The 144,179-nt window shown below is 48.8% G+C and overlaps 3 protein-coding genes across 8 annotated transcripts; 1 reads left to right on the plus strand and 2 right to left on the minus strand.

Annotated features, from left to right (window-relative positions):
* The first annotated feature begins 7,605 nt into the window (after positions 1–7,605).
* On the plus strand, positions 7,606–101,806 carry SYN1 (synapsin I). 4 transcript variants are annotated; one of them, XM_073640456.1, is made up of 13 exons: positions 7,606–8,331; positions 48,671–48,728; positions 52,017–52,108; positions 64,192–64,348; positions 65,590–65,679; positions 88,172–88,234; positions 88,784–88,926; positions 98,502–98,576; positions 98,979–99,081; positions 99,201–99,344; positions 99,558–99,621; positions 99,725–100,382; positions 100,867–101,806. In XM_073640456.1, the coding sequence occupies exons 1-13, from the start codon at positions 8,021–8,023 to the stop codon at positions 100,892–100,894; spliced, it is 1,986 nt and encodes a 661-aa protein (XP_073496557.1). In that variant the 5' UTR covers positions 7,606–8,020; the 3' UTR covers positions 100,895–101,806. The 4 variants fall into 4 exon arrangements, with proteins under 4 accessions (XP_073496557.1, XP_073496559.1, XP_073496555.1 ...); XM_073640458.1 differs by having other exon boundaries at positions 7,607–8,331; positions 99,725–100,417; XM_073640454.1 differs by having other exon boundaries at positions 7,607–8,331; positions 100,829–101,806.
* On the minus strand, positions 71,828–78,275 carry TIMP1 (TIMP metallopeptidase inhibitor 1). Its single transcript, XM_073637825.1, has 6 exons — positions 78,120–78,275; positions 77,240–77,373; positions 75,175–75,254; positions 73,313–73,430; positions 73,005–73,126; positions 71,828–72,335 (listed from the first exon to the last, which is right to left on the minus strand). Exons 2-6 carry the CDS (start codon positions 77,346–77,348, stop codon positions 72,123–72,125), a joined length of 642 nt encoding a protein of 213 aa, XP_073493926.1. The 5' UTR covers positions 77,349–77,373; positions 78,120–78,275; the 3' UTR covers positions 71,828–72,122.
* A 5,780-nt stretch (positions 101,807–107,586) lies between the features above and the next one.
* ARAF (A-Raf proto-oncogene, serine/threonine kinase) lies at positions 107,587–126,221 on the minus strand. 3 transcript variants are annotated; one of them, XM_073640459.1, is made up of 16 exons: positions 126,137–126,221; positions 123,503–123,752; positions 123,298–123,401; positions 122,670–122,772; positions 122,441–122,592; positions 121,339–121,419; positions 121,114–121,255; positions 120,211–120,238; positions 113,542–113,660; positions 111,633–111,835; positions 111,374–111,550; positions 111,129–111,175; positions 110,541–110,659; positions 110,331–110,462; positions 109,941–110,075; positions 107,587–108,599 (listed from the first exon to the last, which is right to left on the minus strand). In XM_073640459.1, exons 1-16 carry the CDS (start codon positions 126,157–126,159, stop codon positions 108,459–108,461), a joined length of 1,956 nt encoding a protein of 651 aa, XP_073496560.1. In that variant the 5' UTR covers positions 126,160–126,221; the 3' UTR covers positions 107,587–108,458. The 3 variants fall into 3 exon arrangements, with proteins under 3 accessions (XP_073496560.1, XP_073496561.1, XP_073496562.1); XM_073640460.1 differs by lacking the exon at positions 126,137–126,221 and adding an exon at positions 125,239–125,282 and having other exon boundaries at positions 107,588–108,599; XM_073640461.1 differs by lacking the exon at positions 126,137–126,221 and adding an exon at positions 123,856–123,878 and having other exon boundaries at positions 107,588–108,599.
* Positions 126,222–144,179: the final 17,958 nt, after the last annotated feature.

A 144,179-nucleotide genomic window follows, 5' to 3' on the forward strand; every position in this document is an offset into this window, starting at 1 on the left:
AGACACCCCGGAGCCCCGGGCCCCCTGGAGGCCCGAGGCCCCGGGCGGTAGCCCGGATTGCCCTCATTATAATCCGCCTATGATGCTGGCATACTCTTCACTCTTCCTCATTTGCTCCTTATTGACTCTCAACAATTGTCGGTCAGAAGGTCGCTTGGCTATCACCCCCCTATTATGTGGTTTCCCCCCTCTTAGGTTTCCCGAACTGCCATTCATTTTATTGCAGACGGAACCATTCTTGGAATTGGTACGAGGTTTTCTGCCCTACTCCAAAGACAGACTGGTAGGGAATTCAGATTGTGAGCAACAAAGAGGACAGTAAAGATGATGATCCCACTGTAAAGCGCTGCAGAATTAATAGTGCTATGTAAGTGAGTAAGATGAATAAATCTTAATGAGGACGCATGAAGAGATTCCGGAAAGAAAGTAAATCTCTCACAAGAATCACAAATCTCCCAATCACCACATCTTTAAATTACATGTACCTCTTCCTACTTTTGCAGTCACTCCTGTGTTCTACCACCAATAACATCCTGCCCCAGAGCCAGGAGCGAAGAGGACTGTAGGTCTGATCTGGGATCTCTATACAAAGGGTTCTGGTCTGGGGTCTATATACAAGGGGATTGGCCTGGGGCTGTATAGAGGGAGGGACTGGTCTGGAGTCTATATACAGAAGGGTTCTGGTCTGGCGTGTATATACAAGGGGATTGGCCTGGGGCTGTATAGAGGGAGGGATTGGTCTGGAGTCTATATACAAAGAATTTTGGTCTGGGGTCTATATACAAGGGGATTGGCCTGGGGCTGTATAGAGGGAGGGACTGGTCTGGAGTCTATACAAAGGATTTTGGTCTGGGGTCTATATACAAGGATATTGGCCTGGTCCTGTATAGAGGGAGGGACTGGTCTGGAGTCTATATACAAAGGATTCTGGTCTGGGGTCTATATACAAGGGGATTGGCCTGGGGTTGTATAGAGGGAGGGACTGGTCTGGAGTCTATATAGAGAAGGGTTCTGGTCTGGGGTCTATATACAAGGGGATTGGACTGGGGCTGTGTAGAGGGAGGGACTGGTCTGAAGTCTATGTACAGAAGGGTTCTTGTCTGGGGTCTATATTCAAGGGGATTGGCCTGGGGCTGTATAAAAGGAGGGACTGGTCTGGAGTCTATATACAGAAGGGTTCTGGTCTGGGGTCTATATAAAAAGGGATTGGCCTGGGGCTGTATAGAGGGACTGGTCTGGAGGAGTCCATATATTGATACAGAAGGGTTCTGGTCTGGGGTCTATATACAAGGGGATTGGCCGCAAAACGTCCCACACACATGCACACTGATGACACACGGATGACATCCATGTGACACGTACCGGACCAGGGAAGAATGACTTGATGCAGCGAATGGGCCCCAGAACTGGGCTGAGCTCATAAGCGGTGTCCTGTCACTCGGTGAACTCAGCGCAGTTCAGGGGCCTGCTCGCTGCAAAGAGTCATTCTCCTTTGCTCCTCAGCGTGTGTTGTCTCCTCAAGCCAGGTGAGTATAATGATTTTTTTTTATTTTATTCTTATTTTTACTCCTGTTGGAAACAGTGGCAGGAGAATACTACTCTTAACATTGTCCCTTGCTCGCACTGATCGCAGCACAAGCAGGGGACAATGATGAGGGCAGCCTTTAGCACCCGGTGCTTGGGAACAGCACTAACTATACCGCTGATTCCCAGGCACCGGTACATGTGATTCTGATGCGGCACACGGTTGCCACACAGGTACACATGGAAACGGATATCTTCGGTACTGTTTTTTTCCAGTACCGGAAATATCAGGACAGGTGAAACTGGCCTTAGAAGAGTCTGTATTTAGATTGTTTATATGGGTTTCAGGGCTCTAAAACATTTTTGGGCTTGTATGCAGTATTAAGGGTGTATCTGTTATAAATGGGTGGGCATAAGGCTAAAAACATCTAATTTCATTTAATATTGTGGCCGCCTCTCTATACACATTGATGGGTCCCACCACCGTGTAATGTGTACATTTTTCTTGCCAACTTGAGATGATTTTGGGCCTCGTTTATCAAAATGGCTAATAACAAAAACTGTTGTTGTCCATAGCAACCAATCAGAGAGCAGCTTTTCTATTTAAACTGCTGTGGTAAAATGAAATCTGTGCTGTTATTGGTAGTTGTAGTAAAATAAAAGATGCACGGGGATTGGTTGCTCTGGTAGAATGAAAGATGTGCTGTGATTGGTCACTATGGGCAACAAGGACAATTTTTCTTTTGCCTCTCCCTGTGCTGGGAGCAGTGGTCGCCCTCTCCTGTTTATACAAAGATGGCGGAAGCTCTCCACATTCTCACAATTAATACAAGCTTTATTGATATAATGGGTGTCACAGTGCACACAGGGGCTGCTCTTATTACTCCGCAGATTGTCTCGTCTCCCCCAGGATGATTATTTTTAGCAGTCTCTATGGCTCTCAGGCTGCTGGTTCTCTCATATTGCTTGTGTCTCACCAGTCATCTCTCCCAAGGGGATATAGTATATACCATCAGGTGCGATCACATCTCCAGGTTCCTGCCTGCGTACTTGTACCAGAAGCCATAGGCTGCTATTGTATGTGGCTAGAATGGAGGGGGTCGGTGGTCTGACAGCTGTCAGTCATTTCTGCTTGTTGTGGGGAAATTGGTAAAACTAGTAGCAGCTAATACATAAGGCCCGGAATATTCCCCCATGTCACAGTCACTGGCGCCAGGAAGCTGAGATATAAGGGGCTGTATGACAGGTCCCCACACCGCCTACCAACCCCAGGAAACATTGCCTCTCTCCTCTCTGTGCAGCCTCTCTCTGCACAGTCTCTCTCCGTGTAGCCTCTCTCCTCTCCTCTTTCCAGCCCCGGTCTCTCCTTTCCTCTCTCCAGCTCCTGACTCTCCTTTCCTCTCCTCTCTCCAGCCCGTATATCCTCTCCTCTCTCCAGCCCCTGTCTCTCATATCCTTTCTCCAGCCCTGGTCTCTCCTTTCCTCTCCAGCTCCTGACTCTCCTTTCCTCTCCTCTCTCCAGCCCGTCTCTCCTCTCCTCTCTCCAGCTCCTGTCTCTTCTCTCTGTTCCTCTTTCCAGCCCCTGTCTCTCCTCTCCTCTCTCCAGCCCCGGTCTCTCCTATCCTCTCTCCAGCCCCGGTCTCTCCTTTCCTCTCTCCAGCTCCTAACTCTCCTTTCCTCTCCTCTCTCCAGCCCGTCTCTCCTCTCCTCTCTCCAGCTCCTGTCTCTCCTCTCCGCTCCTCTTTCCAGCTCCTGTCTCTCCTCTTTCCAGCTCCTGTCTCTACTCTCCGCTCCTCTTTCCAGCTCCTGTCTCTACTCTCCGCTTCTCTCTCCAGCCCCTGTCTCTCCTATCCTCTCTCCAGCCCCGGTCTCTCCTTTCCTCTCCTCTCTCCAGCCCATGTCTCTCCGTTCCTCTCCTCTCTCCAACCTTGGTCTCTTCTTTCCTCTCCTCTCTCCAGCCCTGGTCTCTCCTTTCCTCTCCTCTCTCCAGCTCCTGTCTCTCCTCTCCGCTCCTCTCTCCAGCTCCTGTCTCTACTCTCCGCTCCTCTCTCCAGCCCGTCTCTCTTCTCCTCTCTCCAGCCCCGGTCTCTGCTTTCCTCTCTCTCCAGCCCCAGTCTCTCCTTTCCTCTCCTCTCTCCAGCCCCAGTCTCTCCTTTCCTCTCCTCTCTCCAGCCCCTGTCTTTCCTCTCATCTCTCCAGCCCCTGTCTCACCTCTCCTCTCTCCAGCCTTAGTCTCTCCTTTCCTCTCCTCTCTCCAGCCCCTGTCTCACCTCTCCTCTCTCCAACCCTGGTCTCTCCTTTCCTCTCCTCTCTCCAGCCCTGGTCTCTCCTTTTCTCTCCTCTCTCCAGCCCCTGTCTTTCCTCTCCTCTCTCCAGCCCCTGTCTCACCTCTCCTCTCTCCAGCCTTAGTCTCTCCTTTCCTCTCCTCTCTCCAGCCCCTGTCTCACCTCTCCTCTCTCCAGCCCTAGTCTCTCCTTTCCTCTCCTCTCTCCAGCCCGTTTCTCCTCTCCTCTCTCCAGCCCGGTCTCTCCTCTCCTCTCTCTCCTCTCTCCAGCTCCTGTCTCTCCTCTCTGCTCCTCTTTCCAGCTCCTGTCTCTACTCTCCGCTCCTCTCTCCAGCCCCTGTCTTTCCTCTCCTCTCTCCAGCTCCTGTCCCTCCTCTCCACTCCTCTTTCCAGCTCCTGTCTCTACTCTCCTCTCTCCAGCCCCGGTCTCTCCTTTCATCTCCTCTCTCCAGCCCCGGTCTCTCCTTTCCTCTCCTCTCTCCAGCCCTGGTCTCTCCTTTCCTCTCCTCTCTCCAGCCTCTGTCTCTCCTCTCCGTTCCTCTCTCCAGCCCGTCTCTACTCTCCCCTCCTCTCTCCAGCTCTGGTCTCTCCTTTCCTCTCCTCTCTTCAGCTCCTGTCTATCCTCTCTGCTCCTCTTTCCAGCTCCTGTCTCTACTTTCCGCTCCTCTCTCCTGCCCTGGTCTCTCCTTTCCTCTCCTCTCTCCAGCTCCTGTCTCTCCTCTCTGCTCCTCTTTCCAGCTCCTGTCTCTCCTCTCCGCTCCTCTTTCCAGCTCCTGTCTCTCCTCTTTCCAGCTCCAGTCTCTACTCTCCGCTCCTCTTTCCAGCTCCTGTTTCTACTCTCCGCTCCTCTCTCCAGCCCCTGTCTCTCCTATCCTCTCTCCAGCCCCGATCTCTCCTTTCCTCTCCTCTCTCCAGCCCATGTCTCTCCTTTCCTCTCCTCTCTCCAACCTTGGTATCTTCTTTCCTTTCCTCTCTCCAGCCCTGGTCTCTCATTTCCGCTCCTCTCTCCAGCCCCTGTCTCTCCTCTCCGCTCCTCTCTCCAGCTCCTGTCTTTCCTCTCCGCTCCTCTTTGCAGCTCCTGTCTCTACTCTCCGCTCCTCTCTCCAGCCCCTGTCTCTCCTATCCTCTCTCCAGCCCCAGTCTCTCCTTTCCTCTCCTCTCTCCAACCCTGGTCTCTCCTTTCCTCTCCTCTCTCCAGCCCTGGTCTCTCATTTCCTCTCCTCTCTCCAGCCCCTGTCTTTTCTCTCCTCTCTCCAGCCCCTGTCTCACCTCTCCTCTCTCCAGCCTTAGTCTCTCCTTTCATCTCCTCTCTCCAGCCCCTGTCTCACCTCTCCTCTCTCCAGCCCGAGTCTCTCCTTTCCTCTCCTCTCTCCTGCCCCTGTCTCTCCTCTCCTCTCTCCAGCCCCTGTCTCTCCTCTCTCCAGCCCCAGTCTCTCCTCTCCTCTCTCCAGCTCCTGTCTCTCCTCTCTGCTTCTCTTTCCAGCTCCTGTCTTTACTCTCCGCTCCTCTCTCCAGCCCCTGTCTTTCCTCTCCTCTCTCCAGCTCCTGTCCCTCCTCTCCACTCCTCTCTCCAGCCCCGGTCTCTCCACTCCTGTCTCTCCTCTCCCCTCCTCTCTCCAGCCCCGGTCTCTCCTCTCCTGTCTCTCCTCTCCCCTCCTCTCTCCAGCTCCAGTCTCTCCTCTCCTTTCTCCAGCTCTTGTCTCTCCTCTCCCCTCCTCTCTCCAGCCCTGGTCTCTCCTCTCCTGTCTCCAGTTCCTGTCTCTCCTCTCCGCTCCTCTCTCCAGCCCCAGTCTGTCCTCTCCTTTCTCCAGCTCCTGTCTCTCCTCTCCCCTCCTCTCTACAGCCCTGGTCTCTCCTCTCCTGTCTCCAGTTCCTGTCTCTCCTCTCCGCTCCTCTCTCCAGCCCCAGTCTGTCCTCTCCTTTCTCCAGCTCCTGTCTCTCCTCTCCCCTTCTCTCTCCAGCCCTGGTCTCTCCTCTCCTCTCTCCAGCTCCTGTCTCTCCTCTCCCCTCCTCTCTCCAGCCCTGGTCTCTCCTCTCCTCTCTCCAGCCCCGGTCTATCCTCCCTCCAGCCCCGGTCTCTCCTCTCCTCTCTCCAGCCCCGGTCTCTCCTCTCCTCTCTCCAGCCCGGTCTCTCCTCTCCTCTCTCCAGCCCCGGTCTCTTCTCTCCTCTCTCCAGCCCCTGTGTCTCCTCTCGGCTCCTCGCTCCTGTTTCTCCTCTCCCCTCCTTTCTCCAGCCCCTGTCTCTCCTCTCCTCTCTCCAGCCCCGGTCTATCCTCTCCTGTCTCTCCTCTCCCCTCCTCTCTCCAGCTCCAGTCTCTCCTCTCCTTTCTCCAGCCCTTGTCTCTCCTCTCCCCTCCTCTCTCCAGCCCTGGTCTCTCCTCTCCTCTCTCCAGCTCCTGTCTCTCCTCTCCCCTCCTCTCTCCAGCTCCTGTCTCTCCTCTCCCCTCCTCTCTCCACGTCCAGTCTCTTCTCTCCCCTCCTCTCTCCAGCTCCTGTCTCTCCTCTCCCCTCTTCTCTCCAGTCCCGGTCTCTCCTCTCCTCTCTCCAGCTCCTGTCTCTCTTCTCCCCTCCTCTCTCCAGCTCCTATCTCTCCTCTCCTCTCCTGTATCCAGCTCCTGTCTCTCCTCTCCCCTCCTCTCTCCAACTCCTGTCTCTCCTCTCCCCAGCTCCTGTCTCTCTTCTCCCCTCCTCTCTCCAGCTCCTGTCTCTCTTCTCCCCTCCTCTCTCCAGCTCCTGTCTCTCCTCTCCCCTCCTCTCTCCAGCTCCTGTCTCTCCTCTCCGCTCCTCTCTCCAGCTCCTGTCTCTCCTCTCCCCTCCTCTCTACAGCCCCGGTCTCTCCTTTCCTCTCCTCTCACCAGCTCCTGTCTCTCCTCTCCACTCCTCTCTCCAGCTCCTGTCTCTCCTCTCCCCTCCTCTCTCCAGCTCCTGTCTCTCCCCTCCTCTCTCCAGCTCCTGACTCCCCTCTCTACAGCCCCGGTCTCTCCTTTCCTCTCCTCTCTCCAGCTCCTGTCTCTCCTCTCCCCTCCTCTCTCCAGCTCCTGTCTCTTCTCTCCGCTCCTCTCTCCAGCTCCTGACTCGCCTCTCTACAGCTCCGGTCTCTCCTTTCCTCTCCTCTCTCCAGCTCCTGTCTCTCCTCTCCCCTCCTCTCTCCAGCTCCTGTCTCTCTTCTCCCCTCCTCTCTCCAGCTCCTGTCTCTCTTCTCCCCTCCTCTCTCCAGCTCCTGTCTCTCTTCTCCCCTCCTCTCTCCAGCTCCTGTCTCTCCTCTCCCCTCCTCTCTCCAGCTCCTGTCTCTCCTCTCCTCTCCTCTCTCCAGCTCCTGTCTCTCCTCTCCCCTCCTCTCTACAGCCCCGGTCTCTCCTTTCCTCTCCTCTCTCCAGCTCCTGTCTCTCCTCTCCTCTCTCCAGCTCCTGACTCTCCTCTCTACAGCCCCTGTCTCTCCTTTCCTCTCCTCTCTCCAGCTCCTGTCTCTTCTCTCCCCTCCTCTCTCCAGCTCCTGTCTCTCCTCTCCTCTCTCTAGCTCCTGTCTCTCCTCTCCGCTTCTCTCTCCAGTTCCTGACTCTCCTCTCTACAGCCAGGTCTCTCCTCTCCTCTCTCCAGCTCCCGTCTCTCCTCTCTACAGCCAGGTCTCTCCTCTCCTCTCTCCAGCTCCCGTCTCTCCTCTCCGCTCTTCTCTCCATCATTGCTTAGCTGCTTCTTCCTTTGGGTACCGGACTGCACCATTTACCCGCAGCATAGAGGGAGGGATGCAGGGGAATCACCACCCCCGCCCCGTCGCCCCTATTTTTCCGCTTGGTACATTCTAGCTCTGTAGTTACTTGCAGTTAATGACTATTCCATGACCACACACGGGGGGAAGAGTCCGAGGGACGAGACCAAGTGACGGGGGGCAGGGATGAAGATGCTGATCTCGCTCGGTCGCCGAGGAGACAGACTGAAGAGCAGCGAGCAGAGCGGCCGGAGCAGCTGGCGGTTCACCGGTCTCACGGCTCTGTGGCTCTGTCCCTCGCTGCCTGGACCGGTGCACAGGGACTGTTAGCAGCGCTGTAGTGACCGGATCTCGTCTTTTACCAGATTGGTCACCGACGGGAGCAGAGTGGACCGGTGCCTGCAGACGTAGCCGTGACCCCGCTCCTGCCGGCACAGCACACCCCCGCGGTCTCCGGTGACTGACCGGCCCTTACTGGTACCGGGAGCGGAGCGAGTACCGGGCGCATGATGAATTACCTACGGCGCCGCCTGTCGGACAGTAACTTCATGGCAAATCTGCCCAACGGCTACATGAGCGACCTCCAGCGGCCGGAGCCGCAAGCTCCGCCACCCGTCGTGTCCCCAGTACCGCCGGCCGTGTCCCCGGAGCCCAGCACCGGCGGCGGTGGCGGCTTCTTCTCATCACTCTCCAATGCGGTGAAGCAGACAACGGCCGCCCTCAGCGAGCAGGTGTCCACCGCGGCCGGCGGCGTGTCCGGGGCGGCGTCCAGAGGGGCCAAAGTGCTGCTGGTGGTGGACGAGCCGCACACGGACTGGTGAGCACCGGGGAGGGGGGTCCAGGAGGGAGGAGAGGACCGGGGAGAGGTGAGGAGGACCGGGAGAGGGGGTCCAGGAGGGAGGAGAGGACCGGGGAGAGGTGAGGAGGACCGGGGAGAGGTGAGGAGGACCGGGGAGAGGGGGTCCAGGAGGGAGGAGGGGGCAGGAGGACCGGGCAGAGGGGCTTCAGGAGGGAGGAGGGGGCAGGAGGACCGGGCAGAGGGGGTCCAGAAGGGAGGCGAGGAGGGGGGACTGGGGAGAGGGGGTCCAGGAGTGAGGACAGGACCGGGGAGAGGGGATCCAGGAGGGAGGAGAGGACAGGGAAGAGGTGGGGAGGACCGGGGAGAGGGAGTCCAGGAGGGAGGATAGGACCGGGGAGAGGGGGTCCAGGAGGGAGGACAGGACCTGGGAGAGGTAGGGAGGACTGGGAAGAGGGAGTCCAGGAGGGAGGAGAGGGGAGGAGGACTGGGCAGAGGGTCCAGGAGGGAGGACAGAACCGGGGAGAGGGTGTCCAGGAGGGAGGACAGGACCGGGGAGAGGGGGTCCAGGAGGGAGGAGAGGACCGGGGAAAGGTGGGGAGGACCGGGGAAAGGGGGTCCAGGAGGGAGGAGAGGGGAAGAGGACCGGGCTGAGGGAGTCCAAGAGGGAGGAGAGGGGGGGGACCAGGGAGAGGGGGTCCAGGAGGGAGGACAGGACCGGGGAGAGGGGGTCCAGGAGGGAGGAGAGGAGCGGGGAGAGGGGGTCCAGGAGGGAGGAGAGGACCGGAGAGAGGGGGTCCAGGAGGGAGGACAGGACCGGGGAGAGGTGGGGAGCACAGGGAAGAGGAGGTCCAGGAGGGAGGGAGAAGAGGACCAGGGAGAGGTGGGGGAGAACCGGGGAGAGGGAGTCCAGGAGGGAGGACAGGACCGGGGAGAGGTGGGGAGCACCGGGGTGAGGGGGATCCAGGAGGGAGGAGAGGACCGGGGAGGGGGAGGACCGGGAAGAGGTGGGTCCAGAAAGGAAGTAGAGGACCGGGGAGAGGTGGGGAGGACTAGAGAGAAAAGAGGACCGGGGAGAGGGGGATCCAGGAGGGAGCACAGGACCGGGGAGAGGTGGAGAGAACTAGAGAGAAGAGAGGACCAGGGAAGGAGGGGGAACCGGGGAAAGGGGGGTCCAGAAGGGAGGACATGACCAGGGAGAGGTGGGGAGGACCGTGGAGAGGGGGGGTCCAGGAGGGAGGACCAGGGAGAGGGAGTCCAGGAGGGAGGACAGGACCAGGGAGAGGTGGGGAGCACGAGGGGGTGGGGTCCAGGAGGGAGGACAGCATCTGAGAGAGGTGGGGAGCACAGGTGAGAGGGGGTCCAGGGGGGAGGAAAGGATCGGGGAGAGGTGGGGGAGAATGGGGAGAGGGATCCAGGAGGGAGGAGAGGATTGGGGAGGTGGGGGACCGGGGAGAGGTGGGGAGGACTAGAGAGAGGAGAGGAACAGGGAGAGGTGGGTCCAGAAAGGAAGTAGAGGACCGGGGAGAGGTGGGGAGGACTAGAGAGAAGAGAGGACCGGGGAGAGGAGGGTCCAGGAGGGAGCACAGGACCGGGTCGAGGTGGAGAGGACTAGAGAGGAACGGGGAAGGAGGGGGAACCGGGGAGAGGAGGGTCCAGGAGGTAGTACAGTATCGGGGAGAGGGGGTAGGACTGGGGAGAGGGACAAGAGAGAGGAGAGGACCGGGGAGAGGGACAGACGGCAGGGGACAAAAGGGAGGAAGGGGAGAGAGGGGCCAAAGTTCTTCTTGTGGTGGACGAGCCGCACATGGACTGGTGAGCACAGGGATCGGCAAGGAAGAGTAGAAGAGGACTGGGGAGAGGGATGACAAGACCAGGGAAAAGGAGGACCGGAAAAGAGAGAGCCTTGGAGGGCAGGAGACAAGAGGGAGGACTGGGGATAGAGGGAAGACAGCACAATATATGGAAGACATCGGGATAGAGGGCCGGATGGAGAACATGGGACAAGAGGGAGAATCGGGCACAAGAGGGGCTTGGAGGGTGAGAAGGACCATGTTACAAGAGGGAGTACAGAGTGATAGAGGGACATGGGGACAAGAGGGCCGACGGGGCTATCCAGGCAACGGAAAAAAGAGGCAGGGGGAGTGAGGACTGGAGTGTAGAAGGCAGGGGACCAGAGGAGCATGGGGAGAGAGGACCGGGGTATAGAGGGCATGGGACAAGATTAGCAATGGGAGGGAGAACTGGGGTATTATTGGCAGAGGACAAAGAGGGGCATGGCAAGGGAGATTTTGGATACAGAGGTCAGTGGGCAAGAGGGGCAGAGAACAAGAAGGCGTGGAGTGTGAGAAGAGTATAAAGGGAGGGGACAAGAGGGGCATGAGGATGAAGGAGGGTCATAAGGGCATTGAGGTGAGATTGGGAAGGGCAGGAGGTGGAAGGTGAGATAAGGAAGAACAGTGACTGGTTGAGATGTGCAAGGTCTTGGCTTACTTCGGTAGGGCCAGGGTATAGGGGTGATTTGATGAATGGCAAGGTGACTTAAAGAAGTTTTCAAGTGCCAGTCACATCGGAGGTGAGTGGTGCTGATGATTTTACGACCCCACACATCTACTGATTGTGCATCTTTGTAGGTATGTGGGGTCGTAATGTCATCGATCCCGCTCACCTCTGATGTGGAAGTAACTGGAGTCAGGTGTCCCCTTTAAAGAACGGTAAGGTTTAGGGATGACTTAAAGAAGGAGAGGGTATTAGCTGACTTGTGAAAGGGCAGGGCGTAGAGAAAACGGCAAGCTTGAGCAGTGACTTTGGAAAGTGCATGGCTTTGTGATGACTTGAGGGGGTGATGGTATTGGGGTGACTTACTGGAGTTATCCGGCATCTGTCACTTCAACGTCAGAGGTGAGCTGTGTCTACGTCATCATGACCCCACATACATGCTGAGATTCTTGTGCAATAGACAGGTATCATGCTTTCTAATGAGCAGGACATGTACATGATACCTGCTAATTGTGCACACGACTCAGGAGACATATGGGGTCATAACGGCATCGGCACTGCTCAACCAGCACTGGATAGCTCCTCTAAGGAAGGGCAGCGTGACTTAAAGGGAATCTGTCAGTAGGATCTACCCTCCTAAGCCGTCTATATGGGCCTGCAGGTCATAGGAAACCAAATAAAATGATACCTTGATATCTGATCTGATGTCTTATTCCAGAGAAATCCACATTTTTTTTAATATGTACATGAGACAGCTTAGAAGGGTTGATCCTGCTAACGGACTCCCTGTAAAAAGGGCAGGTTTCAGGATTGGGGGGGACATTAGGCCTAGAGCTTTGCTGTTTCATCAGTGTTTGATTCATGGGGGGTCTCACTCCTGCCTGTGCTAGGCGATTGTTAGTGAGCGATGCACCCTCTTTGCTCTTTTACCTATAAGCATGGGGCTCAATGGTGTCCTAGGCTGGCTCTGTTGGTGCTTGTCCGGTCAGCTTACTGGTAATGCAGTAGATATGTGACATGTGCTCTGATATCACAGACTATACTGAACCCCTTGAGCATGCGTGGTGTATCACATCATTGGGAATATCACCCCCATCTCTCCCGGCGTGCGGTCACTTTGCAGCCAGAGGCATGAACTAGAGCTGGAATCCTTTTAGCTAATAACCATTGAAGATGAGCAGATGGCCTCGTCTCCTTTGGTCAATGATGTGCATAAACTAATTGCAGCAACCTGGTACTCAATCTGAGGGTCTAGTGGCCGCAGCAGCCGGTGTGTGGTGCTATGTGGAAGTCTGGAGGAGGGAATGGGAAGGATTAGGGGAATGTTCGTGATGTGTGACTGTAGAGGTCTTCAGTGTATTCCCAAGGTTGTTTCACCAAGACATCTTCTTCTCTAAAAGCTTCTGTTCTGGGGAATCAGCTGATCAGCAGCTCTGTGAGCCAATGTCAGGCCAATTCTGGACAGCGGTCATCTAATGTCTATGGGCAGATCAAGGATCTTGGAGTAACATGAGGAGATGATAGGAGTTGGAACAGTAAAGATCGAGGGTATGGATGGGAAGAGGGAGGAGAAGATCAAAGGTCAAACATAGAGGGCATTAATTGTATATTATGGACAGACGGCAGGACAGGGAATTTATGGACTTAAAGCAAAAGAGTACGGAGAATGGGAGATTGAGGGTCTGAGGAAGGTCAGAAACACAGGGGACGTGGCAATGACCAGAACCTTGCATCTACTATAATACTGCCCCTATGTACAATAATATGAGTACCATAATATTGCCCCTATGTACAAGAATATAAGTACTATAATACTGCTCCTATGTACAAGAATATAACTACTATAATACTGCCCCTATGTACAAGAATATAACTACTATAATACTGCCCATATGTACAAGAATATAACTACTATAATACTGCCCCCTATGTACAAGAATATAACTACTATAATACTGCTCCTATGTACAAGAATATAACTACTATAATACTGCCCCCTATGTACAAGAATATAACTACTATAATACTGTCTCCTATGTACAAGAATATAACTACTATAATACTGCCCCCTATGTACAAGAATATAACTACTATAATACTGCTCCCATGTACAATAATATAACTACTATAATGCTGCCCCCTATGTACAAGAATATAACTACTATAATACTGCCCCCTATGTACAAGAATACAACTATTATAATACTGCCCCTATGTACAATAATATGAGTACCATAATATTGCCCCTATGTACAAGAATATAACTACTATAATACTGCTCCTATGTACAAGAATATAACTACTATAATACTGCCCCTATGTACAAGAATATAACTACTATAATACTGCCCATATGTACAAGAATATAACTACTATAATACTGCCCCCTATGTACAAGAATATAACTACTATAATACTGCTCCTATGTACAAGAATATAACTACTATAATACTGCCCCCTATGTACAAGAATATAACTACTATAATACTGTCTCCTATGTACAAGAATATAACTACTATAATACTGCCCCCTATGTACAAGAATATAACTACTATAATACTGCTCCCATGTACAATAATATAACTACTATAATGCTGCCCCCTATGTACAAGAATATAACTACTATAATACTGCCCCCTATGTACAAGAATACAACTATTATAATACTGCCCCCTATGTACAAGAATATAACTACTATAATACTGCCCATATGTACAAGAATATAACTACTATAATACTGCTCCTATGTACAAGAATATAACTACTATAATACTGCTCCTATGTACAAGAATATAACTACTATAATGCTGCCCTCTATGTACAATAATATAACTACTATAATACTGCTCCTAAGTACAAGAATATAACTACTATAATACTGCCCCCTATGTGCAAAAATATAACTACTATAATACTGCCCCTATGTACAAGAATATAACTACTATAATACTGCCCCTATGTACAAGAATATAACTACTATAATACTACCCCTATGTACAAGAATATAACTATTATAATACTGCCCCCTATGTACAAGAATATAACTACTATAATACTGCGGATATGTACAAGAATATAACTACTATAATACTGCCCCCTATGTACAAGAATATAACTACTATAATACTGCCCCCTATGTACAAGAATATAACTATTATAATACTGCCCCCTATGTACAAGAATATAACTACTATAATACTGCCCATATGTACAATAATATAACTACTATAATACTGCCCCCTATGTACAAGAATATAACTACTATAATACTGCCCCCTATGTACAAGAATATAACTACTATAATACAGCCCCTATGTACAAGAATGTAAATATTATAATACTGCCCACTATGTACAAGAATATAACTACTATAATACTGCCCCCTATGTACAAGAACATAACTACTATAATAGTGCCCCTATATACAAGAATATAAATACTATAATACTGCCCCCTATGTACAAGAATATAACTGCTATAATACTGCTCCTATGTACAACAATATAACTACTATAATACTGCCCCCTATGTACAAGAATATAACTATTTTAATACTGTCCCCTATGTACAAGAATATAACTACTATAATAGTGCCCCTATATACAAGAATATAACTACTATAATACTGTCCCCTATGTAGAAGAATATAACTATTATAATACTGCCCCCTATGTACAATAATATAACTACTATAATACTGCCCCCTATGTACAAGAATATAACTACTACAATACTGCCCCCTATGTACAAGAATATAACTACTATAATACAGCCCCTATGTACAAGAATGTAAATATTATAATACTGCCCACTATGTACAAGAATATAACTACTATAATACTGCCCCCTATGTACAAGAACATAACTACTATAATAGTGCCCCTATATACAAGAATATAAATACTATAATACTGCCCCCTATGTACAAGAATATAACTGCTATAATACTGCTCCTATGTACAACAATATAACTACTATAATACTGCCCCCTATGTACAAGAATATAACTATTTTAATACTGTCCCCTATGTACAAGAATATAACTACTATAATAGTGCCCCTATATACAAGAATATAACTACTATAATACTGTCCCCTATGTAGAAGAATATAACTATTATAATGCTGCCCCCTATGTACAAGAATATAACTACTATAATACTGCCCCCTATGTACAAGAATATAACTATTATAATACTGTGCCCTATGTACAAGAATATAACTACTATAATAGTGCCCCTATATACAAGAATATAACTACTATAATACTGCCCCCTATGTACAAGAATATATCTGCTATAATACTGCTTCTGTGTACAAGAATATAACTACTATAATACTGCTCCTATGTACAAGAATATAACTACTATAATACTGCCTCCTATGTAGAAGAATATAACTATTATAATACTGCCCCCTATGTACAAGAATATAACTACTATAATACTGCCCCTATGTACAAAAATATAGCTAATATAATACTGCCCCTATGTACAAGACTATAACTACTATAATACTGCCCCTATCTACAAGAATATAACTACTATAATACTGCCGCTATGTATAATAATATAACTAATATAATACTGCCCCTGTGTGCAAGAATAAAACTACTATCATATTGCTCCTATGTACCGGACTATAACTGCTATAATACTGCCCCCTATGTACAAGAATATAACTATTATAATACTGCTCCTATGTACAAGAATATAACTACTATAATACTGCCCTCTATGTACAAGAATATAACTACTATAATACTGCTCATATGTACAAGAATATAACTACTATAATACTGCTCCCTATGTACAAGAATATGACTACTATAATACTGCCCCTATGTACAAGAATATAACTACTATAATACTGCCCCTATGTACAAGAATATAACTACTATAATGCTGCCCCCTATGTCCAAGAATATAGCTACTATAATACAGCCCTTAAGTACAAGAATATAAATACTGTAACGGGTCTGGGAGGTGGAACCTCTGAGCTATTTATACAAAGGGGCAGTCTTTGTAAGGAGGCAGGTGGCTCCCAGGGAAGGCGGGAAGGTAGGCAAGGCAGGAGACAAGAACAGTCTCTGGGTAGAAGGACAGAACGGACACGGCAAGTGACGGGAACAGTCTCTTGACAGGCGGGTGGTCACGGCAAGTGACAGCAGAGCCTCCAGGTAGGCTAGCAGGCAGGTAACAGGTGAGCGCTCCCAGGTGAGCGGGCAAGAGTCTCTGGACAGGCAGGTGGTCACAGCAAGTGACGGCAGAGCCTCCTGGTAGGCTAGCAGGCAGGTAGCAGGTGGGCGCTCCAGGTGAGCGGGCAAGAGTCTCTGGACAGGCAGGTGGTCACAGCAAGTGACGGCTAAGCCTCCTGGTAGGCTAGCAGGCAGGTAGCAGGTGGGCGCTCCAGGTGAGCGGGCAAGAGTCTCTGGACAGGCAGGTGGTCACAGCAAGTGACGGCTAAGCCTCCAGGTAGGCTAGCAGGCAGGTAGCAGGTGGGCGCTCCCAAGTGAGCGGGCAAGAGTCTCTGGACAGGCAGGTGGTCACAGCAAGTGACGGCTAAGCCTCCAGGTAGGCTAGCCGGCAGGTAGCAGGTGAGCGCTCCCAGGTGAGCGGGTAAGAGTCTCACGGCTGGCTGGCAGGTGGTCATGGCAAATGACGGCAGAGCCTCCAGGTAGGCTAGCAGGCAGGTAGCAGGTGGGCGCTCCCAGGTGAGCGGGCAGACTGATCCATAGACAGACTGGAAGGTGCTGGTAGACAGACTGTCGGACCGCAGGAATGCAAGCAGATAGACAGGTATCAGGCAGGTATCAATCAGGAATCTGGCAGGTAACTGGCAGGTATCTGGTAACGGGACCTGAGGGCTGAAGCAGAGTTGATAGGCTTTGCAACAACATTGCTCGGGCACCTCCATTTTGGAGGAGGTGCCTTATATATGGTGAGATCCTCCGGCCATTGGCCGGGGACTCCTTAGGACGGCGCGCGCGCCCCCTTTAAGAGAGGGGGAGCGCGCGCGCCCTAAGCACAGTGCCCGGGAAGCAGCGCGCGCTGCCAGCAGAGCGGGAGGAAGACGCCGGGCACGGAGCGGAGAGGCGAGGGGAACGGCGTCCCTACCTAGCAGGAGGCAGGGACGCCGACGCTACAAATACTATAATACTGCCCTCTATGTACAAGAATATAACTACTATAATACTGCTCCAATGTACAATAATATAACTACTATAATGCTGCTCCTATGTGCAAGAATATAACTACTATTATACTGCCTCCTATGTACAAGAATATAACTACTATAATACTGCTCCTATGTACAAGAACATAACTACTATAATACAGCCCTTAAGTACAAGAATATAAATACTATAATACTGCCCTCTATGTACAAGAATATAACTACTATAATACTGCTCCAATGTACAATAATATAACTACTATAATGCTGCCCCCTATGTACAAGAATATAACTACTATAATACTGCCCCATAAGTACAAGAATATAACTACTATAATACTACCCCCTATGTACAAGAATATAACTACTATACTACTGCTCCCATGTACAAGAATATAACTACTATAATACTGCCCCATATGTAAAAGAATATAACTACTATAATACTGCCCCTATATACAAGAATATAACTACTATATAACTGCCCCCTATGTACAAGAATATAACTGCTATAATACTGCCCCCTATGTACAAGAATATAACTACTATAATACTGCTCTTATGTACAAGAATAAAACTACTATAATACTGCCCCCTATGTAAAAGAATATAACTATTATAATACTGTCCCCTATGTACAAGAATATAACTAGTATAATAGTGCCCCTATGTACAAGAATATAACTACTATAATACTGCCTCTATGTACAAGAATATAACTACTATAATACTGCTGCCCCCTATGTACAAGAATATAACTGCTATAATACTGCCCCCTATGTACAAGAATATAACTACTATAATACAGCTCCTATGTACAAGAATATAACTACTATAATACTGCCCCTATGTACAAGAATATAACTATTATAATACTGCCCCCTATGTACAAGAATATAACTACTATAATACTGCCCCTATGTACAAGAATATAACTACTATAATACTGCCCCCAATGTACAAGATATAACTACTATAATACTGTCCTTATGTACCAAAATATAACTACTATAGCACTGCCTCCTATGTACAAGAATATAACTACTATATTACTCCCCCTATGTACAAGAATATAACTACTATAATACTGCTCCCTATATACAATAATATAACTACTATAATGCTGCCCCCATGTACAAGAATATAACTACTATAATACTGCTCCTATGTACAAGAATATAACTACTATTATACTGCCTCCTATATACAAGAATATAACTATTATAATACTGTCCCCTTTGTACAAGAATATAACTATTATAATACTGCCCCCCTATGTACAAGAATATAACTACTATAACACTGCCCCCTATATCCAAGAATATAACTACTATAATACTGCCCCCTATGTACAAGAATATAACTGCTATAATACTACCCCCTATGTACAAGAATATAACTACTATAATACTGCCCCCTATGTACAAGAATATAACTACTATAATACTGCCCCAATGTACAAGATATTACTACTATAATAGTGCCCCTATGTACAAGAATATAACTAATATAATACTGCCCCTATGTACAATAATATAACTACTATAATACTGCCCCCTATGTACAACAAAATAACTACTATAATACTGCTCCTATGTACAAGAATATAACTACTATAATACTGCCCCTATGTACAAGAATATAGTTACTATAATACTGCTCCTATGTACAAGATTATAACTACTATAATACTGCTCCTATGTACAATAATATAACTACTATAATACTGCCCCCTATGTACAAGAATATAACTATTATAATACTGCCCCCTATGTACAAGAATATAACTACTATAATACTGCCCCTATGTACAAGAATATAACTACTATAATACTGCCCCCTATGTACAAGAATATAACTAGTATAATACTGCCCCCTATGTACAAGAATATAACTACTATAATACTGCCCCTATGTACAAGAATATAACTACTATAATACTGCCCCCTATGTACAAGAATATAACTACTATAATACTGCCCCCTATGTACAAGAATATAACTACTATAATACTGCCCCAATGTACAAGATATTACTACTATAATAGTGCCCCTATGTACAAGAATATAACTACTATAATACTGCCCCTATGTACAATAATATAACTACTATAATACTGCCCCCTATGTACAACAAAATAACTACTATAATACTGCTCCTATGTACAAGAATATAACTACTATAATACTGCCCCTATGTACAAGAATATAGTTACTATAATACTGCTCCTATGTACAAGATTATAACTACTATAATACTGCTCCTATGTACAAGAATATAACTACTATAATACTGCCCCCTATGTACAAGAATATAACTATTATAATACTGCCCCCTATGTACAAGAATATAACTACTATAATACTGCCCCTATGTACAAGAGTATAACTACTATAATACTGCCCCCTATGTACAAGAATATAACTACTATGATACTGCCCTCAGTGTACAAGATATAACTACTATAATACTGTCCCTATGTACAAAAATATAACTACTATAATACTGCCCCTATGTACAAGAATATAACTACTATAACACTGCCTCCTATGTACAAGAATATAACTACTATATTACTCCCCCTATGTACAAGAATATAACTACTATAATACTGCCCCCTATGTACAAGAATATAACTACTATAATGCTGCCCCCTATGTACAAGAATATAACTACTATAATACTGCTCCTATGTACAAGAATATAACTATTATACTGCCTTCTATATACAAGAATATAACTATTATAATACTGTCCCCTTTGTACAAGAATATAACTAGTATAATAGTGCCCTTATATACAAGAATATAACTACTATAATACTGCCCCCTATGTACAAGAATATAACGGCTATAATACTACCCCCTATGTACAAGAATATAACTACTATAATACTGCTCCTATGCACAAGAATATAACTACTATAATACTGCACCCTATGTACAAGAATATGACTACTATAATACTGCCCCCAATGTACAAGAATATAACTACTATAATACTACTCCTATATACAGTCATGGCCAAAAGTTTTGAGAATGACACCAAAATTATATTTTCACATGATCTGCTGGCCTCTGGTTTTTATTAGTGTTTGTCTGATGTTTATATCACATACAGAAATATAATTGCAATCATATTATGAGTACCAATAGGTTATATTGACAGTTAGAATGAGTTAATGCAGCAAGTCAATATTTGCAGTGTTGCCCCTTCTTCTTCAAGACCTCTGTAATTCTCCCTGGCATGCTCTCAATCAACTTTTGGGCCAAATCCTGACTGATAGCAGTCCATTCTTGCATAATCAATGCTTGCATTTTGCCAGAATTTGTTGGTTTTTGTTTGTCCACCCGTCTCTTGATGATTGACCACAAGTTCTCAATGGGATTAAGATCTGGGGAGTTTCCAGGCCATGGACCCAAAATCTCTATGTTTTGTTCCATGAGCCATTTAGTTATCACCTTTGCTTTATGGCAAGGTGCTCCATCATGCTGGAAAAGGCATTGTTGGGTGCCAAACTGCTCTTGGACGGTTGGGAGAAGTTGCTCTTGGAGGACATTCTGGTACCATTCTTTATTCATGGCTGTGTTTTTAGGCAAGACTGTGAGTGAGCCGATTCCCTTGGCTGAGAAGCAACCCCACACATGAATGGTTTCAGGATGCTTTACAGTTGGCATGAGACAAGACTGGTGGTAGCGCTCACCTCTTCTCCGAATAAGCTGTTTTCCAGATGTCCCAAACAATTGAAAAGGGGATTCATCAGAGAAAATGACTTTGCCCCAGTCCTCAGCAGTCCACTCCCTGTACCTTTTGCAGAATATCAGTCGGTCCCTGATGTTTTTTCTGGAGAGAAGTGGCTTCTTTGCTGCCCTCCTTGAAACCAGCCCTTGCTCAAAGAGTCTCCGCCTCACAGTGCGTGCAGAAGCACTCACACCAGCCTGCTGCCATTCCTGAGCAAGCTCGGCACTGCTGGTAGTCCGATCCCGCAGCTGAAACAGTTTTAAGATACTGTCCTGGCGCTTGCTGGTCTTTCTTGGGCGCCCTGGAGCCTTTTTGACAACAATGGAAGCTCTCTCCTTGAAGTTCTTGATGATGTGATAGATTGTTGACTGAGGTGCAATCTTTGTAGCTGCGATACTCTTCCCTGTTAGGCCATTTTTGTACAGTGCAATGATGGCTGCACGTGTTTCTTTAGAGATAACCATGGTTAACTGAAGAGAAACAATGATACCAAGAACCAGCCTCCTTTTAAAGTGTCCAGTGATGTCATTCTTACTTAATCATGACTGATTGATCGCCAGCCCTGTCCTCATCAACACCCACACCTGTGTTAATGGATCAATCACTAAAACGATGTTAGCTGCTCCTTTTAAGGCAGGACTGCAATGATGTTGAAATGTGTTTTGGGGGTTAAAGTTCATTTTCTGGGCAAATATTGACTTTGCAAGTACAGTAATTGCTGTTAAGCTGATCACTCTTTGACATTCAGGAGTATATGCAAATTGCCATTACAAAAAATGAAGCAGTAAACTTTGGAAAAATTACTATTTGTCTCATTCTCAATACTTTTGGCCATGACTGTACAAGAAAATAACTACTATAATACTGCCCCTATGTACAAGAATATAACTACTATAATACTGGCCCCTATGTACAATAATATTACTACTATAATACTGCCCCTATGTACAAGAATATAGTTACTATAATACTGCTCCTATGTACAAGATTATAACTACTATAATACTGCCCCCTGTGTACAAGAATATAACTATTATAATACTGCCCCCTATGTACAAGAATATAACTACTATAATACTGCCCCTATGTACAAGAATATAGCTACTATAATACTGCCCCCTATGTACAAGAATATAACTACTATAATACTGCCCCCAATGTACAAGATATAACTACTATAATACTGTCCCTATGTACAAAAATATAACTACTTTAATACTGCCCCTATGTACAAGAATATAACTACTATAACACTGCCTCCTATGTACAAGAATATAACTACTATATTACTCCCCCTATGTACAAGAATATAACTACTATAATACTGCTCCCTATGTAAAATAATATAACTACTATAATGCTGCCCACTATGTACAAGAATATAACTACTATTATACTGTCTCCTATATACAGGAATATCACTATTATAATACTGTCCCCTTTGTACAAGAATATAACTAGTATAATAGTGCCCCTATATACAAGAATATAACACTACTATAATACTGCCCCCTATGTACAAGAATATAACTGCTATAATACTACCCCCTATGTACAAGAATATAACTACTATAATACTGCTCCTATGTACAAGAATATTACTTCTATAATACTGCCGCCTATGTACAAGAATATAACTACCATAATACTGCCCCCAATGTACAAGATATAACTACTATAATACTGTCCCTATGTCCAAAAATATAACTACTATAATACTGCCCCTATGTACAAGAATATAACTACTATAACACTGCCTCCTATGTACAAGAATATAACTACTATATTACTCCCCCTATGTACAAGAATATAACTACTATAATACTGCTCCCATGTACAATAATATAACTACTATAATGCTGCCCCCTATGTACAAGAATATAACTACTATAATACTGCTCCTATGTACAAGAATATAACTACTATTATACTGCCTACTATATACAAGAGTATAACTATTATAATACTGTCCCCTTTGTACAAGAATATAACTAGTATAATAGTGCCCCTATATACAAGAATATAACTACTATAATACTGCCCCCTATGTACAAGAATATAACTGCTATAATACTACCCCCTACGTACAAGAATATAGCTACTATAATACTGCACCCTATGTGCAAGAATATGACTACCATAATACTGCCCCCAATGTACAAGATATTAGTTCTATAATAGTGCCCCTATGTACAAGAATATAACTACTATAATACTGCCCCTATGTACAAGAATATAACTACTATAATGCTGCCTCCTATGTTCAAGAATATAACTACTATAATACTGCCCCTATGTACAATAATATAACTACTATAATACTGCTCCTATGTACAATAATATAACTACTATAATGCTGCCTCCTATGTACAAGAATATAACTACTATAATACTGCCCATATGTACAAGAATATAACTACTATAATACTGCTCCTATATACAAGAATATAACTACTTTAATACTGTCCCTATGTACAATAATATAACTACTACTGTATAATACGGCCCCTTATGTACAAAAATATAACTACTATAATACTGCCTCCTATGTACAAGAATATAACTACTATAATACTGCCCCTATGTGCAAGAATATAACTACTATTATACTGCCCGCTATGTACAAGAATATAACTACTATAATACTGCTCCTATGTACAAGATTATAACTACTATAATACTGCTCCTATGTACAAGAATATAACTACTATAATACTGCCCCTATGTACAAGAATATAACTACTATAATACTGCTCCTATGTACAAGAATATAACTGTTATAATACTGTCCTGTATGTACAAGAATATAACTACTATAATACTGCCCCTATGTATAAGAATATAACTACTATAATACTGCCCCCTATATACTAGAATATACCTACTATAACACTTTCCCCCTATGTACAAGAATATAACTTCTATAATACTGCCCCCTATGTACAAGAGTATAACTACTATAATACTGCCCCTATGTACAAGAATATAACTACTATAATACTGCCCCTATGTACAAGAATATAACTACTATAATACTGCTCCTATGTACAAGAATATAACTATTATAATACTGCCCCCTATGTACAAGAATATAACTTCTATAATACTGCCCCCTATGCACAAGAAGATAACTAATATAATACTGCTCCTGTGTACAAGAATATAACTCCTATAATACTGCCCCCTATGTACAAGAATATAACTACTATAATACTGCTCCTATGTACAAGAATATAACTACTATAATACTGCCCCTATGTACAAGAATATAACTACTATAATACTGCTCCTATGTACAAGAATATAACTATTATAATACTGCCCCCTATGTACAAGAATATAACTTCTATAATACTGCCGGCTATGTACAAGAATATAACTAATATAATACTGCTCCTGTGTACAAGAATATAACTCCTATAATACTGCCCCCTATGTACAAGAATATAACTACTATAATACTGCTCCTATGTACAAGAATATAACTACTATAATACTGCTCCTATGTACAAGAATATAACTAGTATAATACTGCTCCTATGTACAAGAATATAACTACTATAATACTGCTGCTAGTACAAGAATATAACTACAATAATACTGCCCCCGATGTACAAGAATATAACTACTATAATACTGCCCCCTATGTATAAGAATATAACTACTATAATACTGCTCCCTATGTCCAAGAATATAACTTCTATAATACTACCCCCTATGTACCAAAATATACCTACTATAATACTGCCCCTATTTACAAGAATATAACTACTATAAAACTGCCCCCTATGTACAAGAATATAACTACTTTAATACTGCCCCCTATGTACAAGAATATAACTTCTATAATACTGCCCCCTATGTACAAGAATATAACTATTATAATACTGCTCCTATGTACAAGAATATAACTACTATAATACTGCTTCTATGTACAAGAATATAACTACTATAATACTGCCCCCTATGTACAAGAATATAACTACTATAATACTGCCCCCTGTGTACAAGAATATAACTTCTATAATACTGCCCCCTATGTACAAGAATATAACTACTATAACACTGCCCCCTATGTACAAGAATATAACTATTATAATACTGCTCCTATGTACAAGAATATAACTACTATAATACTGACCCATATGTACAAGAATATACCTACTATAATACTGCCCCCTATGTACAAGAATATAACTACTATAATACTGCCCCTATGTACAAGAATATAACTACTACTGTATAATATGGCCCCCTATGTACAAAAATATATCTACTATAATACTGCCCCCTATGTACAAGAATATAACTACTATAATACTGCCCCTATGTACAACAATATAACTACTATAATACTGCCCCTATGTACAACAATATAACTACTACTGTATAATATGGCCCCCCTATGTACAAAAATATATCTACTATAATACTGCCCCCTATGTACAAGAATATAGCTATTATATTACTGCCCCCTATGTACAAGAGTATAACTACTATAACGAGTATAGATTGGGAAGGGAAAAGAGGAAAAGATGTGAATGGAATATAAAATATAACATTTATTGAAAATTACTATTAAAATGAATAATAAATTTGTGCAAAACGTGCATTAATAAATGCATACAGGGTCACCATCTATCAAATGGTGACCCACAAAGACCCGGTCCGTAGTAAGGTGGAAAAATTATATAATTAATTGAGATAACTACTATAATACTGCCCCCTATGTACAAGAATATAACTACTATAATACTGCCCCCTATGTACAAGAATATAACTACTATAATACTGCCCCCTATGTACAAGAATATGACTACTATAATACTGCTCCCTATGTACAAGAATATAACTACTATAATACTGCTCCTATGTACAAAAATATAACTACTATAATACTGACCCTATGTACAAGAATATCTTCTATAATACTGTTCATATGTACAAGAATATAACTACTATAATAGTGCTCCTATGTACAAGAATATAACTACTATAATACTACTATGTACAAGAATATAACTACTACTGTATAATACAGCCCCCATATGTACAAGAATATAAATACTATAATAGTGCCCTCTATGTACAAGAATATAACTAGTACTGTATAATACAGCCCCCATATGTACAAGAATATAACTGCTATAATAGTTCTCCTATGTACAAGAATATAAAGTAACTACTATAATACTACCCCAATGTACAATAATATAACTACTATAATACTGCCCCCTATGTACAAGAATATAACTACTATAATACTGCCCCCTATGTACAAGAATATAACTACTATAATGTTGCCCCCTATGTACAAGAATATAACTACTATAATACTGCTCCTATGTAGAAAAATATAACTACTATAATACTGACCCTATGTACAAGAATATAACTACTATAATACTGCTCCTATGTACAAGAATATAACTACTATAATACTACTCCTATGTACAAGAATATAACTACTACTGTATAATACAGCCCCCATATGTACAAGAATATAAGTACTATAATAGTGCCCTCTATGAACAAGAATATAACTACTATAATACTGCCCCCTATGTACAAGAATATAACTACTACTGTATAATACTGCCCCCTATGTACAAGAATATAACTACAATAATACTGCCCCCTATGTACAAGAATATAACTACTACTAGATGGTGGCCCGATTCTAACGCATTGGGTATTCTAGAATATGTATGCGGCCGACCGGACGCAATCAGCAGAGCGGTGTTTAAATTTGGCGCCTATATCGCTGATTGGTCACGGCCGGCGGTAGCGACTAATCAGCAGAGCGGGGTTTAAATTTGGCGCCAATAATGCTGATTGGTTGCGGCCGGCGGTCGCAACCAATTAGCAGAGCGGTGTTTAAATTTGGCGCCAATAATGGTGATTGGTCACGGCCGCGACCAATCAGCAGAGCGGTGTTAAAATTTGGCGCCAATAATGCTGATTTGTCGCGACCGGCAACCGCTACCAATCAGCAGAGCGATGTTTAAATTTGGCTCCAATATCGCTGATTGGTCGCGGCCGGCTACCGAGACCAATCAGCAAAGCGATGTTTAAATTTGGCGCCAATAATGCTAATTAGTCGCGCCCGGCAACCGCGACCAATCAGCAGAGCGGTGTTTAAATTTGGCGCCAATATCGCTGCTTTGTCGCGGCCGGCCACCGCGACCAATAAGCAAGGCTGTGTTTAAATTTGGCGCCAATAATGCTGATTGGTCGCGGCCGGCGACCACGACCAATCAGCAGAGCGGTGTTTAAATTTGGCGCCAATACTGCTGATTGGTTGCGGGCGGCGGCCGCGACCAATCAGCATACCGTGTTAGTGAGAGCTGGAGAGCGTGTTTAAATTTGGCGCCAAAATCGCTGATTAGTCGCGACCTCGACCAATCAGCAAAGCGATGTTTTAATTTGGCGCCAATATCGCTGATTGGTCACGGCCGGCGGTCGCGACTAATCAGCAGAGCGAGGTTTAAATTTGGCGCCAATAATGCTAATTAGTCGCGCCCGGCAACCGCGACCAATCAGCAGAGCGGTGTTTAAATTTGGCGCCAATATCGCTGCTTGGTCGCGGCCGGCCACCGCGACCAATAAGCAAGGCTGTGTTTAAATTTGGCGCCAATAATGCTGATTGGTCGTGGCCGGCGACCACGACCAATCAGCAGAGCGGTGTTTAAATTTGGCGCCAATACTGCTGATTGGTCTCCATCGCCGCTGACCTCCGTCCGGCAGATGAGCCGCTAACGGCCACCATCTTTTTTCTGAAATCCCGCGTCGCTGATTGGCCGCGGCCGGACCAATGAGCGACGCGGGATTTCCTGGACAGACAGACAGACGGGATAAGACAATTATATATATTAGATAATACTGCCCCCTATGTACAAGAATATAACTACTGTAAAACTGCACCTATGTACAAGAATATAACTACTATATTACTGTCCCTATGTACAAGAATATAACTACTATAATACTGCCCCCTATGTACAAGAATATAACTACTATAATACTGCCCCCTATGTACAAGAATATAACTGCTATAATACTGCCATGTATGTACAAGAATATAACTACTATAATACTGCCCCCTATGTACAAGAATATTACTACTATAATGCTTCCCCCTACGTACAAGAATATAACTACTATAATACTGCTCCTATGTACAAGAATATAACTACTATAATACTACTCCTATGTACAAGAATATAACTACTACTGTATAATACAGCCCCCATATGTACAAGAATATAAGTGCTATAATAGTGCCCTCTATGAACAAGAATATAACTACTATAATACTGCCCCCTATGTACAAGAATATAACTACTACTGTATAATACTGCCCCCTATGTACAAGAATATAACTACAATAATACTGCCCCCTATGTACAAGAATATAACTACTACTAGATGGTGGCCCGATTCTAACGCATCGGGTATTCTAGAATATGTATGCGGCCGACCGGACGCAATCAGCAGAGCGGTGTTTAAATTTGGCGCCTATATCGCTGATTGGTCACGGCCGGCGGTAGCGACTAATCAGCAGAGTGGGGTTTAAATTTGGCGCCAATAATGCTGATTGGTTGCGGCCGGCGGTCGCAACCAATTAGCAGAGCGGTGTTTAAATTTGGCGCCAATAATAGTGATTGGTCACGGCCGCGACCAATCAGCAGAGCGGTGTTAAAATTTGGCGCCAATAATGCTGATTTGTCGCGACCGGCAACCGCGACCAATCAGCAGAGCGATGTTTAAATTTGGCTCCAATATCGCTGATTGGTCGCGGCCGGCTACCGAGACCAATCAGCAAAGCGATGTTTAAATTTGGCGCCAATAATGCTAATTAGTCGCGCCCGGCAACCGCGACCAATCAGCAGAGCGGTGTTTAAATTTGGCGCCAATATCGCTGCTTGGTCGCGGCCGGCCACCGCGACCAATAAGCAAGGCTGTGTTTAAATTTGGCGCCAATAATGCTGATTGGTCGCGGCCGGCGACCACGACCAATCAGCAGAGCGGTGTTTAAATTTGGCGCCAATACTGCTGATTGGTCGCGGCCGGCGACCGCGACCAATCAGCAGAGGGGGGTTTAAATTTGGCGCCAATACTGCTGATTGGTTGCGGGCGGCGGCCGCGACCAATCAGCATACCGTGTTAGTGATAACTGGAGAGCGTGTTTAAATTTGGCGCCAAAATCGCTGATTAGTCGCGACCTCGACCAATCAGCAAAGCGATGTTTTAATTTGGCGCCAATATCGCTGATTGGTCACGGCCGGCGGTCGCGACTAATCAGCAGAGCGAGGTTTAAATTTGGCGCCAATAATGCTAATTAGTCGTGCCCGGCAACCGCGACCAATCAGCAGAGCGGTGTTTAAATTTGGCGCCAATATCGCTGCTTGGTCGCGGCCGGCCACCGCGACCAATAAGCAAGGCTGTGTTTAAATTTGGCGCCAATAATGCTGATTGGTCGTGGCCGGCGACCACGACCAATCAGCAGAGCGGTGTTTAAATTTGGCGCCAATACTGCTGATTGGTCTCCATCGCCGCTGACCTCCGTCCGGCAGATGAGCCGCTAACGGCCACCATCTTTTTTCTGAAATCCCGCGTCGCTGATTGGCCGCGGCCGGACCAATGAGCGACGCGGGATTTCCTGGACAGACAGACAGACGGGATAAGACAATTATATATATTAGATAATACTGCCCCCTATGTACAAGAATATAACTACTGTAAAGCTGCACCTATGTACAAGAATATAACTACTATATTACTGTCCCTATGTACAAGAATATAACTACTATAATACTGCCCCCTATGTACAAGAATATAACTACTATAATACTGCCCCCTATGTACAAGAATATAACTGCTATAATACTGCCATGTATGTACAAGAATATAACTACTATAATACTGCCCCCTATGTACAAGAATATTACTACTATAATGCTTCCCCCTACGTACAAGAATATAACTACTATAATACTGCACCTATGTACAAGAATATAACTACTATAATACTTCCCCCGTGTACAAGAATATAACTACTATAATACTGTCCCCTATCTACAAGAATATAACTGCTATAATACTGCCCCCAAGTTGTGAGGTTTTGTTTTGTAGCTCTCCTCATGTCTGGAGGAAGGCCAGGGCGGGGCCCCCCTGGGCTGGGAAGCTCCCCAGGCAAGGCCCAGGCTTCTCGGCCTACACTGGGACAAGGCTCTTAGGTTACTTCCAATGGGAATAATACACCCAGAGTCACTGTGAGACCTGTGACTGCAGCACAAAGCTCCAGCAAGAAAGAAGAACATAAAAAATCTGTGTGCAAAGTTTTGGGAGGAAAACCAGCTCCAAGTGTAGCAAAGAAGCCAGAAGTGAGTAAAGAAACGCAGCAAAGTGTGAAGCTTTGTAATTCACCTAGTGGAAGTCCAGTCAGTGCACAGCCCCAGCCGGCAACTCAGCCTCCATCACCATCAGGTGTGCAGCTCACCTCTCCAGTCAGTGCACAGCCTCAGCCGGCAGCTCAGCCTCCATCACCATCAGGTGTGCTGCTCAGCTCTCCAGTCACTGCACAGCCCCAGCCGGCAGCTCAGCCTCCATCACCATCAGGTGTGCAGCTCAGCTCTCCAGTCAGTGCACAGCCCCAGCCGGCAGCACAGCCTTCATCACCATCAGGTGTGCAGCTCAGCTCTCCAGTCAGTTCATAGCCCCAGCCGGCAGCACAGCCTCCATCACCATCAGGTGTGCAGCTCAGCTCTCCAGTCAGTGCACAGCCCCAGCCGGCAGCTCAGCCTCCATCACCATCAGGTGTGCTGCTCAGCTCTCCAGTCACTGCACAGCCCCAGCTGGTAGCTCAGCCTCCATCACCATCAGGTGTGCAGCTCAGCTCTCCAGTCAGTGCACAGCCCCAGCTGGCAGCACAGCCTCCATCACCATCAGGTGTGCAGCTCAGCTCTCCAGTCACTGCACAGCCCCAGCCGGCAGCTCATTCTCCATCACCATCAGGTGTGCAGCTCAGCTCTCCAGTCAGTGCACAGCCCCAGCCGGCAGCACAGCCTCCATCACCATCAGGTGTGCAGCTCAGCTCTGCAGTCAGTGCACAGCCCCAGCTGGCAGCTCAGCCTCCATCACCTTCAGGTGTGCAGCTCAGCTCTCCAGTCAGTGCACAGCCCCAGCCGGCAGCTCAGCCTCCATCACCATCAGGTGTGCTGCTCAGCTCTCCAGTCACTCTCCAGCCCCAGCCGGCAGCTCAGCCTCCATCACCATCAGGTGTGCAGCTCAGCTCTCCAGTCAGTGCACAGCCCCAGCCGGCAGCACAGCCTCCATCACCATCAGGTGTGCAGCTCAGCTCTCCAGTCACTGCACAGCCCCAGCCGGCAACTCAGCCTCCATCACCATCAGGTGTGCAGCTCAGCTCTCCAGTCAGTGCACAGCCCCAGCCGGCAGCACAGCCTCCATCACCATCAGGTGTGCAGCTCAGCTCTCCAGTCAGTGCACAGCCCTAGCCAGCAGCTCAGCCTCCATCACCATCAGGTGTGCAGCTCAGCTCTCCAGTCCGCAGACAGAGACGGACGTCTCTGGAGAAACAGGCCCTCCAGGAAAATCTCCCAACAGCAGCATGTGGTGTCCGGCATGGCGAATTCAGGTCGCACGAGGTCGCAGTCTGGTGTCAGCGGTAAACTTGCCGCAGTGCCTGAATCCAGCAAGGTAGCCACAAAAACATCTGTGGTGGAGGCAAGTGACAAGTCAGTGTTCAGAGTCCCTGAACCTGTGGCCAAGCCTAAATCTGTGGAGATGCAGCGTGCACCCGAGCTGCAGCTGACGGCTGAGATACCCGGACTGGTCAGAAAGATGGATGAGTTGCAGCAGCACAAACAACTGCTGCAAATGCAGATAGACTTTATCTATAATCTAAAAGCAACTAACCCTGAGAGTAACGCTGTTTGTGACATGAAACTGAACTCACTTGGTGTAGAGCTGGCGAGTGTGGTGCAGGACATGGACAGTTTGCTGGAAAGTGCTGGAAAGCATGGGGCCCCTGAAGGAGACCAACGCAAACCGGGAACGGTTCACCTCCTATAAGCAGGACTGTGCTGCGGAGTCCAGAACCCCTGATGTGAAGTCAGAGACTGCACAGGACGAGCCCACCCAGCTGCAGGCATTACCGGTGTTACAGGCTCCCTGCTTCTGTTTCCAGGTTGGAAAAACACTGCAGCACGAACAGCAGGCAGCTGAGTGTGAACAGGAGTGTACGCCTCAGATTCCAGCAGAGGCACCACAAGTCCCAGAGTACCCTACACAGGAGCAGGACACTGAATGTGAGACTGTGCTGATGAGGCTGAGGCACAGACGGGCGATAATGATGCTGTGCCTATGGGGTCTGGGGCTGGAGGGAATTCACAGTCTGTGATGGACGTTGCGCTGTCTGATGATAATAATGTTGTTCATGATAATGTGCATAATATGGGTGATTGTCCCCCTTTACCATCTAGTGCACAAGGTGTGACAGCCCCTCCTGCTGCAGACCCTATCCCTGTCAGCCAGCCCAGTGTGACCTGGCAGGTGCCCCCCGGGAATGCCTGGAGCCGCGGCGCTCCGTTCTTCACCTCCGGAGCAGGGTATACAGGCCAGACATTTAGGCGCATGAATGTAGTGCTTTTTAAGTACTTAGGTGCCAAGGAGGATCTACCACAGCGCAGGTATGTGGTGAGAGAGCTACTATGCCTCCAGATGGGGTTTGGGCTGAATGAAATCCTGGCGGTATCTAATCTGCAGGACAGGAAGGGTTATGATATCAGCTTTAAGCTCATGCCTGACCTGGATAGATTCTGGGCCAATTACCCCAAGTTCAGAGACACTGAGGGCTGGAATAAGTTTATATTGGTTCCCATTTCCAGGCCAGATACCGTCACTGTGAATATCACCTTCTGGAATGAGGCCGTTCCCCCACAGGACATCCAGGTGTGGCTCCAGAGACATTGTGACCTCGTCTCTGGACTCACCAAGATCAGAGATGAGGATGGTATCTGAACAACGGGGTGAAAGGTCCTGGTGAAGCTGCGGCAGTATAATAACATCACTACCCACCTACAGTACCTAACTCCTTCATTGGGAGGAAGAAGGGGGCATGTTACTATCCCGGGCAGCCCATAAAGTGTTTTAAATGTGATAAAACAGGTCATCTGGCTAATGCCTGTACTGTAAAGTGCAGCCTTTGTGGGGTAATCAGCCATGTCGCTGCAGACTGCCGGGACGTTAGGTGCAACCTCTGTGGTAAGATGTGCCACCCTCACAGGGACTGTCCAGACGCCTGGCACAATATCTGCAAAGTCTTCCCTGATGAGGATGTGATGGCAGGGGCAAAGGCTCAGGAGGTGGTGGCAGGGGTGCAGGAGGAGGAGGATTTAACTTCAGGAGAGATACTGAACAGCTTAGATGCCCGCCAGGAGTCCACCCATGTAACACCAGAGCAGCGGGGTACAGAGGGTGCAGAGGGGAACATGGAGGTCGTGCCTCAGGTAGCCCCCCCTATAGCTTCAATGTCTGTATCTGATGACTGGAGCGTTAATCATAATAAAAGGAAGAAAAAGAACACATCCTCCCGTAAACCTGAGGCAGATTATGACTCTAGTCAGAGTGCTAGTAAGAAGGTGCAGAGTTCTGCAGATGTGATGGTCGTATCCAACAAATATGGAGTTTTATCTGAGGATAATGATGATGACTATGAGAAAGAGTTGAGGAAAATTGATGCTGAATGTGACAGGGACACAGAGGACCATCCCCCACCGAAGCGAAAGCCCTTATCTGTGGACTCTCAGGTAGAGTCTGACATGGACACTGGTGGTGGACAGAACATCTCTGATTCATGATGATGGCTGTTACTCTGCTCCTTCTATATTGTGTTGTGATAGCGGAGTTCTCATCAACACTGACATCGAGTAACGTGAATAGTCTTAAGGTGAGGAGGACGAGACACGTGGTGTATGAACATCTCAGATACCTGGACACAGATGTCATCTTCCTGCAGGAGACACGACTGACATCTCTGGGGCTTATGAGAGAGGCTGAGAGGGAATGGCGGTCCGATCCATCTCCACTGACTGTGGAGCCTTACACCGGGGTTGCTATCTTGTTTAACACCCATGATGTGACTGTACTTAGGATGACAGAAGTGGTCATGGGAAGGTGTCTGGTCCTGGAAGTCACTATCCATGGTAGGCGACTCCGGCTTATTAACATCTATGGGCCACAGACGGTGACTGACAAGATCCAGCTGTTTAATGACGTCAAGCCTTACCTCTTCACTTCTCTTCCGGTGGTGATGGCGGGAGACTTTAATGCCATACTGACATCAGGTGACAGCTCCTCAGGTAGGACAGTGACCAGGGACGGCAAGGTCCTACATAACATCATAATGCAGGCAAGACTGACTGACGTTTTCACACAGGGAGGTCGTAAGCCAAAATTCACATATTCTTGTTCCAACAGGAGCAGTAGGATAGATTTTGTTTTTGTGAGTCCTACTGAGGCTGTCAGTGCCCTGAGTGAGAAGGTCGTCCCTTACTCTGATCACCTCGCCTTGTGCTTCTGTCTGGGGACCTCTAACCGTCCAGACATTGGTAGAGGGTTGTGGAAGCTTAATTCCAGTCTCCTAGGTGATGCCTATGCCCAGAGTCGTGTCCACTCCCTTATTCAGGTCCATCTAGACAGGGTTGATTTTTATGACAACATGGCCGACTGGTGGGAGGACGTCAAGGAGGATATCAGATCCCTCTTAAAGAGACTGTCAATAAAGGGAGGAACAAGTACAGCCAGTACCTAAAGCTGCGTAAAGAATTGGAAAAACTGTATTCGGCAGGCGGGGATAACAAAGTGAAGATTGACCAGCTAAAATCTGAGATAAGGCTGTATCAGTACAGCAGGTATACCTCCCTGGTTCTTTAACGGGATTATGGGTCCTTAGGGGCACCTGATCCCTTTGAGAATTGCAGGGAGAGGGTGGCCAAAAAAATGGTCCCAGGTCTCACTGACGCCCAGGGTGTATTGCAGGATTCACGGGAGGGTATCCTGGGGGTGGTGAGATCTTACTATGCTGACTTGTTTCAGAGGGAAGTTTTGGATAAAGATAAGATGGCTCAATTCTTGGATTATAATATTGCTCCCTATGTACAAGAATCTAACTACTATAATACTGCTCCCTATGTACAAGAATATGTCTACTATAATACTGCCTCCTATGTACAAGAATCTAACTACTATAATACTGCTCCCTATGTATAAGAATATGACTACTATAATACAGCCCCCTATGTACAAGAATATAACTACTATAATACTGCTCCCTATGTACAAGAATATGACTACTATAATACTGCCTCCTATGTACAAGAATATAACTACTATAATATTGCTCCTATGTACAAGAATCTAACTACTATAATACTGCTCCCTATGTACAAGAATAAGACTACTATAATACTGCCCCTATGTACAAGAATATAACTACTATAATATTGCTCCCTATTTACAAGAATATAACTACTGTAATACTGCCCCTATGTACAAGAATATAACTACTATAATACTGGTCCTATGTACAAGAATATAACTACTATAATACTGCTCCTATGTACAAGAATATAACTACTATAATATTGCTCCTATATACAAGAATATAACTACTATAATATTGCCCCTATGTACAAGAATATAACTACTTTAATACTGCCCCATATGTATAAGAATATAACTACTATAATACTGCTCCCTATGTACAAGAATATGACTACTATAATACTGCTCCTATGTACAAGAATATAACTACTATAATACTGCCCCCTATGTACTAAAATATAACTACTATAATACTGCTCCTATGTACAAGAATATAACTACTATAATACTGCCCCTATGTACAAGAATATAACTACTATAATACTGCCCCTATGTACAAGAATATAACTACTATAATATTGCCCCTATGTACAAGAATATAACTACTATAATACTGCCCCTATGTACAAGAATATAACTACTGTAATACTGCCCCTATGTACAAGAATATAACTACTATAATACTACCCCTATGTACAAGAATATAACTACTGTAATACTGCGCCCTATGTACAAGAATATGACTACTATAATACTGCCCCTATGTACAAGAATATAACTACTATAACACTGACCCCTATGTACAAGAATATGACTACTATAATACTGCCCCTATGTACAAGAATATAACTACTATAATACTGCCCCTATGTACAAGAATATAACTACTATAATACTGCCCCTATGTACAAGAATATAACTACTATAATACTGCCCCCCTATGTACAAGAATATAACTACTATAATACTGCCCCTACGTACAAGAATATAACTACTGTAATACTGCCCCTATGTACAAGAATATAACTACTATAATACTGCCCCTACGTACAAGAATATAACTACTGTAATACTGCCCCTATGTACAAGAATATAACTACTGTAATACTGCCCCATATGTATAAGAAAATAACAAGAATACTAAAAAATGAATATGACTGTTAGAATATGAGATGTGATGTTGGGAGGGGATCAAAACACTAGGTATGTAATGGACATGGAGATAGGATTATTGATTTTAGGTTGTGGCTGCTGCAAAATGGATGTAGAGAGAGGGGGATGGAAGCTCCTGGATAACTGGTGTCCTATATGTGTGGGTAAATAAGTATATACTCCTATATACACCCTCAACATTGAAATTACAACACCAAGATGGAATAGTCTTTGAATTCTGGAAATCACAGGATGGATACGTTACTGATCTGCAAATTATGAAAAAATGGAAACAAAATTTTCAAGACATCCTGATTTCTTTAGTCCTGGAGTATGAGCCACGAGCAGAAATCCCAGCACCTCCAGCCTCATCTGCAATCAATGAGGTTCTTAATGGTCGCCTGAGGAAGTTCTGTCACTGAGTCCACTTGGGCAAATCATCAAGATCCGCTGGTGGCTGCTTCCGAGTTTTCACAGACCAATGACGTCCCAGATGTGATCAATGGGAGGCAAGTCTGGAGATGCTGCAGCCACGGGAGCGTGTTTAGGCCACGCAGGTTGCTCACAGGAGCACCAGGAGCATGGTTCCTGGGTTTGTTTCTTTGAAAAACAGTTCCTGGACACTTTGTAGATGATGCTGCACCAATGTAACGCCAAGCTGTTGACGCGCCCCGAGGGCCGTGGGGTACTCGGCAGCCGGGCCTCCGGTTGCCGGGGGATATCACGGTGGCTGGCCCGGTCCGTGGCCCAGGGTGGTCACTGAAAAGGGGGATTATTAGGGGATTTGTCGTGACGCCACCTGTGGTGTCTGGTGAGGATCACCAGCGCTGCAACAGTCCTCTGAGGCAGATGTTAGGGCAGATTGTGTTGGGACGGCTCCCCACAGGTGGAGCAGGCCTCAGGGCAGTGTAGTAGTAGAGAGTGGGTTGCGCTGGGCGTTGTAGTGCAGGGGGAACAATGGCGCCGATGAAGGAATGGACAGAGGCAGTGCAGTGCAGTCATCCAAGATTTTACTCCCAGTTCTTAAGACTCTTCACAGGTGCACTGTACAAGTAAAGGCCTCCCGCGTCGCGCTGCGTTCACCGGGCAGGGGTTCAATCCTTCCTCAGGCCGCTTGGGAATACCTGGCAGAACCCCACTTTCTCGTGTTCCTATTTTGACCGTCTTCACACTGGTCCTTCTCCCTCCTGCTCTGCGCTGCCCACTCTCAGTCCTGTTCGGGTACTCTGAAGTCCCTCCTGTCCGTCGGAGTTACACAGACTTGCTTGACCCTCAGGGGACTAGAATGCGGCTGCGATCCCTCTGTCTTCTGATAGATGCGGAGCGTACGGGTGCTTTCCTGCACGCGCCGTAACCCCTGGGATCCTTTCTGTAGAACGGAGCCTACTCCCTGCTCCCCACCTGGGCCTCCTGACTTGGCCCTACTTGTGGAGCATATCTCCTAATGAGACTCTGCCTCCGGACTGTTCTTCTGAACTGTCCCGAGCTGTTCTTCTGAACTGCTCCCTAGAACTGAACTTAACTCTGATCTGCCACCCTAAGATGGCTTCCCTATTTTATACTCCTACCAAAGTGCTCCCTCTAACTACTTCCTCCACCCACACCCACTACTGGTTCCCCCTACCTTTGGGTTCCCCCCACTCCAGCCAGGGTCAGGGCTCAGCAGCTGCGCTCTGCATGTTGCCCCTCCAGTGTAGTGTTGGATGCAGGTGTTTTGGGGTTCCGTGCAGCACTCCCACCTTACCTGAGAGAAGGGAGACACCACACCTCTGGGTGAGGTGCAGTACCTCTGTGGCGACTGAACCCTCAGGGGCGCCACATTCCCCCCCGGTAAAGCACAGCACGTCCGCGGGCTGGAACAAAGCAAAACAGGGATATCAGACATGCAAAATTTTTAAGATGCATCCGCATATAAGATTATAAAAACATTTCTTCCCTTTATGGGAGGCACTTCACTTTAACATTGCAGGTTACATTTTTAGAAACATTATAAAACTTTCTTAAATAACATCTTCTCCATTAGTGCAACAGGTAGCAGCATGAGGGACCCGTCCGCAAACCCCCAACGTAGGCCCTGGGCGTGGCTGCAGGGCATAGGTGATCCTGGAGTTGGACCACAGCTTCCGCCACGCCAAACGGGTTTTTGTTCTGTGGTCATGGTTACTACTATAAAACCAATAGGGTGCACTTTAAGAAGTGCTGAACTATTTACAAAGTCAACGTCCGGCTGCTCACAGTCCTCAGCCTGTGTACCCTGACGGGTAATGGTAGAAACACACACTTAAGAAAAACATTATTCAAACCATTATTTTTTTCAACCGGATAAACAATGTTCAGTCCCACTTGCTAACTCAATAGTGGGGACCCCGCCTGGGGTATTCTTCATTTTTCCCTGACCCAGCCGGGTCACGAGGGACTTCCTGCAGGGGTGTGTCCTTACTGACATGGTATACATGCAGGGCGTACCAGCCACATTCACCATGGTGCCGGGTGAACGTGACACGATCTCCCGGATACAGGTTCCGGTCGGGATGGCCTTCCTCTAACTCAGGCTCCACATCCCGCCGGTTGACAAATATGTCCCTGTTGAAGTCGGGACTGCGAATAAAGCCCCACCCAGCCTTCAAATTGAACTTAACTATGAGGCCTTCCTCGCGGGGGCTGGGGTGGGCTGACTCAGCCTGGCGGACCTGCACCTTGGCTTCCTTATCTCGGGCCTCCAGGCTTTCACTGCGCGCCTTCCGCGCGCGTCGCTCCTTCTCAAGTTGCCGGACCTCCCGCGTCGCGCTGCGTTCACCGGGCAGGGGTTCAATCCTTCCTCAGGCCGCTTGGGAATACCTGGCAGAACCCCACTTTCTCGTGTTCCTATTTTGACCGTCTTCACACTGGTCCTTCTCCCTCCTGCTCTGCGCTGCCCACTCTCAGTCCTGTTCGGGTACTCTGAAGTCCCTCCTGTCCGTCGGAGTTACACAGACTTGCTTGACCCTCAGGGGACTAGAATGCGGCTGCGATCCCTCTGTCTTCTGACAGATGCGGAGCGTACGGGTGCCGTCCTGCACGCGCCGTACCCCCTGGGATCCTTTCTGTAGAACGGAGCCTACTCCCTGCTCCCCACCTGGGCCTCCTGACTTGGCCCTACTTGTGGAGCATATCTCCTAATGAGACTCTGCCCCCAGACTGTTCTTCTGAACTGTCCCGAGCTGTTCTTCTGAACTGCTCCCTAGAACTGAACTTAACTCTGATCTGCCACCCTAAGATGGCTTCCCTATTTTATACTCCTACCAAAGTGCTCCGTCTAACTACTTCCTCCACCCACACCCACTACTGGTTCCTCCTACCTCTGGGTTCCCCCCACTCCAGCCAGGGTCAGGGTTCAGCAGCTGCACTCTGCATGTTGCCCCTCCAGCCGGCCTGGAACAGTGTAGTGTTGGATGCAGGTGTTTGGGGTTCCGTGCAGCACTCCCTCCTTACCTGAGAGAAGGAGACACCACACCTCCGGGTGAGGTGCAGTACCTCTGTGGCCACTGAACCCTCAGGGGCGCCACACTGTTGGTGCACCTGGCATGAAAACTAGAAGGGTCCGGCTACCGTACATTATGTCACAGCACACCATGATCCCGGGAGTAGGACTGGTGTGACTTTCCCTTGTGAAGACCTCTTCTGGGCATTGCCCATGTGGTCTCCGTGCAAATCTCCGGATATCAATGTGTCCAAAGCAAAAGTGGGAATCATTGCTGAAGAGGACAGACCTCCACTCCAGTCTCCATTGCTGTCTCGCTCTGCACCATGATGGCCTGTGAGAGCGGTGGCGTGAGGTCAGTGGACTCCTCTAGCTGGACGTCCGGCTAGTAGCCCAATGTCGTGCATACGTCTTCTGGTGGTTTGCGTAGACACTGACTCCTCAGGCTCAGCGTGTGACGTACAGAATGAATCACTCCGTGCCATTTCTTAATCTGATGATCGCTCCTTGCAGAGGTTTGCACACAAGGTTGAGCAATGCTGACATGTCGCCTCCACATATTGCCATTTGCTTCTCCTCTCCAGGATTCTCTCCCTTTCACTTTGCAGTGAGTGATGATAACTGATATGTCAACGAGCAGGAGGCAGCGCATAATCATCGCACAAGGCCTGATCTGATTTTTGAGGTTTCTTGTAGCTAAAAAAAATTGCTTTCAGTCTGGCTTTTATGCTTCTCCACCTGCCACGGATTGGTGCTCGGTGCTTGACCATGTGATCATGTGCCGATCTGGGCGACAGCGGCTTCTTCCTCGAGCTGACCCTTACGGCTTGACCTTGGTGTTGTAATTTCAGTGTTAAGGAGTATATATCGTGTATATATGCGGTCATCCAGGACGTAGGGTCTATGAATCGCAGGGGCAGTCATCACTGATTTGCTTAATTGTTATTTTTGCACTTGTCGTCTTTTGATTTGGACCAGATTGATGTAAGCAATCCATTGCAATGAGCCCAGTCGCCCCGGGATGTTTCATGGCAGTACTTTGGTTCATGTTCTTGCTATCTCCTGCATCAGTTTAGGGGTCAGTGAAGACCAATCTGCCAGTTTGGGGTGGGCCGCAGGACTCTCATACCCCAAAGACCTCTATTTGTTTCAGTGGTCGCCATGTTGTGCCATTGCTTTTCGTGGAGGATGAGTAGACGATTCGTATTCTTTTTTTGCTCAGACCCCTCTGCGATCGATATAATGTGTGGGGGCTGTTTCCTTGCAGCGCTACCACAGGGTAATGAGGCATTAAGCAGTTCACATTGAACGTCAAGGGGTATTCAGATCTATGATATGATCGTCAGGTGTCTGAGACCCCCGCCCATCCTGAGGGGCTGCAGATGTTGTACTGCACAGGCCGTCATCACTAGGTGAAGGTCAGTACAGATGGGTTTCCTTCCGCAGCCTGATCACATGACAAGAGGGGGAAGAGAAGAGCCACCTAATGGTTTTCTGTGTATCTCGGTTATATAAGGCTCTGATTTATTTATACGGCTGTTTTTCTCCGGTCCGCTGCTATCCTGTCCTCCCCTTCCCCCACCCAGCAGCATTGCAGATTATGACCTCAGTGACCACTATAGGAGGCGAGCGATAAAGCTGTGGCCAGTGTCCATCCGTCTTCACAGGCAGGAGAATCAGTAAGACCCCCGAGCACACCTTGATCACACTTTGTCATGTTTCTCCTCCGTGCAGAGCATATAGGCTGCAGGAATAAAACTCCCCGTTCGCGTCTTCCTCTGGTAATTGCACCCTATTACCGAGCCGAGCTGCAGGAGAGAGGAGGGGGGCACTGGCGTGATTTTGCTTCTATCTCACAGCTCCATGGAAGATCTGCAGGATGAGACATGTTCAGATTGCCTGCAGATCTCGGCACTGCCTGCAGAAGCTTCCACAGACCTGATTGTGGCCAGTGAGGTCATGGCGGCCAACCTGTTAGGAGAGGGGAGCATCCTTTTCATATACGTTGGCCTTCAAGTACAAGCACCACATGGAAATAATCCACCTTCTCTTGGGGAGTCCTATCAAAGTGCTAGTGCCCCCCTTATTTTGTCAGGTCTACGTCCTGCTGCCTAGGTTATCGCTTACATAGCAATTCCAGATTATTGCTTTGAAGGTGTGCAGTCTGCTGACAGATCAGGCCACCTGCACTCGCCCAGCACATGGCATCACGCTGGCACCTCCAGCCCTGCCCCCCCACCACCACCACCCTGGTGCCGCATCCGTCACACGGCATTAAGATTGCTTTAAAGGGAAAAGTGCTAAGTAATTTCACAGTCTCGCCCCCTCATTCCTGAAATATGCTGCTCACAGATAAAAGACGGCGGTGCCATCCGCTCCGGAATTACGGGCAGTGATTCACATTGTGCAAGGAGCGGAGGGATGATAAGACGCAGGCACAGAAATAAATAGGCTTAACGGCTGCAATTCTCCTGTGCGGAGGGATTGAGAAGCCCCGGGAAAGGAGCGCGGCCGCCAATCAGGGCATCTCTGCAGTCAGAGATTGCATGCCGCGCACAGGGGGCCAGTCATCGACTAATGACTCGAGGCTTCATCCGTACATCTGCTTACTGTAATGTGTAGCCCCCCAATCTCTTGACCTCCTTTATAGTCCTTGGGCAGTGGGGGCTTTATAGCAAACACCACCCTGTGCCTCACCAAAGCCATAATCGTGAACACACTGGTGTCATATATTATGCTCAGGCAGGGAGGAGCATGGTTGTCACTTCCCTACCCCCCGATACCCCCCTCGATAGTGACGTGAAGATGGGACTCCTGTAGAATACCCAGGCTAGGAAATGAAGGAGGATATCCCTTTTAGATGTGATTTTTGGGCAAGTACACAAGGCGGCTGATTGCTCCCTTGAATAGATGGGTGGAAAGGTTGATCGATGGCCGAATAACCCAAATGCATGACCTTAATAATAGTTAAGACGTCAGCCCGAGGTCAGGTAACTGGAAATTCTCAGTGCAGGCCGCACTTATTGAAATATCCGCAAACTGCCGCCCTGGAGCTGGGCACGGCACGTGTATGACGTTGGGGTGATTTCCTCGTGCTCTCTGCTTCTACTTGACGCGAGCAAAACTGTCTGCCGCAGTAACATCTGCTGGATTACATAGCTGCCGCAGCCGGTTACTGCCGCCCATAAAATTCAGCAAATCAGGAGATAATGGAGCTTGTGATGGCAGGAGACCCCATAACTGCTTCATATATTCATAGTTATAGCTAGAGTTATCATATATGGTTATGTAGCGCCCCGAGGGTTCGGTCGCTACAGAGGTATTGCATCTCACCCAGAGGTGTGATATCTCACTTCCAGGTAAGGATGGAGTGTGGCTCAGGACCCTAACACCCACATGCACTACACCACATTTCCGGGGGACAGGGCGACAATGCTCCCAAGAGTGAGTACAACTGCCCCTGTCTCTCGCTGGAGTGGGGGGAGGGAACACCTAGAAAGGGGGAACCCGGTAATGTGTGGGTGGGGTGAGTAGATCCCGGGTGCACTGTATAGGGGAGTATATATGCTGGGCACCATCTTAGAGTCAGAGAGTAGAAAGTGGGAGAGAGCAGAGAGAAGGAGGCTGGGAGCAGGGGCTCTGCACGGGCTCTGCTCCGCAGGCAGGCCAAGTCTCAAGACCTGAGCCTGGAGGAGAAGAAAGGAGAAGAGAGGAACGGAGGAAGCTCTAGGAGAAGACTGAAGGGACTCCAGGGGTGCGGACCAGCCAGCCACCACTGCACGCCCTCCGCTACCAGAGTAGGGGGGTCAGGCCAAGAAAGGGAACCGGATCCCTCATCTAGTGGAGGAGAGCAACTACCCTCAGCTAGTAACCGGAGGCCGTGGCATTGTACGTGCATGGCTCCTCACTACACCCGTTAGGAAGGCACCATATAGGACCCAGGGAAACGGAACATACGTTTGCCCGCCAAGGCCCGAGGCAGCTGGACAGAAACGTCAATTGTGGGGTACGACAGGCCAGAGAAAGGACACACGAAGGGGGTCCTGAAAAGCATCCCAAAGGTACCTGGGAGTTGGCCGAGCCCCTCACCTGGTGAGCACAGTACGACGTGGGCAGCCATTACCTTCAGAAGTGGCTTGGAGTGTAAAACTGTGAGTAAAGACCCTGGACTGCATCACTGGACTCTGAGTCATTACTGTTGCTCCCACGCACCATCACCCCCACCATCTGCACTCACTGCCCTGCGGCTATACTCCTCTCGTGGGGAGTTAGGCTATGTGCCCACGATGCAGAAATGAAGCAGAAAATTTCTGCATCTCCCTGTCAGAAAAAACGCATGCAGATTGTACATGCGTTTTTCCTGCAGAATACATGCGGATTCACATGCGTTTCCGCATGCAGATTGACAAGCGCTTTCCAGGCGATAGCATCACTTGGAAAGTGCTTGACAACTAGGTCACACTATATAAATCCATGCAAACGGCATATATAGTGTGAACAGTAAAAATTAAAACAAATAAAGCTATACTCACCCCCGAGGCCCCGGTGTGTGCAGCAGCGCTCGTTCCTGTCTGGTTCCCGGCTGCCGGCATATCGCGAGACAGAGCGGTGAAGGGCCTGCGGTCACATGACTGTGACGTCACCGCAGGTCCTCAAGCGATGCCGGCTTTCAGAGAGAAGCCGCTGGACAGGTGAATATAACTTTGTTATTTTATTCTTTTTTTACAGGTACAATGGTACCCAGGTCTGGATGAGAGTCTCCTCTCCTCCAGAACTGGGTACCATCCGCACATAGAAACGCATAGAAGCCGCTTGTAGAAATGTACAGTCGCGGTTTCTATGCGTTTCAATGCAAGTCAATGGCGGGAGTTCCGCTGCACTTCCGCAAAATTAAATGACATGCTGCGGATTTTTGTACGCAGCATAAACGCTGCGGAAAAATCCGCAGCATGTGCACAGAACATGCGGAATCCCCTTGGGGACCATGGGGTGCGGATTACCTAGCGTTTAACAAGCGTTTACGCTGCGGAAATTCCGCAGCATAAACGCTTGAAAAACGCTACGTGGGCACCCAGCCTTATACTGCCCCCTGCTGCGCACACAACATCAGCCTCAGCGGTCTGCCCGCAGCGGCGGTTCTCAGTGACCGCAATCCACGGGTGGTTTAGTCGGACATTTAAGCATTACAAAACCCAAATAAACAGATCCGCCACTGGTTTGACCACCCTGAGCCACGGGACCGGGTCGCCGCCACGGAGACTACAACCCCCAGCGTTACACAGAGACTCGGCTCCTGGTATTCCCCTACACACACGGCCCAGGGGGCGCGTCAGTTAAGCTTGAAGAGTAGCTATCTCCAGTCTTTAAGAAAAGGATGGGAAGGCCAAGATTGCTGATTTGTTCTAAATATCATCTGCTAACGAAAGTGGTCAAAAGGATCATCCCGTTTCGCCCCAGACTGGCAATAGGGACTCTTTAAGGTGACCATGTGCCATAGTTAGTGGTTCTATGCACATGTACACTCAGCTTTGCCAAGTGTACATGTGTTCTCCAGATGAAGAGGAGAATAAGTCTCTGCTGGAGACTCCTAGCAGCTGTTCATATGTGTCCATCCAACCTGTCCGATGCTTCTATCCCCCGGCATCTGCCGTCAATGAAGAGTCAGGACGCCTGCGTGCACAATAGATGGTGGTCCAATCTTGTTGAAATTGACAGGATTGCCACCGGATCCCCATTAAAAAGAAGACATTTCATAACATTTGGTCACAAATGAGGTGCACAACGGAATTCTAGTCTTCATTTGGTTATAGGCTACCAAATATAAGCCAGGCAAGGCACATTACACAGCCGTAATTAATAATATTGATTAATCATCTAAGGGATGATGAGAGAGCGAGACGACTACCTGAAAATAGATCAGACTGAATGACTCAGCCATTCATGAGCTTCTTAGGTCTGCAGTCCAATAACGACTAGTCAGAAAAGGTGGTCAGAAACTATCAACAAACCAAAATTGTTTGACAAGATTAGAATTTTGGACAACTTCTAAGATTAGGGAGACAGGTCACTCGATTATGTCTCCCCCAAATCAACTCCTTAGAGTGGAAGTCACTGTAGTCTATCACTGTTTGAAGATAGTATGTCCACAGAATCCCAGCCTGATGGGTTTGGTTACCCTACATTCACCCTTAAAATTAGCCGCTAGAGATGGTCATACATGAGCTAGGTCTACAACTATTGGGATTTATATCTGGGAGAAAACCTCAAAATGCTCCTCAAACATTTTCAGAAGGTTGAAAGTCTTTAGCTGCATAGGAACCTTCTCTGAGGCAAACATGGTTCTCAGGAGGCCTAAGAAGGTCCAAAACAGGCCGCATATGAATGTGGTCTTTCTATTTAGGGATCTTGAAGCCTTTAGCGGTCAATGGAGAGGTGTTTGCGCATGTCCAGCATGTACCTTTTAGACACGAAGAATGGCTTTGACTTTTTTTAAATACGTTGTAATAAAGGTTTATCAACTGTGGAACTAAACTCCCTAAGTAAACGTGGGTGGACACCCAGTGTACAACTGGTGCAGTCACAGCCCTGAGGGAGGACAGGATAAACAATATTTCCTTTATTATCACATAAACCAGGAGACAGTTCTGCAGGACGAATCTTCTGTTACATCTTATTGATCGCTCGGCAGAGGGATCAGTTAAGTGGAGAATATGCCCGGGCGTGGAGTCACACAGTGGCATGATAATGATCATGACTCTGTGCATCCAGTTGCCGAGGATATATCTCTGCTGTAAACCTATAGATGGTGGGGGATGGTCTGTGATGTCCCAGATGTATGTTTTACCAGCTTGTTGGATAGAGGTAGCTTATCCCTGGTGTCCCAAGGGGTGTCTGGTGGACCCAGCACGTCCATACATTATGTAGTGCTTTATTTTCTCTGTGGGGGAGCTGTATCGATGTTGTATAGAAGTATATAGAAAAATAGTTTAATATTTTTAGATCTTGCAAAACTGATTCCAAATTTACTTTTCTTACCTTGATCTTGTCTTGCATCATCTCATGCGCCAGTCAAACCCAAAGCTGCGTTCTGAAATTGCTGGGTGATGTTTGAAACCCACTGGCAGCATTATATCAGAATCACCACGAGTCAGCAATGTTATGTCAGAGCCGCCATGAACTGGCAGCATTATATCAGACTCGCCACAGGTCAGGTGTTATATCAGAATCACCACAAGACAGCAGCGTTATGTCAGACCCTCCACAGGGCAGCAGCTTTATGTCAGACTCTCCACAGGGCAGCAGTGTTATGTCAGACCCGCCACAGGGCAGCAGCTTTATGTCAGACCCTCCACAGGGCCGCAGCGTTATGTCAGACCCTCCACAGGGCCGCAGCGTTATGTCAGACCCTCCACAGGGCCGCAGCGTTATGTCAGACCCTGCACAGGGCAGCAGTGTTATGTCAGACCCTTCACAGGGCAGCAGTGTTATGTCAGACCCTCCACAGGGCAGCAGTGTTATGTCAGACCCTTCACAGGGCAGCAGTGTTATGTCAGACCCTCCACAGGGCAGCAGCGTTATGTCAGACCCTGCACAGGGCAGCAGCGTTATGTCAGACCCTCCACAGGGCAGCAGCGTTATGTCAGACCCTCCACAGGGCAGCAGCGTTATGTCAGACCCTCCACAGGGCAGCAGCGTTATGTCAGACCCTCCACAGGGCCGCAGCGTTATGTCAGACCCTCCACAGGGCCGCAGCGTTATGTCAGACCCTCCACAGGGCCGCAGCGTTATGTCAGACCCTCCACAGGGCCGCAGCGTTATGTCAGACCCTCCACAGGGCCGCAGCGTTATGTCAGACCCTCCACAGGGCCGCAGCGTTATGTCAGACCCTCCACAGGGCCGCAGCGTTATGTCAGACCCTCCACAGGGCAGCAGTGTTATGTCAGACCCTCCACAGGGCCGCAGCGTTATGTCAGACCCTGCACAGGTCAGGTGTTATGTCAGACCCTCCACAGGGCAGCAGTGTTATGTCAGACCCTGCACAGGGCAGCAGTGTTATGTCAGACCCTCCACAGGGCAGCAGCTTTATGTCAGACCCTCCACAGGGCAGCAGTGTTATGTCAGACCCTCCACAGGGCAGCAGCGTTATGTCAGACCCGTCTCAGGGCAGCAGCGTTATGTCAGACCCGCCACAGGGCAGCAGCGTTATGTCAGACCCTCCACAGGGCAGCAGCGTTATGTCAGACCCGTCACAGGGCAGCAGTGTTATGTCAGACCCTCCACAGGGCAGCAGCGTTATGTCAGACCCTCCACAGGGCAGCAGCGTTATGTCAGACCCTCCACAGGGCCACAGCGTTATGTCAGACCCGCCACAGGGCAGCAGCGTTATGTCAGACCCTCCACAGGGCCGCAGCGTTATGTCAGACCCGCCACAGGGCAGCAGCGTTATGTCAGACCCTGCACAGGGCAGCAGCGTTATGTCAGACCCTGCACAGGGCAGCAGCGTTATGTCAGACCCTCCACAGGGCAGCAGCGTTATGTCAGACCCTCCACAGGGCAGCAGCGTTATGTCAGACCCTCCACAGGGCAGCAGCGTTATGTCAGACCCTCCACAGGGCAGCAGCGTTATGTCAGACCCTCCACAGGGCCGCAGCGTTATGTCAGACCCTCCACAGGGCAGCAGCATTATGTCAGACCCTCCACAGGGCAGCAGCGTTATGTCAGACCCTCCACAGGGCAGCAGCGTTGTCAGACCCGCCACAGGGCAGCAGCGTTACGTCAGACCCGCCAGTAGCCAGCAGGGCACACCAGTGAGATGTTATCACAAAGAAGAGTCATTTTGAATACTGCTCTGGTAGTGACTGGAGCCATAGACAGACATTATGGTCTCTGATCACGTCATTTCTGTTGAGTATTGATTTTATTTTTCAGGGTGAAGATTTTTAAAGGGAAGAAAATCAGCGGAGAGTTTGACATCAAAATTGAACAAGTAAGTGACAGAAAATGTAAAATGTCGTTACTCCCAACCGTGCATCCCAACATTAAAGCAATACACCCCCCTCCATTAGCATATAGTCCTCAGACCAAATCCTTTATACAGTCACCATACCAAAACCCCTGTATACAGACCCCAGACCTGAACCCCTGTATACAGACCCCAGACCAGAACCTTTCTGTATACAGTCACAATAACAAAAATCCCCTGTATACAGACTCCAGGCTAGATCCTCCCAGCATACAGACCCCAGACCATACCCCCCTGTATACAGACCCCAGACCAGAACCCCCCTGTATAGACCCCAAACCAGAACCCCCCTGTATACAGACCCCAGACCAGAACCCCTCTGTATAGACCCCAGACCAGAACCCCCCCTGTATGCAGACCCCAGACCAGAATTCCCCTGTATACAAACCCCAGACCAGAACCCCTTTTGTATACAGACCCCAGACCAGAACCTCCCTGTATACAGACCCCAGACCAGAACCCTCCTGTATACAGGCCGCAGACCAGAACCCCCCTGTATACAGACCCTAAACCAGAACCCTCCTGTATACAGGCCGCAGACCAGAACCGCCCCCCTGTATACAGATCCCAGACCGGAACCCCCCCCTGTATACAGACCGCAGACCAGAATTCCCCTGTATACAGTCCCCAGACCAGAATTCCTTTGTATACAAACCCCAGACCAGAACCCCTTTTGTATACAGACCCCAGACCAAAACCTTCCTGTATACAGACCCCAGACCAAAACCCTCCTATATACAGACCACAGACCAGAACCCCCTGTATACAAACCCCAGACCAGAATTCCCCTGTATACAGACCCCTGACCAGAATTTCCCTGTATACAAACCCTAGACCAGAAACCCTTTTGTATACAGACCCCAGACCAGAATCCCCTGTTTACAGACCCCAAATCAGAACCCTCCTGTGTACAGACCGCAGACCAGAACCCCCTGTATACAGACCAGATCCCCCCCCTGTATACAGATCCCAAAGCAGAACCCCCCCTGTATACAGACCCCAGACCAGAATTCCCCTTTATACAGACCCCAGACCAGAATTCCCCTGTATACAGACCCCAGACCAGAATTCCCCTGTATACAAACCCCAGACCAGAACCCTCCTGTATACAGACCCCAGTCCAGAACCCCCCTGTATACCGACCCCAGTCCAGAAACCCCCTGTATACAGACCCCAGACCAGAACCCCCTGTATACAGAAACCAGATTAGAGCCCCTTTATACAAACCCCAGACCAGAACCCCATTGTATACAGACTGAAGACCAGAACCTTCCTGTATACAGTCACCATACCAAAACCCTCTGTATACATACCCCGGACCAGAACCCCTGTATACAGATCCCAGACCAGAACCTCACTGTATACAGACCCCAGACCAGAACTTTTCTGTATACCGTCAAAATACCAAAACCCCCCTGTATAGACTCCAGGCCAGAACCTCCCAGCATACTGACCCCAGACCATACCCCCTGTATACAGACCCCAGAACATACCCCCTGTATACAGACCCCAGACCATACCCCCTGTATACAAACCCCAGACTAGAACCCCCCTGTATACAGACCCCAGACCAGAACCCCCCTGTATACAGAAACCAGACCAGAAACTCCCTATATACATACCCCAGACCAGAAACCCCCCTGTATACAGAAACCAGATCAGAACCCCCTTTATACAGACCCCAGAGCAGAACCCCATTGTATACAGACTGAAGACCAGAACCTTCCTGTATACAGTCACCATACCAAAACCCTCCTGTATAAAGACCCCAGACCAGAACCCCTCTGTATACAGACCTCAGACCAGAACCCCTTTGTATACAGTCACCATAGGAAAATGCTCCTGTATACAGACACCAGACCAGAACCCCATTGTATACAGACTGAAGACCAGAACCTTCCTGTATACAGTCACCATACCAAAACCCTCTGTATACATACCCCGGAGCAGAACCCCTGTATACAGATCCCAGACCAGAACCTCACTGTATACAGACCCCAGACCAGAACTTTTCTGTATACAGTCAAAATACCAAAACCCCCCTGTATACAGACTCCAGGCCAGAACATCCCAGCATACTGACCCCAGACCATACCCCCTGTATACAGACCCCAGACCATACCCCCTGTATACAGACCCCAGACCAGAACCCCCTGTATACAAACCCCAGACTAGAACCCCCCTGTATACAGACCCCAGACCAGAATCCCCCTGTATACAGAAACCAGACCAGAAACTCCCTATATACAGACCCCAGACCAGAAACCCGCCTGTATACAGAAACCAGATCAGAACCCCCTTTATACAGACCCCAGAGCAGAACCCCATTGTATACAGACTGAAGACCAGAACCTTCCTGTATACAGTCACCATACCAAAACCCTCCTGTATAAAGACCCCAGACCAGAACCCCTCTGTATACAGACCTCAGACCAGAACCCCTTTGTATACAGTCACCATAGGAAAATGCTCCTGTATACAGACACCAGACCAGAACCTTGCTGTGCACAAACCCCAAGCCGGTACCCCCTGTATACTGACCCCAAACTAGAAGCTAGAATTTTTCTGTATACAGACGACCCCAGATCAGAACCTTCCTGTATAGACATCAGAACAGACACTAATATATATATGCTCCGGTCCAAAACACCCTGTATATAGACCTTATATCAGAATCTTCATGTATACAGACCCTATACAAGACCCTCCTGCATACAGCCCCCAGACCAGACCCCTCCAGTCCTGCCCTCCTCTCCGCTCCTGGGCACAGGCAGTGTCGGGACGTCTGCGTTGCTGTCTTTGAGCAGTTGATGTGCAGGAACGGTGAGAGTTCAGTATGTTGGGGTCTCTGGAGATGTCCTGCAGATTTGGGCCACACATTATAAGATCTGCAGCTCCTTACACTTGCCATGTGCCCCCTCCTCCACCTCTTACCATGTAACGCCATATTGATTAACCGCTACTTCTCACTCAATGGTCTGCGCTGGAAATCATCCAGTCCTTCCTTTAATTCATCCTTGCCATCAGCCATTACCAGCTCCTGCAGGAGGGCGTTTTATGGGTAGAAGTAGCTGCTTTATAAAAGATCTATAAAATACTTCACAAAGCTGGAGATTAAATGTCGCTTCTGGAGCCGCAGACACTGGATTCTCTGCGGAAGCGTGAAATTGTAGAAGTTACACAGAACGTTTAGTGACATAAATCTGATCATCCATGTACAGGACTCAGCATGTTGTCCCTCCTGTCCTGCAGGCCGAGTTCTCCGATCTGAACCTGGTGGCCCATTCTAATGGAACTTTCTCAGTGGACCTGGAGGTCATGAGGAACGGCGTGAAGGTCGTCCGGTGAGTCACACACCCAGCTTCTTGTATCACCATCTGTAGGGTAAGTCCCGCAGTCTGGCATCTGATGGTCCACAAGTCGGGGGTCGTGGTGTCTGCCATTAGTCCAGGCCATTCTGTAAGATACCCGAGCTCTACAATGCCCACCGATCCTGTGAAGGAAGGGCACAGCTGTGATTTAGGCCTGAATCCCCTTCACCTGTGCAGCCCTTTCTCTACTTTTCCTTGCCCCCGGCTGTGCTGTAGCCTCTTTTCTACTTTTCCTTGCCCCCCTTCTGTGCTGTAGCCCCTTCTCTAATTTTCCTTGCTCCCAGCTTGTCACGCTGTCTCTGTATACTGGAGGTAGGGGGCCTAAGCTGACCCTAAGCTGGGGCCCTGACTAATCCCTCAACCTGGAGGTACTGTTAAAGGTACAGAGGTCCAGGCCGCCAGCGTAACCCCTACCTCCTGAGGATCCCTGCACCTAAGTAATCTAGTCCTGAGAAGGACCCCGATCACAACAAAAGAGGACAAGTAATAATATGCCCACACACAGTACTTAGACGAACGAGACAGTACAAGGGAAAAACCAAAACCACCTTGCATACAAAAACTACACAACTACAACAGAGGGAACACCAACGGGAAAGGAGATAAATGATAAAGCGAGGAAGGGAAAAAACACTCCAAATACACTTATCTCAGAAACTCCAAATACCACGATCCGCTCTGTAAGTCTGTATGAAATGCTTTCACCGACACTTCCCAAACAGACCAGCAGGCATTTGAAGGAGACTCCCTACAGCAGCATTGATTGCAGCTGGGCGAGGCTGGACCTCGTCTAGCACAGAGAGAGAGAGAATTAACTCCCTCACTGCCGAAAACACAAAGCACCAAAAAGTCAGCTGCGAGAAGTCAGGCTGTGTAATCGTGACGATCTTCGTGGCGACACACCCGTGACAGTACCCCCCCTTCTACGAGGGGCCTCCGGACCCTCAGGGCCAGGTTTATCCGGGTGAGTCGTGTGGAAGGCCCGAACTAATCGGTCTGCGTTAATATCCGACGCAGGAACCCACATCCTCTCCTCAGGACCATACCCTTTCCAATGAACCAGGTACTGAAGGGACCGGCGATTAAAACGTGAATCGATGACCCTTGATACCTGGAACTCCAAGTTACCATTGACCACCACTGGAGGGGGAGGTAAAGGTGACGGTACCACCGGCGCCACATACCTCTTAAGCAACGATCTGTGGAACACGTTGTGAATTTTAAACGTAGGGGGGAGGTCAAGACGGAATGCCACCGGATTAATAATAGAACTGATTCTGTACGGCCCGATGAACCTGGGACCCAGTTTCCAGGAGGGAACCTTAAGTTTAATATTCCTGGTAGACAACCATACCCGATCGTTCACACTTAGGTCCGGACCAGACACTCTCCTCCTATCAGCCATACGTTTGTATCGGTTCCCCATAGTATTCAGATTCTTCAGCACCCCTCTCCATACTGAAGCGAGTGATGAGGAAAATCGTTCCTCCTCAGGAACCCCCGAAGAGCCCCCCCTACTGAAAGTACAAAACTGGGGGTGAAAACCATATGCCCCAAAAAACGGGGACTTACCAGTGGACTCGCTCCGCCTATTATTAAGAGCAAACTCTGCCAGAGGTAAGAAAGAAGCCCAGTCCTCCTGGTTCTCTGACACAAAACACCGGAGATATGTCTCCAAGCTCTGGTTCATACGTTCCGTCTGACCATTGGTCTGAGGGTGAAAAGCCGATGAGAATGACAAATGCATCCCCCGCCGTGCACAAAACGCCTTCCAGAACTTGGACACAAACTGAGACCCCCGATCAGACACCACATCGGAGGGTACCCCGTGAAGCCTCACAATCTCCCCAATGAACACCTGCGCAAGAGTTTTAGCATTAGGGAGAGCCGGAAGAGCGATAAAATGTGCCATCTTGCTGAACCTGTCCACTACAACGAGTATGACCGTTTTACCCGAAAACGGAGGGAGGTCCGTAATAAAGTCCATAGACAGATGAGTCCAAGGACGCTCCGGGATCTTCAAAGGTAAGAGGGCCCCAGACGGACGGGTATGTGAGGTCTTAGAGCGCGCACAAACCCCACAGGACGCGACAAAAGTTACCACCTCCTTATGTAAGTTAGGCCACCAAAACCGACGCGAGAGGAGATCCACAGTTGCTTTACTCCCCGGGTGTCCTGCCAAAACTGAGTTATGGTGTGCCTCGATCACCTTTTGTCGCAACTGATCTGGAACAAACAGTCTCCCCGGAGGTCCAACAGGGGCGTCCCCCTGAGCCTCCAATACCTCCTCCTCCAGCTCAGAGCATACTGCCGAAACCACCACCCCCTCCTGAAGGATAGGAATCGGGTCGTCCGTATTCCCGGCCCCAGGGAAACTGCGAGATAAGGCATCCGCCTTTACATTTTTTGACCCAGGACGATATGTAACGACAAAATTAAACCTGGTAAAAAACAATGACCACCTAGCTTGTCTGGGATTCAGACGTTTCGCGGACTCCAGATATAGCAGGTTCTTGTGATCGGTGATGACGGTGACCGGATGGACTGCCCCCTCCAAAAAATGGCGCCACTCCTCAAAAGCTAACTTAATGGCCAAGAGTTCCCTATTGCCGACATCGTAATTCCTCTCAGCGGACGACAATTTTTTAGAGAAAAAGGCGCACGGATGCCACTTACCAGGGGACGAACCCTGTGACAATACTGCCCCCACCCCTACCTCGGAAGCGTCTACCTCTACAATGAATGGCTGTGACGCATCAGGTTGAATGAGTATGGGTGCCGAGGCAAAACATTTTTTCAAGCAGGAGAATGCTTGACAAGCCTTGTCAGACCACCTAGAAAAATCTGTCCCCTTTTTAGTCATGTCTGTGAGAGGCTTAACCATGGACGAGAAATTACGAATGAACTTCCGGTAATAATTAGCAAACCCCAGGAAACGTTGTAGTGCCTTAAGATTCTCTGGCCGATCCCACTCAAGAACTGCCCGCACTTTCCCAGGGTCCATACGAAAACCGGACGCTGAAACCATGAAGCCTAAAAACTGGAGTTCCTGTACGGCGAACACACACTTTTCCCATTTGGCATACAGTTTATTATCCCGCAAGATCTGTAACACCTGCCTAACGTGCTCCTGATGAGACACCAGATCCGGCGAGTAAATTAAGATATCATCCAGATATATGACAACAAACTGTCCCACCAGGCGGCGAAAAATGTCATTAACAAAGTGTTGGAACACCGCCGGGGCATTAGTCAGACCGAATGGCATGACAAGGTTCTCATAATGCCCCTCCGGAGTGTTAAACGCCGTCTTCCACTCATCCCCCTCCTTCATCCTAATCAGATTGTACGCCCCCCTGAGATCCAACTTAGAGAACCATTTGGCGCCCACGATCTGATTAAAGAGATCGGGAATAAGTGGGAGTGGATACGGATCTCGGACCGTAATCCGATTAAGTTCACGGAAATCCAGGCAAGGGCGTAGGCCTCCATCTTTCTTCTTAACAAAGAAGAACCCCGCAGCCACCGGTGAAGATGAAGGTCTAATATGCCCCTTAGCCAGACTTTCTGAAATATAATCCTTCATGGCCTGCCTCTCAGGACCAGAAAGGTTATACAACCTAGCTTTAGGTAACTTGGCCTCAGGGAGCAGTTTTACAGAACAGTCATACTCGCGATGAGGAGGTAGTTCCTGACACCCTTTCTCCGAGAATACATCCTCAAAGTCCGCCAGAAATGGAGGTAAGACCCAAGGAGTAACCGCACCGATGACCGTGTTCATGCAGTTTTTATTACAGAATTTACTCCATTGGCTTATCTCTCTGGTTTGCCAATTAATAACCGGGTTATGCTTAGTTAACCAAGGAAGGCCCAACACTATAGGAGTGGGAAGACCCTCCAACACGTAGCAAGACAACAGTTCTTTATGTATCGCCCCCACTTGAAGTTTTACGTCATGCACAGCTTGCAAAAAACTTCCCTGACCGAGAGGCCTGGCATCGATCGAGAATATGGGGATGGGTTTAGCCAACTCACTCAATCGCATACCTTGAACCCGGGCAAACCGAGCATCAACCAGATTAGCCCCGGCCCCACTATCCAGAAGAACAGATATCCTCTCAGTTCTCGTACCCACCACCACCTCCGCCGGTACGAGAAACTGAGACGAACCTAGGGACGAAATACCTACTCCCAGATTGCCGTCCACCACACAACCTGGGATCAACAGTTTTCCGACGACTCTTCACTCTGCAAGGGACGGGATGGACACCCCCCAATAAAATGTCCCTTTCTCCCGCAGAAGAAACACCTTCCTGTCTTATGGCGCACCACCGGTCCCCTCCCCCGAAATGATGTCCCTCCTAATTGCATAGGCTCCTCTGGACTGACCAGGGGAACCACCATATGAGGGGACCTTGTAGGAGGTGGAGTCATCACAGGGGGTCGAGTTATCCCGCACCTCTCCCGAAGCCGTCTGTCAACGCGAATAGCCAGGGCCATAGCGGCTTCCAGTGACGCGGGAGAGTCATACTGTGCCAACACATCCTGTAATTTGTCGGATAAACCTTGACAAAACTGGCTCCTAAGAGCCGGGTCATTCCACTGGGTGTCCGTGGCCCACCTACGGAACTCCGAACAGAATTCCTCCGCCGGACGATCTCCCTGCTGGATCCTACGTAACTTAGACTCAGCAAGGGAGATCCAATCTGGGTCATCATATACGAGTCCCAGAGCAGCGAAAAACCTATCCACTGACTGGAGAGCCGGGGAGCCCGGGGGAAGAGAGAACGCCCAAGATTGTGGGTCCCCTTGTAGGAGCGAGATGACAATTCCCACCCTTTGTTCTTCACTCCCCGATGACCGAGGCCGCAGCCGAAAGTACAATTTGCATGCCTCCCGGAAAACAAAAAACTTGTCCCGCCCCCCAGTGAACCTGTCAGGGAGAGCTACTTTAGGTTCTGGTCCGGCTTGCTCCTGAGGATGCAAAACCTTGGACCTAACGTCCGCCAGCTCCATGGACAAACTCTGCAACTGCCGAGCTAGACCGGCTACTGGATCCATGGTAGCTGGAGAAAAACTAAGTGGGTCGGTGAAAATGTCACGCTGTCTCTGTATACTGGAGGTAGGGGGTCTAAGCTGACCCTAAGCTGGGGCCCTGACTAATCCCTCAACCTGGAGGTACTGTTAAAGGTACAGAGGTCCAGGCCGCCAGCGTAACCCCTACCTCCTGAGGATCCCTGCACCTAAGTAATGTAGTCCTGAGAAGGACCCCGATCACAACAAAAGAGGACAAGTAATAATATGCCCACACACAGTACTTAGACGAACGAGACAGTACAAGGGAAAAACCAAAACCACCTTGCATACAAAAACTACACAACTACAACAGAGGGAACACCAACGGGAAAGGAGATAAATGATAAAGCGAGGAAGGGAAAAAACACTCCAAATACACTTATCTCAGAAACTCCAAATACCACGATCCGCTCTGTAAGTCTGTATGAAATGCTTTCACCGACACTTCCCAAACAGACCAGCAGGCATTTGAAGGAGACTCCCTACAGCAGCATTGATTGCAGCTGGGCGAGGCTGGACCTCGTCTAGCACAGAGAGAGAGAGAATTAACTCCCTCACTGCCGAAAACACAAAGCACCAAAAAGTCAGCTGCGAGAAGTCAGGCTGTGTAATCGTGACGATCTTCGTGGCGACACACCCGTGACACAGCTGTGCTGTAGCCCCTACTCTACTTTTCCTTGCCCCCTGTCTGTGCTGTAGCCCCTTCTCTACTTTTCCTTGCCCCCCGGCTGTGCTGCAGCCCCTTCTCTACTTTTTCTTGCTCCCAGCTGTGCTGCAGCCCCTTCTCTACTTTTCCTTGCTCCCGGCTGTGCTGTAGCCCCTTCTCTACTTTTCCTTGCCCCCGGCTGTGCTGCAGCCCCTTCTCTACTTTTCTTTGCCCCCAGCTGTGCTGTAGCCCCTTCTGTACCTTTCCTTGCCCCCGGCTGTGCTGTAATCCCTTCTCTACTTTTCTTTGCCCCCAGCTGTGCTGTAGCCCCTTCTCTACTTTTCTTTGCCCCCAGCTGTGCTGTAGCCCCTTCTGTACCTTTCCTTGCCCCCGGCTGTGCTGTAATCCCTTCTCTACTTTTCCTTGCCCCTGAGCTGTGCTGCAGCCCCTTCTCTACTTTTCCTTGCTCCCGGCTGTACTGCAGCCCCTACTCTACTTTTCCTTGCTCCCGGCTGTGCTGCTGCCTCTTCTCCACCTTTCCTTGCTCCCAGCTGTGCTGTAGCCCCTTCTCCACTTTTCCTTTGCGCCCGGCTGTGCTGCAACCCTTTTTCTACTTTTCCTTGCTCCCGGCTGTGCTGTAACCCCTTCTCTACCTTTCCTTGCCCCCCGGCTGTGCTGCAGCCCCTTCTCTACTTTTCCTTGCTACCGGCTGTGCTGCAGCCCCTTCTCTACTTTTCCTTGCCCCCGGCTGTGCTGTAATCCCTTCTCTACCTTTCCTTGCCCCCCGGCTGCGCTGCAGCCCCTTTTCTACTTTTCCTTGCTCCCGGCTGTGCTGTAGCCCCTTCTCTACTGTTCCTTGCCCCCCGGCTGTGCTGCAGCCCTTTCTCTACTTTTCCTTGCTCTCGGCTGTGCTGTAACCCCTTCTCTACCTTTCCTTGCCCCCCGGCTGTGCTGCAGCCCCTTCTCTACTTTTCCCTGCTCCTGGCTGTGCTGCAGCCCCTTCTCTACTGTTCCTTGCCCCCCGGCTGTGCTGCAGCCCTTTCTCTACTTTTCCTTGCTCTCGGCTGTGCTGTAACCCCTTCTCTACCTTTCCTTGCCCACTGGCTGTGCTGCAGCCCCTTCTCTACTTTTCCCTGCTCCTGGCTGTGCTACAGCCCCTTCTCTACTGTTCCTTGCCCCCCGGATGTGCTGCATCCCCTTCTCTACTTTTCCTTGCTCCCCGGCTGTGCTGCAGCCCCTTCTCTACCTTTCCTTGCCCCCCGGCTGTGCTGCAGCCCCTTCTCTACTTTTCCTTGCCCCCCGGATGTGCTGCAGCCCCTTCTCTACTTTTCCTTGGCCCTCGGCTGTGCGGCAGCCCCTTCTCTACATTTCCTTGCCCCCCGGCTGTGCTGCATCCCCTTCTCTAATTTTCCTTGCTGCCCGGCTGTGCTGCAGCCCCTTCTCTACTGTTCCTTGCCCCCCGGATGTTCTGCAGCGCCTTCTCTACTTTTCCTTGGCCCTCGGCTGTGCTGCAGCCCCTTCTCTACTTTTCCTTGCTCCCGGCTTTGCTGTAACCCCTTCTCTACCTTTCCTTGCCCCCTACCGGCTGTGCTGCAGCCCCTTCTCTACTATTCCTTGCCCTCGGCTGTGCTGCAGCCCTTTCTCTACTTTTCCTTACTACTGGCTGTGCTGTAACCCCTTCTCTACCTTTCCTTGCCCCCCGGTTGTACTGCAGCCACTTCTCTACCTTTCCTTGCCCCCCGGCTGTGCTGCATCCCCTTCTGTACTGTTCCTTGCCCCCCGGCTGTGCTGCAGCCCCTTCTCTACTTTTCCTTACTACTGGCTGTGCTGCAGCCCCTTCTCTACTTTTCCTTGCTCCCGGCTGTGCTGCAGCCCCTTCTCTACCTTTCCTTGCCCCCCGGCTGTACTGCAGCCACTTCTCTACCTTTCCTTGCCCCCCGGCTGTGCTGCATCCCCTTCTGTACTGTTCCTTGCCCCCCCGGCTGTGCTGCAGCCCCTTCTCTACCTTTCCTTGCCCCCCGGCTGTGCTGCATCCCCTTCTGTACTGTTCCTTGCCCCCCGGCTGTGCTGCAGCCCCTTCTCTACTTTTCCTTGCCCCCAGCTGTGCTGCAGCCACTTCTCCACTTCTCCTTGCTCCCGGCTGTGCTGTAACCCCTTCTGTACCTTTCCTTGCCCCCCGGCTGTGCTGCAGTCCCCTCTCTACTTTTCCTTGCTTCCTGGCTGTGCTGCAGCCCTTTTTCTACCTTTCCTTGTCCCCCGGCTGTGCTGCAGCCCCTTCTCTACTTTTCCTTGCTCCCCGGCTGTGTTGCAGCCCCTTTTCTACCTTTCCTTGCCCTCCGGCTGTGATGCAGCCCCTTGTCTACAGTTCCTTGCCCCCCAGCTGTGCTGCAGCCCCTTCTCTACTTTTCATTGGCCCTTGGCTGTGCTGCAGCCCCTTCTCTACTGTTCCTTGCCCCCCAGCTGTGCTGCAGCCCCTTCTCTACTTTTCATTGGCCCTTGGCTGTGCTGCAGCCCCTTCTCTACTTTTCCTTGCTCCCGGCTGTGCTGTAACCCCTTCTCTACCTTTCCTTGCCCCCCCCCCCGGCTGTGCTGCAGCCCCTTCTCTACTATTCCTTGGCCCTCGGCTGTGCTGCAGCCCCTTCTCTACTTTTCCTTACTACTGGCTGTGCTGTAACCCCTTCTCTACTTTTCCTTGCCCCCCGGCTGTACTGCAGCCACTTCTCTACCTTTCCTTGCCCCCCGGCTGTGCTGCATCCCCTTCTGTACTGTTCCTTGCCCCCCCGGCTGTGCTGCAGCCCCTTCTCTACCTTTCCTTGCCCCCCGGCTGTGCTGCATCCCCTTCTGTACTGTTCCTTGCCCCCCGGCTGTGCTGCAGCCCCTTCTCTACTTTTCCTTGCCCCCAGCTGTGCTGCAGCCACTTCTCCACTTCTCCTTGCTCCCGGCTGTGCTGTAACCCCTTCTGTACCTTTCCTTGCCCCCCGGCTGTGCTGCAGTCCCCTCTCTACTTTTCCTTGCTTCCTGGCTGTGCTGCAGCCCTTTTTCTACCTTTCCTTGTCCCCCGGCTGTGCTGCAGCCCCTTCTCTACTTTTCCTTGCTCCCCGGCTGTGTTGCAGCCCCTTTTCTACCTTTCCTTGCCCTCCGGCTGTGATGCAGCCCCTTGTCTACAGTTCCTTGCCCCCCAGCTGTGCTGCAGCCCCTTCTCTACTTTTCATTGGCCCTTGGCTGTGCTGCAGCCCCTTCTCTACTGTTCCTTGCCCCCCAGCTGTGCTGCAGCCCCTTCTCTACTTTTCATTGGCCCTTGGCTGTGCTGCAGCCCCTTCTCTACTTTTCCTTGCTCCCGGCTGTGCTGTAACCCCTTCTCTACCTTTCCTTGCCCCCCCCCCCGGCTGTGCTGCAGCCCCTTCTCTACTATTCCTTGGCCCTCGGCTGTGCTGCAGCCCCTTCTCTACTTTTCCTTACTACTGGCTGTGCTGTAACCCCTTCTCTACTTTTCCTTGCCCCCCGGCTGTACTGCAGCCACTTCTCTACCTTTCCTTGCCCCCCGGCTGTGCTGCATCCCCTTCTGTACTGTTCCTTGCCCCCCGGCTGTGCTGCAGCCCCTTCTCCACTTTTCCTTGCTCCCGGCTGTGCTGCAGCCCCTTCTCTACCTTTCCTTGCCCCCCGGCTGTACTGCAGCCACTTCTCTACCTTTCCTTGCCCCCCGGCTGTGCTGCATCCCCTTCTGTACTGTTCCTTGCCCCCCGGCTGTGCTGCAGCCCCTTCTCTACTTTTCCTTGCCCCCAGCTGTGCTGCAGTCACTTCTCCACTTCTCCTTGCTCCCGGCTGTGCTGTAACCCCTTCTGTACCTTTCCTTGCCCCCCGGCTGTGCTGCAGTCCCCTCTCTACTTTTCCTTGCCCCCCGGCTGTGCCCTTTCATCTCGCGCTTCTGGCGTGTTCTGTTTGAAGATGGTATTTTAATGATCAGTAGCAGCGCCTCATCGAAAACAACTCAGGTCTGAATGCCGAGAAGAGGGCGCTGCCGACTGGTGCCATGACTAATAGTCTATGTGTAAGCTTCCAGCGAGAGCAGGTGATAATATCTGCGCCCCCAGCAGCACATTAATAGGGTGAGACCTGTGCCAGGCTGATACATGGCAGATATTACATGCAGGCTTCAGAGATTTGTAGTCATGTAGGAAGCCTAGATAAGCGGCATCAATGGCGACTGATCAATCAGTATATAACGTCATTCCTTCATAAATGCTGCCTGGCCTGACCTAGCCTGGCATTGTGCCATGTACGCCACCCTGGGCAGTGAGTCCGCCACAATTTATATAAGGTAACGTGGGTATGAGGCGTCACCCTCACACGGACGGCGTTCATGGCGCTCATATAAATTGAGAAGGCGAATAACTGATCACACCAATGCCATGGTTCCTGATTCTCTGTGAAGGGCACCCCCCTGTGGAGATCTTGCAGCACTGCAGTAAAGAAACCCTCCATAGCAGTTTGTGTTGTGCAGGAAGGCGACAGATACCCTCCATTCATCATAAGAAACTTTGTGCTGGGTGACATCTGACATGTCTGTCTGCAGCGCCACCCTCAGCCAGACCCGGCACAGTGATTGTGGATGTGCCGGCATCATGGGCACAGTGATTGTGAATGAGGATACATCATGGGCACAGTGAACCTGCCTGGGTGGCATCATGGGCACAGTGAACCTGCCTGGGTGGCATCATGGGCACAGTGATTGTGAATGAGGATACATCATGGGCACAGTGAACCCACCTGGGTGGCATCATGGGCACAGTGAACCTGCCTGGGTGGCATCACGGGCACAGTGAACCCACCTGGCTGGCATCATGGCCACAGTGAACCTTGCCTGGGAGGCATCATGGGCTCAGTGAACCCACCTGGGTGGCATCATGGGCACAGTGAACCTGCCTGGGTGGCATCATGGGCACAGTGAACCTGCCTGGGTGGCATCATGTGCACAGTGAACCCGCCTGGGTGGTATCATGGGCACAGTGAACCTGCCTGGGTAGCATCATGGGCACAGTGAACCCGCCTGGGTGGCATCATGGGCACAGTAATCTGGGTGGCATCATGGGCACAGTGAACCTGCCTGGGTGGCATCATGGGCACAGTGAACCCACCTGGGAGGCATCATGGGCACAGTGAGCCTGCCTGGGTGTCATCATGGGCACAGTGAACCCACCTGGGAGGCATCATGGGCACAGTGAACCCGCCTAGGTGGCATCATGGGCACAGTGAACCATGCCTGGGAGGCATCATGGGCACAGTCAACCCACCTGGGAGGCATCATGGGCACAGTGAACCTGCCTGGGTGGCATCATGTATGGTTGGAAGGAGGAAGGAGTCGGTGGACTCTGAAACGCGTAGACAATAAACCTACATTTTATCAATACTAATGGTTTGTCGTGACTCCAGAGAGCGCAGAAACAACTTCCTTTCCCAGCATCTATCTCTGGGTGGCATCATGTGCACAGTGAACCCACCTGGGTGGCATCATGGGCACAGTGAACCTGTCTGGGTGGCATCATGGGCACAGTGAACCTGTCTGGGTCGCATCATGGGCACAGTCAACCCGCCTGGGTGGCATCATGGGCACAGTGAACCTGTCTGGGTTGCATCATAGGCACAGTGAACCCGCCTGGGTGGCATCATGGGCACAGTGAACCTGTCTGGGTGGCATCATGGGCACAGTGAACCCGGCATGCTCGTCTCCTGATTAGGTTGTTGTTGTCTTCAGTCCTGTGTATTTGGCATTATCATGCTGTGATTTCGGGCTGTTGGCATGGTATGGAGCTGTCCCTAGCACATGTGTGTTTCTCCCTGGATTTCCCTGTGCCGTCTTTCCATCAGTCCATACTAGTAGTGTCACTCTACATACATCACCCGTTTTGTGCCCGCAGCTACAGGGCACGACATTCCTCGGCTGCAGTACTGGTTGTTGGCTACAGGGTGATGCGGCACAGCATACTTTGTCGCAGTACATTACGCCTGTAAATAAACCCCCCGAGCCCTAACAGGCAGAGAACGGCCCCCTGGCACATCGCTAATTGCCAGCTGGAGGTGGGTACCACACTGGGCATTTTCCCATTGAGAATCAGTACACAGAGCAGCGGTGACGGCATTTCTAGAGTGCGGCTGTGCCAGGTATGTAGCCACATGGCCGACTGCTGGGCATATCCACCATCCAACAATGTAGGAAAGCTGGGGGGGTCGCTCTTGTGGGATTTGTATGGTGGCCACATTGATTTGCCCCCCATCCGTTCCAGTCACAGACAATCTGGTCAACATCGTTACTTACTCTCCGTGTCGGTTCTTCCAGGTCTCTGAAGCCGGACTTCGTCCTCATTCGTCAGCACGCCTTCAGCATGGCGCGCAATGGAGATTTCCGCAGCCTAGTGATCGGCCTGCAGTACGCCGGTGTGCCCAGCCTTAACTCTTTACACTCTGTGTATAACTTCTGCGACAAGCCCTGGGTGGTGAGTATAGAGCAGAGCATCCGGAGGTCTACGCCTTTAACCCAATTTTCTTTTTTGCGCTTTCGTTTTTTCCTCCGTTACTTTCAAAAACGTTTTTACTTTTCCGTCCCCATCGCTGTTTTTAATGACACTGTTCACTTTACCATTTAATGTACTGAAAACGCGGAAAAAAAATCCAACTGCTGAGAAATGGTGCGAAAAAAAACTCAATTCCACCATCGTTTATTGGGTTTTTGTTTTTCAGGTGATCATTTTGCTGTAAAAATTACATGGAAATGTGATTCCCAGGTCAGGATGAGTACGACGGTACCAAACTTGTAGAGTTTTTTTTTTTTTAATTTTAGATGTGAAAAAAATCAGAAATTTTTTTAAAAAATAAATAAAATTAATTTGTACCTACAATTTTACCGGTAACTTTTTCCTTCGCTGGAGCTGAGTCAGACTTGTTTTCTGCGTAGAGGAGCTTACAGCATTTTTATTGGTACTTTTTTGGGGGTATGTAAGACATTTTAATAATTTTTTTTATTGCATTTTTAGAGGAGGTGGGACAATAAGAAAAAAAAAGAGCAATTCTGGGTTTTAATTTTTTTTTTGCTTTACAAAGTTTACTATACAAGTTAAATAATTTTATGTTAAGAGTGATTGGACTTTAACGATACCTAATATATATATTTATTTGTTTTTATTTTGTACAAAAATTTAAAGGGATCCTGACAGGTGATACATGCTGCCCAAGGTTTGGGCAGCTATCACCTGTCAGGTTCCCTTTAAAGTGGGGAAAAGGGTAGTGATTACATTTTTTTTTGTGTGTGTGTGTTATTTTTTTTGCATCTTCCGGGTACCACTCCAGCCACCCGCACCTAGCAAGCATCATACATGTAAGGTTGATATGTGAAAAGGGATAATTAACCAAAATGTGATAAATATAATTTAGTGTTCAGTTTCACAGCAGGCTGTAAAGCAGGATGGTTGATGAAGTATTTTGCTTTGCTGACATCTAGTGGCCATTATGTAAATTGCATTATTTTATAATAGTAATAATAATAAAATTATTTTTGGATGGAGCAGTCATCATCATTACTGTTGATATAAGATACATGTGTCTGAGCCATTCCCGCCTAGGATCATATTACATGATAATTCATGGCATCTCCCCAGATGACCTCCATTCAGCTTACATAAACACTGTCTTAACCTTTCGTTCTGCAGCCTTGTAACTTTTCTTGTCTTTTCTATTTCAGTTTTCTCAGCTGGTTCGCCTGCAGAGGCAGTTAGGACATGAGGAATTCCCTCTGATCGAGCAAACGTACTACCCCAACCACAAAGAGATGGTGAGTCAGAGACCAATAATATCTGTGTGAAGCCCACCACAGAGCTGCACTTCCTGGCCTGATGTCATGAATAGCAGCACCTTGTTTGGGGTTCTGTGTCCTGTGCTGACCCCAAAACAGCGGCAGCAATGGTCATACTGTACTCGCCAGGTTACGTGTCCTCCGCCCGTCCTGTCCGGAAGGAGGTTACGTGTCATGGAATAGGTTTTGAAATCAGCGCTGCTAAAACCACAAATGTGAAACAGATGTCTATCTATAGAACGTCGTATTTATCCGCAGGTCTCAATGTACTGCATTCACTTTCAGTGTCACATTAAGGTTTATATTAATAATCAATCTATAATACTGCCACTTATGTACAAGAATATAACTACTATAATACTGCCCCCTATGTACAAGACTATAACTACTATAATACTGCCCCCTATGTACAAGAATATAACTACTGTAATACTGCCCCCTATGTACAAGAATATAACTACTATAATACTGCTCCCTATGTACAAGAATATAACTGCTATAATACTGCCCCCTATGTACAAGACTATAACTACTATAATACTGCCCCTATGTACAAGAATATAACTACTGTAATACTGCTCATATGTACAAGAATATAACTACTATAATACTGCTCCTATGTACAAGAATATAACTACTGTAATACTGCCCCCTATGTACAAGAATATAACTACTATAATACTGCCCCTATGTACAAGAATATAACTACTATAATACTGCCCCTATGTACAAGAATATAACTACTATAATACTGCCCCTTATGTACAAGAATATAACTACTATAATACTGCCCCTATGTACAAGAATATAACTACTATAATACTGCCCCCTATGTACAAGAATATAACTACTGTAATACTGCCCCTATGTACAAGAATATAACTACTATAATACTGCCCCCTATGTACAAGAATATAACTACTATAATACTGCTCCTATTTACAAGAATATAACTACTATAATACTGTTCCCTATGTACAAGAATATAACTACTATAATACTGCTCCTATTTACAAGAATATAACTACTATAATACTGTTCCCTATGTACAAGAATATAACTACTATAATACTGTTCCCTATGTACAAGAATATAACTACTATAATACTGCCCCCTATGTACAAGAATATAACTACTGTAATACTGCCCCTATGTACAAGAATATAACTACTATAATACTGCCCCCTATGTACAAGAATATAGCTACTATAATACTGCTCCTATTTACAAGAATATAACTACTATAATACTGTTCCCTATGTACAAGAATATAACTACTATAATACTGCCCCCTATGTACAAGAATATAACTACTATAATACTGCTCCTATTTACAAGAATATAACTACTATAATACTGTTCCCTATGTACAAGAATATAACTACTATAATACTGCTCCTATTTACAAGAATATAACTACTATAATACTGTTCCCTATGTACAAGAATATAACTACTATAATACTGTTCCCTATGTACAAGAATATAACTACTATAATACTGCTCCCTATGTACAAGAATATAACTACTATAATACTGCCCCTATGTACAAGAATATAACTACTATAATACTGCTGCTATGTACAAGAATATAACTACTATAATACTGCCCCTATGTACAAGAATATAACTACTATAATACTGCCCCCTATGTACAAGAATATAACTACTATAATACTGCTCCTATTTACAAGAATATAACTACTATAATACTGTTCCCTATGTACAAGAATATAACTACTATAATACTGTTCCCTATGTACAAGAATATAACTACTATAATACTGCTCCTATGTACAAGAATATAACTATTATAATACTGCCCCCTATGTACAAGAATATAACTACTATAATACTGCCCCTTTGTACAAGAATATAACTACTATAATACTGCTCCCTATGTACAAGAATATAACTACTATAATACTGCTCTTATGTATAAGAATATAACTACTATAATACTGATTGCATGTAAAAGAATATAACTACTATAATACTGCTCCTATGTACAAGAATATAACTAATATAATACTACCTCCTATGTACAAGAATATAACTACTATAACACTGCCCCTATATACAAGAATATAACTATTATAATACTGCTCCCTATGTACAAGAATATAACTACTATAATACTGCCCCTATATACAAGAATAGAACTACTATAATACTGTTCCCTATGTACAAGAATATAACTACTATAATACTGCTCCTATGTACAAGAATATAACTACTATAATACTACCTCCTATGTACAAGAATATAACTACTATAATACTGCCCCCTATATACAAGAATATAACTACTATAATACTGCCCCTATGTACAAGAATATAACTACTATAATACTGCTCTTATGTATAAGAATATAACTACTATAATATTGCCTCCTATGTACAAGAATATAACTACTATAATACTGCTCCTATGTACAAGACTATAACTACTATAATACTACCCCTATGTACAAGAATATAACTACTATAATACTGCTCCTATGTACAAGAATATAACTACTATAATACTGCTCCTATGTACAAGACTATAACTACTATAATACTGCCCCCTATATACAAGAATATAACTACTATAATACTGCCCCTATGTACAAGAATATAACTACTATAATACTGCTCTTATGTATAAGAATATAACTACTATAATATTGCCTCCTATGTACAAGAATATAACTACTATAATACTGCTCCTATGTACAAGAATATAACTGCTATAATACTGCCCTCTATGTACAAGAATATAACTGCTATAATATGGCCCCTATGTACAAGAATATAACTACTATAATACTGCCCCTATATACAAGAATATAACTACTATAATATTGCTCTTATGTATAAGAATATAACTACTATAATACTGCTCCTATGTACAAGAATATAACTACTATAATACTGCTCCTATGTGCAAGAATATAACTACTATAATACTGCCCCCTATGTACAAGAATATAACTACTATAATACTGCTCCTATGTACAAGAATATAACTACTATAATACTGCTCCCTATGTACAAGAATATAACTACTATAATACTGCTCCCTATGTACAAGAATATAACTACTATAATACTGCCCCTATGTACAAGAATATAACTACTATAATACTGCTCCTATGTACAAGAATATAACTACTAGAATACTGCTCCCTATGTACAAGAATATAACTACTATAATACTGCTCCGTATGTACAAGAATATAACTACTATAATACTGCTCCCTATGTACAAGAATATAACTACTATAATACTGCCCCCTATGTACAAGAATATAACTACTATAATACTGCTCCTATGTACAAGAATATAACTACTATAATACTGCCCCTATGTACAAGAATATAACTACTATAATACTGTCCCCTATGTACAAGAATATAACTACTATAATACTGCCCTCTATGTACAAGAATATAACTACTATAATACTGCCCCCTATGTACATGAATATAACTACTATAATACTGCTCCTATGTACAAGAATATAACTACTATAATACTGCCCCCTATGTACAAGAATATAACTACTATAATACTGTCCCCTATGTAGAAGAATATAACTACTATAATACTGCTCCTATGTACAAGAATATAACTACTATAATACTGCCCCCTATGTACAAGAATATAACTACTATAATACTGCCCCTATGTACAAGAATATAACTACTATAATACTGCTCCTATGTACAAGAATATAACTACTAGAATACTGCTCCCTATGTACAAGAATATAACTACTATAATACTGCTCCGTATGTACAAGAATATAACTACTAGAATACTGCTCCCTATGTACAAGAATATAACTACTATAATACTGCTCCCTATGTACAAGAATATAACTACTATAATACTGCTCCCTATGTACAAGAATATAACTACTATAATACTGCCCCCTATGTACAAGAATATAACTACTATATTACTGCTCCTATGTACAAGAATATAACTACTATAATACTGCCCCTATGTACAAGAATATAACTACTATAATACTGTCCCCTATGTACAAGAATATAACTACTATAATACTGCCCTCTATGTACAAGAATATAACTACTATAATACTGCCCCCTATGTACAAGAATATAACTACTATAATACTGCTCCTATGTACAAGAATATAACTACTATAATACTGCTCCCTATGTACAAGAGTCTAACTACTATAATACTGCGCCTATGTACAAGAATATAACTACTATAATACTGCCCCCTATGTACAAGAATATAACTACTATAATACTGCCCTCTATGTACAAGAATATAACTACTATAATACTGCCCCCTATGTACAAGAATATAACTACTATAATACTGCCCTCTATGTACAAGAATATAACTACTATAATATTGCCCTCTATGTACAAGAATATAACTACTATAATACTGCCCTCTATGTACAAGAATATAACTACTATAATACTGCCCTCTATGTACAAGAATATAACTACTATAATATTGCCCTCTATGTACAAGAATATAACTACTATAATACTGCCCTCTATGTACAAGAATATAACTACTATAATACTGCTCCCTATGTACAAGAATTTAACTACTATAATACTGCCTCTATGTACTAGAATATAACTACTATAATACTGCTCCTATACTCAAGAATATAACTACTATAATACTGTCCCCTATGTACAAGAATATAACTACTATAATACTGCCCCTATGTACAAGAATATAACTACTATAATACTGTCCCCTATGTACAAGAATATAACTACTATAATACTGCCCTCTATGTACAAGAATATAACTACTATAATACTGCTCCTATGTACAAGAATATAACTACTATAATACTGCCCCTATGTACAAGAATATAACTACTATAATACTGTCCCCTATGTACAAGAATATAACTACTATAATACTGCCCTCTATGTACAAGAATATAACTACTATAATACTGCCCCCTATGTACATGAATATAACTACTATAATACTGCTCCTATGTACAAGAATATAACTACTATAATACTGCCCCCTATGTACAAGAATATAACTACTATAATACTGTCCCCTATGTAGAAGAATATAACTACTATAATACTGCTCCTATGTACAAGAATATAACTACTATAATACTGCCCCCTATGTACAAGAATATAACTACTATAATGCTGCCCCCTATGTACAAGAATATAACTACTATAATACTGCCCCCTATGTACAAGAATATAACTACTATAATACTGCTCCTATGTACAAGAATATAACTACTATAATACTGCTCCCTATGTACAAGAGTCTAACTACTATAATACTGCGCCTATGTACAAGAATATAACTACTATAATACTGCCCCCTATGTACAAGAATATAACTACTATAATACTGCCCTCTATGTACAAGAATATAACTACTATAATACTGCCCCCTATGTACAAGAATATAACTACTATAATACTGCCCTCTATGTACAAGAATATAACTACTATAATATTGCCCTCTATGTACAAGAATATAACTACTATAATACTGCCCTCTATGTACAAGAATATAACTACTATAATACTGCCCTCTATGTACAAGAATATAACTACTATAATATTGCCCTCTATGTACAAGAATATAACTACTATAATACTGCCCTCTATGTACAAGAATATAACTACTATAATACTGCTGCTATGTACAAGAATATAACTACTATAATACTGCCCCTATGTACAAGAATATAACTACTATAATACTGTCCCCTATGTACAAGAATATAACTACTATAATACTGCCCTCTATGTACAAGAATATAACTACTATAATACTGCCCCCTATGTAGAAGAATATAACTACTATAATACTGCTCCTATGTATAAGAATATAACTACTATAATACTGCCCCCTATGTACAAGAATATAACTACTATAATACTGCTCCTATGTATAAGAATATAACTACTATAATACTGCTCCTATGTACAAGAATATAACTACTATAATACTGCCCCCTATGTATAAGAATATAACTACTATAATACTGCTCCTATGTATAAGAATATAACTACTATTATACTGCACTTTTTAGTACAGACAGTTGTATTTCCGGGGTCACCATGTTTTCGGATATATGATGAAGTAATACCAGATTTTTGTACAAAAAATCCTATAAACATTTATTAATCAGAGTCCGATATATGTATGTAGCAGTAGAGATTCTGTGACGTGAGCACTGGTGGTTACAGAATGAAGCTCACTGACAGCGGACCGGAGGACACAGCACTGATAGCGGAGGACTCAGCACTGATAGCGGAGGACACAGCACCTCCGGGCCTCGTTTCCTGGGCCGCACGGTGTGATTCTGCCCCTTTTCGGTGTGTTCGGTGAGCTGCGGAGATGTCATTTCTGGGGTCAGCAGCGGTACATGGTGCCCAGCGCTGCAGCTCATTGGGCTTTGCTGCTGTTGCTGGTGGTGGTGGTGGCGTAGATACGAGACTTCAGGCTGCTCCAGGTGCACAGGTCCTTGCTCTGGATGATGCAGGCCAGGTTCACGGCCTGGTGCTTGGCGTATGGAGACTTTCTGCTCATCAGTGGGTCGGTCCAGAGACACTGCAGGCCGCTGTCCACCTCGCAGGGCATGGTGAAGCACTGCTTAATCTGGAAAGTAACACAGCGATATTTAGAATTGCAGACAGAAAAGTATTTTGTGGTGGTGGGCTAGCGCCTATTCACAGCAGCCAATCTGAGCAAGCAAAGCTGAAGTGTAAAGCATGGGGCTAAAGGAGCAGACTGATCCTTTAATGAGGCAGGGAGTGGATATTACTTCAAACTCTGCTCATAGCAGTCCCCGAAGAGGGCATACCTGACGTTTAATATAGGACTACCTCAGAGATCCGATACACAGTTCTGTTCAGATGGAGCTACTAATAGAGCACAACTGCAGTATAAAGTATGGAAAAAGGATAAATCTGCAACTTGTGGATCTGATGAGTCAGGAGGTGGATTTCTGACTCCAGTAGACAATGTTTTTTGCTGGAGACACTGATCATAGCTGTGCCTAAGTAGAGCGTACCTGCAGTGTAAAGTTTGGGGAAAGCATGAAGCTGCAACCTGAGCATCTGATAGTTAGCAATTCACTTCCTGTCCTATCTCAGACTCCAATAGACAGTGGAGTTTAGCTGCAGCGACTGATGATAGCTGCCTGTGCACTAATGGAGCACAGCTGCAGTGTAAAGTATGGGGGAAGGATAAAGCAGAAGTCTTAGCCTTGCAGTACAGTGAGTTGGCATGTAATTCGCCTCTCAGCATGTAGATGGTAGCACTCACCTGGCAGTCGCAGTGTTTGGCATACACCTGCAGGAATCCCCTCTTCTGGCCCATGGTCAGGTTGGCCCATGGTGCCACAAAGCTACAGGAGGTGATGTACACCTTATTGTCCACCAGGGTCCCTGTGGAGAGAAGCAACAGACTGTTAGTGATGAGGAGACTGAGAATAGCTGCGGAGGGATGATGGGGTTTGTTGTCCTAAATGGAAGGTTTGTAGATTCTGGGGGTTATTATAGGTGGATGATGGGTGTTGGTGACTTTTATAGCAGGAGGTTGGACTTAGGGGGCAGCGTGCTGATGATACTGACCGGCGACCAGGAACTCCTCGCTCTTGTTACCGGAGGGGTGTTGGTAGCCGCACATACTCTCTATCTTGGGGCTGTACACAAACTGGATGTTGTCGACTTTTTTAGGAGCCTTGAAAATCTAATGATAAAGAATATATATAACTTGTCAGTACAGCGCATAGTGCAGGGTGTGCCACGTCTGATATACCGTGGGGGAAATAATTATTTGATCCCTTGCTGTTTTTGTAAGTTTGCCCACTGACAAAGACATGAACAGTCTATAATTTTAAGGGAAGGTTAATTTTAACATTAAGATATAGAATATCCCCCCAAAAAATCAAGAAAATCACATTGTATAAATTAGATACATTTTTTTGCATTTTGCAGTGAGAAATAAGTATTTGATCCCCTACAAACCATTATGAGTTCTGGCTCCTACAGACCAGTTAGACGCTCCTAATCAACTCGATACCTGCACTAAAGACACCTGTCTTACATAGTCACCGGTATCAAAGACTCCTGTCCAATCAGTCAGACTCTACAACATGGGCAAGACCAAAGAGCTTTCTAAGGATGTCAGGGACAAGATCATAAACCAGCACAAAGCTGGAGAGGGCTACAAAACCATAAGTAAGACGCTGGGTGAGAAGGAGACAACTGTTGGTGCAATAGTAAGAAAATGGAAGAAATGCAAAATGACTGTCAATCGACATCGATCTGGGGCACCATGCAAAATCTCACCTCGTGGGGTATCCTTGATCATGAGGAAGGTGAGAGATCAGCCTAAAACTAGATGGGGGGAACTTGTTAATGATCTCCAGGCAGCTGGGACAACAGTCACCAAGAAAACCATTGGTAACACATTACGCCTTAAAGGTTTAAAATCCTGCAGTGCCCGTGAGGTCCCCCTGCTCAAGAAGGCACATGTGCAGGCCCATCTGAAGTTTACCAATAAACACCTGGATGATTCTGTGAGTTATTGGGAGAAGGTGCTGTGGTCAGATGAGACAAAAATTGAGGTCTTTGGCATTAACTCAACTCGCCGTGTTTGGAGGGAGAGAAATGCTGCCTATGACCCAAAGAACACCTTCCCCACTGTCAAGCATGGAGGTGGAAACATTATGTTTTGGGGCTGTTTCTCTGCTAAGGGCACAGGAATACTTCACCACATCAATGGCAGAATGGATCGTAAAATCCTGAGTGACAACCTCTTCCCTCCGCCAGGACATTAAAAATGGGTCGTGGCTGGGTCTTCCAGCAAGACAATGACCCAAAACATACAGCCAAGGCTACAAAGGAGTGGCTCAAGAAGAAGCACATTAACGTCATGGAGTGGCCTAGCCAGTCTCCAGACCATAATCCTATAGAAAACTTATGGAGGGAGTTGAAGCTCCGAGTTGCCAAGCGACAGCCTCAAAATCTGAATGATTTAGAGATGATCTGCAAAGAGGAGTGGACCAAAACTCCTCCTGACATGTGCGCAACCCTCATCATCAACTACAAAAAAACGTCTGACTGCTGGGCTTGCCAACAAGGGTTTTGCCACCAAGTATTAAGTGTCATTTGCCAGAGGGATCAAATACTTATTTCTTACTGCAAATAATAATGCAAATAAATTTATCTAATTTTTACAATGTGATTTTCTTGATTTTTTTTGGATATTCTATCTCTCAATGTTAAAATTAACCTACCCTAAAAATTATAGACTGTTCATGTCTTTGTCAGTGGGCAAACTTACAAAAACAGCAAGGGATCAAATACTTATTTCCCCCACTGTATATGCCGCCATCTTTAGCTCCCTGACCTTCATCTCTGACTCATGCAGAAGACCTCAGTGCAGCACATCACTTGTTAACTGGAGAGGGGACGTGAGAGGGACTTACCTTGGTGGCTTTCACCTCGAACTCCGTCCACTGTTCCCTCTCCACGCTGTCTTTCTGTCCAATGAATTTTGCCCGGAAAACTGCAGATACAATGGCAGGGTTAGATAATGCTGTAATATAAGGTAAAGTTAAATCCATTGCGGTACTATAACTCCCAGCAAATTACACAAGCCAGCAGAGTCTGCTGAGATTTACAGTTTGATAACAGGTCATGGATCATGTAACGTTCACCTGCAAAAGTGTCAGACTAGTACAACGAGAAGCTGCTCATCTAGCAGGCGGATAATACTGCCATTCATCAGCATCGTGGTCTGGGTGTCTATAGAGTGTACTCACAATATCAGCGGGAGGGTGGGGGTGATGATCAACAGTGTCCCAGAGCTGCACTCACTATTCTGCTGGTGCAGTCACTGTGTACATACATTACATTACTGATCCTGAGTTACATCCTGTATTATACCCCAGAGCTGCACTCACTATTCTGCTGGTGCAGTCACTGTGTACATACATTACATTACTTATCCTGAACTGATCCTGAGTTACATCCTGTATTATACTCCAGAGCTGCACTCACTATTCTGCTGGTGTAGTCACTGTGTACATACATTACATTACTTATCCTGTACTGATCCTGAGTTACATCCTGTATTATACTCCAGAGCTGCGCTCACTATTCTGCTGGTGCAGTCACTGTGTACATACATTACATTACTTATCCTGTACTGCTCCTGAGTTACATCCTGTATTATACTCCAGAGCTGCACTCACTATTCTGCTGGTGTAGTCACTGTGTACATACATTACATTACTGATCCTGTACTGATCCTGAGTTGCATCCTGTATTATACCCCAGAGCTGCACTCACTATTCTGCTGGTGTAGTCACTGTGTACATACGTTACATTACTGATCCTGTACTGATCCTGAGTTACATCCTGTATTATACTCCAGAGCTGCACTCACTATTCTGCTGGTGCAGTCACTGTGTACATACATTACATTACTTATCCTGTACTGATCCTGAGTTACATCCTGTATTATACTCCAGAGCTGCACTCACTATTCTGCTGGTGCAGTCACTGTGTACATACATTACATTACTTATCCTGTACTGATCCTGAGTTACATCCTGTATTATACCCCAGAGCTGCACTCACTATTCTGCTGGTGCAGTCACTGTGTACATACATTACATTACTTATCCTGTACTGCTCCTGAGTTACATTCTTTATTATACTCCAGAGCTGCACTCACTATTCTGCTGGTGTAGTCACTGTGTACATACGTTACATTACTGATCCTGTACTGATCCTGAGTTACATCCTGTATTATACCCCAGAGCTGCACTCACTATTCTGCTGGTGCAGTCACTGTGTACATACGTTACATTACTGTCCTGTACTGATCCTGAGTTACATCCTGTATTATACCCCAGAGCTGCACTCACTATTCTGCTGGTGGAGTCACTGTGTACATACGTTACATTACTGATCCTGTACTGATCCTGAGTTACCTCCTGTATTATACTCCAGAGCTGCACTCACTATTCTGCTGGTGCAGTCACTGTGTACATACATTACATTACTGATACTGTACTGATCCTGAGTTACATCCTGTATTATACCCCAGAGCTGCACTCCCTGTTCTGCTGGTGCAGTCACTGTGTACATACATTACATTACTGATCCTGTACTGATCCTGAGTTACATCCTGTATTATACTCCAGAGCTGCACTCCCTGTTCTGCTGGTGCAGTCACTGTATACATACATTACATTACTGATCCTGTACTGATCCTGAGTTACATCCTGTATTATACCCCAGAGCTGCACTCCCTGTTCTGCTGGTGCAGTTACTGTGCACATACATTATTTTCGGGTTGGGGGCACTTTGTGTGGGCAGACTGAGCCGTTACCAGGACCCTGTGATGTGGTAGCACTATGCCTCCAGACTTCTCCCAGAGGTGTGAATGAGCGGTCCTGTTCCCCCTGTCCACACCCAGTGTCAGTACACAGAATATTTCTCCCTCTCAGAGACCCCTTTGTGCAGAACGTCTGATGTCCTTACCCACAGGTGAGTCACAGTAGACCGTCTGGGGGTGACGGGGGCCACATGAGCAGGACCAGGCATCTTTGCTCAGGCACCCCATAATCATCAAAGCCACCAGGGATAACATTGTGCAATCTGGAGACTGTACTTATCTGTATAAATAGGAAGAGATGCATTAATACATGTACACAGCTGGCAGAGGATGGGCATGGTGTGGGCAGAGGGTGGGCTGGGGGCTGCACTGTGAAGACTGGCAGGAAAAGACTGGAAATGTGGTGAGGATCATGCAGGAGAGAAGATAAATGGTAGTCTGTGCGGTTTGGGCAGGAAATGGGTTGACGCCTTGACGCGGTGGAGCTGCATGTCATGCTATTTTGGGTACTGGCAGCAGAGGGGTTATGTTTTGTCATTGGGATACAAATAGGGGATTGGAGGAATGAGGGGCTGCGCAGAGTTCTGGCAGACGATGAGTAAAGCAGTTTTGCAGGGTCTAGTTGGATAATGGGTTGAGTAGTCTTGCAGGTTTCTGGCATAGTGATGGGTGCAGGGCTGTAGTTGGTGATGTGCCTGGAGGTGGTAGATGATGGAGCAAGTTGCAAACTTGTAGAAGTGCTGGGCTGTGCAAAGCTGCGGACTAAGGGGCAACCGATGGTGGGCTAAGTCCCTGCACAGGGGACTGGTTGCTAATGGCTTATGTGACTCTGCAAGGTTAGGGGAAATGAGGGGTTAAGTGGCACTTTGCAGCCCCAATTGCAAGTTGTCAAAGTGGGAAGATAAAGGGTTAATCATTGGCTGTTCAGAGTCCCAGGGTGGAAAGGGTTAAGCCAAGCAGTAAGCAGCCCAGGATGGGTGCGATGACAGGATGGGTGTGATGGCGGTGCTGAGAACGACCACTTACCGGAGTCTTGGAGTTGTCAGCGGGGTCTGAAGCTCAGCTCTGCATCTCTCTCCATTCCACCTCTGGAATTTAAAGCGTCCCCGTCCCCCTCCCTCCCGTAATACGATTGGCCAAGAGCCCAGCACCAGACGCCTTCCCCATTAGTCAGAGATTTCAAAACAGGAAAAGATCATTCTGAGAGCTGGGAAATTATTCTGGTGACCTGGACCTGGCACTCCGGGATTAGGGTGACCAGATTGGCTGTTCTGCTGTAGAGTTGGGGTACACACTAGTGGCGCGCACAGCAGGGCGCTCACTCACGTGCACATATGGTGAGTCACTTCAGGTCGCCTCGGTGATATGTACTTCTGCTCTGCACAGTGATCACATCAAGGTCAGTTATCAACAGCAGAGGGAAGGTTTAAGTCAGGGTTGTCAAACTCAAACACACAGAGGGGCAAAATGAAAAACTTGGACAAAGTCACGGGACAACCAGTACACAGTATAATGGGCCCCACACAGTCCTCTATTCAGAATAATGGGCCCCGCATAGTCCTCCATGCAGAATAATGGGTCCCACATAGACCTCTATACAGTATAATAGGCCCCACATAGTCCTCCATACAGAATAATGGGCCCCACATAGTCCTCCATGCAGAATAATGGGTCCCACATAGTCCTCTATACAGTATAATGGGCCCCACATAGTCCTCCATGCAGAATAATGGGTCCCACATAGTCCTCAATACAGTATAATGGGCCCCACACAGTCCTCTATACAGAATAATGGGCCCCACATAGTCCTCAATACAGTATAATGGGCCCCACATAGTCCTCCATACAGAATAATGGGCCCCACATAGTCCTCCATGCAGAATAATGGGCCCTACATAGTCCTCTATACAGAATAATGGGCCCCACATAGTCCTCAATACAGTATAATGGGCCCCACACAGTCCTCTATACAGAATAATGGGCCCCACATAGTTCTCCATACAGAATAATGGGCCCCACATAGTCCTCCATGCAGAGTAATGGGTCCCACATAATCCTCTATACAGTATAATGGGCCCCACATAGTCCTCCATGCAGAATAATGGGCCCCACATAGTCCTCTATGCAGAATAATGGGTCCCACATAGTCCTCAATACAGTATAATGGGCCCCACATAGTCCTCCATACAGTATAATGGGCCCCACACAGTCCTCTATACAGAATAATGGGCCCCACATAGTCCTCCATGCAGAATAATGGGTCCCACATAGTCCTCAATACAGTATAATGGGCCCCACACAGTCCTCTATACAGAATAATGGGCCCCACATAGTCCTCCATGCAGAATAATGGGCCCCACGGCAAACACGAATATGGGCTTTAAAATATTTAAGCTGGGAGCCTTTCCATTATGGGTTGGCCCGATACAGACAAGACAAGCTGCTGCCAGACTCAACTTAGTTGGGTTTGGACCAAGAAAATTCCATCTCGCCTTGCCAGATGGAGGCCCCCATGGACTTGTCACATCGTAGACTGTTGCGGATCCCACTGAAATCTGCTGGGTATGCAGAAATCTAATGTCTATATTCAAAGGAACAAATGAAAGGCAACGAGCAGACAGAAGTGTCCTCTTATCTTGGACATGGTAAGAGAAGCTCCATGGAGAAGACCGTTCAGGTTGCAGGATCAGCAACAAGTTGGATGGTGACAGTGACCATGAAGCCAACATTAAAGGGGATGATGTCTCATCGCGTACATCTATTGAGGATAACCATAGGATGTGCCATGAATGATAGATTCCAGCACTGAGACCCACGTCTGTCATGAGAAGAAGTCTTGTCCCAGGGATTGAGAGGTGGCCACGCAGGCGCAATGTTCTGCATTCACTTGTAGGGGAGTTCTGGAAATTATCAGAACTCAAATGCATAAGTGAATGGAGGGAGATGCGCATGCACAGCTATTTCTCCATTTTTAGAAACGGGGCCCTATCGCATAATGCCAGGAATAACGAAGTGGCAGCGCATCCGTTGATCTTGCTATTCAGTTTTGTATGGATGTAATCTCCAGAATCCAGTACAACTCAGACAACAAAGCCGTGCATACACAGACATCTCTCGATTACCTGGCAGCCGGTTACCTGCATATCTGGAGAATGTTGTGTGCTGGCGGAGCATGTGCGGCTCTCTATTACCTTGCATGGGACTTCTGGCAACTTTCATAACTCCAAAACCATTGAAAAGAGAGAGCCGCACAAGCGCAGCTGCTTTTACATTTCCAGCAGTAAGGGGCCCACATCTATTTGAGATGTACAAGATGGGACTACGCCTTTAAGAATATTGAAAACTCAGTAGAAGATGAGACATCCGAGAGAGACACCACCAACCGAGGTCCACGTCAGTCATTGTCAATTAGTATGAAGAGTCACTATTACCCACAAGTCCCTGTAACTATAAGGGGTGCTGAGGTGGCTGTTGCACCCGGACCCTGGTGTCTTGGCCCCAATGACACCAGTTATATAAATGTCACTTGGCAGTTGCAGGGACCCTCTTATAGCCAAAGCCATTAGTGCTTAATATTTGAATTGCAAATCCCCTATTGTGTGAAAGCTGCATGGTCCTAATGTACGACAACTGGTGAAAAACCAGGACTGCTCTCCTCCCTCGTCTGAGCCAGAAAATGTGTCAACACGGCTCAGCAGAGACCAAACCATTACTGTAAAAATCTGGTCTGAAATAAAAACATAACGAGTCAAGAGTAGTAATAGTACCAAGGCAGGGGTGGGGAACCTTAGTCCCAGGGCCCATTTACGGCCCGCGATGACCTTTTCTCTGGCCTCCGGAAAGAATCGCTGGAACCTCAGTGCTCTGGCCAGCAGCTGCATTTTAACAGCTGCTGGCCCTTTAATTTCTCCTTGCTCTGCGAGCACGCAGCGTTCACTACTGAAAGTAGTATATACAGCAGTGATGTGTATACAGCAGTCTCGGTTTCTTATATGTCATGTGTATATTGCAGTCTCAGAGTCTCCCATGTGATGTATATACAGCTATCTCGGTGTCCCCAATGTGATGTATATACAACAGTCTTGGTGTTTCCTATGTCATCTATATACCGCAGTCTCGGAGTTTCCTATGTGATGTATATACAGCAGTCTTGGTGTTTCCTATGTGATGTATATACAGCATTCTCGGTGTTTCCTGTGTGATGTATATACAGAAGTCTCAGTGTCTTCTATGTGATGTGTATACAGCAGTCTGTGTCTTCTATGTGATGTGTATACAGCAGTCTCGGTGTCTTTATTTGATGTGTATACAGCAGTCTCAGTGTCTTCTATGTGATGTGTATACAGCAGTCTCGGTGTCTCCTGTGTGATGTGTATACAGCAGTCTCGGTATCTCCTATGTGATGTATATACAGCAGTGTCGGTGTCTCCTATGTGATGTATATACAGCAGTCTTGGTGTCTCCTATGTGATGTATACACAGCAGTCTCGGTGTCTCCTATGTGATGTGTATACAGCAGTCTCGGTGTCTCCTATGTGATGTGTATACAGCAGTCTCGGTGTTTATTTGATGTGTATACAGCAGTCTGTGTCTTCTATGTGATGTGTATACAGCAGTCTCAGTGTCTTCTATGTGATGTGTATACAGCAGTCTCAGTGTATTCTACAGTATGTGATGTATATACAGCAGTGTTGGTGTTTCCTGTGTGATGTGTATACAGCAGTCTCGGTGTCTATGTGATGTATATACAGCATTCTCGGTGTTTCCTGTGTGATGTATATACAGAAGTCTCAGTGTCTTCTATGTGATGTGTATACAGCAGTCTGTGTCTTCTATGTGATGTGTATACAGCAGTCTCGGTGTCTTTATTTGATGTGTATACAGCAGTCTCAGTGTCTTCTATGTGATGTGTATACAGCAGTCTCAGTGTATTCTATGTGATGTGTATACAGCAGTCTCGGGGTCTCCTGTGTGATGTGTATACAGCAGTCTCGGTATCTCCTATGTGATGTATATACAGCAGTGTCGGTGTCTCCTATGTGATGTATACACAGCAGTCTCGGTGTCTCCTATGTGATGTGTATACAGCAGTCTCAGTGTCTTCTATGTGATGTGTATACAGCAGTCTCGGTGTTTATTTGATGTGTATACAGCAGTCTGTGTCTTCTATGTGATGTGTATACAGCAGTCTCAGTGTATTCTACAGTGTGTGATGTATATACAGCAGTGTTGGTGTTTCCTGTGTGATGTGTATACAGCAGTCTCGGTGTCTCCTATGTGATGTACAGTATGGACCAAAAATTTGGACACACCTTCTCATTTAAAGATTTTTCTGTATTTTCTTGACTATGGAACTTGTACATTCACACTGAAGGCATCAAAACTATGAATTAACGCATGTGGAATTATATACTTAACAAAATAGTGTGAAACTACTGAAAATATGTCTTATATTCTAGGTTCTTCAAAGTAGCCACCTTTTGCTTTGATGACTGCTTTGCACACTCTTGGCATTCTCTTGATGAGCTTCAAGAGGTAGTCACCGGAAATGGTCTTCCAACAATCTTGAAGGAGTTCCCAGAGATGCTTAGCACTTGTTGGCCCTTTTGCCTTCACTCTGCGGTCCAACTCACCCCAAACAATCTCGATTGGGTTCAGGTCTGGTGACTGTGGAGGCCAGGTCATCTGGCGTAGCACCCCATCACTCTCCTTCTTGGTCAAATAGACCTTACACAGCCTGGAGGTGTGTTTGGGGTCATTGTCCTGTTGAAAAATAAATGATGGTCCAACTAAACGCAAACCGGATGGAATGGCATGCCGCTGCAAGATGCTGTGGTAGCCATGCTGGTTCAGTATGCCTTCAATTTTGAATAAATCCCCAACATTGTCACCAGCAAAGCACCCCTACACCATCACACCTCCTCCTCCATGCTTCACAGTGGGAACCAGGCATGTAGAGTCCATCTGTTCATCTTTTCTGCGTCACACAAAGACAAAGGTTGGAACCAAAGATCTCAAATTTGGACTCATCAGACCAAAGCACAGATTTCCACTGGTCTAATGTCCATTCCTTGTGTTCTTTAGCCCAAACAAGTCTCTTCTGCTTGTTGCCTGTCCTTAGCAGTGGTTCCCTAGCAGCTATTTTACCATGAAGGCCTGCTGCACAAAGTCTCCTCTTAACAGTTGTTGTAGAGATGTGTCTGCTGCTAGAACTCTGTGTGGCATTGACCTGGTCTCTAATCTGAGCTGCTGTTAACCTGTGATTTCTGAGGCTGGTGACTCGGATAAACTTATCCTCAGAAGCAGAGGTGACTCTTGGTCTTCCTTTCCTGGGGCTGTCCTCATGTGAGCCAGTTTCTTTGTACCGCTTGATGGTTTTTGCAATTGCACTTGGGGACACTTTCAAAGTTTTCCCAATTTTTCGGACTGACTGCCTTCATTTCTTAAAGTAATGATGGCCACTCGTTTTTCTTTACTTAGAATTTGTATTATGGCAAGAAAAAAGCAGCTAACAGTCTACTCAGTAGGACTATCAGCTGTGTATCCACCAGACTTCTGCACAACACAACTGATGGTGCCAACCCCATTTATAAAGCAAGAAATCCCACTTATTAAACCTGACAGGGCACACCTGTGAAGTGAAAATCATTTCCGGTGACTACCTCTTGAAGCTCATCAAGAGAATGCCAAGAGTGTGCAAAGCAGTCATCAAAGCAAAAGGTGGCTACTTTGAAGAACCTAGAATATAAGACATATTTTCAGTTGTTTCACACTTTTTTGTTAAGTATATAATTCCACATGTGTTAACTCATAGTTTTGATGCCTTCAGTGTAAATGTACAATTTTCATAGTCAAGAAAATACAGAAAAATCTTTAAATGAGAAGGTGTGTCCAAACTTTTGGTCTGTACTGTATATACATCAGTCTCGGTGTCTTCTATGTGATGTAGACTGCAGTCCTCCCACTGCTTGAGTTCTGTAAATGTAACGTGAGCCGTGAGGAGACCTGCAGTGTAATATACATCTATATTCAGTACAACCTACTGCTGCGAGTTCTTTACAAAACTTATTATCGCCAAGAGTCGCTTGCGCTCCAGACCGACACAAACCTGGTAAAGCAGTTATGAGTAGCAACATCATCCATACCACCTACCATCACTCCTCACCAGAGAGGAGCAGCTCCAGCCATCACATGAGGGGGGGGGAGTGAATTAAATGTTTGACCAAATATAGCAGGGTAATTTTCAAGTTCATAATCTTGTATTGCCCCCGAAGGATGGTATAAATATCCAAATGGCCCTTGGCAAAAGTAAGGTCCCCCTGCCCTAAAGGGTGTGTGCATATTGAGGTCCGGATAGTGGATCTGTATACAGGGAAGAACAGTTCAAAAATGGGAAGAACGGAGACCCCGGCCAACCGGTATAGAAATCAGATCATACTTCGAATCAAGAAAGTGCGATATACTGAGGAGGTGTCCTCCAGTCACATGCATACGCAACTTGGCTAAACGTCCATGTGATAAGGGGAAAGCCGAAGGATTGGGGATTTTGGACATGCCCGATCCTTCTCTTCATTGGTAGTCGGGAGGCTGCTATATTTGATAGAGATTGTTAAGGACTAATTGTGAGCTATGCCTAGGATCAGTCAGGGTCTGACACCTAGTCAGGTCCGGCGGTGGCACAGCTCCGTTCTCCACTTACTGGCCACTCTTGGGTGCATTGAAGTGAATGTGAGAAGCAGTACCAAATTGATATGTTCTGTGACAGGTATTGGACCGCCACCGTTCTGATATCAGTGACTGCTTTCTTTCCTAAGGAGAGATCACCGATATCGTCCTGGACATCGCATGGTCGACTGAACCTGCTGAGATCGGCACAGTCCGATTACCAAATTTCCATGTTTTCCCCTTCCGCTGGCTTATGTCACATACAACTAGTAAAATCCAGTTTACAGTAAGAGTGCTGGTTTATTTTTGCAGGTTGAGGTCATATGTGAAAGGAGAAAGTGAAATGTTCAGGACAAGTGCACGGGCCGGTGACGTCCTCGGCATTCTTACCAGCAGTGAAGAGCCCTCCGTCATTTCCTGGGGTTTCCCCCTCACTATCTGCCGTCTCTGTGCTGTGTGTATCTGCTGCTCTGCTGATAAACGCCTCCGTGCTGGCACACACCCAGCGCTCTCACAGACGCTCTCTGTCTGGACTTCACGTCTTTTCCTACCGCCTGCCGAGGCACATAATACACAAGTGCTTGTATTCACCCAATATGGTGGCCAGGCCATCACCCAGCTTTCCCAGAAGAGTCAGGACGGGAGACGTAAACCACAACGTGCCGACCAAACAATTGGACTCAACTTTTCCATACAAACCTTCCCAGGACCTCCACTTTCCATTTTTCCATTGTGTAGACCACAGGACTATGATTCTCCACCCCACCCCCTCGAGACCACGTCTGCTAAAAATAAAATAGCAGGTAATGAAATAATTATACTCGGCGGGCAGGAAGCGGCCGCGCGTGGGTTGTCACCCCCCTAAGCCTTCTCATTTCTACCATATCATTTCTGGCCGCAGACCCTCAGGGGTTTTGTAATCTGATTCAAACAAAAGTGAGGTGACTGCAGCCTGACCGCAGTATCTACGACCACTCTGTGGGGCGAGGGGGAAAGTGTTTACATAGCGTAAGGCTGGAAGCTTTCTGCTGGCAGCCTGACACTGAGTGCACACGTCATTGTTGGTGTTGCATCACCAAAGCGGTTAATCTCCATCAGGACATCAAAGCAGGAGGAACTCCATTATCCCAAGGATTAAGTCAGGTTTGAGGAATTTAGGTGAAAGTCACGGACAGATGAAGGGAAGGAGAAGCTATGGACGCGACGTCACCAGAGAAATCTATAGATGGTAGCTCAGGGAGACTAGAACACTGGCTTTGAAATGTATATCCCGTGACTCATTCGTCTTCGGAAGCAAGACATCCTACACCAAGAAAATACCGACAACTGATGACTTCATTGGTCTGTATGTGCAGCCCATGGAGGATCACCTGATCGGCCCTGTCATCATGGCAAAAAATGCAAATACTTTATCTGTCTGTCAAATGCTTGGTCAATTACTATTCTTTCCAATCCCATTCCATTGTTTTGGCCGAGCATTCATATGTTTCTCCATAGGGAGAGGGAAGTAGGTCACTACTACTCCTCTAGTGGCGACTCCTCTCTCCTGTTGAAATCCAACATGCCCAATTCTTCTTTCTTTCCAAAGTCTACTGTTTGGGAAGAGTCAGGACAGTTCCATTAGATAGTCAGCGTGTCCTGCCATGGGTACGACCAACAGTCCTGTAATATGCATGGCCACCTTAAAGGGAAACTGATTTTTTGAAGTGCCCAATTTGGTAAATTTTTGTATTCCCCACGAAATAACAATTCTGGAGTTTTTTTGACCATTCCTCTATTACTCTGTTATTCCTCTATGTGAATAAATTGGTAGCTGGGCGCGATTCCCTACACACTGTCACACTGGATAATTACAGAGAGTGTAGGGACACATTTTTTCAGGAGGAATAACAAAGGAATGGCACAACGCAGAGTTACAAGTAAGGACACTCTAGACTCATTATTTCATGTATAATGCAAGTATTTGCTTAAAGGGGACCTGTATGCCATTAAATGCACAGACATGGGATGACAGGTGAAAAATCAGAGCTCCGTTCAGCTAGAAGGGCCTAGCTTGCTGACTGTTTCCAAGGGCGGCCAGCTGAATTTTGAAAGCAGATGTTATTGTGAGTCTGGTGGTAGCATTGTGTTGTCCGAAACTGGCAGCATCTCATTGACCAGGACACTACTGGCACTGCAGCAGCGCAATAAAGGAGGGCACTAGCCTTAGATAAATGCAGCTGACCGTCTAATGTTTGTGTTGGCGGAGTTGGGCATGTTGGATTCCAGTATGTCCGGTCCTTTTGTTCTCCGGGGAGATAAGCAGCCACCAGAGCCGACCAGCTGCCATCTACACCCCTCCACCTATAAAGGACGTGCACATGCTCAGCCGAGCTGAGCGTCCTTGTGTATAGCAGTGGTTGTCTGAAGGAATAGCTGTATGGCCCCCTTAAGACTTGCAGCTGATAACTGTCACCTGTATGTATGTTTCTGCTTCTGGACTAAAGAACCCTATGTTTATCCTGACACGGCTGATAACAGAAAACAATAGATACTATTTGCACAGCGAATGACCTCCTGTCAGCTATGTGTTTTTCACCTTCGTGACCAGACCCTTCCGTTTTGGGTTAACCATCCCTTTTTGAGGCACATGGCGTTACTGCCCTCCCCGTGGCCACAAGAGAAGAGAGAGTGTAAGACCGCAGGAGCCGGAAAGACGCGCGGGGAGGGGGGCTGCTGCCAGGACCACGCACACTCCCTCCTCTGCCTTCCTGTGTTTCCACACTCCCTTATGCCAGCTTACATTAAACTCCCTCACCCCTCTTTACGGGCACAAATTAGGGGAAGTGAGGGAGGGGAAGACCCCAGCTGGACGTCACACGGTTCATTGTTCTGTCTGGGTGATCTCGCTCCGTGGTCTTCTGGCGCAAGCACAAACTTCCAGAGTAAGACGCCCGGCCGTGGGCAGAGCAGGACGTCATGTATGGCACTCGCTGTATTATCGGTGACCCCTGTCTTGGCAGCCATGTTGGAGTCCTGGCAGGAGATTAGGCCATGGCATATATGGCAGTTTTCTTCTTCCGTTGTCTCATGGCATCACATTAAATTATACCTTATTAGTGCAGGTGGTAAATAATAATCTTTATAGTATTAACCGGCCTCTGTGTTTGCCCTTGTCCTGCATTACCTGGCACAACCACAGTAATATCCTACACCGGGGCCCGGAGAAGGAGAGTAATACGAGTCCAGTCTGGGTGCAATCTGTGGACACTCGTCCTGTTATACCTCATTATACCTGCGCCTGCTGTAATACAACACCTGTTTGCAGCGGCAGATAACAGAGAGCAATAGAATACAATGAAATGGAGTATATAGAGAGATGACAATGGGTGCAGTGATCAGGGGCAATGACCGCCCTCTCTTTTCTCTTACAGCTGACCGCCTCCAAGTTCCCGGTGGTGATAAAGATGGGCCACGCTCACTCCGGTATGGGGAAGGTGAGTACGGGTCAGCAGTTCAGGCCCAGGGCAGGAGGGAAGCAGGGGTCACCGGCAGGCTGTACATTGCACAATGTGACGTGGACCCTGGAGGTGACACCCGCCGTGGCCTGCTTCCTCTCCGTGCCTTTGACCTTCGTTCACCTCTCCCCTGCTTCCTGTGAGTTGCTAAACTCGGGGTAACGAGTCCCGGCTGTTTCATCTTGGTTTATACCTTGTTGTGCGTCATGTAGATGGGGTGCAGTGAACAGTGATGCACATCATTCACCGTATGTATAGTATGTAGTGACATCCAGCTCATGGGGATGAACGGGGCTTACAAAAAAGTGCAAAGGGCCGACACTTACACTTCTGCATTGCGGCATTCACACAGTGCAGTGGTCGTTGTCACCAGAATGCAGGACCGGCGTCGCTCTGTACGGTCACCATTACTATCCATAAACACGTCCGATCCAAAAGACGTCCCGTACACCATAATGGATGAAGTGCGCTGGTGCCGGCAGCCGGACAGTCACTGCGCTGTCCGTGATTTCTCATTTCTTATTCCAGGTGAAGGTGGATAACCAATATGACTTCCAGGACATCGCCAGCGTGGTCGCCCTAACGAAGACCTACGCCACTTCTGAGCCATTTATCGATGCCAAATATGATGTGCGCATCCAGAAAATCGGGAACAATTACAAAGCGTACATGTAAGTATACAAAATATCACTATGGACCCCGCATCTGGGTAATGACGCTGGCACTCAGGGTGCAGGATAATGACACTCGGGGTACAAGATAATGACACTCAGGGTACAAGATAATGACACTGACACTCGGGGTGCAGGATAATGACACTCTGGGTACAAGATAATGACACTGACACTCGGGGTGCAGGATAATGACACTCGGGGTGCAGGACAATGACACTGACACTCGGGGTGCAGGATAATGACACTCAGGGTGCAGGACAATGACACTCAGGGTGCAGGACAATGACACTGACACTCGGGGTGCAGGATAATGACACTCGGGGTGCAGGATAATGACACTCGGGGTACAGGATAATGACACTCGGAGTACAGGATAATGACACTCGGGGTGCAGGATAATGACACTCGGGGTGCAGGATAATGACACTGACATTCGGGGTGCAGGATAATGACACTGACACTCGGGGTGAAGGATAATGACACTGACACACGGGGTGCGGGATAATGACACTCAGGGTACAGGATAATGATAATGACACTCGGGGTGCAGGATAATGACACTGACACTCGGGGTACAGGATAATGACACTGACACTCGTGGTACAGGATAATGACACTCTGGGTACAAGATAATGACACTGACACTCGGGGTGCAGGATAATGACACTCGGGGTGCAGGATAATGACACTCGGGGTACAGGATAATGACACTCAGGCTACAAGATAATGATACTGACACTCAGGGTACAGGATAATGACACTCAGGGTGCAGGACAATGACACTCAGGCTACAAGATAATGATACTGACACTCAGGGTACAGGATAATGACACTCTGGGTACAAGATAATGACCCTGACACTCGCGGTGCGGGATAATGACACTCTGGGTGCAGGATAATGACATTGACACTCGGGGTGCAGGATAATGACACTCGGGGTGCAGGATAATGACACTGACACTCAGGGTACAGGATAATGATAATGACACTCGGGGGGCAGTATAATGACACTGACACTCGGGGTGCAGGATAATGACACTGACACTCGAGGTGCGGGATAATAACACTCAGGGTACAGGATAATGATAATGACACTCGGGGTGCAGGATAATGACACTGACACTCGGGGTGCAGGATAATGACACTCTGGGTACAAGATAATGACACTGACACTCGGGGTGCAGGATAATGACACTCGGGGTGCAGGATAATGACACTGACACTCAGGGTACAGGATAATGACACTCTGGGTACAAGATAATGACACTGACACTCGGGGTGCAGGATAATGACACTCGGGGTGCAGGATAATGACACTCGGGGTACAGGATAATGACACTCGGAGTACAGGATAATGACACTCGGGGTGCAGGATAATGACACTCGGGGTACAAGATAATGACACTGACACTCGGGGTGCAGGATAATGACACTGACACTCGGGGTGAAGGATAATGACACTGACACTCGGGGTGCGGGATAATGACACTCAGGGTACAGGATAATGATAATGACACTCGGGGTGCAGGATAATGACACTGACACTCGGCGTACAGGATAATGACACTGACACTCAGGGTACAGGATAATGACACTCAGGGTGCAGGACAATGACACTCAGGCTACAAGATAATGATACTGACACTCAGGGTACAGGATAATGACACTCTGGGTACAAGATAATGACCCTGACACTCGCGGTGCGGGATAATGACACTCTGGGTGCAGGATAATGACATTGACACTCGGGGTGCAGGATAATGACACTCGGGGTGCAGGATAATGACACTGACACTCAGGGTACAGGATAATGATAATGACACTCGGGGGGCAGTATAATGACACTGACACTCGGGGTGCAGGATAATGACACTGACACTCGAGGTGCGGGATAATAACACTCAGGGTACAGGATAATGATAATGACACTCGGGGTGCAGGATAATGACACTGACACTCGGGGTGCAGGATAATGACACTCTGGGTACAAGATAATGACACTGACACTCGGGGTGCAGGATAATGACACTCGGGGTGCAGGATAATGACACTGACACTCAGGGTACAGGATAATGACACTCTGGGTACAAGATAATGACACTGACACTCGGGGTGCAGGATAATGACACTCGGGGTGCAGGATAATGACACTCGGGGTACAGGATAATGACACTCGGAGTACAGGATAATGACACTCGGGGTGCAGGATAATGACACTCGGGGTACAAGATAATGACACTGACACTCGGGGTGCAGGATAATGACACTGACACTCGGGGTGAAGGATAATGACACTGACACTCGGGGTGCGGGATAATGACACTCAGGGTACAGGATAATGATAATGACACTCGGGGTGCAGGATAATGACACTGACACTCGGCGTACAGGATAATGACACTGACACTCGTGGTACAGGATAATGACACTCTGGGTACAAGATAATGACACTGACACTCGGGGTGCAGGATAATGACACTCGGGGTACAGGATAATGACACTCAGGCTACAAGATAATGATACTGACACTCAGGGTACAGGATAATGACACTCTGGGTACAAGATAATGACCCTCACACTCGCGGTGCGGGATAATGACACTCTGGGTGCAGGATAATGACATTGACACTTGGGGTGCAGGATAATGACACTGACACTCAGGGTACAGGATAATGATAATGACACTCGGGGGGCAGTATAATGACACTGACACTCGGGGTGCAGGATAATGACATTCGGGGTGCAGGATAATGACACTGACACTCGAGGTGCGGGATAATGACACTCAGGGTACAGGATAATGATAATGACACTCGGGGTGCAGGATAATGACACTGACACTCGGGGTACAGGATAATGACACTGACACTCGGGGTGCAGGATAATGACACTCTGGGTACAAGATAATGACACTGACACTCGGGGTGCAGGATAATGACACTGACACTCGGGGTGCAGGATAATGACACTGACACTCGGGGTGCAGGATAATGACGCTGACACTCGGGGTGCAGGATAATGACACTGACACTCGGAGTGCAGGATCATGACACTGACACTCGGAGTGCAGGACACTGACACTCGGAGTGCAGGATCATGACACTCAGGGTGCAGGATAATGACACTCGGGGTACAGGATAATGACACTGACACTCGGGGTACAGGATAATGACGCTGACACTCGCGGTGCAGGATAATGACGCTGACACTCGGGGTTCAGGATAATGACACTCTGGGTACAAGATAATGACACTGACACTCGGGGTGCAGGATAATGACACTCGGGGTGCAGGATAATGACACTCGGGGTACAGGATAATGACACTCGGGGTACAGGATAATGACACTGACACTCGGGGTACAGGATAATGACACTGACACTCGGGGTACAGGATAATGACGCTGACACTCGGGGTGCAGGATAATGACGCTGACACTCGGAGTGCAGGATAATGACGCTGACACTCGGAGTGCAGGATAATGACGCTGACACTCAGGGTGCAGGATAATGACACTGACACTCGGGGTACAGGATAATGACACTCAGGGTGCAGGATAATGACACTCGGGGTGCAGAATAATGACCCTGACACCCGGGGTGCAGGATAAGGACGTTGACACTCGGGGTACAGGATAACGATGCTGGATGCACAGGTTATTTTGTATTTGCTGGTGTTTTTCTTCCTCCTTTGCTGTAGTCAGATTTCCCAGTTTACCTTACGATATAAATATCCCTGTGTCTCAGGCGCCGTCATACTTGTCCCGGGTCTCTCTCCCACCCTGTCTGCCATGCGGGTTTTTCTGGTTCCGTACATAATATCGGCCTCTCCCTTTCCTCTCTGACATGACCTGGCACGAGGCTTTGGTACACCTAGATCATGATCAGCCCATTTATAAGGACACTCGGATCCGAGCTCTAGTCTGAGAATGTAACGTGCGGGTAATCTCATTATGCTCACCGAGCAGACATTAAGGGGTTGTTAGTGGTCACGATTATGGGCAACTGACCACGATGATATTCATTGGAAGAGCCGCCGTGCAGCAGGAAGGATTTTATCACCATCAGATGTCTGAGAAAAAGAAAATTCCCAGAAAGTCAGATCTCTGCCTACATTCCTTAAAAAATCCCACATCCACAAGAATGTAAAATCATCTGGAGTCAATTATCTGCTGTACCTGTACATTGTGAGTCTGAAGCCTGGGGCAGGGAGAGACCCAATGTAACGACACTTACCGGAGATGTGAGTTCTCTAAGGTTTAGCACACGGTTAGACTGGCTATGAAGTCCAAGGAATCTCCCCTTTCTTCTTCCTTAATCCCTGCAATGAGGTGTTGACTTTATGGATCAGATCTCCAGGCTGTGATCCCGAGAATCGTAATGGATTGGTGACAGTAGTGCACATAAAGCCGTAGTGTAGTCAGGAATGGAGACAAGGGTTTTCACCAGGAGAGTAGTCGGGATCCAACAGACCAAAGGATGAGAGGATGAGATGGGACCAAGGGTCTTCACTAGGAGAGCAGTCAGGATGCCACAGACCCAACAACGAGGTGGTAGTGTAGTCAGACGCAGAACCAAAGGTTTTCTCCAACAGAGAGGTTAAGATCCAACAGACCCGAGAACAAGGTGGTAGTAAAGTCAGGAACAGAGCCGAGGGTCTTCACCAGGAGAGGGGTCAGGATCCTCCAGGCCTAAGGATGAGACGAGAACAAGGGTCTTCACCAGGAGAGCAGTCAGGATCCAACAGACCCAAGAACGAGCTGGCAGTGTAGTCAGGAGGAGAGCCAAAGGTCTTCAGCAAAAGAGCAGTCAAGATCCTCCAGGCCTGAGGATGAGACGAGAACAAAGGTCTTCATCAGGAGAGAAGTCAGGATCCAACAGACCTGAGACTGAGGTGGTAGTGTAGCCAGGAATGGAGCTAAGGGTCGTTACCAGGGGAGTAGTCAGGATTCTCCAGGCTCAAGATCGAGCTGGTAGTGTAGTCAGGAACATGACCAAGCGGTCTTCACCAGGAGAGCGGTGAAAAAGTAACAGGCCCAAGGATGCAGTGATTGTGTAGTCAGGAAGGGATGAAAGGTCTTTACTAGTAAATGGTCAGGATGGGACAGACTGAGGATGAAGTGGTAGTGTAGTTAGGAACAGGACAAAGGGGTCTTCACCAGGAGAACAGTCTGGATGCAACAGGCCTGAGGACATGGTGGTAGCGTAATCAGGAACAGGACTAAAGGGTCTTTATTAGGAGAACAGTCAGGATGTCACAGGCCGAGGATGAGGCAGCTTTGCAGTCAGGAGCAGAATAGCAGGTCATTAATACGAGAGCGGTAAGGGTGGAGCAAGCCAAGTATGCATGGGACCAAGTAATGGACATGGAGTGGTCCAAGAAGAAGTAGAGAACAGAAGTCAGGAGATGACTAGAGGTCTGAATTCAGGAGACCTAGTCATGAAGTTTAGAAAAGGCATAAAACACAAGTGTTAGTAGGCATGTGCTCTAGTACAAGTACAGGAACAGTGATGTACTCCAGTCCAAGAAGAAGTGAGATGATTTGAGGTCTAGAACTATAGGACCAATTGGTGCCACAGTCAGACGGTAGACCAGTCGTTGACATGAGCTAGCTTCCAGAACGGGTGCAGAAGTTGTGGTCTAGAAGAGTAACATAGATGATAGACAGCAGAAAACGAATATCTGTTCCGTCTAGTCTCCTCCCATGTTATTTCCTTAGTCAGTGGGATCATGACTCCTAGAGTTGGTTGGATCGATCATGGACATGAAGAACCCTATAAGAAGCAGGGTATATGTAGTGTGTAAATGTGGCAGAAATCTCTGCACTGCTGAGGTCCCCTCTCCAGTGAGGCCGCCCAGCTCTGCCTTCGCTTTCTTAATTCACAATGCTGGCTTCACCTGGGCCAGAGGTGTCTCGACTGAAATCCTGAGTGTGCGCACATCTCCTCGCTGTTCACACATGTAGAGTACAGACCAATGGCTGTTCTGTGCATGTGGCAGTCATCTCTGCAGTTTTCTTATGTCAGGTAAGAGGAAAAACTGGGAAGTTGCATTTCGACATGCCCAATCCAGTTTGACATAGTTTCAGAAAATGAAGTATTTCTCCCAGAAGATGATTGCAATTACATATGTTTTGTTGTACACATGTTTATTTCCTTTGTGTGTATTGGAACAATAAAAAAACAGGACATCATTTAACACAGAACCCCCAAAATGGGCCAGACAAAATTGTTGGCATCTTTCCAAAAATGTGGGTAAACAACTTTGTTTCAAGCATGTGATGCTCGTTCAAACTCACCTGTGGCAAGTAACAGGTGTGGGGAATATGAAAATCACACCTGAAACCAGATAAAAAGGGGAGAAGTTGACTCAACCTTTGCATTGTATGTCTGTGTGTGCCACTCTAAGCATCGAGAAAAAAAGAGAAGAGAACTATGAGGACTTCAGATCCAAAATAGTTGAAAAATATCAACAATCTCAAGGTTACAAGTCCATCTCCAGATACCTTGATATTCCTTTGTCCACGGTGCGCAACATAATCAAGAAGTTTACAACCCATGGCACTGTAGCTAATCTCCCTGGACGTGGACGGCAGAGAAAAATTGATGAAAGGTTGCAACGCAAGATAATTCGGATGGTGGATAAGCAGCTTCAATCAAGTTACAAAGAAATTCAAGCTGTCCTGCAGGTTCAGGGTGCATCAGTGTCATTGTGGACTATCCGTCGACATTTGAATGAAATTAAACTCTATGGCAGGAGACTCATGAGGACCCCACTGCTGACACAGAGACATAAAAAAGCTAGACTGCAGTTTGCCAAAATATACGTGAGTAAGCCAAAATCCTTCCGGGAAAGTGTCTTGTGGACAGATGAGACCAAGATAGAGCTTTTTGGTAAAAGCACATTATTCTACTGTTTACCGAAAATGGAATGAGGCCTACAAAGAAAAGAACATAGTACCTACAGTCAAATATGGTGGAGGTTCAAAGATGTTTTGGGGTTGTTTTGCTGCCTCTGGCACTGGGTGCCTTTACTGTGTGCAAGGCATCATGAAATCTGAACATTACCAAAGGATTTTGGGTCTCAATGTAGTGCCCAGTGTCAGAAAGCTGGGTTTGCGTTGTAGGTCATGGGTCTTCCAGCAGGATAATGACCCCAAACATACTTCACGAAGCCCCCACAAATGGATGAAAACAAAGCGCTGGAGAGTTCTGAAGTGGCAGCAATGAGTCCGGATCTAAATCCCATTGATCACCTGTGGAGAGATCTTAAAATTGCTGTTGGGAGAAGGAGCCTTCACATATGAGAGACCTGGAGTAGTTTGCAAAAGAAAAGTGGTCCAAAATTCCAGTTGAGGAGTGTAAGAAGCTTGCAGATGGTTATAGGAATTTTGTCTAGCCCATATTGTGTGAAATTATGTCCAATTTGCCTTTTTTTCTCTGTGTTTTGTGTTGTTCCAATACACACAAAGGAAATAAACATGTGTATAACAAAACATGTAATTTTAATAATTTTCAGGGAGAAATAGTTATTTTTCTAGAACATTTTCAAGGGTGCCAACACTTTCGGCCATGACTGTATAAAGCAGAAGTGACGAGACGCTGTGTGACTAGTATGTACCTACTGTTGGCTTAGACCAATCCCAAGACTTAGCACCCTTGAAACTGTTGAGCGGGGACCTAACTTTTAGGCAGTTTTCTGGCTCCGTGTATGATCTGATGCTTTATGTCTATGGCCAGGAGCCAGCAAAGAGCAGGAGTCGTGAAGGGACCAGCCAGAAGAACTGTCACCAGGACTGACCGGAGAACGGCTACCCACAGGATAGATGATAAATATGCAATCGCTCGGGGGTCTGCCAGCTGAGGCACACACCAACCCTGAGAACGGGGGTCCCAAAGTCCTCTGCGTGACTGGAGCGGTACTGAGCATGTGCGACTATTGCTCCTATGGACAGTGAATGGAGCTGCGGTCTCACATGCTCAGTCCGTTCTCAGGTTTAATGAGGTCTCAGAAGCTGGACCCCCAGTAATCATACACTCATTGCATTACCCTGTCTATGTCACTTACGGGACAAGTGAGCGCTAGGATGAGTCCAGGACATGAACCTGTCGGCAGCTCGCACATGAAGTTCCTGAGATGGGCTGATCGCCCTGGGCCGGGCCCGACTTTCCCATTGTCTCCAGCACAGTATGAGCGGAGTGGGCGGCTGCCGTCTGCGCCTGTTGTGTGAGGGCCAAGAGAAATGATCTGTTCCTGCAGTATGGAGAGTGGGTGGAATTGTTCTCTATTTCTTAAAGGGATTGTACACCTGCAGTCTGCCTTATCTACATTTGCTCTTTAGTTGGATACAGTCTTGCTTTCTGTTATCAGCCAGGTCATATGAAGGGGCGCTATAGCAAAAATGAAAGTAGCGATGTCTTCTGGCAGGGATTAATCATGCTGGAATGGAGGACTTCTTGCTTGTCTGCCCCCCATCGCTTTTGCATGTGGAGAAGAGATGCTGCCGCATGGCACATAAGCCCCCCAATATCAGCAGCTCCTGTGTTGTTATAACCACAGGAATTTAGTTGCCCCTTTGACCTTGTAATTATCGAAGATCTATCTAGACGCAGTACTTACTGGCCTAACTGTTCATTAAAGGGACCGCTAGGGGGTCCGACCTCTGGTCCCTCTGCCGATTCTGGAAATGAAGGGGCCGCAATTCTGAATTAGCGCTGTGTCCTTTTCCCTCCGACCCCCCAGCTGTGCAGAGATCTGCAGCCCGCCCCATACAAGTGAATGGCCATATATAGCGCAGGTAATAAGGGGTTAATGACAAGAGATATATCAGTCGTCCTTTCCCCAACTTAGATTTTCCCTAGAGAGGTCTGACGCAAGAAGGAGAGAAGAGGAATGCTGATGTCACATCATGAGGTCATTTCATCACAGAGATGAGCGGTGATCAGATGATAAGCTGACTGTACCCCGATGCACTGACCTGGTACTGATGCTGGAGATCGGGTCAGTGTTAGCGCACAAGGGCCCCAATACGGCCCGTCAGCAGGTGGATTATTGCACAGCTACAGACTGCACTGCAACAAGGGGCCATCAGGTTTTACCATCTCCCTCCCAACTACTCAGCTTTGACTCAGTCATGACAGCAGGACGTGGCAGGCGGCGAGGTGGGAGACATCAGTCAGGGGGCCGTGAATAACAAGGTTATTAAGTTTATAGTCTATATATATATATATATGTATCCAGATCCTGTCTTACTGACCGTGGCCACTAGATGGCGGTGCGCCAGCCAGTGCAGACTGATGCAATATAGAGGATGTCTTCCAGTATAGACACATGACGAGTCTCTGATCACACGCTGCACGAGTGACTGCCGATGCCACTGTAATGTCAGCATCTATGATGGGGGCGCTGTTGCATTGGAGTCTATGGAATGGTTGCAGAATAGGCAGTGATGGAAAGCGGTACTGCGGCCTGTCCGCTCTATTGGCCATTGCTAAATGTGACTGCGCTGTACCCACCGACTGTCTATGGCAGAGCAATAGGAAGAGTCTCACCGGATTGTGTTCTGCATTTCAGGAGAACATCCATTTCTGGCAACTGGAAAACCAATACGGGGTCGGCCATGCTGGAGCAGATCGCCGTGTCGGACAGGTACTGTCTGCATGTGTACGTGTTTGATGTCAGGAGCCGGGGCACAGCTGTCAGGCCCCCCATCATGGGACACCCTTTATAAATGGATCCCCTATATACACTTTTAGAAGAATCTGATTACTACGGCTGCTGCTCCCCAGCAATGAACATCCGAGTCACGTCTAACAGCGTGGTTGATATGGAGACTTTACCTGACAACGACGTTCCTTTTATTAGGGTTGTCAGGCAACTAATCCCTTTATAGTGTCAGGTCTTCAGCTCAAGGCAGAACTGGCACAGAAAGGGCACGGGGCATATTGACGACTAAGCCCCCTGCAGTCTGGCATTGCAGAATGTCCGCTCCGCCAGAAAATGAATCTACAAAGGGTTAAAGGCTGACTCACGGCCATTGTGTCTTTGCAGGTACAGGCTCTGGGTGGATTCCTGCTCTGAAATATTTGGGGGTCTGGAAATCTGTGCCGTGGAAGCCCTGCACGGGAAGGACGGCAAGGACCACATCATAGAGGTGAGGGCCCTGCCACGGGTGCAGTATAAGGCGACCCATCCCCTCTGCCACACGTGCAATACAATGCAGCGCCACCTGGAGGCCAGGATGTCACCTAAACATTCTCCTTTTCCCACCAGGTTGTCGGCTCCTCTATGCCTTTGATTGGTGACCAGCAGGAAGAAGACCGGCACCTGATAGCGGATCTGGTCGTCAGTAAGATGGCGCAGTCTCTCCAGTGCAGCTCCTCCCCGAGCCGCTCCCTGCACGTGCAGCAGCCCCAGGTGAGATGGATGTACGGATGACAATACAGGTATGGCTGGTTGCCCTTGGAAACCATCAGCAATTAAAGAGATGTTCTTGGGGGGGGTCTCAACTTTGCACTGGAATGATGAGTGACGCCGATGATGTCGCATTTGAATCTGAGGTATCGTGTCCCAATGCAGAAGTGCGCGGCAGCAGAGGATCTCTCATTTGTGCTTTGCTTTTAATTGCAGGTGCAACTTGTTCACTCCCGGTCCGGCCCCCCTGTCCAGCAGCAGCAGAGACCTTCTCCACAAGGTAGAGCCCTCCATAGATTTAATTAGCTGAAGAGTATGACGGGAAATAGAGCTAATGACGTTAAGTACAATTAATGGTCCCCTATGCCTCTCATCTCTTACAGGGGGTCCTCCTGCGGCACAGGGTCCTCAGCGACAGGGACCTCCCTCCCAGCAGAGGCCTCCACCACAAGGACAACAGCTTCAAGGTTTAGGTCCTCAGCCGTCGCAACATCCACCCAATCTCCCCAGCCCCGGGGCACAGCAGCGGCAAATGATCCCGCCGCAACAGCCGCAGCCGCAAGGGTCGCCCCAGCAGATGAGGCCCCAACAACAGCCATCACCCCGCCAATCTCAGTCCCCTCAAAGGCAGCCAAGCCCACAGTCACCCCAACGGCAGCAGCAAGCTCCCCCTATGCCAGCAGGGCCAAAGCCAATGGGTGTCCAGCCCCCCCAGCCTCGGCAACCCGGACCTCCAAGGCAGCCAGTTCCCGCAGGACCCCAGCAGAAGCCTCCACCTCCCGTCCATCAACAACATGGCACCCGCCAGCCGGGACAGCAGCCGCCACCGCAGCAACGGCAATCAGCTCCAGGCGGACCGCAGCAACAGCCACCCCAGCAGCCACCCCAACCACAACAGCCGCCACAACAGCGACCCATGACCCAGCAGCCCAGGCCTAACCCTCAAGGACCTGGGCAGGGTTCACGTCCTGGCGGTCCCCAAAAGCCTCAGCTGGCTCAGAAGCCGGGCCAAGAGCTGCCCCCACCCCAGCCGCAGCTGAAGTAAGAGCCTCCGAGGTTCTGGGTGGGCCACACAGGTTTCAGCTTCCTATACTACCTATTGCATCCCTTTCTTGCATGCTGCTTAGGTAAGGTAGGCACAGCTTTGGCAGAGACTGGGGTCACCCTGGCTTTTTGTTTTCGGGTTTGGTGGGTTGGTCAGCCCCCTGGCAGTGCCCAGCGTAGAAGGTGGTGGCTAGCTTAGTGTGAGCGACTAATATTGCATGACGTTAACTGATCATTATTTTTCTTTCCTCCTTCTCCTACCTCCATTATATATAACATCCCTCCCCCCGTCTCTTGTGTCCTCCCCTGACGCCATTATGAACATTCCCTTTAAAAAAAAAAACAAAAAAAAAAACTTCCGCTCCACCTACCTACTCCCCACCCCGACCCCTTTCCACCGCCATCTCCCCCATCATCGGCCATCGCCTCACATCGTCCTCCAGTAAGTCCCAGTCCCTCACCAACTCCTTCACCCTTGCAGACTCACCAGCTCCACGCTCCAGTCTTAGTCACGACGAGGTGAAAGCCGAAACCATCCGCAACCTGAGGAAATCCTTCGCCAGTCTCTTCTCAGACTGAGGGGATCCATTTCTCGCCCCCCACCCGTCACATCTCTTCCCATTGCGACTCTGTGTGTTCTCCCGCTCCCTTCACCTGTGTGCACGGCTTTGCTCCTTGAAAAAAAAAAAAATCAAAAAACCTAAAATGTGCCGACGAAGAGGTAGATACAGAGAGGAGACCGAAAACGGGAGGAAGAGGCTACACCCTGACACCTAGAAATACCGGAATAGCAGAGCCCAGCGCTCCGGCAATGGTAGAACCCATAGGGACGTGATAGAAGCATGATATGAGCGTGCACGGTGCCCTGGCGGGGCCGTAGGTGTGCCAGTCCTCCATGTACATATCTGTGTATACATTCGCACACCCATGGGGGTCCCGCTCCTCCCGGAGCCGGTGTATATGTTGTGTGTGTCGGTCTTTTCTCCCAGCCCCCTCTCGGTATCTATCCCTCCCGGATCTGTCAGTTCTTTTGAATCGTGGTGTGTTGCGGTGTTTTCTCTCCTCCCCATCCCGAAATCTTCCGTTGCCACCGTCCCCCTCCATCGTAGCCTGGCTTCCTGATTTGGTCTCCCTCTCATGGCCGTCGCCCTCCGGTAACACTGTTGTGATGTGCGTGCTCTGCAGCTTCTTGCCGTGCGGTTACTATCGTGATATGATTGTTGTAAGTATTCAGAGTAATCTCTTATATCATGACTATACCCCCCCCGCCCCCCAGAACTTACTCTATACGGCCCCTCGCAGAGCGGCCCCAATGACGTGTGTGTAACGTGTGTCAGCGTTTGTGTGCAAATGTGAAAAATACCCCAAAAGGGAAAGAAAATGTGATGTGTCCAAATTAAACTATTCTGAGAGCAAAAAAATGTGCGTCTGGTGTCGGATGTGTGGGGAAGCGGCGTCAGTCACAGCAATGACCCTGAAATACTCTGTGCTGCTCTGGCTTCTGCCTTCATTCATATAATCTCCTACTCTGACATATTCTGTGCTGCAAGAGAGCCCTGCTCCTGCCATTATCAATCTCCATTCTCCAAAAATCACAGCCCTGTCCTCATTGCTGTCACCACGAGTGGTCGCCCCTACCTGCTATCAGCACGCTAATGCCCTGAAATACTCTGTGCTGCTGGGGAGTCCATTGTTTCCACTATTACTATATGGCCTCATTCTTCTCTCCAGCATGACGCTGTCTTGGTCACATGCAGCAGTTTCCTTGCAAACAAAAGATCGTCACGAGTGGATAAGTCACCGAAATACTCTGTGCTGCTCAGTGACTGTTTCCAGTATCGTACCACTGGCATTTATATAATATCAGCCTTTTCATGCGTCACCGAACCTGCACTCAGAATTAAAGGGGTTTTCACACGAATAAAAGTTTATTTTAATCAATAGATCTTGGAATAATAATAATTTCCACAATTGGATGTGATTAAATAAAATGTTCCTGTGCTGAGATCATCTTATAAATGTGCCCCTGCTGTGTACTGTGTAATGGCTGTATCTGACTGTACAGGAACATGGTCTGATCATACCACATCTCCTGGGCAGGGGAGAAAGAGGATACAGACATTATAGCAGGGGATCACAAATGAGTCTTTCTGTGAGGTAAAACATTTCACAGCCTATTTTTACAGCAATGTTTTACCTCACAGAAAGACTCATTTGCGATCCCCTGCTATAATGTCTGTATACTCTTTGCTTCTCCCCTGCCCAGGAGCTGTGGTATGATCAGACCATGTTCCTGTACAGTCAGACACAGCCATTACACAGTGCACAGCAGGGGCACATTTATAAGATTATCTCAGCACAGGAACATTTTATTGAAACACATCCAATTGTGGAAGTTACTATTATGCCAAAATCTATTGATTAAAATGAACTTTTATTCATGGGAAAACCCCTTTAAGACATTAGATCACTGCCTGCCTCAAGGTCAGCACACTCTTCTCCTAAAATACTCTGTGCTGCAGAGAAACAGCTCGTCAGCGCGTGACCTCCCATTCCTCTCCTCATGACACTTCCTTGCTCCTCACTAACAAATGCTGAGAATACTAACCTCAGGATGCGCACACGCCTCTCCTGAAATACTCTGTGCTGCTGTTTACCCTATCAGTTTGTGGCCCCCCACTTATCATCCCTCACATCACGAGGCAGCCCTGTCCTCACTAACATTATGATCAGAACACTTCTTTCCTGTAATACTCTGTGCTGCTTAGGGGTCGCTCTCTTTGTGCTATCAGGGGATGTCCATACTGGTCGGTTCAGGCTCATATTCAGGCAGTGATCTGCTGTAGGCAATGTACGTGCTGCCAACTGCCCCCTCTGGTGGTGAAACTCCTCATTACACTGGCATCCAGACTGCAGCACCTAAGCCCTGAAATTCCAGATGCTGGATTACAGACTTCCTCAGCAGTCAAAGGGTTAAAGGAAAGCGCCAGTCTCCTAATACTTCTGTTACAGGATGGGTTCAACATTGCCTAACAAGAAATACATGTCATGGAGAAAAGTCCTGGGCCGCACGTCTTAATCGTTGAATTTGGATTTCATTTTCAGTCTGTCTGTCCCAGCATGCGACATGATGGCCGGCGGTGCAGAGCTCTCTGATACCAGCGCGGTCCTGTAATAGGAGCCACCGGGGCAACAAGTCCGATCATGATATTTCTTTCTCCAAATCTTCCCCCATCACCTGTAATGATGATATTAGTGATATTATTGGGAAGTGGAAGGAACCGCAGCAACTCAGCCACGACCCCATAATGTTACAGAGCGGGGGTCCGAGTGCTGAGGAGCAGAGGGCAGAAAAGTCACCACCGCTCTGCTGACCCCATAACTGCAGAGTCCAGACCTCCTCTGGTATAACATTAGCACAAACACTGCGCCCCCACCAGGTGGAGGCAAGTCGTGCGGGCGGTGCTACTCTTGGGGGAGGCAAGTCGTGCGGGCGGTGCTACTCTTGGTGGAGGCAAGTCGTGTGGGCGGTGCTACTCTTGGTGGAGGCAAGTCGTGTGAGCGGTGCTACTCTTGGTGCAGGCAAGTCGTGTGGGCGATGCTACTCTTGGTGAAGGCAAGTCGTGCGGGCGGTGCTACTCTTGGGGGAGGCAAGTCGTGCGGGCGATGCTACTCTTGGTGAAGGCAAGTCGTGCGGGCGGTGCTACTCTTGGTGGAGGCAAGTCGTGCGGGCGGTGCTACTCTTGGTGGAGGCAAGTCGTGCGGGCGGTGCTACTCTTGGTGGAGGCAAGTCGTGCGGGCGGTGCTACACTTGGTGGAGGCAAGTCGTGCGGGCGGTGCTACTCTTGGTGGAGGCAAGTCGTGCGGGCGGTGCTACTCTTGGTGGAGGCAAGTCGTGTGGGCGATGCTACTCTTGGTGGAGGCAAGTCGTGCGGGCGATGCTACTCTTGGGGGAGGCAAGTCGTGCGGGCGGTGCTACTCTTGGGGAAGGCAAGTCGTGCGGGCGGTGCTACTCTTGGTGGAGGCAAGTCGTGCGGGCGGTGCTACTCTTGGTGGAGGCAAGTCGTGCGGGCGGTGCTACTCTTGGTGGAGGCAAGTCGTGCGGGCGGTGCTACTCTTGGTGGAGGCAAGTCGTGTGGGCGATGCTACTCTTGGTGGAGGCAAGTCGTGTGGGCGATGCTACTCTTGGTGGAGGCAAGTCGTGCGGGCGATGCTACTCTTGGGGGAGGCAAGTCGTGCGGGCGGTGCTACTCTTGGGGAAGGCAAGTCGTGTGGGCGGTGCTACTCTTGGTGGAGGCAAGTCGTGTGGGCGGTGCTACTCTTGGGGGAGGCAAGTCGTGTGGGCGATGCTACTCTTGGTGGAGGCAAGTCGTGCGGGCGGTGCTACTCTTGGTGGAGGCAAGTCGTGTGGGCGATGCTACTCTTGGTGGAGGCAAGTCGTGCGGGCGGTGCTACTCTTGGTGGAGGCAAGTCGTGCGGGCGGTGCTACTCTTGGTGGAGGCAAGTCGTGCGGGCGGTGCTACTCTTGGTGGAGGCAAGTCGTGCGGGTGGTGCTACTCTTGGTGGAGGCAAGTCGTGCGGGTGGTGCTACTCTTGGTGGAGGCAAGTCGTGCGGGCGGTGCTACTCTTGGTGGAGGCAAGTCGTGCGGGCGGTGCTACTCTTGGTGGAGGCAAGTCGTGCGGGCGGTGCTACTCTTGGTGGAGGCAAGTCGTGCGGGCGGTGCTACTCTTGGGGGAGGCAAGTCGTGTGGGCGATGCTACTCTTGGGGGAGGCAAGTCGTGCGGGCGGTGCTACTCTTGGTGGAGGCAAGTCGTGTGGGCGATGCTACTCTTGGGGGAGGCAAGTCGTGCGGGCGGTGCTACTCTTGGTGGAGGCAAGTCGTGTGGGCGATGCTACTCTTGGGGGAGGCAAGTCGTGCGGGCGGTGCTACTCTTGGTGGAGGCAAGTCGTGCGGGCGGTGCTACTCTTGGTGGAGGCAAGTCGTGCGGGCGATGCTACTCTTGGGGGAGGCAAGTCGTGCGGGCGGTGCTACTCTTGGGGAAGGCAAGTCGTGCGGGCGGTGCTACTCTTGGTGGAGGCAAGTCGTGCGGGCGGTGCTACTCTTGGTGGAGGCAAGTCGTGTGGGCGATGCTACTCTTGGTGGAGGCAAGTCGTGTGGGCGATGCTACTCTTGGGGGAGGCAAGTCGTGCGGGCGGTGCTACTCTTGGGGAAGGCAAGTCGTGTGGGCGGTGCTACTCTTGGTGGAGGCAAGTCGTGTGGGCGGTGCTACTCTTGGGGGAGGCAAGTCGTGTGGGCGATGCTACTCTTGGTGGAGGCAAGTCGTGCGGGCGGTGCTACTCTTGGTGGAGGCAAGTCGTGCGGGCGGTGCTACTCTTGGGGGAGGCAAGTCGTGTGGGCGATGCTACTCTTGGTGGAGGCAAGTCGTGTGGGCGATGCTACTCTTGGGGGAGGCAAGTCGTGCGGGCGGTGCTACTCTTGGGGGAGGCAAGTCGTGCGGGCGGTGCTACTCTTGGGGGAGGCAAGTCGTGCGGGCGGTGCTACTCTTGGTGGAGGCAAGTCGTGCGGGCGGTGCTACTCTTGGTGGAGGCAAGTCGTGCGGGCGGTGCTACTCTTGGTGGAGGCAAGTCGTGCGGGCGGTGCTACTCTTGGTGGAGGCAAGTCGTGCGGGCGGTGCTACTCTTGGTGGAGGCAAGTCGTGCGGGCGGTGCTACTCTTGGTGGAGGCAAGTCGTGCGGGCGGTGCTACTCTTGGTGGAGGCAAGTCGTGCGGGCGGTGCTACTCTTGGTGGAGGCAAGTCGTGCGGGCGGTGCTACTCTTGGTGGAGGCAAGTCGTGTGGGCGATGCTACTCTTGGGGGAGGCAAGTCGTGCGGGCGGTGCTACTCTTGGTGGAGGCAAGTCGTGCGGGCGGTGCTACTCTTGGTGGAGGCAAGTCGTGCGGGCGATGCTACTCTTGGGGGAGGCAAGTCGTGCGGGCGGTGCTACTCTTGGGGAAGGCAAGTCGTGCGGGCGGTGCTACTCTTGGTGGAGGCAAGTCGTGCGGGCGGTGCTACTCTTGGTGGAGGCAAGTCGTGTGGGCGATGCTACTCTTGGTGGAGGCAAGTCGTGTGGGCGATGCTACTCTTGGGGGAGGCAAGTCGTGCGGGCGGTGCTACTCTTGGGGAAGGCAAGTCGTGTGGGCGGTGCTACTCTTGGTGGAGGCAAGTCGTGTGGGCGGTGCTACTCTTGGGGGAGGCAAGTCGTGTGGGCGATGCTACTCTTGGTGGAGGCAAGTCGTGCGGGCGGTGCTACTCTTGGTGGAGGCAAGTCGTGCGGGCGGTGCTACTCTTGGGGGAGGCAAGTCGTGTGGGCGATGCTACTCTTGGTGGAGGCAAGTCGTGTGGGCGATGCTACTCTTGGGGGAGGCAAGTCGTGCGGGCGGTGCTACTCTTGGGGGAGGCAAGTCGTGCGGGCGGTGCTACTCTTGGGGGAGGCAAGTCGTGCGGGCGGTGCTACTCTTGGTGGAGGCAAGTCGTGCGGGCGGTGCTACTCTTGGTGGAGGCAAGTCGTGCGGGCGGTGCTACTCTTGGTGGAGGCAAGTCGTGCGGGCGGTGCTACTCTTGGTGGAGGCAAGTCGTGCGGGCGGTGCTACTCTTGGTGGAGGCAAGTCGTGCGGGCGGTGCTACTCTTGGTGGAGGCAAGTCGTGCGGGCGGTGCTACTCTTGGTGGAGGCAAGTCGTGCGGGCGGTGCTACTCTTGGTGGAGGCAAGTCGTGCGGGCGGTGCTACTCTTGGTGGAGGCAAGTCGTGCGGGCGGTGCTACTCTTGGTGGAGGCAAGTCGTGCGGGCGATGCTACTCTTGGGGGAGGCAAGTCGTGTGGGCGATGCTACTCTTGGGGGAGGCAAGTCGTGCGGGCGGTGCTACTCTTGGTGGAGGCAAGTCGTGTGGGCGATGCTACTCTTGGGGGAGGCAAGTCGTGCGGGCGGTGCTACTCTTGGTGGAGGCAAGTCGTGTGGGCGATGCTACTCTTGGTGGAAGTTGTCAATCACTGAGTGACTCCGCCCATTGGACTCTTTAATAAATACAGTAGAAACTCTCTCCCCCCAACACTATATATCAGGGAAGCATTGTAGGTGGGGTGCTCTCCAGTCCGGCAGATCATAGGGGCGATGTTTCTTACATTTTCTGAGGGAAAGAAAAAAAAAACTTTTTTTTTTTTTTTTTCACCAAACTTATTTTATTTAAAACTATATATATATTACACATCCGTATATTCAATGCATTCAGGTTTCCCTCACCGTACAATTTAATTTATGGGATTCTCAAGCATGACCAGGCTCACTGTAACCCCCTCCTCACCACCCACGTCCGTCCTCGCAGCAGAGGACGGCGACTTCACACGTGACGAAGCTTGAAGATTGATGCCAGGAAGAAAAAAAAAATTAAATCTGAGTTTTTACAAACAATTCTCCCCAATTAATCAAAAAAAAAAAACTGCAGAAGATTCTCGGAGAGAAGGAAGCAGGCACGTGTAGAAATAAATATCTTCCCCCTCTTGGACTCGCAGCTCATGACAGTCTCAGAATAGGAAATGCAACATTGATTCAGGGCGGGGCCTGACAATTGGCCACACCCCATGGTCACAGGGGGAGGGGCATAGTATTGTTTGATTCGCTCTTGGAAAATAATTTGCATTAATTTTATTGGTTCCCAAAAGCCCAGATTTTGTCACAGTGCATTATGGGAAACCTTAAAGGAGAGCTCCATTAAAAAAAATGACAGTGTTTCTGAGAACGTTGGCAAGTGCTCCCCATTATAGTATGGTTTCTACACAGTAGCAGCTTGTGGTTCTCTCCATCACACGGTCCCCACTCTCTGTGGCTGTCAGCATCTTGGGAGAAGAAGACGATTCACCCCAAAGATTTTAAGACGACTGGGAGACGCCCCGGAGAAGAGAAGCAGCCAGGAAAGAAAAAGTCTAGTGAGGAAGAGGCCTAAGAGTTAGGAGACCAAGGAAGACAGAACAGAACGGCCGAAGGAGGCCCCGAAATAGAGATACTGCCACCTCGGAGTAGGAAAGATGGAGGCTGCTGATCACTGAGGCACGAGGCGCAGGGTGTTAATCAGGAAGGGGTTGAGGTCCTCAGAGTTCACCGCTCGGTGAAGCGAGGGTTCAGATGCACTGCGCTCTATTTTTGGGAGAGCTCGCTGCAGCAGCTCAATAGAAGAGAGGATCTAAAAGAGAGAAGTCAGTGAGCAAAATCCATGTATATGTGACCTTCATATTACAGGTGACAAGCAGAAGCCACCTGCATCACTGTACACATACAAGATGTAATTCAGGATCAGTAATGTATTATATTCCAGAGCTGCGCTCACTATTCTGCTTGTGCAGTCACTGTGTACAAACATTACATTACTGACCCTGTACTGATCCTGAATTACATTCTGTATTATACTCCAGAGCTGCACTCCCTATTCTGCTGGTGCAGTCACTGTGTACATACATTACATTACTGATCCTGTACTGATCCTGAGTTACATCCTGTATTCTACTCCAGAGCTGCACTCACTATTCTGCTGGTGCAGTCACTGTGTACATACATTACTTATCCTGTACTGATCCTAAGTTACATCCTGTATTATACTCCAGAGCTGCACTCACTATTCTGCTGGTGCAGTCACTGTGTACATACATTACTGATCCTGTACTGATCCTGAGTTACATCCTGTATTATACCCTAGAGCTGCACTCACTATTCTGCTGGTGCAGTCACTGTGTACATACATTACATTACTGATCCTGTACTGATCCTGAGTTACATCCTGTATTATACCCCAGAGCTGCACTCACTATTCTGCTGGTGCACTCACTGTGTACATACATTACATTACTTATTCTGTACTGATCCTGAGTTACATCCTGTATTATACTCCAGAGCTGCACTCACTATTCTGCTGGTGCAGTCACTGTGTACATACATTACTGATCCTGTACTGATCCTGAGTTACATCCTGTATTATACCCTAGAGCTGTACTCACTATTCTGCTGGTGCAGTCACTGTGTACATACATTACATTACTGATCCTGTACTGATCCTGAGCTACATCCAGTATTATCCTCCAGAGCTGCACTCACTATTCTGCTGGTGCAGTCACTGTGTACATACATTACATTACTTATCCTGTTCTGATCCTGAGTTACATCCTGTATTATCCTCCAGAGCTGCACTCACTATTCTGCTGGTGTAGTCACTGTGTACATACATTACATTACTGATCCTGTACTGATCCTCAGTTACATCCTGTATTATACTCCAGAGCTGCACTCACTATTCTGCTGGTGCAGTCACTGTGTACATACATTACATTACTTATCCTGTACTGATCCTGAGTTACATCCTGTATTATCCTCCAGAGCTGCACTCACTATTCTGCTGGTGCAGTCACTGTGTACATACATTACATTACTTATCCTGTACTGATCCTGAGTTACATCCTGTATTATCCTCCAGAGCTGCGCTCACTATTCGGCTGGTGCAGTCACTGTGTACATCCAGTCGCACTGCGCTCACCTGTGGGAACAGCGGCCTCTCGTCCCTCTTGAATTTCAGGCAATTTGCTAGAAGTCTTTTCATGGCTTTGGGGCAATTGTTGGAGACTTTGCTGAGGTCAGGCGTGAGGTATCCGCGGCCGACCATGAAGATGATCTGGGGATGGGATTATACCGGGATTATGTGATGCCGTCACATTGTATTATGCGCTGAACTTACAACCACTACTGAACCTTTACATCCCACCCCCCGTCCAGTAGATTTCCCACCATGCCCTTACAACCAAATGCTGTCAGGCACACTGGGAGTTGTAGTTATATAACAGCTAAGGCGCTGGCTGAGGAACACTGCCCTTGGAGAAGAAGCCATGACATGTTTGTACTACAAGTCCCAGAAGCCTCTGCTCATCACCTGGTCTCGGTTATTGATATTTGCATAGGGCAGCAGTCCGGCCATCAGCTCGTACAGCACCACCCCGTAGGCGTAGACGTCAGACTGGAAGCTATACGGACTGTTCTCCTGCATCCTTATCACCTCCGGGGCCTGGAAAAAGGGAGAAAACCATCAGCGCGGGAGCGAGAACATCCAGCGAGTCATAGAGCGGCGGACTGACGAGCTCACCATCCATAGGATGGAACCACTGGGCTGCTCCACCTGCTGGGATCCGCTCCACCGCGTCTTCACCGTGGCCAAGCCAAAGTCTCCGATCTTCACGGTGAGCCCCTCGTGAAGGAAGATGTCTGCACACTCGGTTAAGGAGGAAAACGGGGGTCAACAGCCTGAGTTTCACCCATGTATGACCCTCAATCAGCAACTGATGGGCTGCCAAGAGCGTCCATCTTTCTGGAGGACCCAGCGAAGTACACGGATGGCCCATTGACTTCAATAGAAACTTCTGTTCACCTTTGGTGGCGCTGCTGGGAAACTGAACACATTGTCAGTTTTTCTCACAGAGTATAACTGATCGCAGCAGAAGCAATGATCGGAGTTTCTTCTACCAAAGTGATCATCTAAAATGAAGAATCCCTTTAAGAGGCGGCTCATGGCAGCAGGTAGAGCTTCCTGAATGGTATCTTGGATGTGAACTACTCGTGACCAGGTCATACTGGGGTGGGGCATGACATGTGTTACGCCCCACCCCTTAGGCTTAATTCATTGTATTTTACCAAGCGTGTCCCCTTAAGAAAAACGTGTGGTGTGAAAGGATACTGTTGGATTTCAGATCTCGATGGATGATATTCTTTGCATGGAGGTAACTAGGAAAAAAAGAAGTGAAAAATTACAAGAGGCTGAAGAGTTACTCCTAGACGGCGGCTGAGAGTGCGCCCCCTGCTGGAGGAGTTCCCAGGACCAGCGCTGTAGTAGGGAGGCACTGAGGCTATTTTAGGGCCTGGATCTCTTATGGGGGAGGGGGTGTTGTGATCGTGGACCCCGCGGAGGAGCTCATCACTTACTCCATCCCCTGCGCTGTCTGTCGTGCGATGTCGATCAGCTGGAAAACGTCAAATCGCGTCTCGATGACGTGTAGGTGGCGATACAGGCTGCTGCCCTCGCACCACTGCGTGATTATTGCAAAGGTGGGTTTTGTCATGAAGCCCATGAAGAGGAGGATGTTGACGTGACGCGTTTTCCTTTAAGGAGGGGGAGGCGTTAGTCACGTGGACAGATGTCGTGGAGGGGGTGGTCTTCCCCGGGACGAGACCCCTTCCTCACCTGAGAACCTGCATCTCATTCTTGAAGGCCTGGATTTGCTCTGAGGTCGGATTGGTCACTTTGAGGATCTTGACGGCCACGTCGCCGTGCCACTTGCCTCTGTACACTGTGCCGAAGGATCCTGTGCCGATGCGCTTCAGTATCACCACCTCGCTGGAGTTCACCTCCCAGTAGTAGCTGGAGTCCCGGTAGCCCAACTGTTTCTAGAGGAGAAAGGAGGGAGCCAGGGGCATCATTTACATGACAGGTAGGACCCCCGATGTACATGCACAGCACGCAGGGGGTGGGCTCCGGAGTAGAGCTTGCTCTATATGCAGCTATCAGTAATATACAGATAGGCTCCTACTGCAGCAGCCAAGATAGGAGACAACTCTGATCAATAGGATCTTTCAACCCCACGGGGTGCCGAGGTCCTCACTGCCCAGTTATCTGTAGTGGAAAATGGACGAAGTGGGGTCATAAGTCCAGATATCGCGGAGCAAAATGACACCGACAGCTGACCCAGGTCCACAGCAGCTCTACCGCCAAAGACGTGACACTGCGACCGGACCCCTGCGTCTGCGGGACTGCCAGAACTTTAACCCCTTTTCACCATCTTGGGATTTTGCGTTTTTGTTTTTCCACCCCCTTCTTCCCAGAGTCATAACTTTTTTTATTTTTCCATCAATATAGCTGTATGAGGGCTTTCTTTTTGCGGGACGAGTTGTACTTGTGAACGACATCACTGGTTTTACCATATCATGTACTGGAAAACGGAAAAAAAAAATTCCAGGTGCGGTGAGATTGCAAAAAAAAAGGTGCAATTCCACAATTGTTTTTGGGTTTGTTTTATTTACCATGTTCACTAAATGCAACAACTGACCTGCCATTATTGTTCTCCAGGTCATTAAGAGTTCGTAGATACCAAACTTGTATAGGTTCTTTTTTATTTAAGTGGTGGAAAAAAATCCAAAATTTGTAAGAAAAAAAAAAGGGCGCCATTTTGCGAAACCTGTAGTGTCTCCATTTTTCAGGATCTGGGTCTGGGTGGTTTTTTTTGTGCCCTGAGCGGACATTTTAGCGATACCATATTTGGGGTAGATACAAAGTTTTGATCACTTGTTATTACATTTTATTGCAATGTTGCGGTGGCCAAAAAACATAATTCTGGCATTTGTTTTTTTTCTTGTTACACCGTTTACCGATCGCATTAACTTACTTTATACTTTGATAGATTGGATATTTCTGAACACAGCGATACCAAATTTGTGCATTTTTTTATTGTTTTGTTTTGAATGGTGCAAAAAGGGGGGCGATTTGAACTTTTTTTTTTACTTCAATAGTTCCCTTAGGAGACGAAGCTGTGATCATTCGATCGCCTGTGCTATACATAGCAGGGCTTCACCACTGATATGTGTTGCATAAATCATGATCAGATTTACAATGACAGGCACGGGGGTCTTCTTTAGACCCCAGGCTCTCATGACAACCCATCGGCGCCCCGTGATCACGTGACAGTGGCGCTGATGGGCGGTTCTTGTGACCCGCATCCACCCGGCACGTGTTAAATGCCGCTATCAGAGACGGACTTGTTAACAGCCACGAGTGATCTTGGATCTACCCGCAGTTGTAATAGGCACATGACAGCTGATCACTTCAGCTGTCATGTGCAGGGAAAGATGCGGGCTCAGCACCGGATCCCACGTCAAATGCAGGGACGCGATCTTGGATGTACCTATACGTCCAAGGTCGTGAAGGGGTTAAGCCCACACCACACATTAAAATGACGCGGGCTTCATGCACAGGAGTCACTCTTGAGCCTGCTTTGGGCATGGCCAGACACGAGCCAATGCTACCCCATGAGCCCCAGAGATCTGTCTAGGGAGCAATCTGAAGGGTTTCTACTTTCAATGAGATATCCATCACTCACCACTTTCTTCTTATCATCAGAAGACGAAGTCCTCCGGTCTCTTGGGGCCTCCACAGGCGACTTGGCTGGTGGGGACTTACTGCCAACAGGGGGGACAGTTTTGGGGGTTTCATCCTTGGCTGAAAAAAAAGATTTGATGCTATGTACAGACAAGAGGACGCTGGATGGAGAGGAGGACACACAGGGGTCAATACAGGGGAAGGAGGCGCTGAAAGGAGACAGAAGGATACAGAGGGCTTCATACAAGGGCACCGGACGAAGAGAGGAGGGAGGACACAGGTTGTCCAGACGGGGGCACCGGACGAAGAGAGGAGGGAGGACACAGGTTGTCCAGACGGGGGCACCGGACGAAGAGAGGACACAGGTTGTCCAGACGGGGGCACCGGACGAAGAGAGGACACAGGTGTCCAGATGGGGGCACCGGACGAAGAGAGGAGGGAGGACACAGGTTGTCCAGACGGCACCGGACGAAGAGAGGAGGGAGGACACAGGTTGTCCAGACGGGGGCACCGGACGAAGAGAGGAGGGAGGACACAGGTTGTCCAGACGGGGGCACCGGACGAAGAGAGGAGGGAGGACACAGGTTGTCCAGACGGGGGCACCGGACGAAGAGAGGAGGGAGGACACAGGTTGTCCAGACGGGGGCACCGGACGAAGAGAGGAGGGAGGACACAGGTTGTCCAGACGGGGGCACCGGACGAAGAGAGGACACAGGTGTCCAGACGGGGGCACCGGACGAAGAGAGGAGGGAGGACACAGGTTGTCCAGACGGGGGCACCGGACGAAGAGAGGAGGGAGGACACAGGTTGTCCAGACGGGGGCACCGGACGAAGAGAGGAGGGAGGACACAGGTTGTCCAGACGGGGGCACCGGACGAAGAGAGGACACAGGTGTCCAGACGGGGGCACCGGACGAAGAGAGGAGGGAGGACACAGGTTGTCCAGACGGGGGCACCGGACGAAGAGAGGAGGGAGGACACAGGTTGTCCAGACGGGGGCACCGGACGAAGAGAGGAGGGAGGACACAGGTTGTCCAGACGGGGGCACCGGACGAAGAGAGGAGGGAGGACACAGGTTGTCCAGACGGGGGCACCGGACGAAGAGAGGAGGGAGGACACAGGTTGTCCAGACGGGGGCACCGGACGAAGAGAGGAGGGAGGACACAGGTTGTCCAGACGGGGGCACCGGACGAAGAGAGGACACAGGTGTCCAGATGGGGGCACCGGACGAAGAGAGGAGGGAGGACACAGGTTGTCCAGACGGGGGCACCGGACGAAGAGAGGAGGGAGGACACAGGTTGTCCAGACGGGGGCACCGGACGAAGAGAGGAGGGAGGACACAGGTTGTCCAGACGGGGGCACCGGACGAAGAGAGGAGGGAGGACACAGGTTGTCCAGACGGGGGCACCGGACGAAGAGAGGAGGGAGGACACAGGTTGTCCAGACGGGGGCACCGGACGAAGAGAGGAGGGAGGACACAGGTTGTCCAGACGGGGGCACCGGACGAAGAGAGGAGGGAGGACACAGGTTGTCCAGACGGGGGCACCGGACGAAGAGAGGAGGGAGGACACAGGTTGTCCAGACGGGGGCACCGGACGAAGAGAGGAGGGAGGACACAGGTTGTCCAGACGGGGGCACCGGACGAAGAGAGGAGGGAGGACACAGGTTGTCCAGACGGGGGCACCGGACGAAGAGAGGAGGGAGGACACAGGTTGTCCAGACGGGGGCACCGGACGAAGAGAGGAGGGAGGACACAGGTTGTCCAGACGGGGGCACCGGACGAAGAGAGGAGGGAGGACACAGGTTGTCCAGACGGGGGCACCGGACGAAGAGAGGAGGGAGGACACAGGTTATCCAGACGGGGGCACCGGACGAAGAGAGGAGGGAGGACACAGGTTGTCCAGACGGGGGCACCGGACGAAGAGAGGAGGGAGGACACAGGTTGTCCAGACGGGGGCACCGGACGAAGAGAGGACACAGGTTGTCCAGACGGGGGCACCGGACGAAGAGAGGAGGGAGGACAGAGGTTGTCCAGACGGGGGCACCGGACGAAGAGAGGAGGGAGGACACAGGTTGTCCAGACGGGGGCACCGGACGAAGAGAGGACACAGGTTGTCCAGACGGGGGCACCGGACGAAGAGAGGAGGGAGGACACAGGTTGTCCAGACGGGGGCACCAGACGAAGAGAGGAGGGAGGACACAGGTTGTCCAGACGGGGGCACCAGACGAAGAGAGGAGGGAGGACACAGGTTGTCCAGACGGGGGCACCGGACGAAGAGAGGAGGGAGGACACAGGTTGACCAGACGGGAGCACCGGACGAAGAGAGGACACAGGTGTCCAGATGGGGGCACCGGACGAAGAGAGGAGGGAGGACACAGGTTGTCCAGACGGGGGCACCGGACGAAGAGAGGAGGGAGGACACAGGTTGTCCAGACGGCACCGGACGAAGAGAGGAGGGAGGACACAGGTTGTCCAGACGGGGGCACCGGACAAAGAGAGGACACAGGTGTCCAGATGGGGGCACCGGACGAAGAGAGGAGGGAGGACACAGGTTGTCCAGACGGGGGCACCGGACGAAGAGAGGAGGGAGGACACAGGTTGTCCAGACGGGGGCACCGGACGAAGAGAGGAGGGAGGACACAGGTTGTCCAGACGGGGGCACCGGACGAAGAGAGGACACAGGTTGTCCAGACGGGGGCACCGGACGAAGAGAGGACACAGGTTGTCCAGACGGGGGCACCGGACGAAGAGAGGACACAGGTTGTCCAGACGGGGGCACCGGACGAAGAGAGGAGGGAGGACACAGGTTGTCCAGACGGGGGCACCGGACGAAGAGAGGAGGGAGGACACAGGTTGTCCAGACGGGGGCACCGGACGAAGAGAGGAGGGAGGACACAGGTTGTCCAGACGGGGGCACCGGACGAAGAGAGGAGGGAGGACACAGGTTGTCCAGACGGGGGCACCGGACGAAGAGAGGACACAGGTTGTCCAGACGGGGGCACCGGACGAAGAGAGGAGGGAGGACACAGGTTGTCCAGACGGGGGCACCGGACGAAGAGAGGAGGGAGGACACAGGTTGTCCAGACGGGGGCACCGGACGAAGAGAGGAGGGAGGACACAGGTTGTCCAGACGGGGGCACCGGACGAAGAGAGGAGGGAGGACACAGGTTGTCCAGACGGGGGCACCGGACGAAGAGAGGAGGGAGGACACAGGTTGTCCAGACGGGGGCACCGGACGAAGAGAGGAGGGAGGACACAGGTTGTCCAGACGGGGGCACCGGACGAAGAGAGGAGGGAGGACACAGGTTGTCCAGACGGGGGCACCGGACGAAGAGAGGAGGGAGGACACAGGTTGTCCAGACGGGGGCACCGGACGAAGAGAGGAGGGAGGACACAGGTTGTCCAGACGGGGGCACCGGACGAAGAGAGGAGGGAGGACACAGGTTGTCCAGACGGGGGCACCGGACGAAGAGAGGACACAGGTGTCCAGATGGGGGCACCGGACGAAGAGAGGAGGGAGGACACAGGTTGTCCAGACGGGGGCACCGGACGAAGAGAGGAGGGAGGACACAGGTTGTCCAGACGGGGGCACCGGACGAAGAGAGGAGGGAGGACACAGGTTGTCCAGACGGGGGCACCGGACGAAGAGAGGACACAGGTTGTCCAGACGGGGGCACCGGACGAAGAGAGGACACAGGTTGTCCAGACGGGGGCACCGGACGAAGAGAGGAGGGAGGACACAGGTTGTCCAGACGGGGGCACCGGACGAAGAGAGGAGGGAGGACACAGGTTGTCCAGACGGGGGCACCGGACGAAGAGAGGAGGGAGGACACAGGTTGTCCAGACGGGGGCACCGGACGAAGAGAGGAGGGAGGACACAGGTTGTCCAGACGGGGGCACCGGACGAAGAGAGGAGGGAGGACACAGGTTGTCCAGACGGGGGCACCGGACGAAGAGAGGAGGGAGGACACAGGTTGTCCAGACGGGGGCACCGGACGAAGAGAGGACACAGGTTGTCCAGACGGGGGCACCGGACGAAGAGAGGAGGGAGGACACAGGTTGTCCAGACGGGGGCACCGGACGAAGAGAGGAGGGAGGACACAGGTTGTCCAGACGGGGGCACCGGACGAAGAGAGGACACAGGTTGTCCAGACGGGGGCACCGGACGAAGAGAGGAGGGAGGACACAGGTTGTCCAGACGGGGGCACCAGACGAAGAGAGGAGGGAGGACACAGGTTGTCCAGACGGGGGCACCAGACGAAGAGAGGAGGGAGGACACAGGTTGTCCAGACGGGGGCACCGCACGAAGAGAGGAGGGAGGACACAGGTTGTCCAGACGGGAGCACCGGACGAAGAGAGGACACAGGTGTCCAGATGGGGGCACCGGACGAAGAGAGGAGGGAGGACACAGGTTGTCCAGACGGGGGCACCGGACGAAGAGAGGAGGGAGGACACAGGTTGTCCAGACGGCACCGGACGAAGAGAGGAGGGAGGACACAGGTTGTCCAGACGGGGGCACCGGACGAAGAGAGGAGGGAGGACACAGGTTGTCCAGACGGGGGCACCGGACGAAGAGAGGACACAGGTTGTCCAGACGGGGGCACCGGACGAAGAGAGGAGGGAGGACACAGGTTGTCCAGACGGGGGCACCGGACGAAGAGAGGAGGGAGGACACAGGTTGTCCAGACGGGGGCACCGGACGAAGAGAGGAGGGAGGACACAGGTTGTCCAGACGGGGGCACCGGACGAAGAGAGGAGGGAGGACACAGGTTGTCCAGACGGGGGCACCGGACGAAGAGAGGAGGGAGGACACAGGTTGTCCAGACGGGGGCACCGGACGAAGAGAGGAGGGAGGACACAGGTTGTCCAGACGGGGGCACCGGACGAAGAGAGGAGGGAGGACACAGGTTGTCCAGACGGGGGCACCGGACGAAGAGAGGAGGGAGGACACAGGTTGTCCAGACGGGGGCACCGGACGAAGAGAGGAGGGAGGACACAGGTTGTCCAGACGGGAGCACCGGACGAAGAGAGGACACAGGTGTCCAGATGGGGGCACCGGACGAAGAGAGGAGGGAGGACACAGGTTGTCCAGACGGGGGCACCGGACGAAGAGAGGAGGGAGAACACAGGTTGTCCAGACGGGGGCACCGGACGAAGAGAGGAGGGAGGACACAGGTTGTCCAGACGGCACCGGACGAAGAGAGGAGGGAGGACACAGGTTGTCCAGACGGGGGCACCGGATGAAGAGAGGAGGGAGGACACAGGTTGTCCAGACGGGGGCACCGGACGAAGAGAGGACACAGGTGTCCAGATGGGGGCACCGGATGAAGAGAGGAGGGAGGACACAGGTTGTCCAGACGGGGGCACCGGACGAAGAGAGGAGGGAGGACACAGGTTGTCCAGACGGGGGCACCGGACGAAGAGAGGAGGGAGGACACAGGTTGTCCAGACGGGGGCACCGGACGAAGAGAGGACACAGGTGTCCAGATGGGGGCACCGGACGAAGAGAGGAGGGAGGACACAGGTTGTCCAGACGGGGGCACCGGACGAAGAGAGGAGGGAGGACACAGGTTGTCCAGACGGGGGCACCGGACGAAGAGAGGACACAGGTGTCCAGATGGGGGCACCGGATGAAGAGAGGAGGGAGGACACAGGTTGTCCAGACGGGGGCACCGGACGAAGAGAGGAGGGAGGACACAGGTTGTCCAGACGGGGGCACCGGACGAAGAGAGGAGGGAGGACACAGGTTGTCCAGACGGGGGCACCGGACGAAGAGAGGACACAGGTGTCCAGACGGGGGTACCGGACGAAGAGAGGAGGGAGGACACAGGTTGTCCAGACGGGGGCACCGGACGAAGAGAGGAGGGAGGACACAGGTTGTCCAGACGGGGGCACCGGACGAAGAGAGGAGGGAGGACACAGGTTGTCCAGACGGGGGCACCGGACGAAGAGAGGAGGGAGGACACAGGTTGTCCAGACGGGGGCACCGGACGAAGAGAGGAGGGAGGACACAGGTTGTCCAGACGGGGGCACCGGACGAAGAGAGGAGGGAGGACACAGGTTGTCCAGACGGGGGCACCGGACGAAGAGAGGAGGGAGGACACAGGTTGTCCAGACGGGGGCACCGGACGAGGAGAGGAGGGAGGACACAGGTTGTCCAGACGGGGGCACCGGACGAAGAGAGGAGGGAGGACACAGGTTGTCCAGACGGGGGCACCGGACGAAGAGAGGAGGGAGGACACAGGTTGTCCAGACGGGGGCACCGGACGAAGAGAGGAGGGAGGACACAGGTGGATGAAGAGAGGAGGACACAGGGCATACACGTGACGGGGGTGCTGGATGGAAAGAAAAACACACAGAGGATGGGTGGCGCAGGATGTAGAGAGGAGGACACACAGGGGTCTATACAGGGGACGGGGTTGCTGGATGGAGAGAAAAGAACAGTGGTCCATACAGGACACGGAGGCGCTGGATGGAGAAGAGGAAAACAGAGGGATCTATACAGGGCACAAGGCACTGGATAAAGAGGATTTGGGGGTCTATACAGCAGACAGAGAGCACAGGATGGACAGAGGATGATACAGAGGGGTCTATACAGGGGAAGGGGGGTGCGCAGGATGGAGAGGGAGGATACACAGGGGTCTATACATAGAGGAAACAGATAACTCACGAGAGATGGCCGCATTCCTTAATGCCTCCTAACAAAGAAAGAAAAATGTGACAATGAATGATCCAATGATACATTTGGGGGTCTGCTCCTTGTCTAAGGGGAAAGTAGCGGCTTCTACAGTCCTCCCCAAGACTCGAGTCCATATAATAGAGTTATAATAAATCACCTCGGCCTCAGACATGGGTGAGAGCTATAGATGAATCACAGGAGGAGGAGGACAATGATGTCTGAATATGGATGGACATGGCTGGCTGGTGTCCGTGTCTGTCTAGTAGCCCACGTCCTTCTGACACCCACCTGTAATACACGGTCCTGGGGGCCCGGACAGCCCTCCCCACCCTGGGTAGTGCCATCATCTGAGCAGACATATTGGCAGATGAAAGGGTAGTGCCATCATCTGAGCAGACATATTGGCAGATGAAAGGGTTTTCTACGTCAGATTTTATAAAAGAGCACATGAGCTGAGAAGCCATTAGAGAGGGCACAGTGGTGCCGTAGACAAGCCCTAATTTAAACGGGCGCCTTTTAGCAATCTATAGCACATAAATAAACTACTAACAGGACTGATACCCCATGGACACCGGTCTATGCCACAGTGGGCTTCATGGCACATAAACCCCTGGTGATCAGAGGGAGAACCACAGACACACATGTACCCTGCAGCGGCCACTACAGGAAAAATGTGGTATTACATGTGAATCAGGGTGCTCCAGAGCACTTGGCAGCAACTCTAGCAAATAACCAAGGCTCTGACCTGATATAAAACATTATAAAAATTAATGCCCCCGCACCTATTCAATGCCCACTGTTTTATGCTCATGGCCTTCTCTATGCCCTATACAGCGGGGCCTATACTCCATCACACACAGTAATAGCACGTACGCTCCCTTCCTGACAGGGTACCTCAATGACGCTGTTATCCACAGGACCAGTGGTGCTGTCAATATGAACGTTGGGGGTGGAGGTGGAGCGATGCCGTTGCAGGGGTTGCCCCTCGCTGGGGAATGAAAAGGAAGTAGCTCCAGGGTGCTGTGTCCGGGGGCTGCTGCAGGGAGAGATGGATGGGCTGGGAAACAGGGACATCAACACAGAAGGACACAGACGAGGACGGGATGGAGGTGTCATTACCTGGATGGCTGTGGGGTGTAGGGTTCATGGATAATGCCAGGGGAATGATCGTAATAATAATCCTGACAACTGGGTACTGGTCTAAAGGACAAGCAAACAAGAAGCATTAGGAATCCGGGCGGCGGGTAAAGAACCAGATCTGTACCCTATGTGAGTGGCGTCTGTGTGCCCAACTTTCTGCAGAATTCATTGTATCATTTTTTCTATATTATATCCAAAATTCTGAATAATTTTATATATCTTTATAATGCTCAGAGCTCAAAATATTCTGCAGATCCAAAGTGCTACATGGTACCATTCTTTCTACTTGCAGCCACCACTAGGGGAACACCCGGAATACAGAAATACATAAGATTCTGTCTGTAGCCACCACTAGGGGGAGCTTCCTGTATACAGAGATACATGATAAGATTCAGCCTGCAGCCGCCACTAGGAGGAGCTCAGTGTATACAGAGATACATGATAAGATTCTGTCTGCAGTCACCACTAGGGGGAGCTCCCTGTCTACAGAGATACATAATAAGATTCTGTCTGCAGCCACCACTAGGAGGAGCTCAGTGTATACAGAGATACATGATAAGATTCTGTCTGCAGTCACCACTAGGGGGAGCTCCCTGTCTACAGAGATACATGATAAGATAATGTCTGTCTGCAGTCACCACTAGGGGGAGCTCACTACATACAGAGATACATGATAAGATTCTACCTGCAGCCACCACTAGGGGGAGCTCCCTGTATACAGAGATACATGATAAGATCCTGTCTGTCTGCAGTGCGCTCCACCTTGTGGTGGTTGCAGCAAGCCAGGGATTTTATAATTTATCTCCATGTCTTTCAGAGAATTGGGAGGTCTTTATCAGAAAATGGAGCCCGGCCGCTATTTAAATACCCAGTGTAGAATTTTAATCTCTCTTTTCCCTTAAGATCTCTTCTTGCTGCCAGAGAATGTAAAGGTTTCTCTCCCTGTAATCAGGATACTATTCCTGCCATTCACTGACATCAAGCAGAAATGATGACACTGCTGCAGAACTGAAATATAAAGAGCATTAGAGCCGCGGTTGTCCTCCCGCAAGGTCTAGTTCGGGCTGTCGGGGGCACTTACTTGGGCAGCTTGGTTATGTCCACACAGGCGGTGGGCACCTTACTGCTGCAGTGCTGGTGAAACTTGTAGCCGCAGGTCTGACAGCGAAACCCATGAAACAGGAACTTGAGGCAGAAGTCGCAGAACGCCAGGTTGAAGTGGGTCTTCCTCACCTGCAGCAAGGCATTGTGGGAAAATGAGATGGCGGTGGCAGTAAGACAGGACACGGGCGGACAGATGGCGTACTCACAAAATTGTGCATGGACAGTGGGACGTCAGCCAGGACCTCCACCATCAGCTCCTCCCCCACCAGTGGCGTGATGTCCGTCTCCCAGTCTGTGAGGGTTTTTCGTCTGCAGGGAAATTGGTCATGTTACTGGGCAATGCTTGCTCCTTCCCCTTTAAGAAGAATGGGGCATCACAACCTCAGGGCACCACAGAGCGGCGTCCAATATGGCTGTCAATCCTCAGTAACATGTACCAAGAGAGAAGCGAGGGCAAATCTATCTGCAGCCCCATGACAGCACTGCTGTACAAGACAGGGGTGCACTTATTTACGAGGCCAGTGATGGCGTCTAGGAGAGAAATAAATGAAAGTGCACCTGCGGCAGCGTGGCGTTACATAACCGCATCCAGTGCTGGGAGAGAAGTGTTAGGGGATGGTAGCACCAAACTGCCAACATGCAGGGAAGACGGCGCTGAGCGACAGCTGCCCATATGCTGCTGAACGGGGACGTAGCAGAGCCGAGTGTGTCCTTACATCCGTCACTAAGGAGGAGAACCTGCGCTCCACACTCAGCTCTGCTGCCCCCGTGCCAGTATATAACCAGCCGGGGCATACCAGGTCCTCCACCACCGAACGTCAACCTGCTCCGTACCCGTGTAACAGGCGATACACCGCACAACACTGCTGGTTCAGGCCGCGCACTTTCAGCGCCTTATCCAGGGAGTCATAGACGGTCATCCCCGGGCGGACATTCACCTGGAAACAGACAGGAGGCATGAGAGATAGTGATGGCTCCATGTAGCATCCATCCAGCTCTCCCCACCCACCACACCCTGAGGCCACCAGGTCCGACTCACCACTGTCCTCTGCTGGTTGGGCAGATAGACTTTCACGGTGCCCCCAGACTTCCCCTCTGCGGCTGTCGCTTCACTCTGAGATCCTCGGGGTCCCTCTTGGGGGAGCAGTCCTCGTCCCCCAGGACTTGGCAGCATCAAGACGGGTGCTGACAAAATGAGGGCGCTTCCTTTGCCGAGCTCCTGAGACAGGGAGCGCAGGGCGCCATTGGCAATGGTTGCCGGTGGGGTGTGAGATCGCTTCATGGGAACTCTGCAAACAAAGGAGTGCGGTTTAGAGCCGGAGCGGTGGACAGGTGTCCTGCTCTCGCCCAGAAGTGAGCTCCTCCGCCTGCCTTCTCCTCGGCCGCGCTCACCCACTGCCCGCCGCCTGCTGCCGAGCTGCATCTCCCGCACAGGAGAAAAAGAGACGCCTGTTTGTGCCATTTGGCGGAATAAGAACTGTGGCAGATGGAGGAGAGGGGAGTCATAAAACAGAAAGTGGGAGGTGGAGAGATGGGGGAGCAGCGAGACTGACAGCCACAGCCGGCTTAAAGGGGACTGTCACAATCAGCCATACAGAGGGGAAGGGGGGAGAGGAATAGGAGCTGGGGGGAGGGCAGAGAACAGCCAAAGGGGGGAGAGGAGGATCGGGGGAAGAAGGGGAGGAAGAAGGGAGGAGGAGTTTCAGGGAGGGTAGGAAGAAGGGGAGGAGCCAGGAAGAGAGGAGAGGGGCAGAGGGGAGGGAGGGGCGGAGGAGGAGGCAGGAAGGAGGGAGGAGGCAGGGAGGAGGAGGAGGAGGGGGGAGGAGGAGGAGGAGGGAGGAGGGAGGAGGAGGAGGAGGGAGGAGGGGGCAGGGAGGAGGAGGAGGGGGCAGGAGGAGGAGGAGGAGGAGGAGGAGGAGGAGGAGGAGGGGGCAGGAGGGGGCAGGGAGGAGGAGGGGGCAGGGAGGAGGAGGGGCAGGAGGAGGAGGGGGCAGGAGGAGGAGGGGGCAGGAGGAGGGGGGAGGGGAGGGGGGGAGGAGGAGGGGGGAGGAGGAGGGGGGAGGAGGGGGGAGGGAGGAGGGGGGGAGGAGGAGGGGGGAGGGGGGAGGAGGGGGGAGGAGGGGGGAGGAGGAGGAGGGGGGAGGAGGAGGGGGGAGGAGGAGGGAGGGGGGGGAGGAGGAGGGGGGGGGAGGAGGAGGGGGGGGAGGAGGAGGGGGGGGGGGAGGAGGGGGGGGGAGGAGGGGGAGGAGGAGGGGGGGGGGGAGGAGGAGGGGGGGGAGGAGGGGGGGGGGGGAGGAGGAGGGGGGAGGAGGGGGGGGAGGAGGAGGGGGGGGGGAGAGAAGGGGGGGGGGGGGGGAGAAGGGGGAGGGGGGGAGAAGGGGGAGGGGGGGAGAGGGAGGGGGGGGAGAAGGGGGAGGGGGGGAGAAGGGGGAGGGGAGGGGGGGGGAGAAGGGGGAGGGGGGGGAGAGGGGGAGGGGGGGGGAGAAGGGGGGAGGGGGGGGGGAGAAGGGGGAGGGGGGGGGAGAAGGGGGAGGGGGGGGGGGGAGAAGGGGGAGGGGGGGAGGAAGAAGGGGGAGGAAGAAGGGGGAGGAAGAAGGGGGAGGAAGAAGGGAGAAGGGGGCAGGGAGAAGGGGGCAGGGAGAAGTGCTGATGACCTGCAGGGAAGAGAAGGCGACAACAGCTTGCAGGAAATGGGGGAAGGGGGGTAGAGAAAAAGGGTGGTCTGTGCTTTCCAGCATGTTGCAGACAGTACCCTGTGCTGAGCCATGTTCTCACCTTGCTGAGCAGGGTCTCCTATCCTCAGCTTCACTGTGCACTATCTGGAAAAGGAGTGGAGAGGGTTAATATGTAAAAGCAACAGTACACTGCTCCTAGTGGCCAGTAAGAGCATTACAACAAAAGATTATAAGGAGGGGGATTATGGAGGAAGAGGAGCCAATCAGAGCTGCTGAATGACTGGTTATTGGAATTAATAGTGGCTCCAGAGCAGGGTCCAGGGGCCACATTGTCAGATCGAACCAACCCAATGGGCTGAAATATTACCACTCTTTCTACCAAAATATGGCTGCCCCAGAAATGATCACAGGACACTGTCTATAATCACCCATTCCTCCGGAGCAGCGCTCCTCTGGTCTCCGTAACATGGAAGTCACACGTGACCAGACACTGCAGATGGTCGAGCGCCATGGGTAAAGCTGTGGAGTTCCCCTTTAATTGCCCCCTCCAGAGCACAGGTGAGTACATAGCAGCTATACAGCAGTGTCCACAGTCTGCAACTCCCCAGCTGCCACAGAACTACAACTCCCAGCATGCCTCGTCAGCCAGGAGGTCTCAGGGCATGCTGGGAGTTGTAGTTTCCAAGCAGCTGGAGAGTTATAGTTTGGAGAGCCATGAGCTGTGAGCAGGAGCGGCCCCACACTGACAGAAAGCAGAGATCTACAACATGGAGGGGAAATAAAACAGTGGCAGAAAGATGCAGGTGGCTAATCCGGCAGGCCGGCTGTAATGACGTTATAAAGCGATCACAGCTCCGGCCCATATACCGGACACGGTGTACATAGGAATGTCACTGTACAGTCATGAGCAGCACTGGCCTAGCAGCAGGTGACTGCAGCACAGTCAGTACTGGACGTGTCATTACTTCCTGACGTCACGCCGGCCCGGTCTCACTCACCCGGTGCAGGGAGCCGCCGCCATGTCACACGGAGCACATCCCGGTCCCGCCCCCTCCTGCGCCCTGCTCTCCGCCGTATGCTATTGGTGCAGGGGAACGTCAATCAAACGTCTCTTGGTTCCTCCCAGGGCCAAAGAGAAGGGAGAGGGCGGCAGTGACGTCACGGGAGAGGGTGGGGCGTGCTAGCTGGTGACGTAATACGAATAAACCTGAAGGAGCAGGAATGTCGGCGGCTGACTGAGAGGGTCGAGCAGTGCCTCAGCCCGGGAGGACATGGGGGGGAGCAGAGGCTGTTCAGGGGGTCTGAGGGCAGGGGGCTTTTGCGTTCTTCTGATTGGGCAGTGACTGGTTTGCTGCGTTTTCTGTCACCATCTGCATTAGACCATGAGCACATGGAAACTCTCTAGAAGCCCGTGCACACTGCCTTTTCAAGCGGGTTTCCCTTCTCTTCCAGATCTGACCGGTTTAGAGGGGTTGTCCATCTTTGGTCCCTTTTTTTTGTATTTTTGTCTATAACTCTTTCATTCTCCATTGGATTCCATTAAGCATTCTTCAGCGTTTGCCTTCCTCAGCCTCTGCTGGCTTCAGAAGGAGACAACTGCGAATCAGTCAGCGAGCTCGGTCCAAGTGAATGTGCGTGAACTCTCCAGAGAGTGAGTAGATGCGTTTTATGTAAAAGCGACTCGCTGTTCACATGGTCACTCTTTTCAGCATCTTTTAATGGCTTCAGGTTTCAAAAGGCGTCAAGTGGTCCGGCCCACCTGCTGGTGGTCTCCCTTCTGCGCACCCTCCATACTTTACCATACAAGTTTAATCTTTTTTTTTTTTCCTGCTTTTTTTTGCTTGAAAATTTGATGGGTTTTTTTCCTTTCTTGAATGGAATATAGAAAACTTGAAAATTACTGTAAAAACTGCCCAAACACTGCTGAATTATTGTTTTTTTTTTTGCGAATGAGAAGAATCATTGAAGTCTGGAATTGGGCCTTAATTAAAAACACTTCATGGGGGGAAAAGCTACAAAAAAACCTTCAAAGCCGCTTGGAGTTTTGATGTGGATTTTTTTTTTCTGCCTTAAAAATTCACTTTGAAAAAGAAACATTTAAAAAAAAAAAAACAGTTTCGATGCTTTTTTGACACCTTTTCTTCAGCGTACTTTTTATGTGGTTTTAACTATAAGGTGTAAAAATAGGACATTTTTAGGGAGCATTTCAGTGGCAAAATCTGCAAAAAAAAATTGATGTAAAACAATGTTAGATGCACATTTCACGTGTGAAACAATTGAGAAGACACTTTCTACCATGTGTTAAAACAATGCAATGTGCGCTATAGACCCTTTTCCATTGATTCCCAGATTTGAAGCATTTTTTTTATTGTGGATTTTCATGCAGAATCCATGTCAAAACATCCAGTGTGAACATACACCTATAGGAAAGCTCATGTATAGTGGACACCGTGCTGATTTTTTTTTTCTACATATTTTTTGTGCTCATATAAAGAAGCAACTTGTTACATTTTTTTTTTTTTTTAATCAAGTCATTTTTATTGAAAAGCTCCAAATACAAATTTTCCATCTTTCAAATAACATAAATGACATAATAATTCCACAGTATAAAACATAAAGTATCTCAACGTCAATTCCCTAACGTCAAATCCCAACATTCCAGAGAGGAGCATTTTCAGAGCAGTTCTAGAATAAAGGAGTATAACATTCATAGGAGGAAACAAGACTAACAAGGGATAGCATCGTAAATATTCTAGCTCTAAGATAAGAAGATCTAGAAGATTTCTGGGCAGCCCTGGAGCATCCAACCCAGGACTCCATCCTTTCAAATTTGCAGATAGAGTTATGTTTAAGATGGAGTTTCCAACCAGATTATATAACTTATTTTTTGCTTTAGCTCTCCCATAGATGGAGGTTGTGCATCTAACCAATGAAATGCAAGAAGTTCACATGCTTGAAATAAGATACGAGAGATGCCTATGAACAGGAGCGAGTCGGGATCCACTCCATCCTCAAATATTCCCAATATACACATAGAAGGATCTGTTAATAATTTCACTCCATACACCCTTCTATCAAGGAGATGACCTCATTCCAAAATGGGCCTATCTGTCCACACTCCCACATCATAGGCATCAGTTGCGCCTCATCAATCCCACACCTAGGGTATCGCCATGATGCAAAACGCCCTATCTTGTGTAGAAAGCTTGGACTTTTGTACTCTATGAATTAGATATAATTGAGAGCCTTTGGGCCTCATAGGGCGATAGTTTGGGAACAGTTTCCTCATTGCTCCACCGATATAGGGCCGACATCCACCTTCCATTTAGCGTGAGCTGTCAGGGTGATTATCCAGTTGAGATGACAATAGACACTTACAGGTGCTTCTCACAAAATTAGAATATCATCAAAAAGTTAATATATTTCAGTTCTTCAATACAAAAAGTGAAACTCCTATATTATATAGAGTCATTACACACAGAGTGATTTATTTCTGATAATGTTCATGATTATGGCTTACAGCCAATGAAAACACATTATCTCAGTAAATTACAATAATTAACAAAAAACACCTACAAAGGCTTCCAAGGCGTTTAAAAACATCCTTTAGTCTGTTTCAGTAGGCGCCACAATCATGGGGAAGACTGCTGACTTGACAGATGTCCAGAAGGCAGTCATTGACACACTCCACAAGGAGGGTAAGCCACAAAAGGTCATTGCTAAAGAAGCTGGATGTTCACAGAGTGCAGTATCCAAGCATATTAATGGAAAGGTGAGTGGAAGGAAAAAGTGTGGTAGAAAAAGGAGCACAAGCAACCGGGATAACCGCAGCCTTGAAAGGATTGTTAAGAAAAGGCCATTCAAAAATTGGGGAGAGATTCACAAGGAGTGGACTGCTGCTGGAGTCATTGCTTCAAGAGCCACCACACACAGACGTATCCAGGACATGGGCTACAAGTGTCACATTCCTTGTGTCAAGCCACTCATGACCAATAGACAACGCCAGAAGCGTCTTACCTGGGCCAAGGAGAAAAAGACCTGGACTGTTCTCAGTGCTCCAAGGTGTTGTTTTCAGATGAAAGTAAATTTTGCATTTCATTTGGAAATCAAGGTCCCAGAGTCTGGAGGAAGAGTGGAGAGGCCACAATCCAAGCTGCTGGAGGTCTAGTGTGAAGCTTCCACAATCAGTGATGGTTTGGGGAGCCATGTCATCTGCTGCTGTAGGTCCACTGTGTTTTATCAAGACCAAAGTCAGCGCAGCCGTCTACCAGGACATTTTACAGCACTTCATGCTTCCCTCTGCCGACAAGCTTTTTGGAGATGGAAATGTCATTCTCCAGCAGGACTTGGCCCCTGTCCACACTACCAAAAGTACCAATACCTGGTTTACACACAACAGTATCACTGTGCTTGATTGGCAGCAAACTCGCCTGACCTTAACCCCATAATCTATTATAGAGAATCTATGGGGTATTGTCAAGAGGAAGATGAGAGACCCCAGACCCAACAATGCAGACGAGCTGAAGGCTGCTATCAGCCACCTGGGCTTCCATAACACCTCAGCAGTGCCACAGGCTGATCGCCTCCATGCCACATTGCCGCATTGATGCAGTAATTGATGCAAAAGGAGCCGACCAAGTATTGAGGGCATTTACTGAACATACATTTCAGTAGGCCAACATTTCAGATTTTAAAATCATTTTTCAAGCTGTTGTTATAAAGTATTCTAATTTACTGAGATAGTGACTTTTGTGTTCTTATTGGCTGTAAGCCATAATCATCAACATTAACAGAAATAAACACTTGAAATAGATCACTCTGTAATGACTCTATATAATATGAGTTTCACTTTTTGTATTGAAGAACTGAAATAAATAAACTTTTTGATGATATTCTAATTTTGTGAGAAGCACCTGTATATATGGTAGAGATTAGACCCTTTGCATGGCCTGTAGCAGCAATAGTATCTATTAGGGGATGATGTATGCTATCAGACCTGATTGAGTGGAGAGAGCATGTCGGATTTGTAGGTATTGGTAAAAAGTCTGGCATGGTAAATTGAATTCCTCTTGAAGCTGTTGAAAACTTTTAAGAACAGAGTTTGTAAATAATTGTTCTATCGACCAGATCCTTTTTTGCTCCCAATCAGACAACCCCTTTAATTTTGATACTTCACCCAAATTGGGATTACGCCATAGCGGCCTGAATTTGGTGAATCCCTTAATACCCATAAATTTCTTTCCTCCATCCCACGCTTTATGTACTATCGCCAATTTGTTACATTTCTGCTTGGAAAAAAAGAATGTTCCAAACACAAAAAAAGCATCAGAATTCTGACCAAACCTTTCTTTATTTTAGTTATGCTTTTTGATGTTTTTTTCAGCCTGAAAAGTCTTCAGCAAACAAATAACTAAAAAAAAAACAAAAACTCTTCAAAATCCCATCAACACCCGCTACAGAAAAAAATAAAACGCTTCTCCAAAAATGCCACAAAAAATGAGCGTTTCCTGAAGTGGACTCAGTCTTAAAAACTAGGTTTTTTCAATGCTCCTAAAATTCAACGTTATTTTCATTTTTTTGGTTTGCTCTCACCATGTCGGATAAATGATGTGATCATAATGTAGCTCGAGTCGCTACGCACGCTACAACACCAATTGTGTGACTGTTTTTTTCTAGTTTTTGTAATTTTTTTTTTCTGATTTTTTTTTTTTTGTAAGGTTTTATTAAACATTTTTAGACTTTATTTTATTTTTTAGCTCCACTCTGGGACTTGACTATGTACACTCGTCTGGCAGAGTCTAATAGGTGATTGTGCCACTATGGGGGATGCGGTGACAGAAGGAGCCTTTCCCTCAAAGCACATACATGCTTCCAATCTTCCCAAGCTGCAGTGTAAAGCATGGGGGACGACCCGCAGCTGCTTATGATGAAGTTGGAGACAAATTCTAAAGACAACCATGTAACAGTTGTTTTCTATCACCTGTATTACAGCTGCAAGTCCCAGGCTCGACCAATTGGCAATTTTGTGGCTGTTCTACAAATAAGAAAACATGGCCACATGGGAAAGGGACTGAGCAGCTGGTGGGCTCCAGACTCCCAACAGACGGTGTAGCCAACCTGCTGACACTGACCGTAAATATCACATAAAGTACCAGTCAAAAGTCTGGACACACCTTGTCCTGTAATGTTTTTCCTTGTTCTTATTGGAATGTGCACATTGTAGATTCAGACTGAAGACAGCGAAATAACAGAGGAAGGAACAAAGGGGAAATAAGGAGTAAATAAATGTGTGAAATAAACTGGTAATTGTGGAGGCCGTGTCCTTTTAAGCAGCCTCCATCACCTCTCCTTTGTCACATCACTCTTACATAGCCTGTTTTGCTATCATTGTCCTGTTACAGTAAAAATGACAGTGGCATTAAGTGCAGTCAGTTGGGATGGTGGTCGCTGCAGAACGCTGTGGTCGACATGCTGGAGAAATGCTGTGAATTTGGAATAAATCACTAACAGTATCACCACCAAGCTCCCCACCACCCTCACACCTCCCCTCCAGGCTTCATGGTGGGCAACACATGTACAAACCATTCACCTTTTCTGCCTCTCACATTGACACATTAGTTGGTAGCAAACATTTCTAATTCTGACTCCTCAGACCACAGAACAGATCTCCCCTGATCTAACGTCCAGTCCTTGTGTTGCACCGTCCATACTAGTCTCTTCCTGTTTGCGGTCATCAGCAGTGGCCTCTTTGCAGCAATTCAACCATAAAGGCCTCTTCTCGCAGTCTTCTCAGGACAGTTGATGTTGAGATGTTTCTGCTACTTGATGTCTGTGCATCCTTTATGAGGGCTGATGTCTGAGGTGCTGTCACCTTGTGGTTTCTGAGGCTGGAACTGTGATGAACTTATCTTCTGCAGTAGAGGTAATTCTTAGTTTTCCTTTCTTGGGCCGGTCACCATAAGAGCCAGTTTCATCATAGCGATTGATGGTTCTCATGACTTGAGGATACCTTCAAGGTTCTAGCAATTTTCTGGGTTTTGGCTAACCTTTATGTAGCATCGGCGTCTCTGCCTCCTGCTAGGCAGAGACGCCGTCCATCTCACCTTCCTGTTCAGCGCACTGCGTCCTGTAGCGCTCCTTCCCTCTCTGCTGCCGGCGCGCGCTCCTTCCCGAGCACTGTGCTTAGGGCGCGCGCGCGCTCCCCCTCTCTTGAAGGGACCGCGCGTGCCATCCTAAGGAGTCCCCGGCCAATAGCCGGAGGACTTCCCATATATAAGGCACCTCCTCCAAAATGGAGGTGCCCGAGCAAAGTTGTTGCAAAACATACTCCCCTCTGCTTCAGCCCTCAGGTCCCGTTGCCAGCCTGACTACCAGTCCTGTCTGCCCGCTTGTCTTCTCTTCAGCCCGACAGTCTGTCTCCTGCATCCCCCAGTCTGTCTATGGGCAAGTCCACCTGCGGACCAGGAAGCACCTGCCAGTTACCTGCCTGCTACCTGCCGTACCTGCTAGCCCGCTCACCTGGGAGCGCTCACCTGCTACCCGCTTGCCGTGACCACCTGCCTGCCAGCCAAGAGACTCTTACCCGCTCAGCCGTCACTTGCCGTGACCGCCTGCCTGCCAGCCAAGAGACTCTTACCCGCCCAGCCGTCACTTGCTGTGACCGCCTGCCTGCCAGCCAAGAGACTTACCCGCTCAGCCGTCACTTGCCGTGACCACCTGCCTGCCAGCCAAGAGACTCTTACCTGCTCTTCCATCACTTCCCGTGACCACCCGCCTACTCACCCAGAGACTGCTACCTACCTGTTGTGTCCACCCGCTACTTCGGTCAGTCCCAGCTACCTGACCCGTGGGAGCCACCTGCTCTATTACAAGGTCGTCCCCAGTATAACACCTGCCCCTCGGGGTCCCTCCTTGTTCCCAGGCTCAGAGGTTCCACCACCCGGCCCCGTTACACTTTATGTCTTAAATTAATGATGGACTGTCGATTCTCATTGCTTAGTTGATTGGTTCTTGCCATATTCTGGCTAATCAGATGTGGAATTGTGATGCTCGCAGCCCTACCCTGGGAAGATGGGGGGTACTCGGAGCCGGGTCAGATGTTTGGTGGGTTGTAGCCGTGGCCTGGACCCGTTCCGTGCCCAGGGCCGTCACATTAAAAAAAGGATGTAATGGGCTGACAGGGTTAGTGTTCATCGAGTGGTGAAATCGACTACGCCACCTGTGGTACCTGGTGATGGCCACCAGCGCTGCTGCAGTCCTCTGAGGCGGGATGTTGTGGCAGCCGACGTTGATACTACTCCCCACAGGCGGAGCAGGGCCTCAGGGCAGAGACGCGGATGGAGGGAGTCGTAGTGGAGGAGGTCTGGTGCTGTGCGGTGCAGAAATAAAGAGTCCGGAGGTCATAGGGGTTGACTTCCAGAGTTTTTACTCACGATAGATCATGCAGCTGCAAGGCTTCTCCCTGTTCCTCACAGAGTTCTGCGGTCACCAGGGACAGGGGTCCGACAACCTCCGAGTAATTCAAGTGCTTAGTCAGGACCCCGCACCAGAGTGTTCCTAGACTTCAGACTGAGTCCTCTCCTGTCTGTGTGTGTGTAGAAAGGGCGGGTCTCCCTCTGGACTACGCGCAGAACAAGGGTACGGGTCGCGGTTCCGCTCCGTCCATTACCCGGTGGGATCCACTGTGCCTTCCGGACTTCCCTGACCAGGGCGTAGAGTAGCAAAGTCAGGTGTTGGGGGCCGGTACCCCTCTTGCAGCCGGAATCCCTCTGACTAGGCCAGAATAGCGAGGCCAGGTGGCGTACATCGCTCCGTCTGGGATCCTTTTGCGGTGGAGCTAGACTCCTAAGCTCCAGGCCTTCTTGGGTAGGGACTTTGACCGGGTTGAGACAGCCGTTAACTCAGACCCGCTCCTCGACTCAAGGCCAGAGTACGAGGACCGTGTCCCCATCAACTGCAGGTTCACACAGAAATCCACGTTCAGTGATGAAGATCACAATCAAAAGACCATAAGCCCAAGATGGCCGTTTATTAAATATGAATTATTAAGTGTAATCTATATGTGCGTCCTCCATCCTCACCCATTACATGGTTCCCCCTATCTTTTGGTTCCCCAATCTCCCATTATCCCGGCAGGGGCAGCACACTGGTGCCTATTGGCCGCCCCTGGTGGGAGAAGTGTGGTGTTGGATGTGGAGGTGAGGTCCTGACGATTGCACCATCTTTACCTCGAAGGAGAGATACCACACCCCATTAAAGAGGTGCAGCATCTCTGTGGCGGTCGAACCCCCAGGGGCGCCACAGAATAGTCTCAGCACTGTAAGATGATGTGGACCAACACTGCCTCTGCAAAACACACCTGATGGCCGCAAATATATTCTGATGGCGATTGATTCTACAAATTAACTCTTCACGAGGCGATCTGATCATTGCAGCCATTCCAGCTGAAGACCTGATGAAGGTGCTGAGAGTATGACGAGGGGGTGTAAAGCTGCCATCAGAGTAACAGGAGGTACATGAGGAATCTAATGTGTAACCTATGCTGGTTTGTGTCACATATATGTTCCTTCCTTTCTGATTTTGCTGCCTTCTGTCTGAATCTACAATGTGCACAATCCAATAAGAACAAGGAAAACCATTGCATAAACAGGGGTGTTCACACTTTTGGCCAACACTGTATACGTGAATGTGATATCTAGGTGCCCAACATTCTAGAGAGTCCAGGGGGTTGGACTTCTCCCAGGAGGCTATTAGGGGTAATGTGGATATAGTAGATCCACCACAGCCACAGAGTTCCTAGCATACAGCAGTGAGCTTCTCTCTAGAATGACTGATCATCCTCCGTATGTCTCAGGGATTATTAATTGGGATACCTGACACCCCGGAGAAACATGGAGTTGCCGCAGGTCTGGAAATCGCGAGAGGAGATTATCCCAAGTTAAGACCCCAAAAGCAGGGTGACTGGTGACATATCATTATGGATATCCTATAGAAAGAACTTGTGACTTTCTGATTCCTGGCTAATAACTCCATCGCCTGTGCAATGCTAAGGAAATCCTGAAAACATGATCTGGTCGGGGTCTGTTAAGAAACACTGGCATAGAAGATCTCTTTGATTTTGAGGTGGTGCAATGCCATTTTTATCAGTAATACACCTAGTTGGCCACAAGGCGGTGCTGTTTATCGTGTCGATGACAAGAAGTCAGACTTGGGTGAACGTCCATGGGCGCAACAGACCGCACATATACAGCACCAGATCAAAAGTGACAGCAGGCACCAGGCTCATCTGTTCTAAAGACAGCGCCAGTTTCACTTGTGCTAAAAAGCCGGTAACGCCTGCTTCCATCAGTCAGATGTGCCTGATATGTAAGCTGACATGGTCGATTAGTGAAGTGAATATTGAATAACCCTTTTAAAGGGAACCTGTCGCCAGTTTTTTTTTTATGTCTGAACTAAGGCTAGCACCTTAATCAGCACCTGTGCTGTAGGGATGAGCGAGTAGTGAAATAATCGGACTCGCTATACTCGTAACGAGTAGGTCCCAATACTCGGGTACTCGTTACGAGTCCAATGTAAGTCAATGGGAAAAGCGAGTAAGCCGAGTAATTGTCTGCTGGAGTCTATAAAGCGGTCTGGGGGCTGAGGAAAGGGCTGAAATTGGTGCATGATTGTTTAAAAGCCGGCGGTAAAAAGCCGCCGGCTTTTAAACAATCACTCAGCCCCATACTCGCTTCCCCGCAGTCTCCCATCCCGATCCTCCGCTCCCCCCGCCGCCTCCCATCCCGATCCTAAGTTAGGACCGGGCGGGGAGCGAAGCACCAGTGAGCGGGGAGCGAAGGACCCGGGCGGGGAAGCCGGCAGTGAAAACACTTCACCACCGGCTTTCCCGTTCGGTGCTGCGCTCTCTGCTCCCTGATGTACGCTCCCCGCTCCCTGGTGCTTCGCTCCCCGCTCCCTGGTGCTTCGCTCCCCGCCCGGTCCTAACTTAGGATCGGGATGGGAGGCGGCGGGGGAGCGTACATCAGGGAGCGGGGAGCGCAGCACCGAACGGGAAAGCCGGCGGTGAAGTCTTTTCACTGCCGGCTTTCCCGCCGGTTATTTTGAATGAACAGCTGAGGTATCAGCTGATGCTAATCAGCTGTTCATTTGAAGTAGCCGTGGTGCCCTCAGAGGGTTCATGTGAGTTCATGCTTGACTGCATAAACTCACATCAACTTTCCCACGGCTGCACAGCTCAGCTACATCTCTGGTAGAGAATCTCTACCAGAGATGTAGCTGAGCTAAAGAAGAAGACTCCATTGGACTACGTCGGACGGAAGATAATTTTTTTAATAAAGATGGAGTCTCTAATTTTTTTTTGTTTTATTTCTAATAAAAAATGTATTTCTCTGTGTTGTGCTTTTTTTTAAATATTTCACTTAGAAATTCATGGCGGTCATGTCTAATATTGGCGTGACCCCAGGAATTTCGGGCTTAGGGCCAGCTGATAATGCAAAGCTGGCCCTAACCCCTTTATTACCCATTGACTTACATTGTACTCGTTACTCCTAGTGAGTAATCACAAGGAAACTCGGGGAGTAACGAGTAGCCCGAGTACCGTACTATTCAGCGAGTACCGAATAGTAACAAGTATACTCGCTCATCCCTACTGTGCTGCATTCCCTAAAACCTTATATAACCCCCTCACTCCCCCTGTATACCCCACAATCTAAAACTCTCCCGCGCTCTATGTAAATCCTGCTGGTTCGGTCCGATAGGCGTCCTTGGTGAGGCGTCTGTCCCTCCTCCCGGCTTCTGATCGCCGTCCTCCTGCTCTGATTGACGTGGATGACGTCTCCTGCATCATACACATAGCCAGGTGAAATCTAGCGCCTGCGCAGAGACATCGCTGGCTCGCGCCTGCGCAGAGACATCGCCGGCTCGCGCCTGCGTACTGTGCCTGATAAATAAACAGCGCCTCCTAAATATCATATCAACTCCTCCACTGCTGGAAATCAGCAGTGGCGTATACCAAGCAGAATGGCAGGTAAGAAACATAAACACACGAGCGGTATACATAACTCCCAACTTTGGAAGAAAAAAATGAGGGCCAAATTATGTGGCGCGCGTAGCGGAAAATTTTGGCCACACCCTAATCCACGCCCATTTACCATTTCTTTCTACTCCGACAGGAGGAGATGTCAAGAGGGGCGGTGGTAGTGAGGGACATTCAGCAGATGAGACTGCAGGGCACAGACCCAAATCCAGGACTGTCCGCTGTATCCTGAATGATTGGGACTAGAGCTGCCACCAGGAATTTCAGGGCCCCATATTGGCAAAATTTTCAGGCCCCCTTGAGACTCCGCCCATGCTCCACCCCAGCTTCGCCTCCACCCAAGCTCCGCCTCTAGCCCTCGAAGTTTCCACAGTCCTATCTCTTGGAAAAACTCCATTTCTGTAGCACGTCCCCACCAATCACACATAGTTCCCATCGAACACCAGATCACATAGATAGCCATCAGCTTTTGTTTTGGCCAAAAGATTTTTTCAGCCTTCCATCACGACAAGGTAGACTCTTCTGGCCGGGCTCTACTCTACTCTAACCTACTAAACATTTCTTAAAATATCCAATACTCTTTTTAGGTACATTTTTCTTTAAGGTAATGTGTCACATACATTTTTTAAAATGACCAATAATACCACATACAAAGGAAAAATACCGTCACACCATGACCAGACCACATATTACCACCACATAGTGACTGAATAATACCACATACAAGAAACAAATACCACCATACCATGACCAGACCACATATTACCACCACATAGTGACCAAATAATACCACATACAAGGAACAAATACCGCCACACCATAGCCAGACCACATACTTTATTACCACCACATAGTGATTGAATAATACCACATATAAGGGAGAAATACTGCCACACCATGACCAGATCGCATATTAACACCACATAGTGACCGAATAATACCATATACAGGGAACAAATACCACCACACCATGACGAGATCACATATTACCACCACATAGTGACCAAATACTATAATACTGATCATTAATAGCAGATCACAATACTAATATTACCATAAGTGCCATTATACACAGAAACTCTGTACATAGTGTATAGTGTCAGTGTACACAGGAGCTCTGTATATAGTGTCAGTGTACAGGTAATACAGTGATCACCAGTGACATTATACACAGGAGCTTTGTATATTGTGTCAGTGTACAGGTAATACAGTGATCACTAGTGACATACACTGGAGCTCTGTATATAGTGTCAGTGTACAGGTAATACAGGGATCACCAGTGACATTATACACAGGAGCTCTGTATATAGTGTACAGGTAATAAAGTAATCACCAGTGACATTATACACAGGAGCTCTGTATATAGTGTCAGTGTACAGGTAATACAGGGATCACCAGTGACATTATACACAGGAGCTCTGTATATAGTGTACAGGTAATAAAGTAATCACCAGTGACATTATGCACAGGAGCTCTGTATATAGTGTCAGTGTACAGGTAATACATTGATCACCAGGGACATTATACACAGGAGCCCTGTATATACTATATAGTGTAAGTGTACAAGTAATACACTCACTCGCCGGTAATGTCTCTAGTTGAAATCCTTCATCTTCGCTTTCTTTCTTCATGCAGCACACACCGCCATCACTTCTTCCAGCCAGGACTCACCTCTGCAGAAAATAACACAGTTATCAAGAGCACCGCTTCCAAAGCACATTTCCCAAATTTTCCCCAACTTCTATACACACCACACCAGATGAAAAAAAAAAATCGACATAGTGTCGCCCTGCACAGTAACAGGACCCCCCCTCACTGAAAACAGTATCCTCAAAAATAAAATACATCATGGCAGTAATAATATCCCTTAATTAGCCCCTAAAGTGATAATGTCCCACATCCTGACCCCCTTGTGTCTTATTCCTGGCCCCATATGTTCTCCCATCCTGCCCCCATGTTTCTCCATCCTGCCCCCATGTTTCTCCATCCTGCCCCCATGTGTCTCCATCCTGCCCCCATGTGTCTCCATCCTGCCCCCATGTGTCTCCATCCTGCTCCCATGTGTCTCCATTCTGCACCCGTGTCTCCATTCTGCCCCCATGTGTCTCCATTCTGCCCCCATGTGTCTCCATTCTGCCCCCATGTGTCTCCATTCTGCCCCCATGTGTCTCCATTCTGCCCTCATGTCTCCACTCTGCCCCCATGTGTCTCCACTCTGCCCCCATGTGTCTCCATTCTGCCCTCATGTCTCCATTCTGCCCTCATGTCTCCACTCTGCCCCATGTGTCTCCACTCTGCCCCATGTGTCTCCACTCTGCTCCATGTGTCTCCACTCTGCCCCATGTGTCTCCACTCTGCCCAATGTGTCTCCACTCTGCCCAATGTGTCTCCACTCTGCCCCATGTGTCTCCACTCTGCTCCATGTGTCTCCACTCTGCCCCCATGTCTCCATTCTGCCCCCATGTCTCCATTCTGCCCCCATGTGTCTCCACTCTGCCCCATGTGTCTCCACTCGGCCCCATATCTCCATTCTGCCTCCATATGTCTCCACACTGCCCCCATGCATCTCCACTCTGCCCCCATGCGTCTCCACTCTGCCCCATGCGTCTCCACTCTGCCCCATGTGTCTCCACTCTGCCCCATGTGTCTCCACTCTGCCCCCATATCTCCATTCTGCCTCCATGTGTCTCCACTCTGCCCCCATGTGTCTCCACTCTGCCCCCATGTGTCTCCACTCTGACCCATGTGTCTCCACTCTGCCCCCATGTCTCCATTCTGCCCCCATGTGTCTCCACTCTGCCCCCATGAGTCTCCACTCTATCCTGTGTCTCCATTGTACCCCCATATTTCTCCATTCAGCCCCATGTGTCTCCACTCTGCTCCATGTATCTCCACTCCGCCCCCATGTCTCCATTCTGCCCCCATGTGTCTCCACTCTGCCCCATGTGTCTCCACTCTGCCCCCATATCACCACTCTGCCCCCATGTGTCTCCACTCTGCCTCCATATCTCCATTCTGCCTCCATATGTCTCCATTCTGCACCCATTCCTGCACGGCAATAGATTTTAAATGAATGTGCTTCCGAGGACGCACGTTCAGTTACTGATCCTGCCACTGGGGCCCGGTGAGCAGAAGCAAAAAGAGGGTGGCCTGGTCCGGTTTTGGGCTGTGGCTCATAGATAGAGCTGCTGCCTGCGAACATGGAGGTTGTGAGTTTGGGTCTTGGGGAAACCAGATCATAAGAAAAGGGAATAGTATATTTAATTTATGTCAGAGTAGAAAGATGCGGCCCCGTCTCCGGAGGAAGAGGAACCACAATGAAGTCAGAGAGAGGTATTAGAGGTCGGGATGGAGCCCTTAAATCGGGACTGTCCCACTGAAACCGGGACAGTTGGGAGATGGGGGTAGTAAAAAAGTCACTGGCAGAGTACTGGATGGAAGATATGTTTCACTGAGGCTATTAGCTTCAGTTATGTGAAATCTGGAAGTCTTCTCCAGCACTTTATGTGCTGAGAGGGTTAAACCGCCATATTAAAAAGGCTGTTTTTTTGTGAATGATCATAATGCGGGTGGGAGGTCATTCACCTTATCTCCACCCCAGGGTGTGGTCAGGGCTATAAATAGCCAACTTTTTGACTCAGGAGAGGTTCAGTATCTGGAGAGGCTTGCTCCACAGAGGAGCTTGCATTTGTTGTGCTAAACCTGAACCGTGTGTGGTTAACCCTGAGTGGCTGGACCCCGGCTGATATAAGGACTGTGCTGTATCTTTTTATTTTGCTTTGTCATTATGCCGAATGGGCTGTGTTTACTTTATGAACTCTAGGTTGGTTTATGCCGTTTTTACTAAGCCAATCCAAAACTTAAAGAGACAGTGTTCCATGTCTACCTCCGTGTACAGCCAAATAAGCTGTTCTTAGAATTGCGGGCAGCATTCCCAACGAACACGTGTGACTGCTACAAGAGGTGCTGCATGTCCTGGGTGAAGTCTGCCATAAGCCAGCAAGCGACACCAGACAAAATGGAGGACCTAATTTAGCATCTGGTGCAAGCGCAGCAGCTACAGCAGCTACAGATGGCGCAACAGGAGACCACTAAGCTACTTATGAAGCAGCTACAGCTCCAGCAGCAGCAGCAACAGGACCAGCGCCGACAACAGCAGAAGCAAATAGATTTTCTCACTGAGGCGATTCATGGCACAGCGACAGCTCCAACTATAAGGTCAGTGGACGATTTTTCCATCCGGAAGGCAGTAAGGAGAGCTCTACAGAAAATGACCCCGGGGGACGACATAGAGGCCTTTCTGACGGCATTTGAGAGAGTCGCCGAGAGGGAGAAACTTTCGCCAGAACAATGGGCAGAGGTGCTGGCGCCATATTTGAGGGGGGAGACCTAAAAGGCTTACTAAAAGCTTGGCCTTAAAAGACACGAAGGAATATGGAAAGTTAAAAATTTTGGCGTGCTTGGGGGTGACTGTCAGGGCGCAGTGGGTCTATCGCTGGGCGTATCACAGAGAGAAACCCCCTCGCTCCCAAATGTTTGACCTACTGCACCTGTTCCAAAATTGGTTGCAGCCAGAGTCCTCTAGCCCTGCGCAGATGGTAGAACAAGTGGTGATGGACCGATTTGTACATTCCCTTTCGAGGCTGATAAGACTTGGGTTGCCCAGGGTGATCCCCGGACGCTGATGAACTGGTTGGATTGGCCGAGGGGCATCAGGGGGTCTCGGGATCCTTGTGAAGCAGCCTACTCCATACTGGGGGACCCAACCGGGGTGCGGAGGCCCAAAAGGGGGTAGGGCGTTTGAGGTCCAAAGGGGCGGGGAAGGTAATGCCCAAGGTCCCTGTGGGAAATATTATATGTTGGAGATGCCACAGCCCAGGCCATATAGCTCTTTGTTTCATTGCAGCCATTTGGTAAATTCTAAAAAGTTTGTTTTTTTCTAATTAAAGTACACTCTGCACCCCATCTTGACTGAAAGATACCAGAAATGTAGAAATCTTTGCAAATTTATTAAAAAATAAAAACTGAAATATCACATGGTCATAAGTATTCAGACCCTTTGCTCAGTTTTGAGTAGAAGCACCCTTTTGAGCTAGTACAGCCATGAATCTTCTTGGGAATGATGCAACAAGTTTTTCACAACTGGATTTGGGGATCCGCTGCCATTGTTCCTTGCAGATCCTCTCCAGTTCCGTCAGGTTGGATGGTGAACGTTAGTGGACAGACATTTTCAGGTCTCTCCAGAGATGCTCAATTGGGTTTAGGTCAAGGCTCTGGCTGGGCCAGTCAAGAATGGACACAGAGTTGTTCTGAAGCCACTCCTTTGTTATTTTAGCTGTGTGCTTAGGGTCATTGTCTTGTTGGAAGGTGAACCTTTGGCAAAGTCTGAGGTCCAGAGCACTCTGGAAGAGGTTTTCAATCAGGATATCGCTGTACTTGGCCGCATTCATATTTCCTTCAATTGAGACCAGTCGTCCTGTCCCTGCAGCTGAAAAACACCCCCATAGCATGATGCTGCCACCACCATGTTTCATTGTTGGGATTGTATTGGGCAGCTAATGAGCAGTGCCTGGTTTTCTCCACACATACCGCTTAGAATTATCACCAAAAAGTTCTATCTTCGTCTCATCAGACCAGAGGATCTTATTTCTCATAGTCTGTGAGTCCTTCATGTGTTTTTGAACAAACTCTATGCGGCCTTTCATATGTCTTGCACTGAGGAGAGGCTTCCGTCTGGCCACTCCGCCATAAAGGCCCGACTGGTGGAGGGCTGCAGTGATAGTTGACTTTGTGGAACTTTCTCCCATCTCCCTACTGCATCTCTGGAGCTCAGCCACAGTGATCTTGAGGTTCTTCTTTACCTCTCTCAACAAGGCTCTTCTCCCACGATTGCTCAGTTTGGCTGGATGGCCAGGTCTAGGAAGACTTCTGGTGGTCCCAAACTTCTTCCATTTATGGATTATGGAGGTCAATGTGCTCCTAGGAATGTTGAGTAATGCAGAAATTCTTTTGTAACCTTGGTCAGATCTGTGCCCTGCCACAATTCAGTCTCTGAGCTCCTTGGGCAGTTCCTTTGAGCGCATGATTCTCATTTGGTCTAACATGCACTGTGAGCTGTGAGGTCTTATATAGACAGGTGTGTGCCTTTCCAAATCAAGTCCTATCAGTTTAGTTAAACACAGCTGGACTCCAATGAAGGAGTAGAACCATCTCAAGGAGGATCACAAGGAAATGGACAGTATGTGACTTAAATATGAGTGTCTGAGCAAAGGGTCTGAATACTTATGGCCTTGTGATATTTCAGTTTTTCTTTTTTAATACATTTGCAAAAATTTCTACATTTCTGGGTTTTTTTTCAGTCAAGATGAGGTGCAGAGTGTACATTAATGAGAAAAAAATGAACTTTTTAGAATTTACCAAATGGCTGCAATGAAACAAAGAGTGAAAAATTTAAAGGGGTCTTAATACTTTCCTCACTGTAAGGGCACTGTGAGGGGTGTGGTGCTGTTATGGGGCACTGTGTGTGTTGGAGCTCTGTTATGAGGACATTTTGAGCAATGGAGCTATGTTATGAGGGCACTGCGAGAGGTGGGGCTCTGTGAGTTCTGGGGTTATATTATAAGGGCACTGTGCGCAGTGGGGCTCTGTTCTGGAGCACTGTGAGTGGTGGGGCTCTGTTATGGGGAACGTTGAGCGGTTGGGCTCTGTTATGTGGCACTGTAAGGCCTCGCTCCCACTTGCAGTGGATTCTGTGCTCATCTGCAATGTTTTTTCAGCTTGGATTGGATCGAAATCGTACTGAAAAAAAATTGTAAATGCAAGTTAATGAGTGCGAGAAAAAAATAGCATGGCACTCAGACCATGCGAGTGACGTCCGATTTTTACGCACCCATCTCCTTGAAATCCCAACATTTCATCAGCCGCGTACAGTACAGTTACAGCGTGACAAGTCAGAATAGATATATATACATAGAATAGATAGATATGAAAATGTCAGTGATATATAT

This window comes from Phyllobates terribilis, unplaced genomic scaffold (genome assembly GCF_046119375.1).
Source record: "Phyllobates terribilis strain yellow unplaced genomic scaffold, ASM4611937v1 Scaffold_7__3_contigs__length_470593459, whole genome shotgun sequence".
Lineage (NCBI taxonomy): Eukaryota > Metazoa > Chordata > Amphibia > Anura > Dendrobatidae > Phyllobates > Phyllobates terribilis.

Excerpts from the sequence above, each read along its gene's own strand:
- SYN1 (XM_073640454.1), top strand. The coding sequence starts at position 8,021 with ATGATGAATTACCTACGGCGCCGCCTGTCGGACAGTAACTTCATGGCA. Across the intron at positions 65,680-88,171 it reads ACCCCAACCACAAAGAGATG|CTGACCGCCTCCAAGTTCCC; the intron begins GTGAGTCAGAGA and ends TTTCTCTTACAG. Across the intron at positions 98,577-98,978 it reads CAGATCGCCGTGTCGGACAG|GTACAGGCTCTGGGTGGATT; the intron begins GTACTGTCTGCA and ends GTGTCTTTGCAG.
- TIMP1 (XM_073637825.1), bottom strand. The coding sequence starts at position 77,348 with ATGTTATCCCTGGTGGCTTTGATGATTATGGGGTGCCTGAGCAAAGAT. Across the intron at positions 73,127-73,312 it reads CGAGGAGTTCCTGGTCGCCG|GGACCCTGGTGGACAATAAG; the intron begins GTCAGTATCATC and ends TTCTCTCCACAG. Across the intron at positions 72,336-73,004 it reads CCAAACACTGCGACTGCCAG|ATTAAGCAGTGCTTCACCAT; the intron begins GTGAGTGCTACC and ends GTTACTTTCCAG.
- ARAF (XM_073640459.1), bottom strand. The coding sequence starts at position 126,159 with ATGGCGGCGGCTCCCTGCACCGG. Across the intron at positions 120,239-121,113 it reads TGGATAACAGCGTCATTGAG|GAGGCATTAAGGAATGCGGC; the intron begins GTACCCTGTCAG and ends TTTCTTTGTTAG. Across the intron at positions 110,076-110,330 it reads ATATCAATAACCGAGACCAG|ATCATCTTCATGGTCGGCCG; the intron begins GTGATGAGCAGA and ends TCCCATCCCCAG.